Here is a 121,896-nt window from a genome sequence, read left to right as displayed (position 1 = left end):
CGTGTGAAAGAGCCCTAAGAGTAAAAATACCACTCACAATTCAGAACCCAAACACAGGCATATTTCAGTACTATCCTCGACTTGCACATCTCTACCTGGCTACCGCACCTTAATCTATACAATTTATTTTCCCCGTTGACAATAGTATACGCTTTGACAGAGGTACTTTAGCAATAAAAAACTTATTATTGTTTTTATAGATTTTATAGATACATAAGTCTTCTGTTTGCAGTCCGATTGAAAAGAATGATGTGATATTTCTAGGACTTTAGGGCAGCTTCGGTCATTAGCGGTTTATAACACTAGGTGGCGCTGTAGGAACAGCCACGTTTGGACCCAGTGACTTGCCATAAGACGGAGCTGTGTGTATGAAGGCGGCCAGTACAAGGTAAAGACTTCCGGAGCGTAGAACACTCATCCAGGCTGAGCAGAGCTCTTCATTTATAGTTCACTCACAGTTTGTTCTCATAAAGAACGATAATAATTCATGAAATCCCACGTCATTCTCTCCTGAGCTGTGTACTGTTTAGCTGGTAGGAAATGCAGCACAGCCCCCTATAATGACCATAGAGACATTCTGAGACCTGTAGTTCTACAAGGGAGGGCAGGAGAGAGTCTGGAAGGAACATGAGAGCAGTTTGTTTTTATCCAATTGAAATTTTATGGTGACAACATTCACTTTAATTTTTATAACAGATGTTGACGAACTTGCTTTGAATCGAGGGGCCAGCTAAAAAAGTTAGGAGCCACTTTTTTTAAACCCCTTCACGCTGTTGGAGCGCAAATCTGCGGCCTTGGCTTCATGGAGTTGTACCGGGGTGATGCCTGCAGCTAGAGGCAACAACCCAGTACTGTTGTTAAGGGCCGGTTCACATTTCTGCGAGTGCGCCGATCGCATGTAATTCGGAGCGCACTGCTCCTTCGTTACATTCGATCGGAGGTGCGGATGCAAATTCAGCCATACACTGAATTCGCACTGTATCCGCACCAAACACGCACATGACCCTTTTTTCCAGCCGCATCAGGATCGGATCGCACAGTGGTTCACACTTGTGCGATCCGATCCTGTGCGAACTGTCAGATCGCACTGCGATATGCGATCAAACTGGGGGTGTCGTTAACATTTCATTGACACCCCCTGCGTATCGCATATGGCAGTGTGAACTGCCAGGGGTGCGTTTCAGATGCGGGAACAGGCTGCGAATTCGCAAGTGTGACCCGGCACTTAGAGCCGACGGTTGTTATTACAAGGAGAGGGAGGGGACGTTCCCCCACCCCCTTCCACAGCACGTTCGCCGGCTGGCCGAAGACCTGAATTAAGCCGGATTCAGCTCTGATCGGGTCTCCAATGTAGAAACCCGGAAGGGATGTCATGACATCACTTCCGGGTACTGGAGCCTTAATGACTTCCATACAGGGTCAATTCTTGCACTCCACTCCTACATGTAAGAATTATCATTTTTTTTTGCTAGACAATTACTCAGAACTCCTAAACATATATATATATATTTTTTTATATTATTATTTTTATTTATATTATAATTTATATATTTTTTTGTTTAGCAACGACCCTAGGGAATAAAATGGCGGTTGTTGTGACTTTTTATGTCACACAGTATTTGCGCAGCAATTTTTCAAAAACATTTTTTTTTTGGAAAAAAAACAGTTTCAAGAATTTAAAATAAAAAAAATAAATAATTTTTTTTTTATAATGTGAAAGATGATGTTACGCCAAGTAAATAGATACCTAACATGTCACGCTTTAAAATTTCACACACTCGTGGAATGTTGCCAAACTTCGGTACTTAACCACTTAAGGACCAGGCCTATTTCTGACACTTGTTGTTTACAAGTTAAAATCAGTATTTTTTGCTAGAAAATTACTTAGAACTCCCAAACATAATTTTTTTGTAGCAGAGACCCTAGAGAATAAAATGAAGATTGTTGCAATACTTTATGTCACACCGTATTTACGCAGTGGTCTTACAAACTGAATTTTTTGGGAAAAAAACAAAAAAATAAGAAAACTGTAAAGTTAGCCCAATTATTTTCTATATTGCGAAAGAAAATGTTACCCTGAGTAAATAGATACCCAACATGTCCTGGTTTAAAATTGCGCACACTCGTGGAATGGCGACAGACATTGGTACTTAAAAAACTCCATAAGCGACAGTTTAAAAATTTCCACAGGTTACCAGTTTAGAGTTACAGAAGAGGTCTAGGGCTAGAATTATTGCTCTCACTCTAACGATCGTGGTGATCCCTCATATGTGTGGTTTGAACACATTTACATGTGTGGCCGCGACTTGCATATGTGTTCGCTTCTGCGCACAAGCTTGGAGGGACGGGGTGCTCTAAATTTTTTTTTTTCTTATTTATTTTACCTTTTATTTTTTACTTATACACTGTCCCTTTAAAAAAAAAAATGTCATCACTTTTATTCCTTTTACAATGTATGTAAACATTCCTTGTAATATAAATAAGCAGGACAGGTCCTCTTTAACCACTTAAGCCCCGGAGGATTTGGCTGCTAAAGGACCAGGGGTTTTTTTGCGATTTTTTACTGCGTGACTTTAACGGACAATTGCGCGGTCGTGCGACGCTGTACCTAAACGAATTTGACGTCCTTTTTTTCCCACAAACAGAGCTTTCTTTTGGTGGTATTTGATCACCTGTGCGATTTTTTGATCACGCGCTATAAACAAAAAAAGAGCGTAAATTTTGCAAAAATAACAATATTTTTCACATTTTTTTATATGAAATTCCCCAAAAAAAAAAGTAAAAATCAAAATTTTTTAACATTTTTCGGCCAATTTGTTTTATGCTACCTATGTTTGGTAAAAAAAATCGCAAAAAGCGTATTTTGATTGGTTTGCGCAAAAGTTATCGCGTTTACTAACAAAGAGAAAGATTTTTGTCATTTTTGGTGTTTTTTTTTTTAACGCGTAATGGCGGCGATCTGCGATTTTTTTTTCGGTACTGCGACATTGCGGCGGACAGATCGGACCCTTGACTGACATTTTTGACACTTTTGGGGTTACCAGTGACATTACTGCAGTAATCAGTGCTATACATATGCACTGTTACTGCAAAAATGACACTGGCAGGGAAGGGGTTAACTTTATTGGACAGGGAGGGGTTAAGTGTGTCCTAGGGGCGTGCTTTCTACTGTGTAGGGACATTCCTATTGGTGTAAAAGCAAAGATCAACCGTTCTACATAGTAGAACGGTCAGATCTTTACTTTTACACAGGGAGAACTGACAGGCAGCTTGTTTACACAAGCTGCTCTGTCTTTCTCCCTTCACAGGAGCGATCGCAGTGTGACTGGCGGACATCGAGTCCGCCGGTCACACGCACTGACTTGCCTGTGAACGAGCCGCGGCGGGCGCGCGCCTCGGCGGGCGCGCGCCCGCCCGCGATAGGCTCGCAAGTCAGTGACAGGCGAGTGACGTACCGATACGTCACTCTGCCTGGCCGGGGCTGACCGCCGCAGTATATAGTCGTGCGGCGGTCGGCAACCGGTTAATGTGAAATCTGGGGTCAAAAAGACGCCATCCATAAAATTGATTCCGCCCTGTAAAAAATTCCAGGTTATGGCAGCTATCTGCCGCCATAACCCCAATATTTAGTGTCAAATTAGTGACGTACAACTGCGGTGGGGGGTCCGTAAGTGGTTAAAAATCTCCATAGGCAACACTTTAAAAATTTTAACAGGTTACCTGTTTATAGTTACAGAGGAGGTCTTGGGCTAGAATTATTGGTCTTGCTCTAACATTCGCGGCGATACCTCACGTGTGAATTGAACGCAATTTACGTATGTGGGCGCCGACGTACATATGCGTTCACTTCTGCTTGCGGGGACAGGGGCACTGTACATTTTTTCTTTTTTTTATTGTTTATTTTATTTATATTTTTACATTTTCCCTTTACATTTTTTTGTTTTTTTTTAATCACTTTTATTCCTATTACAAGGAATGTAAATATCCTTTGTAATAGGAATAGTGCATGACAGGTCCTCTTTATGGAGAGATCTGGGGTCAACAAGACCTCAGATCTCTCCTCCAGGCTAATAAGCCTGAGATAAAAAAAAAAAAAAACAATTTTGACTTTCCAGCCAAGATCACAGCAGTATTTATTACTGCCAGGCCAGACGTAATGTCATGACGTCGCGCCCAGGCCTCAGAGAGGCATAGAGACTGCCAGGGACCATCTGGCTCGCCGATCGCACAATTTTGGGGGTTCTAAGTCATTTTCTAGCAAAAAATACTGATTTTTAACTTGTAAGCAACCCTGTGTGGGAAACTATCACATATATACCTGCCAAATGTCTGGTATCATTTTTACAGCAGCCGCAAATCAAGTCACTGCAGCTGCGGCCTGTGAACTAACCACTCTGGCTGACATTTTGGGTTAAGTGTAGTGGTTGGGGGTATGGTAAAACCCATGGCCAGCTGCCTGTTTTTTACCAGCCACCAGTGTAAACAAGGCCCTAGCCCCCGTTCACACCGGTGCGACTTGTCTTGATATTTGACAGTTCCAAATCACATGACATGTTGCACCCTATTGTCAGCAATGGGACTATTCAAATCGGTGTGACTCTAACTTTGCGGTCCTGCATCGATGTGAAAAAAAGGTTCTTGCACTGCTTTTTGCAATTTCAGGTGCGACTTTCACCGTCATCTGTACATGAAGTCACAGAGATGTCAGGCAAGTCGCACCTGAAATCGCACTGACCTGTGGCTGTGAAATTGTGCTACTTCAAGTGAAGTAGCATAATTTTAAAGTTGCATTCAATGTGAATGGGGGCTTAAAGTGGAACTACACGTCATCTGAGCATCCTAAACCAAAATGCTATTTATTTCATTTTTAATATTCAAAGCAAACTCACTCATTCATCTGTGTCTTCATCCTTTATTTTGTTGAGAAAACGCTTTAAAAAACAGCCACTAGAATTTCTGGCTGTGGCCATTTTGAGTAAGGGCAGATGATTCATGTAAAATTTACTTCCTGGTATCCACCTGCCCCCTAGCTCAAGCGTACAAGCCGGAGAGAGTGTGTTTAGCTGAGAAAGCCCCTCTTCCCCTATTGAAGACTCCTGGTAGGTAAGACATAATTTGTCTAGGCATGGAAACCAGGAAGGAACTGAATAAATGTAAAAAAATGTTTAAAGCTGGGTTCACACTTGATTCACATACGGCTCACAACAGGGGTCTGGTGTGTCCCTGTTCTCTGTTTCAGGGACGAATTGGGCCCAAATTTTCGCCTTAAAGCGGAGTTCCGGGCACAGAAAGCATTTTTCAATAAACATACCCCCGGGACAGTCAGGGCTAGTACATTCCACAATGGCTAGCCTCTGATCTGTCCCGGTTCGCACTTACCTGCAAGAAGAAATACTTACTTATAAAATTTCTTTCACAGCGTTTCCATCTCTCTTGTGGGCAGCTGAAGCCGGCGCGATCCTCTTCCGCGTCTTCTTCCGCGTCCTCTTCTCCCAGAATGCGCCTGCACCGGCCCCGCTCGTCACTTCCGGCCCCGGAAGTGACGAGCGGGGCCGGTGCTGTCGCATTGATTCCTGGGAGCGATGACGTTCAGCTCCCAGGAATCATCGCGAAGGAGGAAGTGACGGAGAATTCGCGGCACAGAGGGAGGAAGTACATTGAGGTGAGTATTTTCGATCTTCAATTACAAGGTGAGTTTTAAAAAAAAAAAAAACCTAACTATCCAATTCCTTTTCAGGTGAAGGTGAAGAAGCGGACACAAAAAAAAAATATCGATTTTGTGCCCGGAACTCCGCTTTAATTCGGACCTGAAATAGAGCCAAAGATGCTGTCACGTACCTGGTCAGGGAGCCCAATGTGTAGAGTAGAGCCGCTCGTACAGTGTCGGCTCAGGGGTTGCTGATATAGAGACAGCAGCCACAAGAGCACAGAGACGTAGGAGTGCCTGCAGTCAGTCCAGTAATCCGCATGGCAGCAATCAGCAAGAGGATGTGCAGCAGACAGGCTGGTGGTAGGTAAGCTGGCACAGAGCTTGGCAGACTGAAGTAGCAGCTGAAGCAGACTGGATGTGCGGATGCAGAGTCCGAAGAGCCATGTCGGTAATGTTCAGGTAGATTGAGCAGAGACAGTAGGCAGAAGAAGAATCCAAAAACAAGCCGATGTGGAGGTATTGCGCAAACAAACGTAAGTCAGGTGTAAGCCGGATCAGAATCAGAGGTCAGCACAGGAAACAGGAATAACACACAGAAGTTGCAGACCAAACAGCAATGAGTCCATACTGCAGCCAGTGTAAATAGCCTGCCTGACGCGAACATTAGTGACAGGCGCCCGTGTGCATGCGCATTCGCCTTTGCGCGTTCCCTGTAACCATGTAAGTTTGCCTGAACAGTTGCTGGCTTGCGCATGTATATGCGCCGCAAACCTCCACCTGTACGGGCATGTCTTCCCTGACAGACTCACACGACGCCTGTGCAATTCGCTCCGCAGCCTCCCTGAAGATATGTGAACCGACTCCATTTAGAGCCGGACACACTCTCCTGTCATGCGACATGGATGAACCCAGCCTAAAACAAATAAATATAATACACACTGCTCAAAATAATAAAAGGAACACGTTTTAATTAGAGTATATCAGTGAGTCAAAGAAACTCCTGGGATTTTGATCAGGTCAGTTAAGTAACAGAGGGGGTTGGTAATTAGTTTGAGCTGCTTTGTTGTTAATAAAAGTAACAGGTGCACTAAATGGGCAACAATGAGACAACCTCCAAAACAGGAATGGTCTTACAGGTGGAGCCCTCTGACATTTTTTTCCCCTACTCATCTTTTCTGACTGTTTTTCACAAGTTTTGCGTTTGGCAAGGGTCATTGGCACTACTGGTAGAATGAGGCGATACCTGGACCCTATAGCGGTTGCACAGGCAGTTCAACTCCTCCAGGATGGCACATAAATACGTGCCATTGCCATAAGGTTTGCTGCGTCTCCCAGTAAAATCTCAAGAGCATGGAGGAGATTTCAGGAGACAGGCAGTTACTCTAGGAGAGCTGGAAAGGTCCAAAGAAAGTCCTTAACCCATCAGCAGGACCGGTATCTGCTACTTTGTGCAAGGAGGAACAGGATGAGCACTGTCAGAGCCCTACAAAATTACCTCCAGCAGTCCACTGGTGTGAATGTCTTCTTAACAAACAATCCGAAACAGACTTCATGAAGGTGGCCTGAGAGCCTGACGTCCTCTAGTGGGCCCTGTGCTTACTGCCCGGCACCGTGGAGCTCATTTGGCATTTGCCATTGAACACCAGAAGTGGAAGGTCTGCCACTGGCACCCTTTGCTTTTCACTGATGAGAGCAGGCTTACCCTGAGCACACGTGACAGCTATGAAAGGGTCTGGAGAAGCCATGGAGAACGTGATACTGTCTTTAACATCGTTCAGCATGACCAGTTTGGTGGTGGGTCAGTGATGGTCAGGGGAGGCATATCCATGGAGGGATGCACAGACCTCTACAGGCTAGACAGTGCACCCTGACTGCAATAGGTATCGGGATGAAATCCTTAAAACCATTGTCAGACCCTATGCTGGTGCAGTGGGTCCTGGGTTCCTCCTGGTGCACGACAATGCCCCACCTCATGTGGTGAGAGTATGCAGCCAGTTCCTGGAGGACGAAGGAATTGATGCCACTGAATGGCCCCCACACTCACCTTACCTAAATCCAATAGAACTCTGGGACATTATGTTTCGGTCCATCCAACACCGGCAGGTTGCACCTAAGTCAGTTCAGGAGCTCAGTGATGCCCTGGCCCAGATCTGGGAGGAAATACCCCAGGACACCATCCGTCGTCTCATTAGGAGCATGCCCCGGCATTGTCAGGCATGCATACAAGCATGTAGGGGCCATACAAAATACTGAGTACCATTTTGAGTTGCTGCAATTAAATTTCAGCAAAATCGACTAGCCTGCTGCATAATTTTTCAACTTTGATTTTTGGGGTGTCTTTGAATTCAGCCCTCTGTGGGTTGATAATTTTCATTTCCATCAAAAGATGTGGCATTGTTTCGTTCCTAACAATACCCAGTCCATATCAGTATAGATATCTGGCATGATACTTTTCCCCATTGAGATCTGATGTGTGTTTTCAAAGTGTTCCTTTAATTTTTTTGAGCAGTGTACTTTCCTATGAATTCACTAACGCTAGCAGCGTAAGGATTAAAAATAGTCAATGTTAATTGAAAGAGTGAAGTTCCTCTTTAAAGTCTTAAACTCCTGATTAATGAAATATAACTAAATGACTCTAATTCACTCCGTCCTCTCCCCTGTTTCCTTAGCTAGATTTTTTTTCTCCACGCTTTATCCTTTGTCTTTTTTCCTATTTGTTTAAAATTATTTCTGTTTTCATTTTTAAGACCTAAGGGCCCACTCACATCATATGCTTTTGGCAACATAGCCTAACGCAGCCAAGTAATTTGCCTTATGTCCTATTGTTTCAGTTCACACCAACAAGCTGTGTTAGTATGTGCTAAAAAAAAAAAAAGAAGGCTATACACGGTGCAAATTTCCACGGGTTGCAGGAAAGAAATTTGCATGATTCCCCCATCACCACACAGTGCTAACAGTGGAATCCCTCCTGCCAAACTGTTGTCTGCTCCCGGTGTGGGGGCGGGCAGGGGAAGCCGTCCCCGCCAGGAGAAGACAGTAATTATCGCTAGCGGCTATAGCAGCCACTTGCGATATTCAGAAGCAATTTCTGGCAGGCTGGTTGTACCCAAGTTGATCGATCAATCAACTTGGTACATTCCGCCTGCCCATTAACGGTTCGAATCTCGGTTGGTTTGGCTGGTTCCTGTTGAAGTAGGACAGGTTGCAATCTTTTTACAAATAAATTTTTCTTTTATTATTAAACATATAAACAAAACAAATAGTTACAACTACAGTTCATTACTCTGCACAAAGATTATCCATACATACAAACACAGAACAAAAAAAAAAAAAAAAGGAAATTGGGAGAAGAGGGGAGGGGAATATCAACAAAGCAAGGATATATATATATATATATATATATATATATAAAAAAAGATTGCAGCAGGTTGCAATCTTTAATCAGCGCTGAACAATATAAAAAACTTTTAACCCCAATTAATTGCTTAATAGCCAGATAAGGGGACCGATGGCTGCCAACATAAAGTGTATTCACCTAACACCAAGACAATCCAGAAAGTATAGAGTATGTAGCGCCAAAGGATAAATACAATAAATATAAGCAAAGTGTATATCTAATAAAATAATGTATCTGTGAATAAATAAATAATTATAAATATGTATCACAGAAAGGTGCAAGTGCTCTTAAATTCTGTGATAATAAAATGATCCAGGTGATAAAAAAACGAATTCCGTGAATGATGAGAATACTATAAATTAATAGTTAGTGTCACAATAAGTGCTTGTGCGAATAAATATATCTATTAATCACACATAAGCATACACAAGTTTAAATTTAAAATAGGTGCAAAAAGTCCATAAAAAGTGGGTAATTTCTTCTATGCTGTGCTGGTATCAAGTGACCAAGTGCTGGTGCTTCAATATCATAAAGTGACTTGGTGCATTTATAGTAATGCTGGCCGCTCACCTCCTGGTTTGGCTCACGGGGGGAGGAGCCTGCACACGCTGTAGCACCCATATCGCTGTCCATGCCTGCACTGGCTGAGTGCCAGTCCATGTGAGTGTTTTGCTGTATTTTTACCCCAATAAAGTAGTTGTTACAGAAATTGGCTCTTACAGAGACCTTGTCATTAACTGTGCAATGCAATGTGCCTTTAAACTTTCTAGAAAATGTGTCTAGTCAGTTCCATAGCTCAGCATTCCTTGCACACCATAGCTCTCTCCTCCTCTGGGAGTGTCAAATTACTCTCTGTGCTGACCCAGCTTCTCTGCCCCTCCCCTCAACTTCCTACATAAGCTTTTACTAGCTGCCGGGTGTGGAGCGAATGAAATTTCAGTCGAGTGTCTCTCAAGTGAGAGACAGTAAGAGCAGTAAGGATGTGGAATTCTCTTCGGCAAACAGTGGTATCAGCAGTGAGCATTGATAGTTTCAAAAAACTATTAGATGGGCACCTTAAAGACCACAACATAGAGGGGTATACAATGTACGGTTAACAGCAAACACGCACACACACACATCATAGGTTGAGCTGGATGGACTGGTGTCTTTTTTCAACCTCGCTAACTATGTAACTATGTAAGTGACAGCTCTGGGTCTGTTGGGGCTGATGACATCACATTCAAGATGGTAGCATCCACCAACAGTCTTTAGTTCGGCCATAGAGAGTTCGAATCTTGGCCAGTTTAGCAGGGACTGGCCAAGATTTGAACTATGTATGGGCAGGCTGAATATAATTAAGTTGATTGATCAACTTGGATACAAGCAGTCTGTCAGATTTTACATGTGATTATTGCTATTTTAGGCGCTAGAAGTAATCACTGTGTTTTCCTGGCGTTGGAGGCTCCAGAGCAAAATTGCTTCGCAGGAGCCAGTGTTGATGGAGTAATCAAGCGATTTTCTTTCCTGCAACCATGGAAGATCGCTCCATCAATGGCTAGCTTTAGGCCTTTTTGGAGGTCTACACAGAGGAGGCTTTTGCAGGTAAATAACAAGCCTTAGCCCTTGTTTACACTGCTGCGGCTTCAAAGTCATGAGAATTTCGCTCCGACATCTCTGCACGATTTCATGGCTTTCATACGACTTCTTTAACAGAGGTCAAAGCAAGTCGCACCAAAAGTAGTGCAGGAAACTTTTTCTAAGTCGAAACGCTCCCTCCACCCTCCACCCATCTATCATCTGCCTTTAAACTGTGTTATGGAAGGGGGGTGAGGCACAATAGCAGAGGTGTGCACAATCTCCCATGTTAGGATGTAAAAATACAGTACACTATTATAAAAATACTTTTTAAATTCTTAAAAAAAACTGATTCCAAAACAGAATTGTCAATTTTTTGCTGAATTTTGGTGTGAATTGGGTCATTTGTGTCTGTTTTAATATAGCTTTGAAAATATTTTGATATATCTGTTCAATACGTGCATAAATCAGATTTCTGTTGATCCTGACAGAAATCGAGTGAGCTCCTAACTTCCTGGTAACTCTTCCTGGGCTTCACTAAAAATTCAAACCGTGTTATCATCCCTGCCCAGTTCACCTCTGTGACCTACAGAGCACCCTCTAATGTTATAGAGGTGAAATGGTATTGTAGTCCAAATCGGGAGTGAACAACCTAGAGAGACAAAGCTATTCCTCCATAGATACAGTACAGTGAGTGAGCATTGTCTCCCTAGGAATGGAAGTATGTTACTGGCAGGATGGCCAGGTGAAAATAAAATAAATATTATAGAAAAAATAAAATGAATACATCCATTATATCCAAGGACTGGTAACATGCAATACATTCCATTTTTGTTCAGATAAAATACAACACAACAATTGTCTATTTTAGTAATGAATTGAGAGAGAATATAGACCAATAAAATCCCCTTTGCCTTGTAGAATAAAAGAATGACATCAAGAAAAGTTGGAATGTCTTTAGCGGCCTGTCTACTGAACATTTCAGAAGCCAGAAATAAAGAAGTTGTTGAGAGAATTGCAAGGGCGGCTTTATATGACAGCCATGGTGAGTATACAGTTTTTCAGGCTCACCCAACAATAAGGGGCAGAACCCTGAATGCTTGCTTCAAATACATATAGTACACTATGTTTTTATTTTATTTTTTGAGAAAAAAAATGTTATTAATTTTGTAGCAAAGAGACAGTAATACATTAACAGTGTCTTTATCCATGTAAGTATAGAAATGAATGACAACTGAAATACAAAAATATAGTGCAAACCCTGCAGGTGTCTGACTTAAGCCACCACAAGTTGAGTTTTATTATGGAGTGGAGAGCAGGCTTGTCATCGGAGAGCTGGGACAGACACCGAAATGTTCAATGGGCATTTCGAGAGGCATGTGCAACACCAGTACTATGGCCTTCCTGCGGATGACAGGTCTAAATCAACGGTGAGAGGCCATTTATAGAAAAGGACAAGCTGAAGAGAGAGATGAAACAGAAGGAGAGGGAAATCAGGGAGGGGAGAGGCAGGAGAAGATGGGGGAGGTGTCCAAAGGAACGTTTGGCCAGGCTGGACGATAGACTAAGGTAAAGTCACTCATTATTAGCCAAGGAAAGGTAGGAGTGCAGGGAAGGTAGAGAAGTTGAGCCAAGCAAACCACAAGTCCTGGAAGTTCATGAAGCTTTCATTAGCATTGGCAAGTAGCTCCTCTACCATCATATTGATGTTCAATTAAGCCACCCATCCCCTAATCGTAGTGATAGTGGTTGATTTCCAATATCTAGGGATCAAGGCATGACCCTGGACCAGACCACCATAAGTGGAGATGCAAACCACCTGGCTCTCTGCATCTCCAGCATCAGTCTGGAATTGATGGAATAATCTTGTGCAATGGCCCAGATTTCTGTACCACCTGGTGAGGATTTTGAAACTTCTCTTCCGTGCTTGTGAGGCTATAGTTAGTTTGAAAGTAAAGGGAAAGGCTTTATCCCAATCTTTCGAAGGAAGGGAGAGATCCAGTTCCCGCTCCCAATCTCGGACATTGAAAGGAAGACTGGGGAAAGCATCCAAGGAAAGGATGCTATAAAGTTTTGAAATGATGTGAGGGAAATCTGTTTTGAAGGGACATAAGTCCTCCAATCTGGTCGGGTCCTTTTAAGCTGTCCTTGTGAGTTTGTCATAGAAATGTCAAAGCTGAAAATAATGAAACCACTGTCCATGATGTTGTAATTTCTCATAGGGCTTTGACTCTGTTAGGAACAATGGCATGTCGGATGGGAGAGGGTCTCAAATCTTGCCATGGTAAAAAACATTTGCACTGTATCCCTGGTGAGAACTCTGTATTCCCCATGATTGGAGTAATTCGGCCAAGACGGGGGGAGATGTTGTATTTTTCGAAGTGCTAATTACCAAATGTGTAAAAGCGAGGTTGTCAATGGTGTTATTGTTGATGGGGGTGGGCAGTTGATTGGGTGAATCCATGGGAATGAGAATAGTGGTAGCGTTGTTATGTCTTGTTCTAAACGAACCCACAGTTTGGATTGGGCATGGGGGAACAAATATAGGACTCTACAAAGAACTGACGCTGTATGGTATAGTTCTAAATGAGACAAGCCTGCTCCCCCATCAACTTTACATTTAACTAAGATGTCGTAATGCAGTCGAGTTGGGAAATGGAGCCAGAGGTATTGAGTAATAGAAATCTTACTGAGTGGAAAATAGACAGGTGACCCAGACCCAGTAGAGTTTGTCAGTAGGGTTTGAAAAATGTAAAGAAACCATGGGAGGATGTCCATTTTTAAGAGGGGCATCCTTCCTAGCCAGGAGTGTTTTAGGGTTGAAAACAACAATAAAAAAAGGGGGCACCGACCTCGTGCATTTGAGAGATGACCGGTTTTATTGTCCTTTATGTCCTTTATCATCACACGTTTGTGAGTATAATGTGTGTTGTCTTTGGATTACAATAAACCTTCTTAGTGGTAATGTGCACCCTTCTTTTGTTGTTGTTTTTCATTATATTTTGGATACCCTTGGTCCTGAGGGGGCAGCAAGACCTAGAGTGGTGAATACCAAGAACATACAAGAATCCTTATCCTTCATTACATACCACCCAAGCGCAGGAGAATTTTTGTTTGTGTTTTATGGTTGACCAGCTCCAGAATCTGTGTTGGCTAGCTGTTAGGATAGGTAGGTAGTTTAAATTTGCTAAGTTGTGTTGGGATCTGTACCCCTAGATATTTGATCGAGCACTGGACCCAGTGAAAGGGAAACCTATCTTTGAGAAGCATCTGGGTGCTGAGGGACAATAATCACCCTGCTTTAAATGCTCCCCCCCCTCTGGTGCCACATTTGGCACCTTTCAGGGGGGAGGGGGGAATGGGTACCTGTTTTTGACAGGTACCCCTCCCCACTTACAGGGGACAGTGCCGCGGCGCTGTCCCTCGGAAGTTTGGCCCCCCTCCTTCCTCCGCCGCCAGGCCAATTAGAAAGTGCAGCGCGCATGCGCAGTAGGCAACCAGCTGTGAAGCCGAAATGTTCCCTTACCCTGAATGGTGGAGGCAGCACCCAAGAGCCAATACGAAAATTGGCTTCGGGTTCCAACATCGCGGGAACCCTGGACAGATAAGTTGTAATATTTAAATAAAAAAAGTATTTGTAGCTGCTGGCTTTAATTTTTTTTCCCTGTGGAGCAGGAACTCCTCTTTAAGGACCAAGCCTATTTCTGATACATGTTGTTTAAAAGTTAAAAATCAGTATTTTTGTTGGAAAATTTCTTAGAACCCCCAAACACTATATATATTTTTTAGCAAAGACTCTGGAGAATAAAATATAGTCGTTGCAATATTTTTTATTACTGTTTTAGGCCTAGTTCACACCAGAATGCGGTGCGGGAAAGCCGCATTCCATGTTAGTTCCCCGCAACGCGTTTAAAACACACTGCAGTTGTGATCTGCAGTGGATGTCAATATTAAGTTAATGATACACCAAACGCAGGTTGCAAATACAGTGCATTTGCCTGCACTGGATCACATGGTACAGAAGTACCATGTGACTCGGATACAGTGAATTTCCAAAAGTGGTGCATGCATTACTATTGGTACGGTGCGATTTGTTTTTAGCTTATTCAAAATAAATGGGCTGAAATTGCACTGCACAGAACTGCATGTGAATCGCACCGGAATGCACAGTGCATTCATGTGTGATTCTCTGTGTTGACTGGTCCCAAGGTGTACGTTTATGAAACTGAGAATTTTTTTCTCAGTTTACTTCTCGGCAGTTCTCAGAGGAAAATTATCTTCTCTGGCACCCTGTTTATTAAGCAGAGAACTTCAGTTCTCACAGGGAGAACAGAGAAGTATTTCCTCTGAAAACGGTGAAGATCCATGTAAAAGTGAACAGGCTGCCTGTAATCTCGTGAGACATTGTGAGAATACAGTACGAGAAATCACTGAAACACTCCGGTGCTCGTTTATTAAAGCGGAGTTCCGGGCACAAAAAAAAAATTTCAATGAAAATACCCCCGGGACAGTCAGGGCTAGTACATTCCACAATGGATAGCCTCTGATCTGTCCCGGTTCGCACTTACCTGCAAGAAGAAATACTCACTTTTAAAATTTCTTCTCTAGCGCTGCCATCTCAGGTGTGGGCAGCTTGAAGCCAGCGCGATCCTCTTCTGCGTCCTCTTCCGTCCTCTTCGGTCCCACAATGCACTGCGCCGGCCCCGCCGTCTCTTCCGGGGCCGCAGCGTCATCCGCCCCGTGACGGCGGTGCGTGCGCTCCAAAAGCTCGTCCCCCGATTCCGGAAATGACTGGCTCAGGGGAGTGACCGGGTCCCGGCCAATCAAAGACGTGCCGGATATTGCCGATCCTTCCCAATACAGAGAGGACACCAAGCAGGAAGTATCCCCTCTGTGAAGCGCATATGCCCGCCCATGGAGAAAGCAGCGCCATCCAGTGGGGTTGACCAGCACGACATAGACACAGAGACAATGCACTATCCATTTTGTCATACAAATACGATTAAATATAAATCTTTTACAGTGCACATATTTAATAACTGATACAGGTATAAGGAAGTAGGACAGAAGTAAAACATAGTTATAAGCATAGTTATAAACAAACCCACCATTTCGGTGGTTGGTGGGTATTTAATCCAGACTACAACAGATAGATATTCTGTATAGATTTTTATATATATATATATATATATATATATATATATATATATATATATATATACAGTATCTCTCAAAAGTGAGTACACCCCTCACATTTTTGTAATTATTTTTATTATATCTTTTCATGCGACAACACTGAAGAAATGACACTTTGCTACAATGTAAAGTAATGAGTGTACAGCTTGTAACATTGTACATTTGCTGTCCCCTCAAAATAATTCAACACACAGCCATTAATGTCTAAACAGCTGGCAACAAAAGTGAATACACCCAGAAGTGAAAATGTCCAAATTGGGTCCAATTAGCCATTTTCCCTCCCCGGTGTCATGTGACTCGTTAGTGTTACAAGGTCTCAGGTGGGAATGGGGAGCAGGTGTGTTAAATTTGGTGTTTTCGCTCTCACTCTCCTATACTAGTCACTGCAGGTTCAGCATGGCACCTCCAGAGGTTGTCTTTGGAAAATAGATGTATGAGTGCTGCCAGCATTGCTGCAGAGGTTGAAGGGGTGGGGAGTTAGTGTTCAGACCATACGCCGCACACTGCATCAAATTGGTCTGCGTGGCTGTCGTCCCATAAGCAAGCCTCTTCTAAAGATGATGTACAAGAAAGCCTGCAGTTTGCTGAAGACAAGCAGACTAAGGACATGGATTACTGGAACCATGTCCTGTGGTTTGACGAGACCAAGATAAACTTATTTGGTTCAGATGGTGTTAAGCGTGTGTGGTTGCAACCAGGTGAGGAGTACAAAGACAGGTGTGTCGTGCCTACAGTCAAGCATGGTGGTGGGAGTGTCATGGTCTGAGGCTGCATGAGTGCTGCCAGCACTGAGGATCTACAGTTCATTGAGGGAACCATGAATGCCAACATGTACTGTGACATACTGAAGCAGAGCATGATCCCCTCCCTTCACCAGTCGGGGCTTTATGGCAGAGTGGCCCGACGGAAGCCTCTCCTCAGTGTAAGACACATGAAAGCCGCATGGAGTTTGCTAAAAAACACCTGAAGGACTCCAAGATGGTGAGAAATAAGATTCTCTGGTCTGATGAGACCAAAATAGAACTTTTTGGCCTTAATTATAAGCGGTATGTGTGGAGAAAACCAGGCACTGCTCATCACCTGTCCAATACAGTCCCAACAGTGAAGCATGGTGGTGGTAGCATCATGCTGTGGGGGTGTTTTTCAGCTGCAGGGACAGGACGACTGGTTGCAATCAAGGGAAAGATGAATGCGGCCAAGTACAGGGATATCCTGGACAAAAACCTTCTCCAGAGTGCTCTGGACCTCAGACTGGGCCGAAGGTTTACCTTCCAACAAGACAATGACCCTAAGCACACAGCTAAAATAACGAAGGAGTGGCTTCACAACAACTCCGTGACTGTTCTTGAATGGCCCAGCCAGAGCCCTGACTTAAACCCAATTGAGCATCTCTGGAGAGACCTAAAAATGGCTGTCCACCAACGTTTACCATCCAACCTGACAGAACTGGAGAGGATCTGCAAGGAGGAATGGCAGAGGATCCCCAAATCCAGGTGTGAAAGACTTGTTGCATCTTTCCCAAAAAGACTCCTGGCTGTATTAGATCAAAAGGGGGCTTCTACTAAATACTGAGCAAAGGGTCTGAATACTTAGGATCATGTGATATTTCAGTTTTTCTTTTTTAATAAATCTGCAACAATGTCAACAATTCTGTGTTTTTCTGTCAGTATGGGGTGCTATGTGTACATTCATGAGGAAGAAGAATGAACTTAAATGATTTTAGCAAATGGCTGCAATATAACAGAGAGTGAAAAATTTAAGGGGGTCTGAATACTTTCCGTACCCACTGTATATACCTTTATTTTTTATTCTTTCTCAGATACACATAATTTTAAGTGTATCCTTAGCCAAAACATTTTTGTAGGGAATAGCTCGAATTCCTGTCAGTTTTTCATTTTACCTATGGCCTTTAGCCTAATTTGACAGTCCTTTTCACGCTTCTTGTCCAAGTGATAGCAGTAACACCATGGCAAGAAGTGAGATACAATCTCTCTAATAGGGAGGCAATGTCAACAAAAAAAAAAATATTTGCAAGGTGGGGATGACTTTTTTCTGTATGTGTGTCCTCAAAGGAAATTTGAAGACACAACTTTGTCTCCAGGACAGGAACAATAACAGAAAAAAATAAACATTTCTTTATCGTTCATTGACGAACGCAGTTCTCTTTGATCCATATCAGTAGGGTATTACTGCCCCTTACAGGAGTAGGACACTAGGCAGAAAAAAGTTCTGGCTATGCCTATGGGCAGTCCCGGAGGGTACACCCTCTCTCTTCCTGCATAGGATGTCAGTTTTAATCTGCCTAGTCAGGAGTAAGGAACTAGTACCTTGCTGGGATCTCTGATCCTGGCATATAAAGTATTTTTTTTATGAAGATTTTTTAGCTAGCCTTTTTTTCTCCGGAACTTTTTTTCCTGTGAGATCTTCAAGCAATTGTGCCGGAATGGGCGACAGACTGGACCCCAGTCTGGCCAGCGAGCGCGTGCAGACCGTAGCTCCACTCTGGGTCGGCCGCGACATAGTCCCACTGGACGGGGACTGGCCCCGCGAGTTAACCATCTCACCAGGACGCACGCGACAGGGTCTAGGCTTATGTCGCAGTGTTCCTATTTGGCTGACAGCCCCCCAACTCCAGTGGCATGGGGTCCTGTCAGGAGATGGCGCCCGCCTGTGTTCCCGGTGTGGTGAGTAAACGTTCCCCCCCTTCCCTAGCGGATTTTGGGGTGGACGCGGGCTCTCTTCCTGGGATGATTGGCCCCTCACGCTCCTGGGTTTCCCTCTGTCCTGTTGTGACCCCCCCTCCTCAGCCACCACCACCCCTACCCCACTCCCACGTGGGGGATGGTTTGGGCCTACCTGAGGCTGGGGCCTAGTGTGCAGGCCGCATGGGAGGCGGGGGGAGTGCGCTGTCCGTGACCCTCGAGCGACCGTGCGGGGCGGGGGCCCTGGGTTCTGCAGTGAATGGTGTGGATGGGCGTTTGGGGGGTCCCCCTGTGGGTCCCGATTCCCGCAATTCCCGCACAATGTCTCAAGGCTGACGCATAATCCTTGTAATTTGCCTATTATGTTTATTTCCTATGATTATCAGCTCCATCCAGTGGCCATAATGCAGTATTTTTGTGAAATCCTCTAATCAGAAATACACAGAATTATGGCTACTAGATGAAGCTGATGATCATAGGAAATAAACATATTAGGAAAGATTACGGGGATCATTTGTGAAACCTGTGCGAATGCTTGAGACCTTGCCATAGCAATTTATTATACATTGACCCCTACAAGTTCAAATGTATGTTTTTTTTTTATTAACACATCACCGTGTAATATTCTATATTTTCTTGGCATTTTCTAGTATGAACACAATCTTTTAGTGTTATATATATATGTGGCTTTAGTGCATTTTGCTGAATGTTCAAATCTGTGTTATGTGTTTTATTGCTAAACATGAAAAATGTAACAATTGGCCTGACCAACTGGATGGAAAATGTGAATAGGACATGGTATTGAAAGGATTAAAGCTCAAAAGCACAAACTGCTAGTTATATAAATGATGGAGGTGAGAAGGAACTTTTTAATTATTACATGCTACAGATTTCCTGTCCAGTGGTCCCCTATAAAAATAGCTACCACTAATAATTCTTATTTGGCCGAATAAAAATACAGTGGGGGTTTTGGTCTTTGCATGCTTAAAGGAATTAATGGCCCGAGCCCTCTGTCTTCATCAAGGCTTCACTTCCATGAACGATCACTGAGAATTTCATGCAGCCACTGAGGTGTCCTTTTATGAACGGGTGAATTTTTTTTCTCCATTGGCTTCTCTACAGTTCTCCGGGGAAAATGATCACATCTGGCACCCCTTTTATGAATGGGAGAACTTCAGTTCGCCCAGGGTGATCAGAGGAGAACGGTTTTCTCGGAGATCTGTGTAGAAGTCAATGGGGCATCTGTAATCTCGTGAGACAAAGCGAGATTACCGTAGTATGAAAATCCCTAGCGCGCTTTAACAAGCAGAGATAAATTATCACTGCTGAGTACAGGAGGTTAATAAATAATAGTCCCCTTACATATATATATATATATATATATATATATATATATATATATATTGTGAGGGATTAGCTCGGTAGCGGGTGTGGATAACCCCTTTTGGGGGGGTTCGTCACACAGGGAGATAGCCGAGGAGTGGTTGAAAACAACAGTTTATGGTTTATTCTTCCAATTTCTTCAAAACAGTGCATGCAGCAAAAACATCAAAATAAAATAAAACACAAAATAAATCCTGGCCACTGTGGGCGTCTACCTTCTCACACACCGGAACCTATCTAAGGAGTCTTCCCAACCTACTCTTTGGGCAGACCCTGCTGGTTCTACAGCAGACACTCAAATGTCCATTTGTGTTTTCTTTACACAGAAAAAATTCAACACCTCACCTTTAGAAGTCTCTCATCTGACTGCTCTCCCCAGCTTACACAGCCTCAGGAGACAGCAATCAATAGACTCCCTTTGGACCAGTTATAGAGATCTTAATTGCCTCATTCTGAACAGCTGAAAGTGTTCTCAACTTCCGTACACCTTCCTGCCTACCTCTGCAGCCGACACCTGATAGCAATTAGTGAATTGTCTAAACCAAGCAGAAATATATCTCCCGTCAGTGACAACACCCATAGATTTTCCTGACTTCCTGTCACATACCCCCCCCTCTTGTTTCAACCCTAGGGTTGGGACACAGGTTGACAGGCACGCATGTGCACGGGACAAACCATCTGCATTCCCCATTTGAACACCGGGGCGATGCGTTACCACAAAACTAAATTCCTGAAGGGCCAGAAACCACCTATTTATTCTCCTATTGGTCTCCTTGTTCTGTGCCATCCACTTCAATGGGGCGTGATCCGTCACCAGTTCAAACTGTCTACCCAGGAGGTAGTATCGGAGAGAATCCAAGGCCCATTTCACCGCCAAACACTCTTTCTCAATGGTGGCATAATTCTCTTCATGGGCCTTCAACTTTCGGCTGAGGTACATAACAGGGTGTTCTTCCCCATTGATAATCTGGGACAGTACAGCTCCTAAACCCACATTTGATGCATCTGTCTGGACCACAAAGTCTCGTGAAAAATCAGGCGACTTTAAAACTGGCTGGCTACATAAGGCCTGTTTTAAAGCCTGAAAAGCTGTTTCTGCCTCGGGAGTCCATTTGATCATGACAGACTCCTTCCCTTTGGTCAGATTGGTCAGGGAAGCAGCCTGTGAGGCAAAATGGGGAATAAAACGGCGATAATAACCTGCAATCCCCAAAAATGCACGAACCTGTTTCTTGCTGGTGGGACGTGGCCAATCCTTAATAGCTTCAACTTTGTTTATTTGGGGCTTGATTAGACCTCTACCAATGGTATACCCCAGATACTTCGCCTCTTCTAGCCCAATGGTACATTTTTTTGGATTGGCTGTAAACCCAGCTTTCCAGATGGAATCCAACACAGCCTGAACTTTTGGTAAGTGTGAGTCCCAATCCTCACTGTGAATGACCACGTCATCGAGGTATGCAGCAGCATAGGCTAGATGAGGCCGAAGGGTCTTATCCATGGTGCGTTGGAATGTGGCAGGAGCATTCTGTAACCCAAAAGGCATCCTCCGATATTGGAAAGATCCGTCTGGAGTTACAAATGCTGTTTTTTCCCTGGCCGACCCCGAGAGAGGAATTTGCCAATAACCCTTGGTAAGGTCTAACGTGGTCATGTACCGGGCAGTGCCTAGGCGATCAATTAGTTCATCTATGCGGGGCATAGGATAGGTGTCAAACTTAGTGATTTTATTCAGGCGGCGAAAATCATTACAAAACCGCCAACTTCCATCTGGTTTGGGCACTAAGACAATGGGACTGGACCAATCACTATTTGACTCTTCTATCACCCCCAACTCAAGCATTTTTTTTACTTCCTGGCGAATGGCATCTCGCCGGGCTTCTGGAATTCTATAAGGCTTTAACTTGACCTTATCCCCTGGGGTGGTGATAATGTCATGTTTAACTCCCGAGACCCAACCTGGCAGGTCTGAAAACTTCTCCCTATTACGGAGCACAAATTCTTTAACCTCCTGTTTCTGAAGTTTGGACAGAGTCTCTGCTATCCCAACTTCAGGGACAGCCAGGTGAACTGCAGCAGAAACTCGGGTAGTCTCAGCGACCAAGGACTCTCTATCCTTCCATGGTTTTAACAAGTTCACGTGATAGAGCTGCTCAGGTTTTCGTCTTCCTGGTTGGCTAATTTTATAATTCACCATCCCTATTTTCTCCAATACTTCATAGGGCCCCTGCCATTTGGCTAGGAATTTACTTTCGACCGTGGGGACCAACACCAACACCCTATCACCAGGTGCAAAAGAACGGACCTGGGCCCCACGATTGTAAATCCTTTGTTGAGCCAACTGGGCTTGGGCTAAATGTGCCTTCACAATCGGCATCACTTGGGCAATTCTATCTTGCATTTGGGCAACATGCTCAATCACACTTCGATGAGGGGAACTCTCACTCTCCCATGTTTCCCTGGCAATGTCAAGTAGGCCCCGGGGGTGCCTCCCATACAGCAACTCAAACGGAGAGAACCCTGTGGATGATTGGGGAACCTCTCTTATGGCAAACATCAGATAAGGGAGCAGATAATCCCAATTCTTTCCGTCTTTATCCACCACCTTCCTCAACATTTGTTTTAACGTTTTATTAAACCTCTCCACTAACCCATCTGTTTGAGGGTGATATACTGAGGTACGTAACTGGGTCACTTTCAGGAGTTTACAAAGTTCTCTTGTCACCCTGGACATAAACGGGGTGCCCTGGTCAGTTAGGATTTCCTTAGGTAGACCCACCCGGGTGACAACTTGAAATAACTCCTTGGCTATGGTTTTAGCAGAGGTATTTCGGAGAGGAATCGCTTCTGGGTAACGGGTGGCATAATCCATTATCACCAAGATGTGCTGGTGCCCTCTTGTGGACTTCAGTAAGGGCCCAACCAAATCCATGGCGATCCTCTCAAAAGGAACCTCGATAATGGGCAGGGGTACCAAAGGACTACGGAAATGGGGCATGGGTGCATTAATCTGACACACTGGACAGGAAGAGCAGTACAATTCCACTTCCTTAGTGATCCCAGGCCAATAAAACCTCTGGGTGATTCTCTCCCGGGTTTTTTCTGCTCCCAAATGTCCCCCAAGAATGTGCCCATGGGCCAGTTCCAAAACCATCTTGCGGTACGGTTTAGGCACTACCAGTTGCTCAACAGTGTCCTCTATCCTCTGTGACACTCGATATAAGAGGTCCCTCTCAATAATGAAGTAAGGGAGGGCAATCCTCTCGTCAGGGTTAACTAGCTCCCCATCTATCTTCACTACATTCTCCCGGGCTCTTAGCAATGTGGGGTCCCTCAATTGCTCAGTGATAAAATTTTCTCGGTGCACTTTAAGGTCATCCAACCCTAACGGCCGCTGTTCCTCTTCTGAGGTAGCAGGCTCCTCCCTAGGGACTGGTGTTTCCCCGGCTAAGACTGAGCACGGAAACTCAGGATAATCCTCACAGTTAGAGGATTCTGGAGTAGATGGTTCAGGCTCAGAAGAACCACCTACTGGGGAATCTGGGCAATCCCAGAGTTCCCAGAATTTTGGGAAATCCCTTCCCACAATGGCGTCATGTGGCAGTTTGGGAACTAAACCCACTTGGTGACACAAGTTACCGAGGGAGGTTTCAAAGGAAACTGTAGTCACCGGATATTCTCGAGTGTCCCCATGTACACAAACTACCGCCATTTTCCTAGGATGTACGTTTTTTTTCACCACTAGATCACTTCTCACTAAGGTAACCAGGCTACCTGAATCCAACAATACCACAACATCTTTACCATCTAAACACATTCTATATAAAGGTTTCTCATTCCCCTTTACTGCAGTGTATGTGGTTGCAAAAAAAAACTGTCGTCTCTCTGTCAGAAAGTCACAATGCATGGGTTCATCATCCACTGGGCAAACCGCTGGGCAAACTGCTGCTACATGTCCCTCTTCCCGGCAACGGTAACAAATCAACCTTCCAGTCCTCTCCTGTGGGATGGGTCTTCCAGGTCGCTCTCGCCAAACATTAGTAGTAGTCCTACTAACACCTCGAGTTGCTCTTTGGATCCTCTCTCCACCCCCATCCCCTGACGCAGTCTTACTTATAGGTGGGGAGGGTCTGGTCTTGGGGTGAAAAGTCTGTGCATCTCTGGAAAAAGAGGTCAAATTCTCAGTTGTTAGGTACCTTTCGACCAGGTCTACTAATTTGTCTGCGGTTTCCGGACCACCATGGCTTACCCATTTCTGCAGGGTGTTAGGAAGAGACCTAAGAAATTTGTCCATGACTACTCGCTCCAAAATTTCTGGTCCGGACAGAATTTCTGGCTGCAGCCATTTCTTAGCCAAATGGATGAGGTCATACATCTGCGACCGGGGTGGTTTCTTCAGCTGATAACTCCAATTGTGGACCCGCTGAGCACGGACATCCAAGGTTACCCCAAAACGTGCCAATATTTCCACTTTTAATCGATCATAGTTTTTTGCATCTGCAAGTTCCAAGTCAAAATATGCCTTTTGGGCTTCTCCAGCTAATAGGGGGGCCACTAGTCCAGCCCACTGTTCTTTAGGCCAACTCTCTTTCTCCGCTGTTCTTTCAAACGTGGTCAGAAACATCTCAGGGTCCTCATCTGTAGTCATCTTTGGCAATAAGTGGTTTACCCGAAAAGTCGGTATGTTACTGGCCTGACTCCCAACCTCGGTCTGCTGTCTCTGAAGCTGTTTCACAATGGCCTCCATTTGCTGCTGGTGTCTCTGTTCCACGCCTTCAATGGCCTCTCGGTGAGCTTGTTGTTGAGCTGCAAAGCTCCGCTGAAAATCCGCATTTGCCTGCTGTTGAGCTGCATTTGCCTGCTGTTGGGCTGCATTCGATATAATCAGTTGTTTCAGTATTTCCTCCATTTTTTTGGGTTTACTTTAACTGCCCGCGGCACTCCACCATATGTGAGGGATTAGCTCGGTAGCGGGTGTGGATAACCCCTTTTGGGGGGGTTCGTCACACAGGGAGATAGCCGAGGAGTGGTTGAAAACAACAGTTTATGGTTTATTCTTCCAATTTCTTCAAAACAGTGCATGCAGCAAAAACATCAAAATAAAATAAAACACAAAATAAATCCTGGCCACTGTGGGCGTCTACCTTCTCACACACCGGAACCTATCTAAGGAGTCTTCCCAACCTACTCTTTGGGCAGACCCTGCTGGTTCTACAGCAGACACTCAAATGTCCATTTGTGTTTTCTTTACACAGAAAAAATTCAACACCTCACCTTTAGAAGTCTCTCATCTGACTGCTCTCCCCAGCTTACACAGCCTCAGGAGACAGCAATCAATAGACTCCCTTTGGACCAGTTATAGAGATCTTAATTGCCTCATTCTGAACAGCTGAAAGTGTTCTCAACTTCCGTACACCTTCCTGCCTACCTCTGCAGCCGACACCTGATAGCAATTAGTGAATTGTCTAAACCAAGCAGAAATATATCTCCCGTCAGTGACAACACCCATAGATTTTCCTGACTTCCTGTCACAATATATACACTGAATACACACACACATACATTGTATATATATATACACATTAAATAGATATTTACATGTATGTGTGTATATATATACATGTATATATATACATAAATATGGCAGGGGGACATGATTACTGTGTTGGGGGGTCTGAACGAGGAAGAAGGAAGTCCATAATCTTCCTTTTTCCCCCTCAGTTCTCCCCCGATTCTGTCTTCACTCCCCGCTTCACAAGCTCCAAGCTGGTGAACCCGGGAGTGTGAATTCTGACCCAGATTGCCAGTGAAGTGCGGGGATCACAGCTTCATAGTCTGGCTGTTTCTGTGTCTGTCAATGACAGATTCCCGTGTGAAGAGATGATCAGCGGAGAACATGTTCTCCCCCGATCATTTCTGTTTCATAAACTGAGAATGATCGGAAATGAGCTGTGATCAGCAGGATCACTGCTCATCTCCGTTTCATAAAAGGACACCTATGTGTAGGAAAGCTTTTGAGAACTAGAGTTTCAGCCGTTACTGGTAATAATGTACTGCATTTTGAAGCACATATGGGCACTATGTAAGTAAGGGTAAATGGACAGAAAGATACCCATATCTTTTAAATATTGACCATCATTATGCTACCGAAAATGAAAGGTCTATACATGAACAGTTTGTTTCTTTCCTCTTCCCCTTCCAAACTAAACTAGCAATACTGCCTCACTTCTTCACAAAGCGCTTTCTAAAATCTATTGTGTTGAACTTTTGTATTGCCCATAAGTTTTTATGGGAGCCAGATTGACAGAATCATTGCCTCATCACTCACAAATTAGATCCTCTCATTTAGGACATAAAGAAGCATCATAAAGAATATTTGCTGCAAAATGCCTCAGGCTCTTAATTTTTAGTTTTTACCAATTTTTTTTTAATGGTGCAAATTCCCAGTCAATAGAAACAGACTGCTTATTTGCAGGGATGGGGGCTACAAACAAACTAACATGAGTTGAACATCCCAGTCTTGTTTGCTATCGCTTGCCACAATACCCTACAAGATTCAGAACTGCTTGAAGCTGATTAATATATTTATTTCAATAATAAATTAGCTATTATTTGATAATAACAGTACTGTATTAAAGTGCTGGCAACAATTTTATTTAAATTGGATCCCCCACCTCTGCCCTCTGCACCTTTGATTCACCACCAAACTCATATGGTTACTTGCCTCAATTATAATTCCCAAATACCATGGCTCCATCCACACCATGCTAAAAAAAACACTTTAGGTATGTACACATCACTTGTGACCGACTTCTCCCTTCTTTGGGCTGGCCCACTAAGGATGTTTGCACAAGGCCTCATTCTTGCACATTGGTTTGTATGCACTTGGGAGAAGAGTAATCATTTATATGTTGCCATGACTTCAGCAACAAGAGTTTTGGGTTGTGCGCAAATGTACAGTTTATTAAAAGAACTGTAAAACCTATCTAATATGCTGAACTTAAAGTGGAACTTCACTCTTCCAATCAACATTGAATATTTTTTTAATCCTCATGCTGCTAGCATTAGTAAATAGATAGGCAAGTATATCATGTTTACTTGTTTTAAACTTTTTTTTTTTTTTTTTTTATGTTTCTTCAATTACTTCCTGGTTTCTTGCCTAGGCAAATGATGTCATACATCCCGGGAGTCTTCAGGAAGGTCAACAACTGGGTTACATTTGAAGTAACCCAGGAGTCTTCAGGAGGGGGGGGGGGGAGAGGAGAAGGGGTTTTCCCAGCTAAGGCTGCCCATACATGTTCAATTTTCTTGTTCAATTTTCTTGTTCAATTTTCTTGTACAATTTTCTTGTACAATTTTCTGTTGGATTTACCAAAAACCACATGATATGAAGTCAAAACTAAACAACACTTTCAGTTGTAGCCAATTAGGCAGGCCTTTGTACTACGTAGTTGAAGGTAAATTTCAAGAAAATTGTACAGAAAATTGTAAGAAAATTGTATAATGTATGGCCAGCCTTAGTACACTCTCCTGCAGCCATGCTTGAGCTAAGGGCAGATGGATTCCAGGAAGTAAATGCTACATGAATATTTTGCCGTTACTCAAAATGGCCACGGCCAGAAATGCTAGGAGGTTGTTTTTCAAAGTAATTTCTCAACAAAATAAAACATGGAGACAAGGATGGATAGGTGAGATTATTTTGAATATTAAAAATGAATTAAATAGTGTTTGTGGTGTTCAGATGCAGAGAAGATCCACTTTAAAGCTCACCATGTGGTTGTTTTACTAAAACTGGAATATAGTGGAATAGAGTAGAAAATCTGTGCAGCTCTGTGTAGAAACCAATCAGCTTCCAGGTTTTTTTTGTCAAAGCTTAGTTAACTACTTCCTGCAAACTCACGTAGATCTACATGATCTGCAAGAAGTGGTTGTACTGGGGTGATGCCTGAAGATAGAGGCATCATCCCAGTACAATTTTTTAGAGCCGGTGTTCTATCAGATTTTCCTACCCCATCAGATTTCCCTACCTACGTAATTTCCGGTGCAGGTTCGTCATGCACCAGCTGTAGCCACGTCACAAGTCCTACTGCGCTTCGCAGAATAGGTAGGGAATTTTGATAACATCGTAAGGGGTGAGGCAAAAGTCCTACTGCGCATGAGCGGGCAGCGAAATCTTTTATAACAAACATCCATCCGATCTCCATGGCATACACTGCGCCGAGCCGACAATGAGGCAATCCTATTCCCTACTCACACGCGCACCCCCACTGTCTCATTGTCGGGTCGGCGCAGTGTGGGGCATGGAGATCGGATTGTCGGCTTGGTGCAGTGTCGGCTCGGCGCAGTATGGGCCATGGAGATCAGATGGATGTTTGTTATCAGAGATCCTGCTGACCGACCCGTTGGTGCGCATGCGCCGGCACATGCACACTAGGTCTTTTGCCTGACCCCTTACGATGTTATCAAAATGCCCTACCTATTCTGCGCATGCACAGTAGGACATGTGACGTGGCTACAGCTGATTCATGACGAAGCCACAGCTGATCCGCAACCGGAATTGATGGAGGTATGGAATTCTGATAGGGTATGGTATTCTGACAGAACACCGGCAGTTGGCTTTCAGGCGGTAATGGCCGATGCGGCTCGGGATGCTTGGTCCTTACCCCAGAGAGTAGGAGGGGACGTCCTCCCTCCCGCCGCCTTCTGTGGCTCTGTCCAGGTCTCCTGTCCCACCGGGAGACGTGAGAAACCAGCCGCCACCTCCGGCTGGTTGGAGACCTGAACGAAGCCGGATTCAGCTTCGATCAGGTCTCCGATGATGTAACCTGGAAGCGGCGTTCATGACGTCACGCCTGGGTTACTCGACGGCTAAAGGCGCCGAATTTAAAAAAGTGACAGTATTCAAGAATGCAGTTTTAGACCCCTGATCCTTCCATAAAGAGTACCTGTCACTGCCTGCTGCTGTCACAAGGGATGTTTACATTGCTTGTGACAGCAATAAAAGAGATCAGATTATTTTCTTTTTTTTTTTTAAAAACTGTGCTAAATTCATAAAATAAAATAAATAGGGGGGAAAAAAAATTTAAAGTGCCCCCGTCGCCATGAGCTCACGCATGAAAGAAAACATATACGGAAGTCGCACCCGCAAGTAAAAGCGCTGTTCAAACCACACATGTAAGGTATCACCGCGATCGCCAGAGCGAGAGCAATAAAAAAGAGCTACTCTGTAACTCTAAATTGGTAACCGTTAAAAATGTTTAAAGTGTCGCCTATGGAGATTTTTATTGACAGTAGTTTGTCGCCATTCCAGGGGTGTGTGCAATTTTAAACCGTAACATGTTAGGTATCTATTTACTCAGCATGACATCATCTTTCACCATATACAAAAAAAAAATGGGCTAACTATACTGTTTAGTTTTTTTAAATGCAGTGAAATGTATTTTCCCCCAAAAAATGGTGTTTGAAAGACCGCTACGCAAATACCGCGTGACAAAAAAATAATGCAATGACCGCCATTTTATTCCCTGCTTAAAAAAAAAAAAAAAAGATATATATATATATATATATATATATATATATATATATATATATATATGTGTGTGTGTGTGTATATATATGTATATATATATATATATATATATATATATATATATATATAATGTTTGGGGGTTCTAAGTAATTTTCTAGCAAAAAATAAAGATTTTAACTTGTAAACATCATGTGTCAGAAATGGGCTCGGTCCAGGAGGGGTTAAAGCGGAGTTCCACCCTGGAACTTTTTTTTTTTTTTATAAAAATACCCCTGGAACAGTCAGAGCTAGTGCATTTAAGCAACGATAGCCTCTGAACTGTCCTCTGTTTCACTTACCTTTTAGAAGAAATACTTGCCTTGAAAATGTCTTGTCCAGCGCTACCATCTCAGGTGTGTCCTCTTCGTTGATGTCGGAGTCCCAGAATGCCCTGCTCGTCACTGCCAGTGCAGGCGCGTCATTCCCTGCTGCCCAGAAGCTGTGCAGGGATGACGCGCCTGCACTGGCAGTGACGAGCAGGGCCGGTGCAGGTGCATTGACTCCTGGGATCGATGACGCTTATCTCCCAGGAGTCAATGCAAGGAGGAAGTGACGGCGTGGGCCGCAGCCGCAGAGGGAGGAAGAGGAAGGATATTTTCATTTTAATTATCCAATTCTTTTTCAGGTAAATTAAAGCAAGCGGACAGTGAAAAAAAACATTTCAGGGTGGAACTCCGTTTTAAACAAGCTGAAATTAGAAGCTGATTGGTTATCATGCACAGCTGCACCAGACTTTGCACTCTCCAGTTTTAGTAAATCAACCCCTGTGTATACTTTATGTAATAAGGCAATAGGGCAGTCTCCTTGTACATTTATTGAAAGTAAAAAAAAAAACTAAAATGTACCCCCCCCCCCCCCAAGAAAAAAAAATTACTATATTGTTAAAAGTATTGGGACACCTGCCTTTACACGCACATAAACTTTAATGGCATCCCAGTCTTATGGCCGGAATACACGATAAGAAAATCGGCCGAAAATTTCCGTTCAGCGAAGGATCGACCGATATTCTACACGTTAATGCCCAGCCATCAGTGACCGATATCGATATTGTGAACGAAAAATCCCGTTTGAAAATATGAAAAATTCTTTAGTCTCGTTTGCGAACGAACGATATTCTATACGTTGGTGTTAAGGTCGTTCATTTAAAATCTGTAGAACATCATCACGCATGCACTGTTTCGATGGTCGGCGGTCAAACGGTCGGGCGATATTCGGCCTGTGTATGTTTGCAACGTTTTCGACTAAGGAACACTTTTTCATAAGTCGGTGGTCGAATGATCGGGCGATATTCGGCCCGTGTATTCCAGCCATTAGTCCATAGGGTTCATTATTGAGTTGGCCTTTGCAGCTATAACAGCTTCAACTTTTCTGGGAAGGCTGTCCACAAGGTTTAGGAGTGTGTCAATGGGAATGTTCAGAAGCGCATTTGTGAGGTCAGGCACTGATGTTGGAAAGAAGGCCTGGCTCGCAGTCTCTGCTCTTATTCATCCCAAAGGTGTTCTATCAGGTTGAGGTCAGGATTCCGTGCAGGCCAGTCAAGTTCCTCCACCCCAAACTCGCTCATCCATGCTTAATATAGTGTATATACACTGCTCAAAAAAAAGTTAAAGGAACACTTTTAATCAGAGCATAGCATTAAGTCAAATAAACTCCTGGGATATTGATCTTGACATTTAAGTAGCAGACGGGGCTGTTAATCAATTTCAGCTGCTTTGGTTTTGATGACGTTAACAACAAGTGCACTAGATGGGCAACAATGAGATGACTTCCAAAACAGGAATGGTGGTACAGGTGGAGGCCACTGACTTTTTTTTTTCCCTACTCATCTTTTCTGACTGTTTTTTACTTTTTTTCACTACTGGTAACATGAGGCGAGACCTGGACCCTATAGAGGTTGCACAGGCAGTCCAACTCCTCCAGGAAGGCACATCAATACATGCCATTGCCAGAAGGTTTGCTGTGTCTCCCAGAGCATGAAGGAGATTACAGGCAGTTACTCTAGGACAGGGTTTCTCAACCAGTTTGCCGCGGCACACAGGGGTGCCGTGAAGAGTCCCCAGGTGTGCCTCGGCAAAATGACCCCAATTTGCAGCAATCTTATCTTATCAAAAAAAAGTTTTCCTTGCAGCAATCTTATAAAAAAAAGTTTTCCATTTCGCTATGCCAGAAGGGACGGCTAAATTCCCTTCCCGCTGCCACATGCGCTCGGGAAGCTGTGCGGGCCTCCCGACCGCGTCGTGCCAACTGATGACGGGAGGATCGGCATACAAAGTGCTTGCTGGGAGGTGAGAGCCGCAGGTCCCGGGAGCTGCTGCTGGCTGGCACACTTTTCGAGTTACAGCAGAGTGTGTGAGAAGAGGAATAACAGGGAGGAGGCTCTTCACTGACTACTCTGGCTTCGTGAGTTACATGAAGTTACACGGATTGATATATGACTGTCATTAACCACTTGCCGACTGCCGCCCGACTATATACGGCGGCAGTCAGCCCCTCACAGGCAAAGTGACGTAGGGGTACTTCACTAGCCTGTGAGGCTCTGGGGAGCGTGCGCGTGCCGCCGGATGCCGATCGTCCGTTACACCGGCCTAATGTAAACAAAGCCGCCTGTCATTCTCCCCTGTGTAAGAATAGTGATCATACGGTTCTGCTATGTAGGACCGTTGATCACTGTTCTTACACCTCAAGCCACAACCAATCACAGTTAGAAGCACGCCCCTAGGGACACACTTAACCCCTCCCTCTCAAAAAAGTTAACCCCTTCACTGCCAGTGTCATTTTTACAGTAACGGTGCATATTGTGACAGGAAGTCAGGTAAATCTAGGAATGTAGTCACCGGCAGGAGATACATTTCCACCTGATTTAGAAAGTTCACTAATTACTATAGGGTGTTGGCTACAGAGCTAGCCAGTAGGAAGTTGAACAGACCTCAGCTGTTCAGAATGAGGAAATGAAGGCCTCTATAATTTGTCCAAAGGAAGTCCTATTGATTGCTGCCTCCTGTCGCCGTGTGGGCTGGGAGAGGAGGACAGACATACGTGTGCCTCCCAACGCCGTGTGGGCATGGGAGAAGGACTGCTGCCTCCGGAAGCTGTCTCCTGAAGCCATGTGGGCTGGGAGAAGGAGGACAGTCAGATGTGTGCCTCCCGACAAGCTGGTGAGCATGGGAGAAGACCCCCTGAAGTGATGTGCGCTAAGGAGGGTAAATAAGTGTGAAGACTACTCGAAGTGAGGTCTTGGATCGTCTCAAGGTGAGAAGAGAAACTATTTCTATGTGGAAAGAAATAAATGCACTGCTTGCTATGTGGAGAGACAAGCAAATGAACTGTGTTCAATGTGAAGAGTGTGAAGAGACAAAGGGACATGTTCCATATGAAGAGGAAAAGGGACATGTTAAATGAACTGTGTGCTGTGTGAAGAGATAAAACATGGAATATTGAGAGTCTGCTGTATGACCAGCCAAGTCTGCCCAACAGTAGGTTGGGGACAGACTTCATTAGATAGGTTCCAGTGTGTGAGAAGGTAGCCGCCCACAGTGGCAAGGATTTATTTTGTTTTATTTTATTTTGGCTGTTTTGAGGCTTGCAATTGTGTGAAGTAAATTGCATGAATAAAACGAAGTGTTGTTTGCAACCACTGCTCGGCTATCTCTCTGTGAAAACGCACCCCCAAAGGGGTCATCCACGCCTACCACCGAGCTAATCCCTCACAATATGTATAGCAAACCCCAAAAGTGTCAAAAATGTCATTCAAGGGTCCCATCTGTCTGCCGCAATGTCACAGTCCCGCAAAAAAAAATCGCAGATCGCCGCCATTACGCGTTAAAAAAAAAAACAACAAAAATGACAAAAATCTTTCCCTTAGTTAGTAAACGCAATAAATTTTGCGCAAACCAATCAAAATGCGCATTTTGTGATTTTTTTTTTTTTACCAAAAATATGTAGCATAAAACAAATTGGCCTAAAATGTTAAAAAATTTTGATTTTTACATTTTTTTTGGGGAATTTCATATAAAAAAATGTGAAAAATATTGTTATTTTTGCAAAATTGACGCTCTTTTTTTGTTTATAGCGCATGATCAAAAAATCGCACAGGTGATCAAATACCACCAAAAGAAAGCTCTGTTTGTAGGAAAAAAAGGACGTCAAATTCGTTTAGGTACAGCGTTGCACGACTGCGCAATTGTCCAATAAAATCACGCAGTGCCGAATCGCAAAATAGGCCCTGATCAGGAAGGGCGTAAAATCTTCCGAGGCTTAAGTGGTTAACTTTACCTGGTATTGCTTTCAGCATTTATTTATTTTTTAAGTAATATAAATATACATAAGATATGTGGGTTTTAAATACTGTATTATTTATAATGGAAACTGCACTTTTTTTATGTTGTACTTCGCTTGCACATCTGCTTCAGTTTGGCTGCAGTGCAGGTGCAAGCGGAATACAACAAAAAAAGACGTGCAGTTTCCATTAACAATAATACAGTATTTAAAACCAACATATCTTATGTATATTTATATTACATAAAAAAAAAAAATGGTGATTACTTTTAAAAGCAAAAAAAAAAACAATCACCAATTTTTTTTTTTTGTATGTAATATTTATACATAAGATATGTGGGATTTAAATACTGTATGATTGTTAATGGAAACTGCACGTCTTTTTTTTATGTTGTATTCCGCTTGCACATCTACTTCAGTTTGGCTGCAGCGCAGAATACCCGCGTTTTTCATGTGCGTTACCTGTGGCTTCTCATAAACTTCTACTATGTCCTAAATTTTTGGTGCATTTTCTGAAAACACACCAAAAATCAGGGACATAATAGAAATCTATAGGAAACCACAGGAAACGCACATAAAAACCGCAGGTATCCTGCGCTACACCTGCGCTGCGGCCAAACTGAAGCAAAGGTGCAAGTGGAATACAACATAAAAAAAGAAGTGCAGTTTTCATTAACAATAATATAGAGTGGTTGGGTGGATCGTCCGAGGCTCAAGTATCCCATTGACGTAAGTAACAATTAAATTTTTTTTACATTTTTTGGTTGGTGTGCCTCGAGATTTTGCCAGATTGTAAAGGGTGCCTTGGTTGAAAAACAGCTCTAGGAGAGCTGAACAGGGCTGTAGAAGAGTCTTAACCCATCAGCAGGACCGGTATCTGCTCCTTTTTGCAAGGAGGAACAGGATGCGCACTGCCAGAGCCCTACAAAATGACCTCCAGCAGGCCACTGGTGTGAATGTCTCTGACAAAACAATCCGAAAAAGACTTCATGAAGGAGGCCTGAGGGCCTGACTTCCTCTAGTGGGCCCTGTGCTCACTGCCCGGCACTGTGGAGCTTGATTGGCATTTGCCATTGAACACCAGAATTGGCAGGTCCGCCACTGGCGCCCTGTGCTTTTCACAGATGAGACAGGTTCACCCTGAGCCCATGTGCCATATGTGAAAGGGTCTAGAGTAGCTGTGGAGAATGTTATGCTGCCTGCAACATTGTTCAGCATGACCGGTCTGGTGGTGGGTCAGTGATGGTCTTAGGAGGCATATCCATGGAGGGACTCACAGACCTCTTCAGGCTAGACAATGGCACCCTGACTGCCATTAGGTATCCTTAGACCCATTGTCAGACTCTATGCTGGTGCAGTCCTGGGTTCCTCCTGGTGGACAACAATGCCTCGTGTGGTGAAAGTATGCAGCCACTCCCTGGAGGATGAAGGAATTGATACCATTGAATGCCCCCACATGCTCGTGTGGCCCAAATCCACTGAAACACCTCTGGGACATTATGTTTCGGTCCATCCGATGCCGCCAGGTTGCACCTCAGTCTGTTCAGGAGCTCAGTAATGCCCTGGTCTAGATCTGGGAGGAAATACCGCAGGACACCATCTGTCGCCTCATTAGGAGCATGCCCCGACATTATCAGGCATGCATCCAAGCACGTGGGGGCCATACAAACTACTGAGTACCAGTTTGAGTTGCTGCAATGAAAGTTCAGCAAAATTGATTTTTTTTTTAAAGGTATTTTCAGCAAAATGGATTAGCCTGCTGCATCATTTTTTCACTCATTTTTGTGGTGTCTTTGAATTCAGCTCTCCGTAGGTTGATAATTTTAATTTCCATCAAACGATGTGGCATCCTAACATGTTACCCAGTCCATATCAGTATAGATATCCAGCATGATATCTTTCCCCATTGAGATCTGATGTGTTTTCAAAGTGTTCCTTTAATTTTTTTGATCAGTGTACTTTCCTATTAATTCACTAACACTAGCAGCGTAAGGATTAAAAATAGTCAATGTTAATTGAAAGAGTGAAGTTCCTCTTTTTATATATATATATATATATATATATAAGATATGCTAAATTCACTTTAAATCTATGTTCTAATATTGTAAATCTAGCTGGTAGTCACCATTTCACATATGTTTACTCAACTAACCTACTGACTATACTGCAAACTGTGACTGCTTGGCAGTGGCACATATTTCTGCCTCTGATCAACTCGCCATAGTTTTCATTACACTTTTCAGTTTACTTAACACAACTTTGCTGCCAGGCAAATCAGTGGAGGCCAATCTTTTATTTTCTTGACTCCTTAGTTGTTTTATAGGATTAGGTTATCAGCCTAGTGATTAAGCGATTGCACCCTGCAATCTGCCAGCTGTGTGCTGCTGGGATACCCCGAGCCTTGGAGAAACACTTCTTAGTCTTATTAGAAGCTGCAGTTCAAGTGAAATTACAGCTATTATACTCTATTACGCAGACAAAACAATTTGCTTCTGCAAAGGATCATGCTGACAGCAAATTTCTCCTGCGTTTGTTAGTGTTCTTTTTCTTTTTCCTTGATGGAGCTTTAACAAATTGTCAGAAAATGTTTTTCTTTCTTATCTATTAAGAGACACAGGAATTTTGAGACTTTTGAGTTATACTGCCGCCTACAAGAGAATTAGACAGTGACAAACAGAGAAATTGTGCGCCAGCCCAGAGTAACCCCTCCTACTCCCAGCATGCCTTAGTTTTTTCCTTGTGTCTTAGGGTGATAGACATCTTTTCTCTGCTCTGCTGAGAAATATATTAACTTTTTTTTTAACCAAGATCCCTACTACATTGCTCTGGCTGGTTTCTGTTTGCAGCTATCTGGATCAACCTTTCCTCATCCTAAGTGCCAGTCCTGCACCGCCCTGGTCTGGATATTGCAGGCTAGTCTGAAATGTGAGCTTTGGGCACTGGGCTCTGAATTGTGGCACTCTTCATATGTGCTTGTACTGCTAAAAGTTAGTCATAAACAACATTTCAGATCCAGGGCCTGGGATGCTTCATAAATTACCTTGTCTCTAAAGAGTCACTTTGCAAGTTTACCATGTGGGCTAAGCACCAGGAGGTACTTTGCTACTAGGACTGCTGGGCACTGTTAAATTTCCCGCTTTCTGTCACCACTGAAGGGGTTAACATTGAAATATTGAGCGTTGAAGTCATCCACTGGGTGGAATGTTGTGTGCTCATGCTCTGTGCTTTCTTCCCACCATTTATCGCTGAGGAAGAATCTTGCTACCGTTGCTCCTGGTTACAATAGACACATGAAACTCTCCATGGTTTATCCCTGTTGCCTGCCTACAGTGATTTAAAGTGGTTGCATTCTATTCATGAAGGTAAAAAACCTTCTGTGTACAGCAGCCCCCACAGCGCTCCCTAATAATACCTGTGTCCTATATTGATCCAGCGATGTGCATGGGAGCAGCAGCTTTTCTGGGTCTCTTCCTCCTCATTGGCTGAGACAGCAGTGGGAGCCATTGGCTCCCACTACTGTCAATCACAGTTAGTGAGCCAATGAGGAGCGAGCTGGGGCAGGGCCGAGCCACGCTCTGTGTATGAATAGACACACAGAGCACCGGCTCAGGAACAAGCCTGCTTGGGTGCCCCCATAGCAAGCTGCTGGCTCAGCAAAAGGGAGGGGCCAGGACCACCAGCGAGGGACCCAAAAAGAGGAAGATCGCAACTGCTCTGTGCAAAACCACTGCACAGAGCAGGTAAGGTATGACATGTTTGTTATTTAAAAATAAAAATAAAATCTGCCTTCAATATCACTTTAAGCAGCCAGGTTACTAACCCTAGCCGTATGCCCTAAACTTGGTTGCCTTCTACAAAATTTCTGATTCTAGACATGAAGGGGGCCAGTTCTTCTGTACCGGACGGCTCTAGCTCACACTCCAATGTTTCTGGTTCTGTCTGCAGTAAGCCCCTCGAGGTACCTGACACTGACTGCTTGGAATTTTGCCCTCCTGTTAGAGTCATGCCATCCTTGGAGTGCTCTTTAGCTCTGTCGGACCTGGCCACTCCCTCTGCTCTATCCAGGGAGGATCTTTGCAGTCATGCAGGACTTCATGGGCTAAATTGAACTGATGATTGCTGATTTTGACCACAGAAGCCATAAGAGTGCAAATGCCCACCCCTGCAGGATCTTAATCTGATCTTCCTGTGGCATTTGCGGCCTCTGAGTTTTCAACTTCTGAGGATATGATCGCGAGCCTCTCAGATCTTTGATGGATGAACCTATATCTGAGGAGTCATAGTCGTCTGTCTTTACTCCCAAACTAAAAGAGATAATTTCAGCTCTTTTTGATGTGGTAAAAAAAAACTTAAAACTTGTGAAATAGCCCATAGCCTCTATCGGTGCTTTCCTCAGTCTAGGCCCCTTTTAGGCTTCTAAGTCAACAAAATCTGTCCAGTGGACCCACTATTCTCAGTTCTCCTTTATGGACACTTTAAAAACCCAAACAAGCTCTTTGTACCTCCAAAGCGTACTTACCATCTTAAGCAAAAAAAGCCTAAAGCCTTGTACACGCTGTGACAGGAAGTCAGCTAAATCTGGGAATGTAGTCACAGGAAGGAGATACATTTCCACCTGATTGAGAAGTCCATTAATTAATTTAGGGTGTTGGCTACAGAGCTAGCCAGCAGGAAGTTGAAAGGCCTTCACCTGTTCAGAATGAGGGAGTTAAGGCTCTATAATTTGTTCAGAGAAAGTCCTATTGTTTGCTGCCTCCAGAAGCTGTGTCCTGAAGCCATGTGGGCTGGGAGCAGGAGGACAGTCAGCGTGTGCCTCCCGACAGGATGTGTGGGCCTGGGAGAAGACCCCCCCGGAGTGATGTGTGCCCGGGACGGTAACCAAGGGTGAATACGTCTCAAAGGTGAGAAGACGAACTGTTGATGTGAAAGAAACAAAGGACTGTGTTGCCCTGTGAAGCTATTATAAAAGGACTATTGAGTGTCCGCTGGAGGACAAGGAAGTCTGCCCGACGGTAGGTTGGAGACAGACACCTAGGCAGGTTCCAGTTGTGAGAAGGTAGCCGCCCACAGAGGCAAGGATTTATTTTCTGTTTTATTTTATTTTGGATGTTTTGCTGCATACAGCCTGGTGAAGAAAACACTATTTAATAAACCACACTGTTTGTTTGCAAGCACTTGTCGGCTATTTCTCTGTGAAAACGCACCCCCCAAGGGGTCATCCACACCCGCCACCGAGCTAATCCCTCACATATGGTGGAGGTATGCAGTGGGCATAAGCAGAGATCCCTGCAAGGAAGTGCAAATGTTTGATGAACTTTATCTGGTGCATGAGATTGCACAATCTATGTGTGCAGGAGAGAAGATCCTGACAGAAAAAAAAAAAGTGTTTTAAAGAGACAGCGGTCTCAAAATTATTTGATGAACTTTGTTGTGTCTGGTGCAAGTGACTGCACAAACTGTGTGCGCAGGAAAAGAGATCCTGCAAGAGAGAGAAAAACTACATGTGTTAAAGAGACAGTGGTCTGAAAAATTTTTGCTGGACTGTGAAAAATTTGTTTGTGGAGTTATTGAAGATGGGGCGTTCAAAACGCCTGAAGAATGCAAAGATAGATGAAATGAGAGACCGGATTCTATGGATGGAGGGGATGTTGCCGTCTGAACCAGCCCCATCCATGCCTAAAGAGAGTCTACTAAAGAGGAAGGTTGTTGTCCCTAGCAACACTGATGAAACCGCTATGGAGACGCAGTGTGCTCAGATGAAAAGTAAACTCAAAATGGAGGAGATGTTGAAACATCTGATTATATCAAATGCAGCTCAACAGCAAGCAAATGCAGCTCAACAGCAGGCAAATGCGGATTTTCAGCAGAGCTTTGCAGCTCAACAAAAGGCTCATCAAGAGAGCATGGCAGGCTGGAAACAGAGACGCCAGCAGCCAATGGAGGCCATCGGTTTGGAGGAAACCGAGTATGTGTGCAGGGCTGAGTTGGATGCCTTGCAACGGAAAATGGAAGAAAAGGAACAAGCCTTGGAATTGCTTAAAATGGAGCATAGAAACTTGCAGGAAATGAATGAACTACTCAAGTCTCATGTGTTACAGTGGGAAGAATCCACTGCTCTTCTTTTGGTCGAGTTGCAAAAATGTCAAGACACTATAAAGGAGAAAGATACCATCCTCATGGAAAAGGAAATTGAAATTCAGACTTTGCAGAAGCAAAGTATGGCTGATATGTTGGAGTTGCGTAATCAGCTGGAAAAAAGTCTTCAGTCTTTGGGAGCTACAAAAATAGACCTGCAGGAGTCGCAGGAACAGAATGTTGCTCTGGAAGCGACATTGTCTCTCAGCGACAAAGAGAAAAGTGAAAGAGAGGCTAAATTACTGAGTACTGTGTATGAGCTCACTACTTTAAGCAATGTGGTAGATGAATGGCGTGCGGACTGTGAAAGTTGGAAAGGGGAAGCCCAACGTGTCCAGCAGCAGTTAAAGGAGAAAGAAGCCTGTGTGGCAGAATTACATTCTTATTCCCAGATGCTAGCCAATGAGGTGAAGGCTCTTATGCAGGGAAAAGAAGATTGTGAACATAAGAGGGAAAAAGTAGAGGCACAGCTTCTGGAATCGCAAGTCAAGGTGTCAGAAGGTGACCGATTGTGTGCTAAGCTGTCAGAGAAGGCAAACCGACTGCAGGTTGAGTTGGACAATGTTACAAATCAGCTTTCTCAAGCAGACAGCAAATCTAGAGAAATTGCGGAAGATTTTTCTATCTTGGAATCGCAGCTGCAAGACACGCAGGAACTCTTACAGGAAGAGAGGTGTAAAAGGCTGAGTTTTAGCACAAAGCTCAAACAAATGGAAGATGAGAAAAATGGCTTCCTGGAACAATTAAAAGAGGAGGCGGAAGCAAAGAAAAACCTATCAGAGCAAGTCGCAACATTGCAAGCTCAGATAGCAGATATGAAAAAACGCATGGAAGAAAGCGTCGGTTCATTAGAGTGTGTTGAAGATGTGAAAAAGAAGTTTGATCAGATGCTTGGTGAAGAGAAGAATGTGTCTGCAAAATATGCAGAAGAACGCGCACGTGCAGAAACGGAGGTGCGTGATAACGAGAGCAAAGCCCTGTTCTTGGCTCGCTCTTTGGAGGAAGCTCTAGAGTCCAAGGCTGAACTAGAAAGAGTTAACAAGCAGCTATGTACAGAGATGGAACATGTGGTCAGCTACAAGGATGAGGTTGAGAAAAGCGTTCAGGAGCTAGAAAAGTCTAAACGAGCCTTAGAACAGCAAGTAGAAGAGATGAAGATTCCGTTGCAGGAACTGGAAGAGGAATTCCAGGCAACAGAGGATCTGTCCCAAAGAGGGGATAGTGTGCCTGATGCAGTTTTTAAAAGGATCAGTGTTTTGGGGTCTGTCCTGAGTGAGCCTCAGAAATGTGATGACACGTGGCTTGAATCACCCCTTTGGAATAAACCGTTCCTTCAAAAACTTCAAGCATTGGAAAATGTATCATTAGAGCTTCAGCAAACAAAGGAGCTGAGTAAGAAATGTGGTGATTTCTCAGTTCAGGCTGAAAACCTAGTGGAGAAAACTAAGGCTGTTGGTGAAAACGTGAAGCCAATGAATAAGTGCCTTTCAGGGAGTGTTTCCAAAATGGAACTGGTGAAAGACGGGTGGCAGAAGTTTGATCGTGATCTTGAGATGCATTCCATGTGGAATTCAGATAGAGAAAAAGAACTAGGTGACCTTGAGCGGTCAAATAGTTCAGCAGAAAGTGCATTGAAGAAACCTGTAAAAGAATGTGTTGCAGTTCCATGCTTCTTCACTGATGCAGAGAGGAGGTCTATAATGGATACCACCCAGATCGCTGGGTTCAACTGTGTTGTTGCCTTTGACCCCTATGTTGGTGGAAGGAAAGTTGATGATGTTCTGGTTGGCTTCTTCTGTGAAGAGTTTGGCAAGAAATATAAACTGAATATCAAATCAAATAGTAGGCCTTTACTGCGACTCGCTCAGGAGGGCGAAAAGTTTAAGAAGTTGATGAGTGCAAATGCTTCAGATCTGCCTATGAATATGAAATGTTTGGTGAATGATATTGATATCTCTGGGAAAAGGAACAGGGGTCACTTTGAAGAAATGTGTGACAGCCTGTTGTCTCAATTGGAAAATCCTCTGCACAGCATCTTAGAGCAAGCAAAGCTCAAGAAGGAAGATCATTCCCTTTTACAACAAAAAGTCAATGATTGTGTACAGCTGTATGGAGAGGCAACTCAAGTCACAGAGGGATGTCAAGAGTCCCTACTTGGAACAAAGCTTAGTGAAGCAAAGGTTCTCAAAGTTTTGTGGAAAACATTTATGGATTGCAGAGAGAGGCGTCTTAAGAATGTTGAAGACATTAAGACTAGCCCAATTGAGTTGCCTATGGATCACGGTCCTCCATGGTGGATTGGACAGACGGTTATGAGGGACAAGCTGTCTGACATTTATGAGAAAGCTGTCAATGAAGATGACAGAAACGAGAAGGAGCAAAATGATGCCAAAAATGCAGTTGAAGAATGTGTATATGAGATGAGAGACAAACTGTGTGGCATTTATGAGAAATCCGTCAATGAAGATGACAAAACAGTTTCATCCGGAAGCTTGAGGATAATAGGAGGCTTATCAGTGAGTCAGCAGTGCCTGACACATGCGTGCCTGGAAATATGTGTCCCAACCCTAGGGTTGAAACAAGAGGGGGGGGTATGTGACAGGAAGTCAGCTAAATCTGGGAATGTAGTCACAGGAAGGAGATACATTTCCACCTGATTGAGAAGTCCATTAATTAATTTAGGGTGTTGGCTACAGAGCTAGCCAGCAGGAAGTTGAAAGGCCTTCACCTGTTCAGAATGAGGGAGTTAAGGCTCTATAATTTGTTCAGAGAAAGTCCTATTGTTTGCTGCCTCCAGAAGCTGTGTCCTGAAGCCATGTGGGCTGGGAGCAGGAGGACAGTCAGCGTGTGCCTCCCGACAGGATGTGTGGGCCTGGGAGAAGACCCCCCGGAGTGATGTGTGCCCGGGACGGTAACCAAGGGTGAATACGTCTCAAAGGTGAGAAGACGAACTGTTGATGTGAAAGAAACAAAGGACTGTGTTGCCCTGTGAAGCTATTATAAAAGGACTATTGAGTGTCCGCTGGAGGACAAGGAAGTCTGCCCGACGGTAGGTTGGAGACAGACACCTAGGCAGGTTCCAGTTGTGAGAAGGTAGCCGCCCACAGAGGCAAGGATTTATTTTCTGTTTTATTTTATTTTGGATGTTTTGCTGCATACAGCCTGGTGAAGAAAACACTATTTAATAAACCACACTGTTTGTTTGCAAGCACTTGTCGGCTACCTCTCTGGGAAAACGCACCCCCCAAGGGGTCATCCACACCCGCCACCGAGCTAATCCCTCACAACGCGCAACGATTGTTGGCCGACCGATCGGCCATCTTTTGTCCAGTGTTGTTGTGTTGGTTGAAATGTGCTCTAGACTGCACAATAATTTTATCGGCCAACAAAAACCAACTTCAGAAGTGATGTCATGTGCTGGTTAACTTTCCGAGTATTTTTTCTTCTCTGAGCATGCCCAGTCTTGCTCATCTGATTTTTGTCGGCCGTTCTGTTGACGGCCAACAAAAATTTTATAGCATGCACACCAGATTTTGTTTGGCCGAAAAGTCGCACTCGGTTGTCGGAAGCATCATACTAACAAGCCGACAATCGGCCGATCGGACGTTGGCCGAAAATTCACGGCCAACAATCGGTGCGTGTGTACAAGGCTTAAGGCTTTGTCTGAAATGACTCACCCCTCAATGGAGGACAAGAAGAGTTGTTACTCCACGGCCTCAACCTTTAAAAAAAAATACATCTCTGCCACCTAGTCCGTCCTCAAGACCTTAACTTCTAAGCCCCCCGAAACCCTCAGATAAATCTTTTTCAGCATGAGGGGGCAGCCCCGCTTTCCAAAGTAGGGGGACAACTGTTAGCCTTTGCGGACACTTTGACAACCAACATCTCAGATAAATGGATGCTGGAAGTGGTTTCAAGGGGCTAAAAGCTAGACCTTTGCTCCCAGTTATCTCGTTGGTACATTACTTCCAACTGTCCAGCCAGGAGTTAGATAGCAGGTAAAACAGTTCAGATGTGCTGATTGTGCACAGTTCAGCAACAAGAGCACATACCTTGAGCACGACTGTAAACAGGGCAGGCTGGCTAGTACTTGTGGTAAAACGCTGCAGACGTAGTTGGAACAGCAAGAGACTGGTGTAGCAGGTGCTGTTCAGGACAACCAAGTTGTAGTGATGAGATTGGTAACACTGAAGGTTCTGCAAAAGAGTAGTCAACACAAGCTGGGTCACACATGTTTAGATCAGAGTTCAAATAAGTACCGTGATGAGTCAGTAGCAAGGAATAGTAAGGTCAGAACAAGCTGGGTCATACACAAGTAGATTGGATAAGCTATTAGATGGGTCAAGCAGGAGCACACAAAGGTAGCTATGATTTCTTTAGCACTGGTGGTGTGTTGACCGAGGTGTTTTAAAGGTAAACAGTGATGAGCTGGCCAATCACCATTGCTTTCCAGGAAAGGACTGTCTCAGGTGAGTTTTCCTCAGTCCTAAAGGAACAGCTTGAATCCTGGTACTGACAAAAACTTGCCTTTGTCACTGCACATTTTATCACATATCCATGTATCCAATAGTTGGTCTTCTGGAACAGGACATTATTGCCCCAGTCTCTGTCACATAACAATTTCAGGGGTTCTACTTCAGCCTGTTCACAGTTCTCAAACCAACAGTGGGCATTCCCCTCATCATGGATCTCAAGGCCCCAGAAAATTACCATGAAATCCACTAAGGCTGTCAAAGCCTCTCTTCTTGTAGACATCAAGGATGCATACTTATATGTCCCAATTTTTTGTAGTGCATCAGCAATTCCCTTCACTTTGCTGTCGGTCCTATGCGCTTCGAGTTTTTGGCCCTGCCATTCAGTCTATATTCTGCCTCCCAGGTATTTTCCAAGATGTGGCTCCTGTGCTAGCTTTACTATGCTCCCTGGGCATCTCCACTGTAGGATATCGAGACAACCTCCTGCTGAGGAAACATTTTTCACAGGTTCTGGAAGACAATGTAGCCCTGACTGTTCAGAGCCTGTAGAGGTTTGACTGGGTTGTGAATCTTCAGAAGTCAGAACCTGAACCAGCTCATTGCTAGGAATATCTGGGTCCTTTACTAGACACAGTTCAAGTGAGAGTTTTTCTCCCCCAGGAAAAATGTCAAACTGTCTGCTTTCAGACTCTGACTATTCAGTCGAGTAGCCACCAGATTCTTTGCTTCTGCATGAAAGTCCTTGAGATGATAGCTTTCTTTATTGCAGCCCCATTTTCTTAGTTCCACTCCATATCCCTACAACAATCCTTTCCAATCCTTTGGAAAATCTTAGGGACGGAGGTTAGCCTGGGGCGGAGTCTTGGGCACCTTGTTGGTGCAGGGGTTTTGGACATTAAAGGAATCTAGTTTCCGGATCAACATTCTGGAACTTCGAGCAGTCTGGTTGACCTTGCAATGGAGGGACATCCAATCTGGATTTAGGTGCACAATGCCATGGATGTGGCATACATTAATTATCATGGAGGAACCAGAAGTCTTAGGTTGACAAGAGAGCTGAAGTTGATCATGTTGTGGGCAGAGCTTCACATTCCAGTCTTGTCCGCCCAGGTATGGACAGTTAGCAGGTCGACTTTCTCCCCCAACAGCGCCTGGTCCTGGCAGAATTATCCTTACACCCAGAGGTGCTCCAGGACCTGTGTCACAGGTAGGGGATGCCGAATGTGGACCTCCAGGTTCAATAACAAACTGGACAGGTTGAAGAGGACCTGTACAGTGGAAGCTGTTCCCACAAAAAGAAAACAAGGCGCTGAAATAGTTATCAATAATGCCTCTTTTCCTTATTACAGCTATGCCTTGTTCCCAGTTGTGTCTCTGTGTGGAAGTGTTGATCATGGTGGGTTGTTTCTCTCGATGACTGACAGGGTAGTGAACAAGCTGCAGGAAAGGTGAACAAGCACAGATCGACAGAATGAATGAAGCAGGGAGATTTTTGCACTGCAGCTCATTAGGTACAGATTTCTTTTCAGTAACCTCTCAGTGGTTTTTAACTCAACATTTTAACCTACATATTTTGAAATCCCCTACTAAAGACAGCACACAAAATTAACATTTGTTCCTTTAAATTTAAAAGTAATTTATTTTCTTTTCACAGGTCAGAAACATCCAGATACATCTGTTCTGAATGTGTTCTCTGATTATGATTACAATAGGTCAGTGATTACAATTGCTTCTACCAGAGAACAAATAGGTGAGTGCGATACATGTATTTTATTTTATTATATAATTAATCAATAAAAACAAATAATAACCACATCATTATCTCAGTCCGATCCTCCAACTTGGTTTATGTGGCTAAAAGTTAATTTAAAAGTTAATTTAAAAGTTAATTTGGTTAAAAGTTAATTTTTCCAATGATCCTCCAACTTGGTTTATGTGGCTAAAAGTTAATTTAAAAGTTAATTTGGTTAAAAGTTAATTTTTCCAATTTTACTCTAACCTGCAGATAACACAGCTTCTCTTTTGGAAAGGTTAGATGGGCATAATGAAGAATGTCCTTTCTAGTACTGCACTATTGTGACCTGTGATTTTGTTTCCCAGCGTGGGTCTTAAAAAATTGTGGACCATTAGCAATTACAGTAGCTGCAAAAATGTTTTAACATATTTAATCTACCAGAGGTACATGCTTTAGCGGCCATACCTCCCAACTTTTGAATAAGGCCCCTTTGACACAGGCGGACCATTCAGATCCGCCTGTTCGTTCTTTTGGCGGATCTGAATGGTCCCCCCATGCATTCCTATGGGGAGACATGCCCGCTGACATCCGACCCGATCCATCAAATATGGACGGATGGAAACCCTATTTTCCATCTGTCCAGCAGATCGGATGGGATCGGATGAGAACGGGCCGATGGTCCGTTCCCATCCGATTTCCCCCATAGAGATGCACGGGGAACTGCCAGCTGTGTTTCCGCACACAGCGCGGAGACACAGCTGTCATCTTTCTGCTCAGCGGGGGATTGGCGGATCAATCCCCCGCTGAGAAAAGCAAAGTCTGTTTGACGGACTACAAGTATGAAAGAGCCCTTATAAAGAGGCAGAATGTGATGCATTTAGCATACCACAGAAAAAAGTGAAACCAGTGAAAAGTGGGTGTGGTCACATAGTTGTGGTTTCCAGATATTCATGCAACGGCTTTGATAAGAATCCTACCTGGCCCTGGAAGATGTATTATATAAAGGTCAGAAACTGCCCCAAGAAGGTATTGCTCATTCATAAAATAATTTACAAATTTTTAGCTAGCTACAACATTTCTTTTTTTGTCCAGCAACCCAGCAGCTCTTGCAGAGAATGCAGTGATAAACACCAACAAATGTACAACATAGTGTCTATCAGGACTCAGAAGTACAGTGCCCTGAAAAAGTATTCATGTCCCTTGAATTTTTCCACATTTTGTCAGGTTACAACCAAAAACAAAAATTTATTTTATTGGGATTTTATGTGATAGACCAACACAAAGTGGCAAATAATTATGAAGTGGAAGGAAAATATATAAATATTTTTTTCCTTGGTCTTTTTCTCCGCTTACCAGGGCCGTCGGTAGCGGGGAAAACGATACACTCTCCTGATGGGCAGGAAGTCAAGTCACTTCTTGCCGGAGCAACGTCAAGCATCACTTCTACCCAATCGCCCCAAAGGGCCAAATTTTATTTATTTTAACCACTTTACGTCTAGCCATCCAGACCTACGTCGGCTGACTTTGCGTGGTTGTACCGGGGTGATGCCTCTAGCTAGAGGCATCATCCGGGTACCGTTTTTTAGAGCCGGGCTTTCCGGCGGTAATGACCGATGATCGGGAGCCGCTCAATCGTTACCCCGGCGAGCGGGAGGGGACATTCCCCCCCGCCTCCCGCTGCCTTCCGCGCTTTGCCCAGGTCTCCTGTCCCACAGGGAGTCCCGATCAAAGCAAGAAGCGGCTTCGATCGGGTCTCCGATGATGTAACCCGGAGGCGGCATCCATGAATTCACATCCGTGTTACTCTGCTGCTAAAGGCGGCAGATTCAAAAAGTGACAGTATTCAAAAATGCCGTTTTCTCTTACGTCCTCCGACAGTCGCCGCCCCTTCCCAATTCTTCACCAATGGGGTATTGACCTTTGCTCCGCAGGAGTAGCTAGGCAACAAGAATTGTTAATACAAAGCTTTTAACATAGACACACCCCTAGGGGCTGTCCCCTCAGTCAATACCTCCCTGCACCAGCATTCCCAACTCAGTTTGTCTTTGCCTAGCTTAGGGGTAGCTGGCTATCCTGTGCTGGGGCTCAGTCTCAGCCTTCTACCCTTTCTTTGATTTTATTTCGAGTTTTTTTTTTCTCTTTTCCTTGCTAGCTGTTATTTTGTCAGCCTTAGTTTAGGGATCTTCTGATGAAGAATCATCATGCGGAGCTGGGTCTCGGACTGGCCGCCCTGCATCCCAGGGCTGATAGCCAGATAGATCCCCAGCCTGCCATCGAGCGTTCAGCTTAGGTTTTACCCTGGCACATTGAACGACCCATCCCTGTTCGCTGCAGGGATGCTGCCTGTGAGGTGGCTACCTCACTGGACGCCATGACTGCGGTCCACAAGCGTCCTGGCTGCGGCACTCCCTGTCTGCCCTGATAGCGGTTTGTCGCTGGAGACGGCTCCCCACGCCATCTGGTAGGGTAAGCACCTTCTGTGTGGGGACCTTCTGTATGGGTGTCAGTCTGTGGCTGTGTATACCCTCCATGTCTGTGTAACTGCGGGCTCCCTGTCAGATCCCTGTGTGGCTGCATGCCTGTGGGCTGCGAGGGGGGGGTCATCCTGCTCTGCTGTTTTATTATGCTCTGGGTGCAGTTTGAGTGCAGACATGTGTGTGTGCGGTGATCGCTGCGGCGATCCGCCATTTTATTTGACTGTATACTGTGACCGGCCCAGTCTCTATGCAGCGGCGTGTTTTGGCGCCATTCGCCGCCATTTTGGCGGGCGATACTGTCCATGCACGTGGCGGCGGCATTTTATTGTAGCCTTTTTCCTCTGCCGAGCGGCCATTTTGCTGGAGCCTTCCATAGGCTATATCTATCAGTCAGCATTGCATCACTTCCTCTTTCCCCGGGAACAGCGATCGGTGGCAGCAGTCTGGTGTGCTCTCTCCAGGTTTTTACCTGTCTGTCCTGTCATTCCTTGCTCAGTGTTTGTCTATCCCTGCGGGGTCAGTGCATACAGCAGTGTGCGGTGGGCTGTGCTCGCCGTGGTTTTAAAGGGCCAGTACCTTTATTGCTTTTCTGTACTGGGGCATGGATTCTCAGGATAGCAAGTTTCCTCCCGCCCTGGTGGGGGACCAGGGGGCTGCTGCACCCTCCGAGGGGGCCGATCTGACCACTGTAGTGGCTTCCTTGGTGTCTCAGGTGCAGATGCTGCTGGCTGAACGATCCGCAAAAAGGGCCAGGTTATCCATTTCCTCTGATTTAGAGGGCGATATGGCTGCTGGGGCTGGCGTGCCCTTCTCAGGGTCCCGCTCATCTTTGGACATTGCGGGGTCTGAGGGAGAGCCTGAGGTGCAGGGGGTTGATGTTTCTCCCCCTGGCTCGCCTGAAGAGCTTGCACTCATGAATGAGCTGATTGCCTCCATAAAGGACACCTTGCACTTGGAGGATGAGCCTACTCCTCCTGCTAGGATGTCTGCTTTCGGAACACAGAGGGCTCGCAAATCAGCGCAGGTTTTTCCCTGCCCTGCTGAATTTCACCATACGGTTAATGACCAGTGGCGCAATTTAAAGAAGCCTTTTACTGTGCCAAATAAGTTTAAATTGCTTTATCCGTTTGCGTTTGCCACCGACGAGCGTTGGTGTGTGGCGCCTCCGGTGGATCACGCGGTAGCCGTTTTGAACAAAGCTACTGCGGTGCCCTCCGAGGATACCCCGGTTTTCCGGGACCCTACGGACAGGATAATAGAGTCTCTTGCCCGTCATGTCTATATGGTGGCTGGTTCTATGCTGAAGCCTATTTTTGCTTCCATTATGGCGGCGCAGGCTGTTGCTGATTGGATCAAGATGCTCAGGCGCACCTTGGCGGCTGATTCCGCTCCGCCTACCACGTTGGCTATGGTGGACCAGATCCATCAGGGTGTCATGTACTTGTGTGATGCGGACTTGAATTTAGCTCCCTTGGCTGCACGCCTGTCCAGCGTGGCCGTACTGAACCGTCGTCTGATTTGGCTGAATAATTGGTCGGTCGACCAATCATCTCGCAAGACGCTGGCGGATTTTCCCTACGCGGGGTCTTGCCTTTTTGGCGAGACTTTGGATACCCTGATAAAAGGGGTTACGGGGGGCAAGAGTACTCTCCTGCCCCAGTCTTTCAAGCATAAGTCTTTCCGTGGCAAGCGGAATTCCTCGTTTAGGCCCTCTCAGGGGTCCTTTCATGCCTTTCGGTCGCAGTCCAAGGGCAAGCCCTTCAAAGGCCAAGGCTCCCAAAAGAAGCCGTGGGCAGGGAAGCAGAAGTCCGGCCAGTCCGGTTCGACTTCCAATACCACTTCCGCCTGAAGGGGCGCCCTCACCCGTTTCTGGGGTGGGGGGACGTCTGCGCGGTTTCCTACAACCTTGGCTGGCCCACGTTCGGGACAGGTGGGTTCAGGAAATCGTTCGATCTGGTTACAAGATCGAGTTTCTCTCTCGGCCGGCGGGCAGATTTTTTCCCTCAAATCTTCAGCTGTCTCCGGAGCGCTTGCAGGATTTGCACCTGGAGGTGTGGGACCTGCGGGCCCAGGGGGTGGTGGTCCCGGTGCCTCATCGGGACAGATTTCAGGGGTTTTACTCCAATCTGTTCACTGTGCCCAGAAAGGAGGGCAAGGTGCGTCCGATTCTGGACTTAAAAGCTCTGAACCGCTTTGTGCGGGTTCGCAAGTTTCGCATGGAATCCCTGCGCTCAGTGGTGGCTGCCCTGAGTCCGGGGGAATTCATGGCCTCCATCGACCTGAAGGATGCGTACCTACACATCCCCATTTTCGAGGGTCACCAGATGTACCTTCGATTCGCCATTGCGGAGGATCATTACCAATTTGTGGCGTTACCTTTCGGTCTCGCTTCGGCTCCGCGGGTTTTTACCAAAGTGCTGGCGCCGGTTCTGGCCCTGTTGCGAGCACAGGACATTGCTGTCTTGGGGTATCTGGACGATATCCTGATACGGTCAAACGCCAGTCAGACACTGGTGGCCGACCTGTCCACCACGATGCAGACTCTGCAGGAGTTTGGTTGGACCATAAACATTCCGAAGTCGACTCTGTGTCCTTCGGTTCGCCTTCCCTACCTGGGAATGATTCTGGACTCTGTCCAAGCGCAGGTCTTCCTGCCGGAGGACAAGCTTCGGACTCTTCAGGACGAGGTCAGGTCCCTCAGGGACAACCGACCCTCGTCTCTCCGGACATGCATGAGATGTCTAGGTCTAATGGTTTCGTCTTTCGAGGCGATCCCTTTTGCCCAGTTTCACACGCGGGGTCTCCAGGCGGAGATTCTGACCGAGTGGGACGGGCGGCCGCAATCCCTGGATCTGCGGATCTCATTGAGCCAAGACACCAGAAGGGGTCTTCTGTGGGGGCTCCAGTCCCCGGCGGTGTCGGGGGGCAAGTCTTTTCGTCCATTGTCGTGGACGGTGCTCACCACGGATGCCAGCCTGTCGGGATGGGGTGGTGTTCTGGGCGTTCTGTCCGCCCAGGGAACTTGGTCGGAGGAGGAGTCCTCCCTCCCGATCAACATTCTGGAATTAAGAGCAATAAAGCTTTGCCTTCTGCGATGGACGGACCGGCTTCGGGGCCGTCCGGTTCGGGTTCAGACAGACAATGCCACCGCGGTGGCTTACAGCAACCACCAAGGGGGCACCAGGAGTGTCCGTGCGGCTCGGGAAGTAGCCGACATTCTGTCTTGGGCTGAGACACACGTCCCGGCGATTACGGCAGTTCACATACCGGGGGTGGAGAACTGGCAGGCGGATTATCTGAGTCGCCAGACCCTGGACCAGGGAGAATTGTCTCTCCACCCGGATGTCTTCCAGATGTTGTGCGCGAAGTGGGGTTCCCCAGATGTGGACCTGTTCGCGTCTCGTCTGAACAACAAGGTGGAAAGGTTCGTGGCAAGGACGCGCGATCCTCGGGCAGACGCCTCAGACGCGTTAGTGGCGCCCTGGCATCAGTATCGTCTGATGTATGCCTTTCCACCGATTCAGCTGCTGTCCAGGCTTCTTCGCAGGTTAGCCTCGGAACCGCACACGGTGATTCTGGTAGCGCCGGACTGGCCTCGCCTGTCCTTGGTTCGCAGATCTCGTAAATCTGGCAGTCAACGCTCTGTGGCGTCTACCACTTCGGGAAGATCTCCTGTCTCAAGGGCCGATATTCCGTCGCTGGCTTTAACGGCCTGGCTGTTGAAAGCCAGGTCCTGAAGGATAGGGGTCTCTCCCCTGAGGTCATTCCTACTTTTACCAAGGCCAGAAAAGCCTCTTCGGGTAAAATTTACTACCGTACTTAGAAAGCATACTTTGCCTGGTGTGAGTCCAGGGGGTTTTCCCCCTCGCTCATACTCGGTGTCGAGAGTGTTGGCTTTCCTCCAAACTGGAGTGGACCAACGTTTGGCGCTGGCCACAATTAAGGGTCAGATTTCTGCGCTGGCCGTTCTCTTTCAACGCCCTGTGGCGTCTAATTCATTGGTTAGCACCTTTGTTCAGGGGGTGCGACACTTGACCCCTCCTAGGAGGGACCCTATACCTCCATGGGACTTGAACTTGTTTCTGTCCGTGTTGCAACATGCTCCCTTTGAAAAGATCAGGGAGATCTCGTTGTCTCTGTTGTCCAAGAAGGTTGCCTTTTTGGTGGCGATCACTTCGGCTCGCAGGGTGTCGGAGCTGGCAGCTTTGTCCTGCAATTCTCCCTACCTGGTGGTCCACAAGGATAAGGTGGTCCTGCGGCCTAACCCATCTTCCTTCCGAAAAGGATCTCGGAATTTCACCTGAATGAAGACATTGTCTTGCCTTCGCTCTGCGCGAAGCCTAAGCATCCGAAGGAGGTTGCCTTACATTCCTTGGATGTTGTCCGGGCGATCAGAGTTTACCTGTCGTCCACAATATCTTTTAGCAAGTCAGATTCTCTCTTTGTCCTTCCTGAGGGACCTCGGAAGGGCATGGCGGCGTCGGCTGCGACTATCGCCAAATGGATCAGACAGATAATTGAACAAGCCTATGCCTTGAAGGGGAAGGTTCCTCCCTTCCCTGTGAAGGCGCACTCTACCAGGTCTTTGAGTCCGTCTTGGGTGTTCCGGCATCAGGCTTCTGTGGCCCAGGTGTGTAAGGCGGCGACTTGGTCGTCCGTTCACACCTTCTCAAAATTCTATAAGGTGGATGTTCAGGCATCGGCTGATGCCTCCTTTGGCCGTAAAGTTCTCAGTGCGGCAGTCTCCTAGGGACCCTTGTTTTCATGGGCCCTTGGTTGTTGGGGTGTTTTACCCCTGGGTTACTTGTTTTTCCTGGGTTGTTGCTCCTGTTGAGCACGTTTTCCTGTTGCCCAGTTGGTTCTCTTACTATGGTAAGGTTCCTTTCTCTGATGTGGGTACTGCGTTGCCTTTTCTGCGGTTGCGTCTCCCACCCCTCATGTCTACACTGCTTTGGGACATCCCATTGGTGACGAATTGGGAAGGGGCGGCGACTGTCGGAGGACGTAAGAGAAAACTGAATTTTTGTAAAATCTTACCGTAAAATTCCTTTCTCTGAGTCCTCCGACAGTCGCCGCCCCCCGCCCCTCTTTTGGGGTTTTTGTGTACTCTTACTGCTATGCTACCAAACTGAGTTGGGAATGCTGGTGCAGGGAGGTATTGACTGAGGGGACAGCCCCCAAGGGTGTGTCTATGTTAAAAGCTTTGTATTAACAATTCTTGTTGCCTAGCTACTCCTGCGGAGCAAAGGTCAATACCCCATTGGTGACGAATTGGGAAGGGGCGGCGACTGTTGGAGGACTCAGAGAAAGGAATTTTACGGTAAGATTTTACAAAAATTCTGTTTTTGGCGTTTTGAATACATGGAAGTGTAGTGGAGCGTTCTAGGATCTTTTAGACCCTCGATCCCTCCATAAATAGTACCTGTCAATGCATATTGCTGTCACAAGGGATGTTTACATTGCTTGTGACAGCAATAAAAGTGATCAGATTTTTTTTAAAAACCTGTGTTAAAATTTAAAAAAAATAAATAAATAAATAGGGGGAAAAAAAAAAAATTTGCCGCCCCCGTCGCCGCTAGCTCACGCACGAAAGAAAACGTATATGGAAGTCACGCCGCAAATGAAATCACTGTTCAAACCACACATGTTTGCCGACTCCGACTCCAGGTACCTGGTTCAAACCACACATGTGAGGTATCGCCGCGATCGCCAGAGCGTGAGCAATAATCAAAAAAAAAAAGGGATACACTCTAACTCTAAAGTGATAACCGTTAAAATATTTTAAAGCGTCGCCTATGGAGATTTTTATTGGCCGTAGTTTGTCGCCATTCCGTGGGTGTGCGCAATTTTAAACCGTAACATGTTGGGTATCTATTTACTCGGCGTGAGATCATCTTTCACAATATACAAAAAAATGGGCTAACTTTACTGTTTAGTTTTTTTCAAATGCAGTGAAATGTGATTTTTCGTAATTTTTCCAAAAAAAATGGTGTTTGAAAGACCGCTGCACAAATACCGCATGACAAAAAATATTGCAATGACCGCCATTTTATTCTCCAGAGTCTTTGCTAAAAAAATACGTATAATGTTTGGGGGTTTTAAGTAGTTTTCTAGCAAAAAATACAGATTTAAACTTGTAAACAAAAAGTGTCAAAAATAGGCTTAGTGGTAAAGTGGTTAATAAAAAAAATGTCATTTTTTTTTTTTAATTGCTTTTAAGTGTAAATGTGAGATCTGAGGTCTTTTTGACCCCCAGATCTCACATTAAAGAGGACCTGTCCTGTTTGTTTTGAGATGTTTACATTCCTTGTAATAAGAACAAAGTAATCAAAAAAATTTTTGGGGTTTATAAGGAACAGTGTAAAAAAAAAAAAAAAAGTAAAGTAAATAAGAAAAAATATATATAAAGCACCCCGTCCCTCCAAGCTAGCACACAGAAGCGAACACATACGCAAGTCGCACCCACATTTGTAAATGGTGTTCAATCCACACATGTAAGGTATGGCCGCAATCTGTGGAGAGCAATAATTCTAGCAGTAGACCTCCTCTGTAACTCTAAACTGGTGACCTGTAGACATTTTTAAAGCGTCGCCTATGGAGATTTGTAAGTTCAAAAGTTTGCCGCCATTCCACGTTTGTATGCAATTTTGAAGCATGACATGTTGGGTATCAATGCTCGGCGTTACATTATCTTTCACATTATAGAAACAAATTGAGCTAACTTTACTGTTTTCTTATTTTTAATTCAAAAAAGTGTATTTTTTTTTATTTAAATTGTGTTTGTAAGACCGCGGTGCAAAGACGGTGTGACATAAAGTATTGCAATGATCTCCATTTTATTCTCTTGTATTGTTTGTATATAGCTGTCTTACATTTTTTCTAAGTCTTCCACTCACGGTAATAGATGACCCAGGTCCTTATGGATTGTTATCAACTCTGTTTTTAGAGATTTTTCTAGTGCTGCAAGCATTGCCGCCATTTCACCCTTTGTGGGCAATCGATCACTTGCTGTTTGCTCTGCGTCACGATCCGGCTCTGTATCCACTTCTAGTTCTCGATATGATCTTAATTGCACTGTGGTGTCGAGGCTGAATTATGGCCTATTTTGCTCACTTTTCTGCAATTTCTCTAGGGTCTGTTTGTCTGGAATGTCTTCCTGTATCATGAATTTCTTAATTTGTTTCAGGGCTGGAACTCACTGTTGCTCCTCCATTTACTGATTTACCTCTCATGTTCTAATGTTTAATTTCAAGCCCCCCAAAAACTCAAAGGCCTCAAACAGTTTATATAATCTAATAAAATCAGAGTTCTTAGGCAATCTCAGGTAGTCTCAGGCAGTGACTTAATGTTATTTACAAAAAAAACAGAAGGGCAACAGGAGACAGGAGTAAAAAAGGAATTTGATTGATCTCACCACTTTTGTTACTTAGGATGTCCAATATGGAGCTGCCAGCCCTCCAAAGTCTCTCCTGGTTGCTTCTTGCCCATTCAGGCTCTTGCACGACCCCGGGGCTTTCTCCGTTGCCTTAGAACCTCAGGAGAGCACACTCCCCCTTCCTCGCCTATGCCAGCCAAACAATATTTTGTACTCACGCTCGTACACCTCGTGGTTGCACCAGTCAAAGTGTAGGTCCGTGGCGCTTACGGGTTCTGGGAGGTTATGGGGGAGAGAGGTGTTGGGTGGGGGGAATTAATGGAAAAACAAGGTTGTGGGCAAATAAACCAGGGAAATACCTAGCAAGATTGTTAAAAAGTAAAAAGTCAAATAATTATATAGAAAAAATAAAAGACCACGGGGGAATATGGTATATTCATAAAGGAAAAACAATCAGCGCAGACAGGTATAAAATACGTAAAACACAAATGGAGATGCTAGCTGGACACCGACCCAGGACACACAGCAAAATCCCAGACAGAATATAACAAAAGCAATGGTGCAGCGCAAATCCTACATAGTATCATATAAATAAGTCATATAGGAAAGTCCCAAAAAGAGTTTACAAAGGCCCTTAGGTCCACTTATGGTGCTGGAAAGTGTAGAAAGAAACAACTCCATCCAGTGATCTCCCTCCACCAGAAAGCACACCAATGCCCTCACCTCACACTTTGACCCCTGTTTCACCAGAAGGTCAGATAGCGCAGTATAAGCAGAATCATCCACTGTTATCAGCTGGCACCAGGTCTCTGAGGTGTGATTGCAGGCAAATATCCTTTAGCATCTATGGACAAGGCAATGCAATATATCGAATACACCAAATGGTAATAGTCAGTGGGGTGGAAACTCCATAGGATGTATGTAAAAAAAGGGAGCGAGACCTCTAAGTGTAGACTGTATTATAAAACAAGCTTTAATGGGTAAGATTGCACTTACATTTGGACGATAAAAATAGGCACATCAAACAGTATTCGGCTCTCAGCAGAGGCAAATATAATTCCACGTATGTTAGAGTGGACAAACTCAGATAAAACATGGGTTCAGATCGAAACTACACTAAGTAGAATACAATTAAATAAGAATATTTGGATTTCACCAAATTATAGGGAAATACACGCAGATACACATGAATTGACAAGAGAGGTATTTTAAAACATGGGATATGATTTACAGACAGGCAAAATGGGAATATAATTCTCCTTTATTACCATTAAAAGGCACAAGATATTTTGCACCTGGGGATGAGATACAATTTGGGAACTGGATAATAAACACGTAGTTAAAAGACATAACGCAAGGTGAAAAGATTAGGCCATATCTGAACTCAACACAAGGGGAGGAAAATAATGTTAAATGAATGGAGCTATCTGCAGCTAAAACATTTTGTGGGATCTCTGCCACAACCTATCAGATCCGGAGAAGGGCCTGAATTTAGTGAAAAAACTTTGTAATCCACTAATAAAAATAAAACATGGTATATCTCAGATATACAAGATGTTAACAAAGATGGCGGGCCTGGGGAACCTTCCATTTTTTGAAACATGGGAAAAAGAGAAAGGGTCACGTTTAAAGGAGCACAAAGTGAGTGTTATACTGAGAGACGTACACTGCTCTGCGATAGATGTGAACACCATTGAAATTAACTATAAAAACATATTGAGATGGTATATAATGCCGGTAAAAGCACATAAATTCCATTCAGAGAAATTGTAATTGTGTTGGAGGGGCTGTAATGTGCGGGGCACGATGTATCATATCTGATGGGATTGTCCCAAGATTCGTGACTACTGGCAGAAGGTACAAGAGTTTATCAGGGAAATTACAGGAGTGTGTATCATGGATGATCCATGGATGTGCTTATTTCATAAAACAGATAAATCACAAAGGCAGTATAAAAACACGCTTGTCCCGAACTGGATAAATGCATCGAAGGGGGCAATTCAGAAGAAATGGTTAGATACAGAAAGTCCCACCCTCAGAGACTGGTTCAATAGAACCGAATATTTATATATAACATGGAATACTTAAGTAGTAGAGATGAGGATCAGGCTGAGTGCTTCTCAAACAAATGCAGAAAATGGGCAGACTTTAAAAAGACTAACAAATACAGTATCTCACAAAAGTGAGTACACCCCTCACATTTTTGTAAATAATTAATTATATCTTTTCATGTGACAACACTGAAGAAATTACACTTTGCTGCAATGTAAAGTAGTGAGTGTACAGCTTGTATAACAGTGTAAATTTGCTGTCCCCTCAAAATAACTCAACACACAGCCATTAATTTCTAAACTGCTGACAACAAAAGTGAGTACACCCCTCCTTTTGTTTGGAAATTTGGACCCAATTAGCCATTTGCCCTCCTTTGTGTCATGTGACTCCTTAGTGTTACAACGTCGCAGGTGTGAATGGGGAGAAGGTGTGTTAAATCTGGTGTTATTGCTCTCACTGTGTCACTGGAAGTTCAACATGGCACCTCATGACAAAAAAACTCTTGGAGGATCTGAAAAAAATAATTGTTGCTCTACCTATAAAGATTGCCTAGGCTATAAGAAGATTACCAAGACCCTGAAACTCAGCTGCAGCACGGTGGCCAAGATCATACAGTGGTTTACCAGCACAGGTTCCACTCAGAACAGGCCTCACCTTGGTCGACCATAGAGGTTGAGCGCATGTGCTTAGCGTCATATCCAGAGGTTGTCTTTAGGAAATATATGTATGAGTGCTGCCAGCATTGCTGCAGATGTTGAAGGGGTGGGGAGTCAGCCTGACAAGCAGACTAAGGACATGGATTACTGGAACCCTGTTCTGTGGTCTGAGACCAAGATAAACGTATTTGGTTCAGATGGTGTCAAGCGTGTGTGATGGCAACCAGGTGAGGAGTACAAAGACAAGTGTGTCTTGCCTACAGTCAAGCATGGTGGTGGGAGTGTCATAGTCTGGGGCTGCATGAGCACTGCCGGCACTGAGAAGCTACAGTTCATTGAGGGAACCATAAATGCCAACATGTACTGTGACATACTGAAGCAGAGCATGATTCCCTCCCTTCGGAGACTGGGCCGCAGGGCAGTATTCCAACATAACGACCCCAAACACACCTCCAAGATGACCACTGCCTTGCCAAAGAAGCTGAGGGTAAAAGTGATGGACTTGCCAAGCATGTCTCCAGACCCAAACCCTATTGAGCATCTGTGGGACATCCTCAAACCGTAGGTGTCGGAGCGCAAGGTCTCTAACATCCACCAGTTCTTGATGTCGTCATGGAGGAGGACTCCAGTTGAAACCCTTTGAAGCTCTGGTGAACTCCATGCCAAAGAGGGTTAAGGCAGTGCTGGAAAATAATGGTGGCCACACAAAATATTGACACTTTGTGCCCAATTTGGACATTTTAACTTAATGGCTGGGTGTTGAGTTATTTTGAGGGGACAGCTAATTTACACTGTTATACAAGCTGTACTGATTACAGTATCTGAAACTGCCTCCTCCCAGCCAGGTACTACTCCCAAGGGTTCTGGGTTCCGAAAACCATCTTTCAAGAGTTGATGTATGTCTTCCTTAGCTTCAATGCCTCCGAAACTGCAAGAATCCTCCTCCCTCTCCTCTTGTGTGTTCTGTGGCGTCGTAAGAATGGTGTCTGCATAAAGCAGGCCTTGAGAGGAAAGACAGTCCTCCTCTTCCTCCTGCTGCTCTGCCTCTAGTGCCCTGTCTATAATGCCATGCAGGGTCTGCTCTTGCTGGACACAACAGGGATTGTGTCACTGATGCATGCATTGTCACGGCTTGCCATCCTTGTCTCTTCCTCAAATGGTTACAGTACAGTGCATGCATCCTTTATCTGCAGCCATTGGTATGGGGGGGAAAAAAAAACAAGCTGCCCTGAGCCTGTCGTTGTGCCATGCTCACACATATACTCATTGATGGCCCTTTGCTGCATGTGCAACCGCTGCAGCTATCTCATCTACAGTATGTGGTCTTTTATTAAACTCTCCAGTATCTTCCCGACTATAGAAAATAAACAAACAGGTCTATAGTTACTTGGTAAAGGCTTTGATCCCTTTTTAAATATAGGCACCACATTGGCCTTACATCATTTCAGTGGTACTATTCCAGTCATTAAAGAGTCCCTAAAAATGAGAAACAATGGCAATAAAATGACAGAGTTCAATTCTGTTAGGATCCGTGGGTGGATGCCGTTTGGTCCAGGTGCTTTATCCACCTTTATTCTGTCTAAATATTTCTAGACCATATCACTTTTGAGCCATTGTGGATCATTTGGGGCTGTGTCAATACCATCCCCATTATGGACATGAGCTCCCCCCATGCTCCTTTGAATATACACAGAGCTGAAGAAGGTATTTAATAAATTTGTCCTCTCTTTGTCCCCAATCACCCACTCTAGATAATTTTGTAAAGGGCCTACTGTCAGAGAAACAGCCATGCTGCAACTGGCAACTCCACCAGTACTTCCAATGGCCGCAATGGACTCAGGCCAAAGACTCATTGTCAGTGAAATGGCTGTGCTGCAACTGGCAACTTTGCCAGTACTTCCCATGGCCGCAATGGACTCAGGCCATAGACTAATTCACTGGCCTATAAAAGGACTCTGCTCAGCCCATCAGATTGCTGGATTGTCTTCAGCTCTTCCTGTTTCCTGTGCATTGTTACTTCCTGAATTCCAGTTTGACCCAGCTTGTTCCTGACCTGTCTGCTCTCTCTCCTGGCTTTGACCCCCAGCTTCATCTGACCATCCGATCCTGCTCCAGTGTTTGACCCTCGGCTTGTGTGACCATCCTTGCTCTTTTGCCCTCTGCCTGACTTCTAGTGTACCGATCCTGGCTTGCTCAACGGACTTGCTTCTGCTCAAATCCCCTTGTCTTGGCGCATGTTTGGACTGATACCTGTGTATGACCCTCGGCCTGGCTTTTACCTGCACATTGCTTGATTCCCTGGAGGCCCTGAAAGTTGTTCCGGATACCCTTGTGAACCTTTACCCGCACTCCACAAGCATCCAGCGCTTCTTGGGACGCGTCATCTCCTGTCCCACTTCCAGGGGTGATTCGCACCGAGCTGCAAGGGAAGCCCTCTCAGCATTTCGGCCTCTACCAATGAAGGGATCTGACAGTACAATCCAGCCATGTCAGAGGCCGACAGAGGTGCTTCCAGCTCGAGGCTCTTTGTCAGCAAGTCTCCTCTTTAACACAGGCAGTCCAGAGACTGCAGGACGGTCATTTTCAATTAGAGGGTCGAGTGTTGAACCTACCTGGCGCACCCTCTCCTTCCGACCCCAATCAACCTCCCGTTTGAGGTTGGTTTCCCCACCTGAACCCAGGGTACCTACACCCGAACGCTTCCGTGGGGAACGGAGAAGGTTCAGATCCTTCAAGAATGCATGTCTCTTGTATCTAGCCCTTCAGCCCAGAACCTTCTCTTCAGAGACTGTCAAAGTAGGGTTCATAATCTCTCTGTTGTCAGAAGAACCCCAGACCTGTGCCCATAACCTCCTTGAGCAAAAGAGCTCCTCATTGAACTCTGTAGACTCCTTCTTCCAGGCCATGGCCCAGTTATATGAGGACCCCCAACGGTCTGTTACGGCTGAAGCAGCCCTACATGCCTTACAACAAAATAAACGTCCTGTAGAGGACTATAACATTGACTTCCGCAGATGGGCCGCGGATACAGACTGGAATGAGGCAGCACTCAAGTACCAGTATCGTCACGGATTGTCTGAAGCCCTTAAGGATGAGTTAGCTCGGGTAGAAACCCCTACGTCTTTGGAAGGTCTAATCTCACTGGCAATCCAACTGGACAGGCGCCTGCGGGAGAGACGCTCAGAGTGCCTTCAAGGGGCCCACCTACCTGGGTACTCCCGAAAGTCCCACTTGCTGCTTCACCCCATCCTGGGCCTTCTGTCTCCGGGGGATCAGAAGGAGAACCCATGCAGATTGGTCTAATCCGTTCTGCCTTGACCCCCAAGGAAAGACAACGTCGCCGTCAAGCTAACCTCTGCCTTTATTGTGGGGAATCTGGCCACTTCCTACGCAATTGTCCTGTGAGGCCCAGTAAGTCCTATTCACGGCCTCTGCTGAATTGTCAAATCGCCGGGTCATCCCCTGCTCATCTTATTCTCCCTGTCTCCCTACAGGTAGCAGAAAAGAAGATTCGGCTTCTGGCGATCGTTGATTCCGGGGCATGTAGTTGCTTTCTGGACCGTTCTTTAGCTCAAAGACTGGTGTCCCCGTGCAAGCTAAGGAACAGCGACTCCATATTCTTCTGGCTGATGGTTCTTTGCCCAGTTCCAGGCCTGTTACAGAAGAGACGTGCCCCATCTTCACCACGACAGATTCTCTTCACCAGGAATTCCCCTGATTTGACGTCCTTTCCTCACCAATGTTTCCCATTATTTTAGGACTTCCCTGGCTACAGGCCCACAACCCTCAGATTGACTGGGTTAAGAGAAGGATCTCCTTCACGTCTAATTACTGCCTGAACCATTGTTTCCTACCCGGATCTGATACTTCTGCTGCTTGCCTGGCCGTCTGGCCAGTACATGATCTCCCGGAAAATGTCCCTGCAGTTTATGAGGAATTCATGGACCTATTTGATAAAAAAAAGGCCGAAGCTCTGCCTCCTCACAGGCCTTATGATTGCCCTGTAGAACTGCCCGGAGCCGAGATTCCTTTTGGAAGGATATTCCTGTTATCTGAGAAGGAGCTGGAAACCCCCCCCCCGGATCTATATTAATGAAAATTTGGAAAAGGGTTTTATCCGGCCCTCCTCCTCACCAGCAGGGGCCAGGATATTCTTTGTCGAAAAGAAGGATGGCACACTAAGACTTTGTGTAGATTACCGGGAGCTTAATAAGATTACTATTAAAAACCGGTATCCTCTACCTCTTATCCCAGAACTGTTTCAACATTTCCAGGCAGCTCAGATCTTTACCATATTGGATCTCCGTGGAGCTTACAACCTTGTTCACATTAGAAAAGGAGATGAGTGGAAGACGGCGTTCAGAACGCAGTTTGGCCATTTTGAATACCTGGTCATGCCTTTCGGGCTGTGTAACGCCCCTGCTACCTTCCAACATCTAGTTAATGACATTTTTCGGGAATTCCTGGATCTCTTTCTGATTGTCTACCTACATGAGATACTCATTTTTTCCTCCACTCTGGAACTCCAACGGACCCATGTTAAAAAGGTACTATTTACCTTAAGGAAACGTGGACTTTATGTGAAACCAGAGAAATGCGAATTCGAGAAAGACTCCATTCAATTCCTGGGTCTCTTAATATCTCAACAAACGGCATTTCCATGGATCCACAGAAAGTGCAGTCAATTCTCGATTGGCCAGCCCCCTGTAATAAGAAAGGATTTCAACGCTTAGTGGGGTTTGCTAACTTCTATCAGAGGTTCGTGAAGGGGTTCTCTATGATTATCTCGCCCATTACCCAGTTGACCCGCCAACAGGTCAGCTTCCATTGGTCACAGGTAGCTCAAACGGCCTTTGACAAACTGAAGACGTTGTTCACCTCAGCACCTATTCTCCAGCATCCTGATCCAACCCTACCTTATGTGCTTGAAGTGGATGCTTCAGAAATAGCCACTGGAGCAATCCTATCTCAAAGACAAGGCCCGAAGACTCTTTTGCACCCTGTGGCTTTCTTTTCCCGGAAGATGACACCTCCGGAATGAAACTATGATGTAGGGGATCGGGAACTCTTGGCCATCAAATGTGCCTTGGAAGAGTGGAGATACTTGCTGGAAGGGGCTACTCATCCTATTTTGATATTCACAGACCACAAAAGCCTGGAATACCTTAGGACAGCAAGACGCCTGAGACCCCGTCAAGCTCGATGGGCCTTGTTATTTTCCCAGTTTAACTTTCATATGACTTACAGGCCAGGGTCCAAGAACGGGAAAGCAGACGCCCTGTCCAGAATGTTTCCAGATACCCCAAACACAGCGGAACCGAACACCATTCTCTCGGCCCAAAATTTTTTGCTTATTCAAACGGATCTACAATCAGCAATTAAGCAAGCCTCAGTTCAATGTCTCGAGCCTGGGACCTCTTCCTTGGAAAAACGCGGGGGATTCTTGTGGTTCCAGGAAAGGATTTTTGTTCCTTCACAAATCAGACTACAGGTAATAAAGACTTTGCATGATCACAAGCTTGCCGGGCACTTCAGGGTCAGGAAGACATGTGAACTCATTCAGCGCCGCTTTTGGTGGCCCAATTTAGTTCGGGACTGTAAATCCTATGTGGGTTCTTGTATTACGTGCCAGCGTAACAGGGGGGCTAAGACCAAGTCCTGGGGCCTGTTGAGGCCATTGCCCATCCCGGTACAGCCCTGGAAGCAACTATCCATGGATTTTATAGTGGAATTACCACTTTCAGAAGGTTTCACTACTGTCCTGGTGGTGGTGGACCGTCTCTCGATGTCATGGTCTTACCTTCTTGCTGTTCTCCTTCGTTTGACATGTGCTGGCGGCCATCTTGGTTTCTGGGTTTCTTGTAGCCTCCCACCCTGCGGCTCCTCCTTCCCACTGGGAGGAGCTGGATGCCTAGCTCATATATATAGGAGGTCTGTGGCTTCAGTTCCTTGCTTGGTCCTCCTGTGTTCACATGCTTCTAAGACTGCTGCTGCTTCTGGTTCCTGATCCTGGCTTCGTCTGACTACCCTGCTGGTTCCTGATCCTGGCTTCGTCTGACTACCCTGCTGGTTCCTGATCCTGGCTTCGTCTGACTACCCTGCTGGTTCCTGATTCCGGCTTCGTCTGTCTACCCTCCTGGTTCCTGACCTCTGGCTTCGCAAGGACTCTGCCTCGGTTTCGCCATCCGTTTGGACTTTTGCTTTACAGCTTGATTTTCAATAAAGCCTTCTTATTTTCACTTATCTGTTGTTGTACGTCTGGTTCATGGTTCCGTGACACTCGAAGATGACACTTTTTGCCTATGAATGGCACACCTTCTGCCGTGAAAACAGCTAACATGTTTATTACAGAAGTGGTCAGGCTACACGGTCTCCCGGACAGTATAGTATTGGACAGAGGCATCCAGTTCACCTCCAAATTCTGGAAAGAGCTTTGCAAATACTTGTCCATTGAGATATGCCTTTCATCAGCCTACCACCCGCAGAGTAATGGTCAAACGTAAAGGACCAACCAGACCCTTGAACAATACTTACTTTGCTGCCCCTTGGGGGGGGGGCACTGTCAGAGAAACAGCCATGCTGCAACTGGCAACTCCGCCAGTACTTCCAATGGTCGCAATGGACTCAGGCCATAGACTCATTGTCAGTGAAATGGCTGTGCTGCAACTGGCAACTTTGCCAGTACTTCCCATGGCCGCAATGGACTCAGGCCATAGACTCATTTACTGGCCTATGAAAGGACTCTGCTCAGCCCATCAGATTGCTGGATTGTCTTCAGCTGTTCCTGTTTCCTGTGCATTGTTACTTCCTGGATTCCAGTTTGACCCGGCTTGTTCCTGACCTGTCTGCTCTCTCTCCTGGCTTTGACCCCCGGCTTCATCTGACCATCCGATCCTGCTCCAGTGTTTGACCCTCGGCTTGTGTGACCATCCTTGCTCTTTTGCCCTCTGCCTGGCTTCTAGTGTACCGATCCTGGCTTGCTCAATGGACTTGCTTCTGCTCAAATCCCCTTGTCTTGGCGCATGTTTGGACTGATACCTGTGTATGACCCTCGGCCTGGCTTTTACCTGCACATTGCTTGATTCCCTGGAGGCCCTGAAATTTGTTCCGATACCCTTGTGAACCTTTACCTGCACTCCACAAGCATCCAGTGCTCCTTGGGACGCGTCACCTGTCCCACTTCCAGGGGTGATTCGCACCGAGCTGCAAGGGAAGCCCTCTCAGCATTTCGGCCTCTACCAAGAAGGGATCTGACACCTACGTGCTCAGACCTGATCTTTTTACTATTAATATATTTGAAACATTTTTGGGGTTTGTCCTATCTTTTGCAATCGGTCGTTCGTTTTTAATTTTTGCAGCCTTAATTTCCTTTTTATAAATTATGTTATACTCTTTGTAATATTTAAACGATGGTAGCGTTCCTTCATTTTTTTATTTTTGAAAAGCTCTTTTGTTTTTATTTATAGCTTTTTTAACTTTGGTCGTGAGCCACATAGCTTTTATTTTTAAAACTTATTGCCCATTGGAATATACTTTGCAGTGAGTTTACATATTGTCTTTTTGAAGAATTCCCATTTCTGTTCTGTGTTCATTGATGCCAAAATTTCCTCCTAGTCTAAGTCTTTATATATACTGTATAAATATACTGCAGTGAAACTGCACGGATGCACTACACTGACGCTGCACTATCACTATATTCACAATACACTGACACTCTACACTCACAATAGAATCTCAATAGCACACTGTAGCACACTAACTCGCTAGTAGCAATGAACAGAGCCCTGTTCTATCTAGCTGTACGCCAATATCACACCGCAAATGGCTCCTCTGGGAAGGAACCTTTTATAGTGGGAGGTGGATCTTGGAGCAGTGAGCAATGATTTGCCTAAGTCATCATGACTTTCTCTATTCATGGCTCTGACAGTGCTCTGTGCCCTGATTGGGCAAAGCCTTCATTGCTTCAGCCAATCAGGGCTTACAATGCACTATGCAGTGTGCAGAGGATTGTGGGGCGTTTGGTGGGCCGAACAAACAATCGAATGCCCTGCCAAATCAGGTGTTCCTTGAACAGGTGAACACCCAATGTTCAGGCCGAACTTTTTCTCGGCTCAAACTGTTTGCCCAACGCTAGTAGCAAAGAGAGTGCAGGGGTCAGGAGTGTTTAATGCACAGGCACCTGTACAGAGTACAATCAAAAGTTGCCCCCTCCTTCCAGTACAAATCCCACAAGCCCATACCCCCCACCAGTACAGAGTTCTCCTCAAACCCCCAAATCCGCACCCAGTATGGATCCCCTCCCCCCAAAGCCCAACCCTCCATTAGCACAGACCCCCCTCTCAGAAGCTTTTCAGTAAAGACCCCCCTAGTACAGACTACCCCCACAGCACATATCCCCTCCCAGCCTCTTCTCAGTACAGACCCCTCCATGATACAACTCCCCTCCCTCCCCACCAGTATAGACATTTCCCTCCAGTTCAGACCCCTTCCCTCCCCACCAGTAGCCACCCATGTTTGGCTCATTTACATACAGGTTCTATCATATGCAGATTCTACAGCAATTAACATATAAATGAGCCGTGGGCACGGTGTACTGAGGCAGGGTTTTTGTAGCATAAGTTCCTCTGAAAATCTCTGTACTGCTTTGCTGTTCCTACCTGATCAAATCAGTTTTTAGGCCCAATGACTTTAGATGGGGATGCTGAGATCATTATGGTAGTCAGCGATATCATGATGATGATAGCAGCAATCTTCTGGGTCCTGTGTGAGCATTGCAGCCATTTATAGAATGCCTTTTTTTCACTGATTGTTCTCTGATTGGACAAGGTGGAGATCATGATGTCACTTCCCAATCTCTCTAACTAATCCAATCAGAGAACGCCTTGTATTTTAAAAAAAATACAGAGCGTTCTGTGAATGATGATCTCTTAAATAATATAGAATTTTATTTTTGTACCATAAACATGTTTTCACCTATTTATATCTGTTTTTATATACTGTAATTGCTGCTGTTCTCCTGCAGCATTTTCAGCCATTTCCTCTCTGCATGCATGCTCCCCAGCAGTGGCTGCATATCGTTGCTTTGCACCAGCTTTCTGATAGTGACATTGGTGGCACTTGACTGTGCAATATGTGTCAGCATGGCTACCTGTATCCTCAACTAGGGACACATGACAGGATGACATTGCAGGAACACAATTGGGAGACAGTTGTCACCCTGTAATAGGTATCGAAACAAGGACACATATGATCAGAGAGTAGCCACGTGTGAACATTTGAAGTATGTCGTGTTTGCATACACCTACGGTAGTGGAATACAGGTGTGGCAACCTCAAAACAAAATATCTGCTATGTGTTGCACATCCAACATGTCTCCATTTATAAGTCATCCCTTTTTGTTTAATTCTATTATTTTGTTAAGGAAAATGACTTGGCATGTGTGCTGCTACACGTCCCCAATCCCTGGGGCCATTGTGCATTGAGTTGTGCTGAGCAAGAAGTCATAGGATATAATGAATAGGCCATAAAGTGCTGTATGACATCCCATGATTTAATAAATATTCTTTCTGTTGTTTCAAGATCCGGGAACATCATTTGTGAACATTATTTTAGCTGAGTAAGTGAAAAAACGGATCCCAAGGGAATTAAGAAAAAGCTGTTAATTAAATTACTTCATTTGCTGGGGAAATGAAAAGCACATAAAACGTTTAATGCTTTACTTGGACACATGAATTTGTACATGTATTTTCTTAGCATTTTGGTGGAATCCCTACAGTAACAGGAATTGCATTTTCATTTAAGAGTTCACTAATATATATCCGTATATATATATATATATATATATATATATATATATATATACACTGCTCAAAAAAATTAAAGGAACACTTTTAAAACACATAAGATCCTATTGGGGAGAAATATCATGCTGGGTATCTTTACTGATATGAACTGGGTATTGTGTTAGGAACGAAAGGATGCCACATTGTTTGATAGAAATAAAAATGATCAACCTACAGATTCTGAATTCAAAGACAACCCGAAAATTAAAGTGAACAATTGATGCAGCAGGCTAGTCCATTTTGCTGAAATTTCATTGCAGCAACTCAAAAGGGTACTCAGTAGTTGTATGGCCCCCCCACATGCTTGTATGCATGCCTGACAACATCGGGGCATGCTCCTAATGAGACAATGGATGGTGTCCTCCCAGATCTGGACCCAGGACATCACTGAGCTCCTGAACAGACTTGGGTGCAACCTGGTGGCATCGGATTGACTGAAACACGATGTCCCAGAGGTGTTCTATTGAATTTAGGTCAGGCGAGCGTGGGGGCCATTCAGTGGTACCAACTCCTTCATTCTCATACTTAACTGACCAGATCAATATCCCCAGAGTTAAATTGACTTATTTATTTATTTTAGGTACTTGTATAGCGCTGTCAATTTACGCAGCGCTTTACATATACATTGTGCATTCACATCAGTCCCTGCCCTCAAGGAGCATGCAATCTAAGGTCCCTAACTCACATTCATACATACATAGTAGGGCCAATTTTATACAGGATCCAATTAACCTACCAGCATGTCTTTAGAGTGTGTGAGGAAACCGGAGTACCCGGAGGAAACCCACGCAGGCACAGGGAGAACATGCAAACTCCAGGCAGGTAGTGTCGTGGTTGGGATTCGAACCACCGACCCTCTTGCTGCTAGGTGAAAGTGCTAACCACTACACCACTGTGCCGCCGTGGTTAGCACTTGATGCTATACTCTGTTCAAAAAGTGTTGCTTTCATTTTTTTGAGCAGTGTATATTACTGTGCAAAAGCTATAGGTAGGAATGCTTTTAGAAATAGAAGTATTAATAGTTTATTTTTATTTTATCAATTAACAAAATGTAAAATAAATGAACGTATGAGAAATCCAAATCAATCAATATTTGGTGACCACCCTTTGCCTTTAAAACAGCATCAATTCTTCAAGGTACACACTGTTTTGAAGGAACTTGGCAGGTATGTTGTTCCAAACATCTTGGAGAACTAACCACAAATCTTATGTGAATGTAGGGTGCTTTAAATCCTTCTGTTTCTTCATGTAATCCCAGACCGACTCAATGATGTTGAGATCAGGGCTCTGTGGGGGCCAAACAATCACTTCCAGGACTTTTTGTTTTTCTTTATACTGAAGATAGTCCTTAATGACATTGGCTGTATATTTGGGGTCGTTGTTTTATTGCAGAATAAATTTGGAACCAATCACACACCTCCATGATGGTATGGTATGATGGATAAGTAGCCGTGTCACTCCCCTCCAGCCTGTGTCTTATTATAAGAGGGAGATGAAGCCTCCAATATTCTACATGTAATATCCCACCCCATTGTGTTTAGCTGGTTAGTGGACATTGAGAAGGATAGAGGGAGTGGGGCTGTCATTTACCACTGTGTATATGCCCACGTGTGTGACTCTATAGCCACATTGGCTGCTCAGATGTGATAGGGAGGAAATGCTCAGCATAGAAACTCACTGAAGACTGAGCCTGTGTTGCCACCACAGTTGAAAAATCCCTAACTGCATGAAAAGATAGACAGATAAAGAGCAGCAGGATCAACCAGGTTTTTTGCAGAATACAGAAAACTCATCTCATAGTGATAAGTGAGTATGAACAGCATGTAATACACCATGTATTAATCGTTTTTTTATGATGTGGATTTTGTTACACTTTAAATCTAGTTGTAATATATAGTGTTTGATACCTCTAATATTTAAGATAAAACTGCAGTGCTAAATAAGTGCCACTGGATAATTGTTTCATGAGAAAGTGTGAAAAAATATAACATGGATGATAGCCAAATACTACTGGCCATCACAAACTGCAATGGATGTCACTAAATGTTTGCTTTCAATTTTTTTATGGTGATCTCTGGTAACACTATTTCATTTGGTTTTGAAGAAAAAAAAATTGACAAACTAAAAAATCTTTGCAGACCTACATTTGTACCAAATTGTATGCACAGCATAAAAGAAAGGTACAAAAGAATTCCACAAAGAAAGTCTGTTTCTAAGGTCTTTTATGAATTGCTATACTGGCCCGTAAACTAGCCAATTAGTTTGTAGTGGGCGCCTGGCTCTGGTTCACTACAGTGTAAGGTAGGCTTAAAGTCTAAGGAGGCTAGAAGAACAGAAAAAGTCATGGGGCAAGTGTGGGGTTTGAGTATGGGAGGGGAAGTTTGGAGGAGAGGGATTAGGAGGGTTTATACCTAGGGTGGTTTCATAGGTAGCTTGAGATACAAGCAGTTCTAAGAAGATATAATGTGGGGAGATCAGAGGTCCCACATTTTCCTCTTTCCTTTAAAATGCCTAAAAGTTGGGAGATGGTGAAGAAACACATCTTGGCCGGTATTGGTTTGGACCTGCCGGACTCCCCGGGGCTTTTCCTTCTGCATGCCCCCCCGGTTCCCATCCCGAGATATAAGCGAGGGGTTCTCACGCATCTACTCAATTCAGCCAAATGCCTCATTCCTGTTCATTGGAAGACCCCCCAGGGCCCTAGCGAGGCAGATTGGCTACGCAAGGTCAAGGAGATTATTGACGCTGAGGAGTGGATGGCCACTTGCAGGCGTACTAGGGAGCGGTTTGACTCAGCCTGGTCTCAGTGGCGTCTGTAACGCCCCGAATTCGCTCCCTGTGTCCTCTAGTCTCGATGTGGCCCTCTTGGCGCTGGCCGACCCCTCATTTTACCAGCGGGTTCTACAAACCTCTCACACCCCTATGATTTACATATGCTACCGTTTTCCTTGTATCAGCTCTCGGAGCCGGGCGCGGGCACACCTTCTGATGACCTGAAACTTCATCAGGGTTGGCATAGACCCTCTCCCCCCCCCTTTTTATTTATTTATTTTTTTCTTTCCCTGTTTTGGTGTCTTATTTACTCACCTATTTTTACAAGCCTTTTTTCATATTTGATGCCCTTGATGGGGGCTCCCCCCTTTGAGGCGGACCTAGAGGGCCATGTTGTTTTGTTTGGTGACGTGGGCTCTCTCTCTCTCTCCCCTCCTAGGAGGAGGAGAGGCAGGTCAACTGGGACCGAATGCTTGGACCTGGGAGAGCCCTCTCCCCCGCTTCAGCATAAGCCGGCCTCGCTCCCACTCCGGGGTCCCCGTACCATACAGTTGATTTAATGGCATGCACTTTTATTGCGGACTGTCTAGTTCTTGTTGTTCAGCACAATTATGCTCCGATGACCTGTATGTACTGTGTTGATTCTTCTTTTTCTGTTGTTTATGTATTACATTGTTTGTTATTGCAACCTTTTTTCCAATAAAAATTCATTATAAAAAAAAAAAAATGCCTAAGAGTTTTTCATGGATTAGACATGAAGTTATTTGATTTTCCACCGCATGGATGTTTACCTATTTCTTTTTTTGCAGGACTTGGCTAAGCTTTGCGGAGCTGCTAGCAAAAAAGTGTCAAGCTTTTGTTGGCTTCAAAGTTAGGCTTTCTATAGTGTAGTGAAAAATTGCTACCCATGAATTCTTGGGGACAACAATGTAAAAACGCGTACAAATTAAACCAAAGATTCTGGACCAGTTTTGGACGTGTCCACATGTATGTCTCCCTTGTGACTCTAACCTCTTGATTAATGAAAATAGATGTCAGTTACTGTACATGCTAACTTTTTTATAGCAATCTAGAGTGGGTTAATTATTTAACAGAATATTTGTGAGTTAACCATTGACATGAGACATTCTTACAAATAATATTTCTTCTGAATTGGACACTTGTTCATAAATCTCTGAATTTGTATCTATATAGGTAAATCTGTTGTGTCTTCTTGTGCGGAAGGCTTTGCATCTATCAACCTATCTGTACATGATGGAATACATCCGTGTCTCGGTGCCATTGACCTAGTACCCATCTATCCTTTATCAGGTATAACACTGGAGCAGTGTGGGGATATTGCAAAAGGTAAGTTCTGCTATATGACACAGTAAAACTACATTAGTCATGTTTTTATGGGATCCTAGATCTTGAGTGATTTCTGGCTAGCCAGATCCTTCTTTGATTTGTCAACATTTGTAGTTGCCTATTTTGAATATCATTGAGTCATTTCAGGTTTGGGCTGAGTAACTAGCTACAGTAGAATCAGGGGTTGCCTCGGGTGGAAGCTCCACAGTGTGTGTTGTTTAGCCTGTTCAATAAAGCTAACTGGATTTCCAAGGTCACTGGTGTGCAGGCCTATTTTTTTGATTTGGAAGCTAGGAGCTAGGATCTGTTTGAAAGTTTTTAGGCAATTGAAATTTTGAGCCCATATTTATTATTTGCACCCTGTCATCAAATGCTTTTTTTATTTCTAATGCAAAGTTTAAGGGAATTAATATTATATTCAATAAAACACAGTGGGGTTGATTTACAAAAGGCAAATAGGTTGTTTGCTTTGCAAGGGATTTATCCCCAGAGTCTAGGGAAGTAATTGCAAGGGATTTATCCCATCTAGTGAATTAGGTGAAGCTCTGCTGACCTCCATCATCTGGTCATGTGCAAGCAAAAATGCTGTTTTTTTTGTTTCCCTTGCATGTGATCGGGTGTTCTTTGCAAAGGTAAACTGTGCTGCATTCACTAAGCTCTGGACAAATTCCGCTGCAAATGAACAGCTTATTTGCCTTTAGTAAATCAACCCCAGTAGCTCACTTTTCAGTGCAATCTCAAAATAAGATACTATTTTCCCTATATAATGTCATTTAGTGGTTTTAAAGGATGAGAAAAAGCATGCTCAGGAGGCAGGGCCAAGACACACTGTGTGTGTCTATAGACATACACAGCCCGACTTGAAAGCGAGCTTGCACATCTGCTCCCATAGCAAGTGCTTTCTGTGGAGGCAGACACAGAAGAGGAGGAGCAGGGAGCGCCAGTGGGGGACCCCAGAAGAGGAGGTTTTCGGACGCACTGTGCAATACCATTGCACAGAGCAGGTAAATATAACACGTTTGTTATTTTAATTAAAAATGAATTTAAATAGGCATTTCAAATACATATATTACTGTTTTACCTGACAGGGAATATATACATTTGACTAGCCACTGTTGTCGATCACCTCTTCTACTCAGGATGATCACTCTGCTACATCATGGATTACCATTACTGCCGCTTGCCTCATTCAATAGCAGCGATGATGCTGTTTCATTGTCTACTGATTAGCCCATGACGAAGAAATTATATAGGTAGCCATTAAGCTGAATTTCTGAACCAGGAAATAAGTGTGTCTCATCTCTGTAAATGTGCTGTGTGTAAGAGGTGCTTAAATCATAGTGTTGCCTTATCAGAATTACAAATCCTTTGGTAGGGAAAAAATAAGGGTGCTTTTACACTTTGGCCACAGCAAGGGTGCAGTGTAGGTTACCCACAGTTTTTGTGCAGGTTAGCTGCAATTTTCCACCGACATCTATTATATCCTGCTGTTCGGGTGGACTTTCGGAAAATGTACCCAAACCGTGGGACATCATAGAAGTCTATGGAAAAGCACAACTAACCCACATGAAACCTGTGGGTGCACTATACTGTTTCCAAAGATCAGTGTGAAGCTGTCCCCATCCATACATTGTAAAGGGCCATGGTGTGGCAAGTATGCCTGTGGATACCTACAGCAAACACCCCAGGTGTTTTGATCAGCACAGGCTGATAGCTCAGTTCTCAGCCGTCAGTGAGCAGGTAGCTTTCTGCTCTGCCCCTCCAGCGCTCAATGGAGCGCTGGGCTGTGGAGGGAATGGGATTGACTGGCTCAGTCACTTAGCGAGACTGATCCAGCTGCAAGTCCAGGTATCTGTGTGGATCCCGACTGTAAAGTCAGGATCTTTCTAAAGCTTAGACCGGGTGAGTGACATCAGCCGACAACAGGCTTTAGTCGGCTGAAAACGGGTTACAGGAGTGCAGTTCGTTCTACAGGAGAGGTATAGCCAAAATAACATTGGCCATACTTCTCCTTTAAGTATATGTTTCCTAAGAAAATGGAATATGAAACACTTTTCAAGCACTCAGTGACAAAGGAACAGGGACACACCCTCTTTTAAGGCACTGTGTTGTAGTTATAGATGCACATTAAATGATTTATATGTTGTCATACCTTAGTTTTCATAACAGGAAGTTACCCTTTAAGCAGTGTTTCTCTTTCGTTCATCGACGGACACAGCGCTCCATAAATCATAACTAGTGGCATATATTGCCTCCTCCAGGAGTAGGATTAGGCTGAACAAAAACACCTGGCTATGCCCATGGGCCACCCTCAGCTGGTATATATCCCCCCTCTCTGCTCTAGGTAATCAGTTTTAATCTGTCTAGTCAGGAGTAAGGACCTATGCTCCTGGCTGGGATCTCTGGTCTTAGGAGTTTTCTCTTTCCTTACATCTTTTAAGTTTTTTCTCTCAGGAGATCTACAATCAACTGCCGGGCTGGGCGATGGGCTGGATAATCTAGATTCAGTAATCCCTCCAGCCCAGCCAGCGAGTGCATGCAGCTATGAGCTAGGTCAGCCGCGACATAGCCTCACGGACAGAGGTTGGCCCGCGAGTTAAATGTCTCACAGGGTCGCATACACCTGGGCTTGGGTCTGAGTCGCAGCGGTCCCTTGGCTGACAGCTTACCTACTTCGGTGGTGAGGAGTTGTGTCTGGAGTGTTACCCGCACCATGGAAGGGTAAGTACAGTCCCCCCTCTCCCCTTTTGGTGGTTTTCTTTGGGGTGGATACGGGTAACCTCCAGGGACGGTTGGATCCCCTCTCATCCTTAAATCTTTCACTGAGCTGGGCTTCCCCCACTCCCACTCCCCCCTGTCTGAACCTAGAATCTGGTGGGGGTCCCAGGGCAGAGAATGCAGCAGAGACCCTTGGGGATTCTCCCACTTTGCCCACTCTGTAAGAATCCTGGGATAGTGTGTGTCCTGCCCTGGTAGTGTAGAGGGGTCCCAGTGTAGGAGACCCCTAGGTGCATGCCCTGCTGTTTGCAGTGTGGGTATAGTGCAGGGGGGGTCCCAGTGCGGAGACCGGTACACAGCAAAGTCTCCCCTAAATGTGTGTTCTACCTTCGGGGGGGTCCCCTTGCAGAGGGTGCAGCGTTGCAGAGGATGCAGGAAAGATCCTGGCAGCATGATTCAGTGTTTGTAGCTGATGGTGGCCATTTTCTGTTAGTCTGGCTGGTCTCTGGTTGGCGGCCATGTTTTTGTAGCCGGATGATGTCACGGGGCCATTTTCTCTTAGTTTGGGAGATGCTGGAGACAACTGAAGCCTCGTGGGGATGCTTAAGCTCCTCCTTAATTTCCTTTTCCTGTGCTCGGGACGTATGAACAGGGATAGCGTCCATGATGATGCTGGGTTCGAATTCTTGGTGCTCCTTTCGGTTGGTAGGGTGAATCTTTGGGGGTCCCTGTTATCTCTCTCTCTGCTGATAGGTACCCTGAGCCTTGAGGGGATTCTTTAGTGGTGCCAAAAGATTGTTTTTGTACTGCAAGGTCTTCCTTTTCTTATGGAGCCTCAGGGTCTCATCTCCCCCACTGACCCCCTCATGGAGGTGGCAGGTCCCTCGGAAACCCCAGCTTCCCATGGTTGCACTGATAGTGGTCCTGCAGTCCTTAGTGTCCCGGGTGAAAGTGGTGTGTGGACAAAGGCCCAGGAGGAAGCATCCTCCGCCTTACCCTGCTCACTCTGTCTCATCTGATTCTGAGCCGGATGCTGCCGTGGACGCAGCTCGTCCAGGGGGACTTAATATCACCCCCTGATCCATCCGATAGTGAGGATGATTCTTTCATGGTCGCAGCAGCTAAATAAAAGCCGCTGGTAGACGCACTCAATACTGCAGTGAGTGAGACTTTAAAAATGGAGGATTCGGCTGATGTAGCAACAGACGTGGCTGTATCACTTGGTACGCATAAGTCGCATCGTACTCCAAAGGTGTTTCCTTACGTGCCTTATTTTTGACAGGTTTTCCAGTAAGGAATGGGAACAACCAAAATTACCCTTTGTGGTCCCTAAACATTTTGCTGTACATTACCCCTTTGAGGAGTCACTTCTAAAAAAGTGAACTAGTCCACCAGTGGTGGACCCTCCTGTTTCCAGGTTGAATAAAGCAACCATGATCCCAGTAGAGGGATCCCTGTCCTTTAAGGACCCGGCTGACAAAAAAAGCCGAGGCTGTGGCACGCAGCATGTTTACTATGGTTGGTTCGGCATTGCGGACAGACTTTGCCTCAGCCCTGGTGTCTCAGACCCTAACTGAATGGGCCAAGCTTTTGCGCCAGGGCCGAGGGGGGTGAACAGGTCCCTGCTGCTGCCTTATGTTGATTTAGCGGACCAGTTGGTCCATGGGCTGCAGTTTATTTGTGATTCTGCTTTGGACACAGCTCCTGTGCTGTCCAAAATTTCTGTTTCAGGGGTGGTGATTAGACGCGTGCTGTGGCTTAAGAATTGGTCTGCAGACCAAGCTTCTAAGAAAGCTCTCATTGCGCTACCCTTTCAAGGTTATCGCTTGTTTGGGGCTACCCTGGATGACATCATTAAGGGTATCACGGGAGGGAAGATTACCTTCCTGCCACAGTCAAGGAAAGGGAAGGAGCCTCGCCGCAGACGGGGGCCCTCCTTCTCAGCCCATAGAAAATAAATTTGTGCTTCTGGGATGTAGAATAAGGTAAATGGATCTTTTAAATCTTCCCTGGGAGGTTCCATGCAACCTTGGTCTGGTAAGCCTAGAGCTAGCTTCCCCAAACCAGCAGACAAGACTCCTTCAGCATGAAGGTCTTCCCTCGCCCATTATTGAAGTGGGGTATATCTTCCCTGGTTTCCGGTCTTTGGGGAACGTTAAAGAGATTTGCGAAATGTTTCTTTTGAGGGTACCCAGAAAGGGGGACAAAGCTTGTCCTTTTCTGTTTTTTTTAGGTCCTGAGTCTCCTTGGGCGGATTTAACTCCTGAAAAGGTTCAGGTGATGTCTGAACTACCTAAGGTCCCCCCTATCCATGTCCAGGGAATTGATTTACCTAGGCCTGATTCTATTTCTGACCAGGGTGGTCCTTCCTCTTCACAAACGTCAGGGACCACAGGCCGTAATTCAGGGGCTCTCTCCCATTTTGCATACAGGTTCTGAGTCTGGTGGTATCCACCTTCAAGACAGTTCTGTGTGCACAGTCTTACATGCAGCTCCTTTAGCAGGTTCGGCTCCACAGGAGGATACTGAAGTTCGTGACAAGGTCACGGGGTCCTCTGACAGACGCCGCAGGCGTCCAAAGGCCATGGTAAGGTCAGTATCATCCTCGGCTAAGGCTTCTTCTGCAGTTCCTGCGAGGAATCAAACGCAATGATCTTACAATCATTCTAGTAGCAGTAAACATCCCTTGGGGGCTTCCTCTCAGAGAAGACCAGTTGTCCCAAGGGCTGATCTACAACCCTGCTTTGCAGTCACTGGTTGCAATGGTTTAGCTATTGAAAGCCAGGTACTGAGGGATAGAGGTCTGTCTGGATCAGTGATCCCTACTATGGTGAAGGCGAGGAAGTTATCTTCCAGCAAGATATGCCAGTGTACATTTCTTGGTGTGAGTTGATTGGCGCTCATCCTTGATCCTTTTCTGTGGCTCGGATCTTAACCTTTCTTCAACATGGCGTTGATCAGAAGTTGGCCTTGAGTACCATCGAGGGCCAGGTGTCTGCCCTGGCAATCGTCTTTCAGCAACCCCTAGCCACGCACTCTTTAGTTCGTACCTTCATTCAGGGGGTTCAACATGTGGCTCCACCTGCATGGTCTCTTTTGTCGCCATGGGATTTAAATTTAGTACTTTCGGTTCTCCAGAAACCTCCATTTGAGAATATTCGGGAGGGCCTGTTCCCTCTTGAGGGGGGGTTTTCAGATAGGGCTCCTGTGACCCAGTTAAGGCTCCTGTGTCCTGGTTAAGGGCTCTTATGTTTAGCCTTGGGTTTTTTTCCCCCACGCCTCATTTTCCCTTTGGCACTGATTTTGGACGTCCCACTAGTCATAATTTATGGAGCACTGTGTCCGTCGATGAACATGGGATTTTTGTACTTACCATAAAATCCATTTCTCGGCGAACATAGCACCCACCCCTCTATGAAGTTCTGACACTACTAATACTGCTTACTATTAAACTGATTACCTAAAGCAGTGAGGGGGGGGATTATATACCAGCTGAGGGTGGCCCATGGGCGTAGTCAGGTGTTTTTTGTTCTGCCTAGTCCTACTCCTGGATGAGGCAATATATCCCACTAGTTATGATTTATGGAGAGCTGTGTCCATCAATGAACGAAAGAGAAACCCTGCTTAAAGGGTAACTTCATGTTATGAAAACTAAGGTATGACAATATATAAACCTTTTAATGTGCATCTATAACTACAACACAGTGCCTTAAATAAGGGTGTGTCCCTGTTCTTTTGTCACTGAGTGCTGGAAAAGTGTTTCATATTCCATTTTCTTAGGAAACATATACTTAAAGGAGAAGTATGGCCAATGTTATTTTGGCTATACTTCTCCTGTAGAACAAACTGCACACTCCTGTGTCTATTGATGAACTTAGAGAAATGTTTTTTTCAATAAGTACAAAAACCCAATTTTTCTAATCTAGTATGATTAAGTACACACTTTCAGTTTTGCCACTATTTTAATCACAGGCTTGCTAGCCAATGCATTAAAACAACTGTAACATTACAATTTTTATAAACCCATCTATATTGTTCTACTTTTTTTTTCTGCTTTTCTACAAAAATGACTGTAAAAGTCAGTAAGCCACAAGATGTCACTATTGTACTTGTTCTTGTAGCTTATTAGTGCGTTTGTGATCTTGAAAGTGCTTCATAGCAGCAATTACATAGAGGATTAACTTAGACATAACACAAGGCGGCGTACATTAATCAGCACTAGTAGTTACCACTTACTAGCTCTAAATGCCTAGTGAAGATTAGTGGCATGGAGCCAAAGCTACTCAGAAATGCATGGACTGTTTCGTGGAAAAAATTTTTTTTTTTAAACAATTTGCTTTTTATTGGTTAAGTCGAGAAGTGTTGTTCTTCTTTCTACATTAACCTATTTTAGCCTAAATATTTCATGTATATTAATATGTAACAATCGTTTCAATAAATTATCATTTTAAAAATTAAAAAAAAAAATAGTGATAAAACAGTAAAATGTAAAATCACACCCAGCGCCACTGGTAATTAAATAAAATTAAATCAAAACACTAGCTGCCACTATCGCAGAACATCAGAATAAAATAAACAAGTTAGTAACAAGATAATTAATAATAAATATTGACTATATTTTGTCCCAACTTTAGGGCTACTAATGTTGGTACAAAATATGGTTAATGTTTATTATTGATTATCTTGTTACTAACTTGTTTATTTTATCATTTTTAAAAAATATTATCTATAATATTTCTGTAATCTGTAATTTTAATATGGCGGATCTCAATAGCAGTATACTTACAATATACAGTATAGTGGACCCTATTCATAAAATTGTTTGAACGAAAACAGTTCTTGTATGCCATAGCAAGCAACCAAATGATTACTAATATAAGGTAACCAGGACTGTTGTCCCTGCAAATACTTTATGAACGAAGCCCATAAGTGTTTATATTACATTATGTTTCATTCCAGCCTCTCTCTTTATTTTTAAACCAAACCTTTTTTAGGTATTGCAGAAGAACTGGTCACACTTGTTCCAGGCAGCAGTGTATTTCTTTTTGGCTATGCAGACAGGCCAGACATGAAGAGTTTGGCAGATAAGAGGAGATCTATTGGATGGTTTAAGAAGAAATCAGAAATCCATGTGGACTCCCTAAAAGCTGATATTGGGCCAAAACCATCAAAAAAGCATGGGATAACAGGTTAGTCTTTCGGACCCATAAAAACCAAATATAACTGGTACTAGGTATTACTGGGGAAATTAGCTAAAATTAATTTTGTGGCAAAGTTAATGTGATTCTAAAGCCAAAACATTTTTTTTACTTTAACACATTCCCTGAAAACATTTGGTGCCCCCTCCCCCCAACTAAACACTTACCTAAATCCTGTATTTATCTAGCACTGTGCCCTTCCTTGGTTCTTCTCCCATGTCTTTCTCTTCACACAGGATGGTCGTGCAGCAGCAGGAGTCATTGGCTCCCCTGCTGCTGTCAATCAAATCCTGTGAGCATACACACACAGCTGTAAAGACACACATAGCCCAACTTTTGAGCAAGCCCACACGTCTGCCTCATAACAAGTGGCTTGCTATGGGGCAGACACAGAAGACGAGGAGCCAAGATCGCTGGTGGGGTACCCCAGAAAAGAAGGTTCGGGCTACTCTGTGCAATACTATTGCACAGAGCAGGTGAGTATAACATGTTTGTTTATTTAAATTTAAAAAATTACCTTTGCAAACTCTTTAAAGAGGAAGTAAACCCTCCTCTGCAAGTTGTACCTATAGGTAAGCCTATGATAAGACTTACCTATAGGTGCTGTAAATATCTCCTAAACATGTACCGTTTAGGAGATATTTACCTTACATGCAGCCAGTGACGTCACTGGCGCATGCGCTCTGAAGGAGCGGCCGCTGGTGCCGTTCCTTCAGAGCCCCGTGCCGTGACCATCGGCTCCCGCGTGCGTGCGCAGGAGTGACGTCAACGTGTCCCTTGACAATCAGATGGCCGGATGCCGCGATCCCGGAAGACGGGCGACTGGACATGTCGCCCATCATACAGGTAAGCGGACGGCACGGCGGGGGCTCATTCTAAGGTAAGTATTTCATAATGAGCTAGTATGCGATGCATACTAGCTCATTATGTGTTTCTCTTTCATGTCGAAAAAAAAAAAAATGTTTGTATGGCTTTACAACCTCTTTAAATATCTCACTATAGTCATAATTTCTGACCTACTGTTTTATGAAAGCTCTCCTTTTAGTCTTCAAAATAATAATAAAAAAATCTACTCCATTTTTTTTTTTTTTTTTAATGGTGTGTTTTTAGGGGTTGTACCTAATTTGTTTTAGGTTGTGTTCTTTTTTTTTCTATGTATTTTTGTATTTGATATGTTGCAATACATTTTTATTTCACATTTTATCTGTGAAAATAAATAAATAATTAAGCTATTGGGGGGCGATTTTTTTTTTTAAACTAGAACAGGTCCACAATAGTTAAAAGTAGTTTCAATAACATTAAGTAGCACTTGAAAGCCCTTTGCACCCTCAAAAGAAAACCTTTTTCCACTTACATTGGCCCTTCTCATGGGGTCAACCCTCTCATGGAAACCCAAACTTTCCACCAGGCATTCAATGCATATGTTTTTCATTTGAGATGCCCTCATGCCCCCCACCCATATGTTCTGCTTTATAAGTGGGACAAAATCAAATCCTTAGCCTTGTTATTATCGCCATCCTCTGCTACAGACGATTTAGTGGGAACCGGTTTTTACATCTTTCTGATTTTTGTTCTTTGACCTTCTTTGAACAACTTTGCTATTACCCTACTGGGCCAACGTGTGTGATTTTTCTACTCTATGGCTTAAAACTTTTGGGAATCTTTTCCGACGAGACCTCTCTATATAGCTGAATGGGAGAGAGAACCTAATTGTTCCCTCTCTGGCTCTGAGCTCCTCAAATCCTTAACTCTCACACATACAGTGGATATAGAAAATAATCACCAACCCCCCCCCCCCCCCTTTTTAAAATAATCACATTTTGTTGTTTTGCAGCCTGAAATGCAGACAGACACAGTTTTTGTTTTATCCAATTGTATTCTGCGATTTATGACATCCAATTGAAAGATATAACGCCAACAGATATAACACCAGCATTTTTTAGTATCCATCTCTTGACTTGTGCCTGTCCACAACTTATCCACCTATACTCTGTGACTTATAACATCCAATTGAAAGATATAACACCAACATTTTTTTGCATCCAACTCCTGATTTTTAGGAGGGGTGATTCTTTTTCCAACTCAGTGATTCTGTTTTTCAGGGTTTTTTTCTGACACGTTTTTGTTATATCTTTTTCACTTGGATGGTTAAAGTTGCACTGAATAAATACAGCTGGATAAAACTAAAACTGTGTCTGTCGTCATTTCAGGCCGCAGAGTAACAAAATGTGATTATTTTAAAGGGGGTGATTCTTTTCTTTACCTACTGTAAAAGTAACAAAATAAAGGAGGTTTAAAATCCTAACTTTGTTGTCATGATACCTTCTATGCCAAATACCTGCTGGAGGTGTGTGTGTGTGTGGGGGGGGGGGGGCAGTACAAGGCTACTGTATACTGTATATCATATAAAGTGGTATTGTCCACGCATTCAGCCCTTTTGGATGCATGACCTCTCCATATTCCACCAAGTTACTTTGTATGATGTCCAACAAATCCCTCGAATTGCTTCCCTTATCAATATTTCTAGAATCTTTTGCTAACAATAAGGGTATTCTTTGGTTTCTCTTTCTGTCTACTCGTGCTTTTACACAGCACCATTGGAAATCCCCAGCCTGCCCTACAGTTGTTGAATGGGCTAAAGAATTAGGTAATATCATGAGAATGGAAAATTTGATGGCCCAGATGTAAAAAAGAACTAAAACTCATTTTGAAACCTGGCATCCCTGGTTGTTATACATGGACTCTGAATGCTTTTAATCTTACCTATAGTTTAGACCTGGCCACCATAGGTTACGATGTCAGTCGCATTGGACGAAGGCAACTGGTCACATGCTTGTAATCTTGCAAATGTTGTGCATCCCCTCTTTGTGCTTTTCTTTTCTTATTTCTTTTCTTTCTTTCCTCCTCTTTTTACTCTTTATTTCTGCCTGTTTGATGTATTCCATCATGCTTTCGTACTCCCCTGTGATGAAATCTGAGGTTCCATTGGTTTTCATTGTTCTATTATGAAGTAGAATGATTGTGTCTTTTACATGCCCACTCTTTATAGGAGCTATGTAAGTACAGTCTTACCAAGCATGGTTTCTTTCAAATATTATGTATTACATATTGTAACCTCTGAAATTTGGTTGGATTTTGTATGTTATTTTCATGTACAACTTTGTACTTCTTTTTTTTTTTTTTGTATCTGTCGCTAAAAAAAAAAAAACATTTGAAAAAAAAAAAAAAATGTATCCCATAGCAACCACAACATCTTTCATTGATCTAAATGAAAGCACCTGTTCCACCTTTTACATCCTTTTATAGACTTTTCACAAACCACTGTTATATATAAATTACACAGCAAGCATACTCTATGTTAAATGATTCTCCACCCTTCCTGCATGTGCTGTCAGTCACAGCACTCTGAATTGGCATCACTAAGGAAGAAGTCCCAATGAAGGAATTTCCTTTTGATTTTTCAATCAAATTTAAAAATCTTTATGACAATATTACAACCGACATCCCACTTTTCTAAAAGGTCCAGTCAGATATAAAGGAGTCTAATTATTTCAGAATTGTATATATTCTTATAACCTCAATTCCAAAAAAGTTGGGACACTGTGTAAAATCTACATAAAATCAGAATGCAATGATTTGTAAATCTCATAAACCTATATTTTATTCACAATCAAAAATAATAAAACATATAAAGTGTTTAGGCAAATAAGGTAGTTTTGAAATTGATGCAAGCAACACATCTCAAAAAAGTGACAGGGCCATGTTTACCACAGTTTAGCATCCCCTCTTTTTTTAACAACATTCTGTAAATCAAAAAATATTTTGGATTTAGGACCATAGTTGAAACGGATCAACCGGCACCCCGGACTGGGTACCTCTGTTGATGGATGCTCCGAGTGCTTCCCGAGGGCTCCAAGCACTCCACCAGACACCATAACCACGTCAGACCCCACAAACCGCTGCAGCTTGGTTGGGGTATCGCCGTCTCCTACCCACCCTGGACCTAAGACAAGGCTCCAGGTTCTCGCGGGTGAACCTCTCTTTCCCCAAAGATACACAAAGATATACACTGTGGGACAACCCCCCCTCCCCCTTAGCAGCCAATACACATATAAATCCCATAATAAGCTTATCTTAAGGCAGACAGAACAATGTGAGGTCATTAACATTTAACAATGAGGCAGGCAAAATCCACATTCCTTCCCAATACACAAACAATAGGGAAATCTGCCAATGACAGTCTGTGTGTCTCTCTCACAAAGCACATGGAATACACTGTGTAAGGTGGTATTAAATCTTCATATTTCTATATGAAGATATGGTTGACAAATATTACTGTCGCACTTGAAGCAATCCAAACCATTAATTATCTGTCTTTCACTCATAGTGACGGTTAGTACCGTCACAATAGTCCATGGACTTTATTGGTACACAATATTCATTAAAGGAAAGTCCACCCTAACCCGTAAAGCTCTACATCTACAGGCATCCATGATCTAAGACTAACCTATCTAGCCCTTTAAAGAAAAAATTCCTATTCATACCTTTTTTGAAGTCGCTCTAGTCCGGTTTACCCAAGGTCTGCAGGGGTCACAGCCGACATCTGCTGGGAAATGAATGGGAAGTGACATCACTCATAGACTTACTATGGGGCTTCTGTTGTTGGCTGCCTCCTCTGAAGCTGCCGCCACTGACAGCTCAGCATGGGACCGGACTGGAGCGGCTTCAGAAAAGATATGTACTGTATAGCGATTTCTTCTTTACAGGGCTAGATAGGTTAGTCTTAGATTGTGGATGCCTGTAAATGTAGAGTTTTTAATGTTAGGATGGACTTCCTCTTTAAAAGGTAAAATTTTTATTGATGCACATTTAAAAAACATAAAATCAATTAAAATACAAACAATGCAGTAGCATCTTGCACCATATGTTGAAAAAGATTGTGGTCCTTCTGGAACAGCGTTTCCAAAAAATTTCACTAACAGAAACATTCTAAATGACCATTTACGAAGAAAACTATCAATCCTTTACATCAAGCTCGACATGTTTCACATAGTTCCGCTTCATCAGGATGAGAGGGTGCAAGCAACAACACAAATGCTACAGCAGAGCATTGGCTAGAAGAAAACAATGAGGGCAGGAACTGTAACACCAGTAAAACACATATATCAGACATTGAGACTTCAGGTTCTTTCAATATTTAAATGTATATGTGCATGCAGCAACCAAATCAATTTGCAGGTGTTATGAGTCTCCCTTATACGGTGCATTCAGCTATCATAGCTAATAGCCATAGTACACATGGGTAGTAACAGAAATACGCATGAAAAGTCAGATGGCTTACAAAAAATACAGCCCAATATGTGCATGACGGGGACTTACCACATACAACAGCTTCCATAGGGCAGAAAGCCTTAAATCTTCCTACAGCCAGCCTGGAGTCCCCCACTGTGTCCGGATTCATCACAAATTCACAGAGGTCCAGGATTAGGGAGTGTGTTACTGGATACCTAGGCTTCCTAGGTAATCAGAACTGCAAAACTTTTTCAGCTAACAAAATTAAGATATATGAAGGTCAGCTGTTTATTAGGTTGTTTGCATCATATCTAAACTTTTTGCCAGCCACACATTATATACAGTATGGTAGATCCTACCTAAGTATTTATGAATTGGATGCTACCATGTCACTGGCCAGTAGGTCCACCTGAAATGCAGCTGTTATTGTATAGGCATTATGTGGTTTATGTCTTTGCTGTCATAGAGTTTGCTTATATTTTATTGATCTTTGATTGATTGATCTTTGTTATTAAACATTTACAGTCTGTGTGGCCTGAGCAGTAGATGAGTAAACCCCCTTAGTAAAGCATTTTAGTTGCAACAAATGCACAGTAAGACAGTCACTGGAACATTACAATTTAGCAGTGTGTGTATCATAGATATGGGTATTTTAACCCAATAAGCATTTTTGAAACTGACATAGTCAGTGGTACAGTATTAGTCATCTGATAATATGGCTGTTGAATACTACAAAAATGTTGTATAAAATCGATTGGCCCTTTAAGAAGTTTTCACATAGCTCCAAATTATCTTCCATTCCATTTTCAAATGTACACCTGGGTACGTATGCAACCAGTAAAATGCTAGGGAGGAAGGTAGGAAATAGTTCAAATACATGTGGAACATATATTACTCAAAGCAGATTGTTTCTCAAATCAAACCCCACTATAAACCCTGCATTGATTTTGATAGACTCTAGTTATATAGCATAATGGGTGGCCCCAATCACAGCAGTGACCAGGCCTCGTGGGAGAATGACATAGACAATGTGATTCATTACTGCTGAGTTTTTTAACTGAGTAGTCCTATTATTTAGCATCCTCTGCCACACTGTGAACTTCTCATAGGAACTGCCTCCATGTTCAAAGGTTTATTATCTCTGTTATGTAAGGTTGGTAGTGTGAAAGAGGAAAATCAGGATGATGATACGAATACTGAGAAGTTAGGAAGCAATATTTGTGAGAAGAGATGAAGAAGTCTACTACCTGGGGTAGATGCCTAAAGCGGTAATAAGTCACCAGAAAAATAAAAAGCAATGGAACCCCCTGCACCCCATACAAGCACATTATGACAGACTTACCTGTACATGGAGCCCTCCAGCTGCCTACCGGGTTCGTGGGCTCCAGCTGTATAAGTGGTTGTAGCTGTGACTCCGTCACTGCGTGGTGAGCCTCCGCTTCTGGCACCGAGCTCTGAAGGTCTGGCACAGTATGCTATGCCTTTAGAGAGCATGCGGGCATGACGTCTCCGGCTAAATGTTGTGTGAATATCTCCTAAACGGTGAAAGTATAGGAGATGTTCACTGTACCTTCAGGTAAGCCTTAATATAGGCTTACCTATAGGTACAAGTTCAAAAGTGGAGTTTAATTCCACTTTAAGATTATGCTGGCTTTACCTTTACAGAATGAACAGTAAACCAAAATATTGCTTGGAGAGTTGTTTTCTTAGTTATTTTGGTTCCTACCATGACCAGTGACCTTTTACCATGAATAGTCCTTGACATGTCCTAATGATTTCCCCTGTTCTTAGTAAAAAAAATAGCTCCCCCTCCCAACTATAAATAAACTCCTATCCTTCCTGTGTGGTGGTACAGAAGACGAGGACACATGTGGAGCCAATCTCATCATCTTTCATGAATAAAAACGTGCTTATTCTTTTAATTATTCACCCCTGATGTACAATTGATTTTGATAGTGGGAGAGTGTGTTATGAGGGGACAATAAAACCAGCATTTGTATGTCTCTGGGCCCCTCTCCCAACCTTCTGTTTCTGGTTGTGTTCTTCATTTTTGTTTTGTCTTCCTCTGATTCTGTGTATATGACTTCAATAATAATCTGTACCACAAACATCCTCAACATCAATGTTAATAGCATAACGAACCATACCGGGGCTGTTTTGGTATGAGCATTTGTAAACAAAAATGCTTAAAGCATTCAGAACTAATTATTATTTGTCTAAGTGCTTAACTCATTCTCTGCGCATAACATCATACATTCAACCATTGAAGAACTTTTCAATATTTTCTTAAAAAAGGTTTTAAGACATTTTTCCCTGTACAGTTACCCAGAACTAAGGCTAGGTTGACTATAGTAGACCAGGCCTATCTTGAATGCATTGGAATTGGAGATGGTCTCTGTTTGCCAGTCAAAAAACGGTTGTCCTAGAAACATATGCTTCCTCTATATAGTTTCGAAAACGTTAACGTATTCCAAGGTTTTAAAGGGTTTAGGAAAAGAGTACCTAAACAAGCAAGAATTAATTACTGGTACAATATAGCTTAAGTTTGCCTGATTTTGGGTACAAAAAGAAGAAATAGGGAGGGGGAAAAGAGTAGCAAATAACAAAATAGTACCAGGGGCGCCACAGTTAACAATAAGTCATATAAGTTTGTCTGATTTTAAATATTATCAATAGGACTCAACTCTTTAAAAACTAAAGCACTATTAAACAGTCATAAGGCTTACGGAGATCTCCTGACAGATGACTATGGTGTTGATTTACTAAAAATGGAGAGCTCTGCATGGTAGCCAATCAGCTTCTAACTTCAACGTGTTCAATTAAGCTTTGACAATAAAACCTGGAAGCTGATTGGTTTGTATGCAGAGCTGCATCAGATTTTGCACACTCCTGTTTTAGTAAATCAACCTCTTTGTGTATGGAAAAGATTAATTTAATAGGTTACTTTATGTAGACTACAAAAACATTAGGAACATTAACCCCCTTTGTGCCTAAGAATAAAACAAATCTTAATGCCTAAGCACAATTTTTCAACTTTGACGTGTGTTAGTAAAACCGTATATCATCACAACTAATTTGTGCATCCAGGTGGATTATACCTTTTTTTTTTTCAAGACAAATTGGGCTTTTATTTGGTGGTAAATGGTAATGTAAATCTCCTGATTTTTTTTTTTATCAAAGGAAAAACTGGGCCAAAATAGTGAAAACAAATATATTTTTTTAAAATGTAGCTGTATATTTCTTGCGAATACCATAACCTTCCACCAAAGAACAACCCAAAAATAAATTCTTCTGCTCCTGATGATGGCAGCAATACCACATATGTGTACGTTAGTTGTTGTCTGTTAGTTGTTATTTTTATCCTACCTAAAACACACTAACATTGACACTAACTGACACAGATACTAACTTAAAAAATCCTGGTCAAAAAAAATACTGACCCTGACCTTGATCCAAACACTAAGGCTACATTCACACCTGAGCGTAGCGTTTTACCACGATTTTTACTGGATTTACAGGCGTTTTTACGGGCGTTTTTTGTGCAGGCGTTTTTAGATTGAATAGAGACCAATGGAAAACGCCTGTAATCTGCCCAAAAAGAAGCTCATGTACATTTTTGAGCGTTGGGCGTTTTGCTTACAGCGTCAAAACGCTCAGTTGTGAACAGGGGCCATTGAAATGAATAGGATTTGTCTTGTTGGGCGTTTTGAGAGCTGATCCTAGAGCAGAAAAACTCCCCAAAAACGCCCCAAAACGCCTACATGTGAACGGAGAATAACCCTGGCACTGATCTAGATCAAACCTTGATCTAGGTATTTGTTTGTATTTTATTTTGTTATCATTTTTTTTTTACACACACTTTTTTTTTTCTCTACAAGAAAAGAGAGAAATATGATGTATCTCTTTCCTCAAGAGAAAACATGGGGGCGGGATTCACAGTGATTAGGTGACCCGGAATCAGGTGTTCCGGGTCCTAAGGCCTTCAGTGAGACCCTGGTCCCTGTGCTGGGAGCACGCCGCACAGCACAAAGGGAAATACGCAAATATGTAGCCCTACGGAAAAAAAAAACCCATTCTTGTGGGACTCGTATTTGTGTGAGATTGCTGTCAAGGGGTTAAACGTTTTGATCGTAAAGAGCTTGCAATACACATTGAAAATATATACATTTGTTAATATTAGTCACAGCATAAAGCAGTAATAAACCCCAAACCAAAAATGTAATATATTACAGCTTACCAGTTATTAGATGTGGTGCCTGCAATCATTTTATTTAGGCTCACCTGGTGATCTGCCCGATAACACACCTCGTGTTTTAGTGTCTCCACTCTCAATGAAGGAGCACAGGGGCAATAGCAGCATTGCCAGTCTGGGAGGGGACTGTTAGATGTACTTACAGATTTAAATACACTAGCAAATTGAAGTCAAACCCCAGCTGATACTTTATAAGCAGTTACAGCAAACTGCTTTTCCTTTTAGGAAAAGGGGTTTACATAAATAAATGAAAGCTGATCATTGTAAGCACCCTTGCCTGTGTCAAATGGTTTGTCTCATTTCTGTAAATTACGTATTCTGCTGGAGAACATGTTCTTTTGAAAAACAGCAGACTTACTGACCAGATCACCAAATGAAAATAGAATAAAGCCTAAAAAAGAAGTTGACTGCAGCCTTCACATCTAAGAAATGGTAAGCCGCAATATAATAAATGTTTGCTTTTGGGTTTAATACCACTTTAACTTATCACTTCAACTCCAATAAAGAAATTCATTTCCCTTTGCAATCACAATGCCATCTGGTTTCCCATGGTTCAGCACATTATAGTTTGTTGATTAAATTATGAACCACTGTCAAAAACTGAGTAACAAATTGTTAGTTTGCAGTCATCACAACTTTGTCCTCATATACTGTATATCAATGGCCTCCAGTGTTGAGCATGTAACTTAAAAAAAGTAATAAGTTATAGTTACTAGTTACTTCTCCCAAAAAGTAACTGAGTTAGTAACTGAGTTACATCAGTAAAAAAGTAACTAATTACCAGGGAAAGTAACTATTGCATTACTTTAACAAAATAATCAAATATGTCAAATGACTTGTATGAGTGGTTTTTGCTGAGGGGTACTGGCTGGCTGCGTGGTACACTGCCGGTGTATAGGGTGGGTGGGTAGGTGTATATAGGAGTCAGTGGGTGTATAGGGTGAGTAAGTAGGTGTATAGAAGGGTCAGTGTGTGTATTGGGTGGATAGGTAGGTGTATATAAGGGTCAGTGGGTGTATAGGGTGGGTAGGTAGGTGAATATAGGGGTCAGTGGGTGTATAGGGTAGGTAGGTGTATATAGGGGTCAGTGGGTGTATAGGGTGGGTAGGTAGGTGTATTTAGGGGTCAGTGGGTGTATAGGGTGGATTGGTAGGTGTATATAGGGGTCATTGGGTGTATAGGGTGGGTAGGTAGGTATATAAGGTAAGTAGGTAGATGTATAGTGCAGGGCTATCACTGCCTTCACGGTTCCCCTCGGCCAGTCCGCTCTCCCTCTCCGCTCTCCTCCATGTCACACATGTCAGTATCGCAGACAGCGCCGGCAGGGTCATAGAGGAATAGAGGAGTGAGGAGGAATGACACTACTGCCATCTAGTGTCGGTAGATGTAATTGTGGTAACGCCGCTTAAGTCATGGGAACGTCGTTACCGCGGGGGGGGGAAGTAATCAATTAGATTACTAGTTACCCGCAAAAGTAACGGCGTTAAGTAACACCGTTTACTTTAACGCCATTATTACCATCACTGGCCTCACAATACAATTCCCAGTTGCATTACATAATAATGCCCATACTGCCTTGCATGAGATATTCTGATCTGCTAAGATTTATGGTCTAGTCACACTTGTGCGACCTGTCATGTGACTTTGGACATCAAAGTCGCATTGGCACCATGCAGCCCATTCTTTTCAATAGCACCCGTTCAAATCAGTGCGACTTAACCTCTCCACGCTGACCGATTTTTGGCCTTTAAGAGTTCTAAAAGCCAGGAGGCAGCCTTTTCAGGTCATGTGATCACTGTGATTGGCTGCCACAGCAGTCATATGTATGGAACGCTTCCAATCATAAGTATGCATTGGGAGCTTACGATCCTTGCCAGCTACCGTGCTGGGATTCGCTTTCTCAGCACGGCAAGCTATAAACACAGGGCCACATATATGCTGTTGCTCGGCATCAGGGCCCAACCGCCGTAGAACCGCATATATGTGTACAGCCGGCGCCAAGTGGTTAATGTTGCAGTGACTTTGAAAAGGTGCTTGCACTACTTGGGTGCCAATTTGGTCCAAAGAATGTTAAGTTGGAACAAAGTTACGACCCAAAGTTGTACTGGACATCGTGCGACTTTGGAGACATGCTAATGTGAATAGAGCCTAATCATTTAAATAATGATCATTTATACAGTATCTCACAAAAGTGAGTACACCCCTCACATTTATGGAAATACTTGGTTATATCTTTTCATGTGACAACACTGAAGAAATGACTTTGAAATACTTTGCTACAATGTAAAGTAGTGAGTGTACAGCTTGTATAACAGTGTAAATTTGCTGTCCCCTCAAAATAACTCAACACAGCAGAAATCACATACATGACCACTGGATTTGTAATCTGTATATCAAAACAGCTCGATAGTACATAGCCACCTAATCTACAATCAATCTGCACCATTGCGGTCTTATCAGTCCCATGATTCTATGCTGTCAAAAGTACTCTGTTAGTTGTTATAATTTATCCTATATAGAACCAGGGTGGTCATTATTGTGGTCGGATATTGGATAAGTAAGCCTAACTCTGCACCGTGGTTCCCAGGACTGTAAGCCACAGAGCTGTGCAAGTATGACCGGTCCATCTATCAGTCAGATAATTGCAGCCACATGTACCCAAGAATATGCAGAGTTTGTGTGGCTGCATCTCAAAAAAATTGGCAGTATGGAAATATTTGAGAAGCAAATAATTATGAATAATTTTTTTAAATGCAATCTTGAATAATGTTACAATTTTTTATTTTAAATAATACATCAACTTCTTAAATAAAATTTATTTTTTCTCACATTTTTTCCCATTGTGTTCATTGTTCCAGGTGTTGGTGCCAGCCCATATGTGATGAACTGCAATGTCACCCTTGACACACAGGACCTGGCTTTAGGTAGAGCTATAGCAACTGCCATCCGTGATCGGTCTGGAGGGCTTAAGGGAGTGCAAGCAATGGCTTTCCCAAACAGTGGTCGGGTAGAAATAGCCTGTAATGTGGAGAGTTTCAGAGACATTGAGCAGACTACTTCTTCATCAGAAGCTAAAAAATATACATTTCATCATATTTGTGGAGAAACGTTTGCACACATATCTCCTCAATATATAGAGGCTCAGATTCGACAATTAGTTTCACAACACGGCATCAACACAGCAGGAACTGCCCTTGTTGGTTTCACTCCACTAGAATGCAAGTCCACAGCTGAGTATGCAATATCACATGGAATAGGAGAGATTTGGAAGAGGAGACAAGCTGGTGTTTTTATGTGAAAAACCTGAAAATCCTCAGTTATAATAAGTATGTAATACATTCATAGGAAAGAGTAACAATGTTGTTTTGACCAATTCTAGAAATAAATGATATCTTGAAATCTGATTGTCCACTATAGATATACTTCATTTTCATTAGTCTTTGTAAGGAAGCCTGTTGTGTTATACCTTGTTTACCACTGTCATGGCTGGATAAGCTTAAAGTGGTTGTAAACCTGAGCATGAAATATGAAAAAAACATATCTCTCTATAGTAAGTACTTGTCTCAATTAAGAGCACTAAGTGTAATTTCTGTCTGCTGCTTCGTTCCTCTGCTTTCAGCTTGAGTCACTTCTGACAAGTTTTCTTGACACCAAGAAAAAAAAGTGACAGGGGAGGGAGCCTCAGCACATAGCCTGGGGGTCTGTCCCTTCTCTCCAATCAGCTCTCTGAGCTCTGCAGAGTGTAACTTCCGCTCTCTGCCCCCTTTTTTTCTGATAGTTCAGACAAGCTTTAAAAGTTCTGAGGTCTGAATGGATGTGGAAAAGAGAAGACTGCAGATAAACAGGTACAACATATAAAAGAGGATTTGTTTCATCTCTGTGTATCACCTGAGGCTAGTCACTTCACTGGTTATTTGTGAGGATTTACAACCACTTTAAGGCAAACATGAGCCTTGAAAAAAAAATCAGTAGACCACCTTTATGTTCCTAGAACAATGTTTAATGCTGAACTCCAGGAAAACCTCAAAATACATTTGTGTGATGCATAAGAAGTCTGTTTTACCTATAAAAGAGTGTATTTCTGGCCATCCAATCTGTAAATATACCCAGTCTAAGGCCTTGTTTACACTTGTGTTGCCCTTTGAAGAGCGATCTGCATTGGGAAGCTCTTGAGAGGGCATTTGATGAGCGCTTTATTGCCTCCTCACCACCTGTTTTATTTCCCTAAGTCCTGCTCCAGTGGGTTGTGTTCGGTGGGCAGCAGTGGCGGCTGGTGTATATGGGACGCATGGAGTTCAGTGGGGCTTTTTTTTTTTTAACCATGTTACTAGAGACAGAGGCTCTCACAGGCTAAAAAAAAAGGGTGGGCTCTGCTCCCCGAGCCCACCCAGTTGTGTGACAGTAGCGAGTGAAAATTCACTATTGTCACACGGATCCTCCTCCTGGCCAATCAGGAAGTGGGTTTTAAAACGCGTTTCCCGATTGGCCGAAAGGTGAAGCCATGCCATTGGGCATGGAGGAGGAGGGAGGAGACGCAGAAGACAGGGGGAAGAGGCCAAAGCCGCCGCCTGCTGCTGCATCCAGGCAGGGTGAGTGAGGGGGGGTCCTGTCCTGTCTCCTGTCTCCCCTGTCCTGTCTCCCCTCTCTCCTGTCTCGCTGGGGGGGGTATGGTGTGCGGCCTGGCATGGTCCGGGGGGGGGGGTATGGTGCGGGCCCCCCGGCCCATGGAGCACCAGCTGCCACTGGTGGGCAGTACTGTGAAAGCAAGAATATGCATGTGGTTGGCGAATGGTAAAATTATGGCTCAATCTCATGTTTTTACTGCCCCAATCCATTGGTGTAAACAGGGCCTTACCTGACAGCACAGTAATCTGGCAACCTGACCATTGTACTGGGTTAACTACTTTCTGCCGACAATCTGTATAGTAACAGATGCCCTGTGCTGGAAATACATTTAATTATGTCATCCATTATACAGTTACCACCAGTTGACACTGTGCACAGAGGCTAGCTGTCAAACCTAACTTTTATTGACAACCAAGTAGAGTGATCACTATGTCAGCTATGACATAGCAATCAAATGCAAACTGGAGTCTTCATTCAGAAAAAAAAAATGTTTCTACTTGGAACTGCAGCCTGTAGATAGCGGTGTGTCTGTTTAGAACTGTAATTGTCTGACAAAATAATAGTTTAAAAAAAAAAACATAATTTAAGTCCTTTATGAAAGAAAATGGAAAACATATTATAGGTGGGAAAATCCAATGTACAGATTTTGTGAGCATAGCACTCTAATGTATTTTTTACACCTGATACCTTTAAGGTCCTGCTTTTATGAACTTGTTTTCTTTAGACTGTCTAATTAGAGGACTCTGAAAAACTATGCCCTAAATAGCTTGTAATACTTTCTACCCACTTCAATTGCAGCTTTAGCAAACATAAATTCAAATATCCTTCATTGCCAGGATCTTTGAAACAGGCAAACCATTTTAGCTAAACTGACAGATGGACAAAAAGAACCACAAAACAGCTCCATCAATTCCTTAGCTGTCTGTCTTAACGAGTCTCTTGACCACATCACACAAGTTCCAAAACAATACCTGCAAAAGAATATGGAATAATATATCCTTGCCAGGACTTTTCTAGTGGAATACTAACCACTGTCTAATGTGTTTTCTAGTATCTATTATTTTCTTGGGTATTTAAAAAAATATCCAGACTGCAGACCTCAGAGCATTTAAATTGCACTCTTAACTGCCACCAGATTAAAAGTGATGACCATTTTACCATTGGCATGGCATGTGTATATAAGTATATATATCATTGTTGCCGGAGGCTCGTCACTCACGTGTGTAATTGCATTATTTCTGGATCAGGCGTTGTTGCAGCTTCTTATAGTAAAGTAAATGGGTTGAGCTCAATGCGGGAGTGTTTTTACAATACACGTATTGTACTTGTTATTAGTCTCATTAGACATCATTTATGAAAGTACAAATGGACTGTCAGGCTTACAGAAGTACATATATTAGTATTGTTTCAGAAAAAGCTGAAATTAATATTGTTGTAGGTTCAGCTCTGCAACTACATTTTATACTGCTTACTCTTAGTGCAGCTTTCCATGTACCCAAAGAAATTGTCACTCAAAAACTGACTCAAATGGTAGGTTGCTTGTCTGTTTAGTTAACAGATTGAACGGCTAAATTTCAAAATGCTAATCTGACCATCTGAATTGTTAAAATAAAGCAATTAAATGATATTACCACTCAGAAATGGGATTGTTACCCTTGTTGTTTGATGCTGTTTGTTGTTTGATACATGCTTTTCATAATATATGCTACGCAGTATAATATATACTAAATGCAAAACTATTAACAAACCATATATCTTCAACATCAGTGCAAATTTCAATCCAAAGAAAATTCTTCCAAAATGCATATATACACAGTGACACAAATCATATATTAAACAATAATGCGTCCAAAAGTGTATGTCCATTATTATTTTCCATCCACTTGTGCTGAAAATATGTTATCCTTTCTGTGAAATCGTGTGTGCGTCACTTTAATTCTTATCAGGTGGAACCCATCACCAATGTTCCAATGCTCTCACCTAGTTAGACCCAATACTCATCAGGTCTAATGCCCTTTCCCTTTAAGCTAGGTCTGCTATGCCAGGAATGCTGTTCACCTCCACTTCACAGGGGTATACTTCCATGCATCCCCATCCTCTGGAATCCCCCAAGTATATGGGAAGCTCAAAGAAGGATAATACATGTAGTGCTCTCCGTATATATAAAATTATTTTGATTACAATATAGCCCAAACAGATGAACCTGTTAGCCCCAGTGCCGCCCAGCCCTTTATAAGGTTTTATAACACTAGGAAATGGGGTGGGGCTTAAGACCACGTGACCGCTGTGATTGACTGTCACGGCAGTCATGGGATCCGTAAACTCTCGATTGCTCCTAGCTTTTAGTCAGGCGACGAAAACTGTGCCGGGAGCATGCACGCTCTTGGCAAAGGTGTATTGGCAGAAATACACACAAATATGCGGCCCCTCGACGCTAAGAGCCAGTCGCCGAGAGGCCGCCTTTTTCTGTACGGCCGGCACCAAGGGGTAAAACTCAACTTTTTCAATGCACTATTACAGGTCCATATCAGGATACAAGCAAGTGTATTCGAAAAAGGCTCATAGAAAATGGCAGCCCATAGACTTCCAGTTTGCAGCGTGACATCATAGGCTCCTTCCAATGTGTTGCGTCACAGAGTCACGTGACCTTCTCAGGGAGAAACAAGCTAATGTGTCCCCACAGCTCTTTTTTATGCTATGCTAATATGTGCTATGAATGTTAATTTGGCCATCATTTTATCAAAGACCATAGATGTAAAACATCTATGTAAAGATCTGTAGTCTTGTCTAATAAATTTACCTTCACATTATCACAATATTCTAAACCAGATTAGGACTAATAAAACAAGTAAATATTCTTTGTAACTGTGATGATCCTAGCAGAGAGGTGTTACTTTGGGGGGCAGAGGTCCCTGTAGGCCACAGTGATCAATCCAGGCCAAGAAGATCTTAATGATCCTGTGTCATCATACAGGTAACCAGAAATAACACTTAGTATAGAGACAGTAAGGGATGGATTTACTAAAGGCAAATAGACTGCACTCTGCAAGTGAAGTTGCTCCAGAGCTTAGTAAATGAGGTAAAGCTGCAACTTTGCAAAGAATACCCAATCACATGCAAGGAAAATGTAAAAAAAAACCTGTATTTTTGCTTGCACATGAATGGACGATGGGCACCACAGAGCTCCTGCTCATTTACTAAGCTTTGGAGCAACTGCATTTGCAGAAGGAAACTGCACTTTGCAAATTGCACAGTCTATGTGCCTTTAGTAAATCAACCCCTAAGTGTCTGTCCACCCCAGAAAAATAAAAAGGTTTTCCTTTGGGCTTTAAAAGGAAGAGAACAGTTGCACTTGTGTGTCTTTGCTCATAGATAATCAACATATGATAATCAGTGAAAATTCATAACATTGTAAAAAAACTACATATACAAACAAATATATAATAATAAAAAAAAGAGTGAATAAGAGCAAAAAGTCCCTTTGAATGAAGGGAAAAATCTTCAAACGTGTATCCCAGATGTGAATAACTGAATCCTCTCCCATGACGGATGAATCATCAAAGAAAGGAAACAAAAGGCTCCACATAGTGTAAAACCATAAGCAAAGGGTATTTATCTTGGCAAGATACAAGAAGTGAATTCCCCTTCACAGGTAAACGGTGTCACTTGTTGTCTGTCTTGATTGGGGTCATATTCACTATTTAAACTGCAGTAGCATTAACAGTAGCATATCCCAGATGATGTCTAAGCAGACGAAACGCGTTGGTTTGACTTCTGTCCGTGCTACCACTTGTTGATGCTATTTACAGATCTGGATTTAAGCTTTTTTATCTACCTCACTGTAAGTGTTCTGAACTTTTAATAATTGCCCTTTGCTTATGGTTTTTCACTATGTGGAGCCTTTTGTTTCCTTTCTTTGATGATTCATCCATCATGGAAGAGTATTCATCTTGAGGTCAACATTCTCTGCATTCATTTGGATTACTGATGGTTTATGCGATTTTTCCAAAGAAAATACAAAGACGACTGGTGTGAAGGGCCACTCGTTGTCCTCCCTGGCCTATTGGGTATATATACACCAACGCATGAGTTGACTCACTAGGCATATGCCAAACTGAGTCCACTCACTCCGGTAAGCTTACTTATATATATATTGATGGTGTCACAGCAAATTTTCAGTTATTCATTTCTGGAATAAACGTTTGAAGAATTTTCACTTCATTCAAAATTACTTTTTGCCCTTATTTACTCTTTTTTTATTATTATATACTTGTTTGTATATGTATTTTTCACAATGTTATGAATTTTTACTGTTTATCATATGTTAATTATCTATGAGCGCTGCACATTTCTATACATTGTTTACATTGGTTAAAGTGTTGTGCTGGCTGCTGTCCTTTGCCTTTGGACGCAAGAGCAGTAATTTTTTTGTATTTTCAACTTGTGTGTCTTTGATAAATGAAAGCAGTTAAATAAATCACATTTTGAACAATGAAACTATAAAATGTTTGTAAAAAAAAAAAGCAATAGAATGATATTGCTGCGTTTCAGCACACATTATTTGTAAAATTCACACACTGCAATTTTGCCCCTGCAACATTTATGAAGCTTTCCTTTTTTAGTCTGTGAGTACTACAATTTACATACCTTTTCTGTGCAATGGAGCTGGCTGTAAGTTATTTGACACCAGCTCAGTGTTATTTATATAACTATTTAGATTGATATGGACAAGACATAAAACACATAATGATATATTATTCTCTAGTATGTGTGCTAATATTACAGTGGTAATGCTTTCTATATCACTGCCAGAACCACAGGCTGAGACACCCCTATTATCTTATGAATAGTGCCCCTGGGATATACATTAAGTTATATCTAGGCTTCTGTAAGAACTACCATCTTGAACGCATCACATTACTAACAATAGTTTACAGCTTTCCATAACCACATGCTACTATACCAGGAGGAAATTGGACAGCTCTGCTTGCTAGACATAGTAATGAATCCCATGGCTGAAGGATCAGTGATCTGAGAAGAAGCTTGGAGAACATCTAAAACATTGAAGGAGTGGTTGTAGTTGTGTAGATGATGAAACGTTATTCATTTATTCACCTTACATTTACAACATATACAAAATGTAGCATTTTTCTATTAATATTTGTTTTGCATAAAAAACATGGGTTTCTAGTTTTAAGACATAAAATACATACAAGTGCACCCACTGAACATTGAAGCAAGGGCATTTCTAGCAAAATGGTGCCGCTTTAAAAAAACATAAAAGTGATGTTCCTTTGCATCATCTGTTCTGCTTTTTTTTATGAAATACTAAACAGAGAGACTATTAGCAGTGTTTTTCATTAAATGTTTGAAACGAAAGTTGAGTACAGTGCAGAACAAATTGATTCAGAATAGACTAGATGACTTTTGCCTTCATTGTACTAAAATGAAGGCAAAAGAATGAAAGAGGTGGTAGAGGCTACAGTAGTAAGTAAGACCGGGTTATTGAAGAAACCAATGTGTACTTGTGGGAGCCAATTACTGACAAACAGGCCTGGTGTGTTAATGTTCATGAGGTCAAAACAGTTACATGTGATGGAATGACTGAGTGTAATAGTTCTGCAACCTGTGCTCCCTAACATCTATTCTTTTCATCTCATACATAGTTTACAAAGTTGGAAAAAAAGGATATGTCTATCAAGTTTAACTTAATTGGAAATTGTAAGCATTTTTATCCAAGGGAAGGGTAAGAAAAATGCTGCAGCTTAACTCTGGCAAATCTTTGCTAAGGTAAGGTGAGGTGGGGGAATGCCCTCCCAACTTCACAAAGGCAAATTAATGCATTATATCAATTCAGGGAAATATTGCTATCCTTTAGTATTAAAACGCAATTCTGCTTTCCATTCTAATAATCTAAATACACTAAGGGTAGATTTAGGCATGCCTCTAAATCTCCCTTTCCTCTGAAGCCCAATCTGCATTCGAATCTCTTCCAGAGGCTACTGACAGGCGATGAGTGTTGCAATGTCTTCTCGCTACTTGTTTTAACCCCATTTATGTCCTTTCCCATTTACTTAAATGAAAAGCGTTCGGTGGGCTTGCCGCCTGCTTATTGCTACATGTTGGGTAAACTTCACTGTGGACGTGAACAGCATGTAAACACCCCCACCCGCCGCCTATTGCAGCTTAAGAGGGGGCTCAACCATGCATTTTTGATGCCACCCCCAACCTAAATCTAAATGAAGCCTAAAGGTTCATCAAATAAAAGAGGCGTGCAAAGTCTCACTATTTGTTTTCTATAGAAAGCAGCCACAGCCTGGGTAGGACCCTCAATCTCTGCAAAGATGCAGTGTTTTCCCTGCACACCAGTTCCGGCACACTCCCTTCTGGGTTAGAGCTAGAACTCTCCATTACACCTATATGAAGTTGTTGGACATCCAATTCTCAAACCATGGGCATTAACCACTTCACAATTGGGCCAGTCGTGCCATTTCTCACATACCTGTACATTTAAAATCTGCATTTTTGCAAATAATTGCTTAGAAACCTCAAACATTACACTGTATATTTTCCGTATGCAAAATCCCTGGAGAATAAATTGGTGGGTTTTGCAACTTTTTATGTCACACGTTACTTGTACAGCAGCTTATCAAAGGCACATATTCAGGAAGAATACACATTAATACATTTTACTGCACAAAAACACAATATAATTTCCATTTTTTGGTACATATTAAAGAGGATGTTATGCCGAGTAAATAGCTACCTAATGTCTCATGTTTTAAAATTTTGTATGCTCCTGTAACAGAAAAAAATGATGATACCTAAAAATCTCCATAGGTGACACTTTAAATAGCCTTTGCAGGTTACCAGTTTAGTTACAAAGGAAGTCTGATGCTAGAATTATTGCTCTCTGACATTTGCGACGATACCTCACATGTGTGGTGCTCGACCTGCATTGGTAAGCACAGGGGCACCTAAAAAATAAAAGATTTTATTATTTATTCTATTACATTTATTTTAACTGTCTCTTTTTTTTTTTTTTTATTTACTTTATTGAAATCGCAAGGGATAAACAACATTCTTTGTGATATCATGAGCTTCAGGTCCTTTCTTTGGAGATATTTGGAGTCTTTTAGACCCAAGATCTCTCCTCTGCCCTCCAAAGCAGCTGTTCAAACCGAGATCGATTTGATCGGCTGTGTTACAAACTAACGAAAATCCTGGTAACCAAAAGGGGACCCCCTTTTGCCACCTGTAATAGTGATCGGGTGGCTGTATAGCCACTTGGGTCAGTTTTGCTTTTTATTTTTACAGTTCAATATTTTTTTTATTGACATTTGGAAAAGTGAACAACAAATGTAACATGGCATGTTAGAACAGATTCATGTTCCAGCATAGTAGTAACATTGAATAGAGTTTTACACTATAAACAGTGTAAGTACTGATGAACGTCATACATGTGGAATACAAGTTGTTACCAAAAGAAGTGCAAACAGCAAGTATTAAGTTAAAAAGAAAAGTGAAGAAACAATTGGAAAAAGAGTTTTAGGCTTCCTTACAAGAGGGAATGCTGTAGATTATTTTAGGACGTATTTACCATTTGGGGTCTAGCTTGTAAACTATGATCCATGCGTTCCATTTGTTATAATACACTTGAAGGGATTGTTTTATAACAGCTATATATTTTTCACAGGTGCATTGGGCATGGACTCTTTGAATACTTCTGAAAGATTTGGAGCCATGGATTGTTTCCCCTTGCTTGATTTTGTCATTCTTGTGGCTATTAAAATATGAGAGACTATAGTGAAGTACTGTTAAGGAAATATATCTAGTTGTAACTCAAAAAAAGTGAGCGAGGGGGATAAGTGGGATTTAAGAGAATACCAAGTTCAAAAAACTCTTTAGGTTCTTGCAAGCCCATAGGATGTTTTCTATAATGCCTACTTGTCCGCATTGACGCCAATATAGTTGTGAGACCTCTGAAAACGTGTTTTCGGATTACTTTTACTTAAAAGAGAATGACCAGCTGAAAAGAATGATCCCAGCCAAGATCCTGGTATAACCACTTCCTGATGAGGACGTATATATACACATACACCAGTCGGGAAGTGCTTAATATGAAGTTGGACCCCCTTCATGGCTTTAAAAACCTCCTCTCTTCTTTAAAGGATCCACAACATTTTGGAGTGTCTGTGGAAATTTGTGCCCAATGAGCCAAAAGTGCATTTGTGAGGTCAAGTACTGATAGTGGTTGAGAGGACCTGGCTCGTAAACTGAGTTTATGCACCTAGATTTGTGCACAGGGGCACTGTTATGCTGGAACAGAAAATTATCTTTCCCAAAACTCCGGAAGGTTGGAAGCGCACAGTTATTTAAAATGCCTTTGTATGCTGTGGTAATAGCAGTACCTTTTACTAGAGACACCTAAACTCAAAAATTTGGAGGGCCTTTTATATACTTTTGGCTATATAGTGTATCATTGGTCCATATACACTCACCGGACACTTTATTAAGAAACACCTTGCTTGTGCCAGATTGGACCCCCTTTTTCCTTCAGAACTGCCTTAATTCTTTGTGGCATAGATTCAAAAAGGTGTTGGAAACATTTCTCTGAGATTTTGGGCCATATTGACATGTAAGCATCATACAGTTGCTGCAGATTTGTCAACTGCACATCCATGATGTGAATCTCCTGTTCCACCAAATCCCAAGGGTGCTCTATTGGATTGAGATCTGGTGACTGTGGAGGCCATTGGAGTACAGTGAACTCATTGTCATGTTCAAGAAACCAGTTTGACATGATTTTAGCTTTTTGACATGGTGCATTGTCCTGCTGGAAGTAGCCATCAGAATATGGATACACTGTAGTCCTAATGGGATGGACATGGTCAGCAACAATATTCAGGTAGGCCATGGCATTTTAACGATGCTCAGTTGGTACTAAGGGGCCCAAAGTGTGCCAAGAAAATATCCCCCACACCATTACACCACCACAGCCAGCCAGAACCATTGATACAAGGTAGAATGGATCCATGTTTTTATGTTGTTTACACCTAATTCTGACCCTACCATCTGAATGCTGCAGCTGAAATTGACCAGGTAACGTTTTTCCAATCTTCTATTGTCCAATTTTGGTGAGCCTGTGCAAATTGTAGCCTCAATTTCTTGTTCTTAGCTGACAGGAGTGGCACCCAGTGTGGTCTTCTGCTGCTGTAGCCTATCAGCTTCAATGTTCGATGTGTTGTGCGTTCAGAGATGGTATTCTGCATAACTTGGTTTCATCCACACAACTGCCGCTTACTGGGTATTTTCTATTTTTCAGACCAGTCTCTGTAAACCCTAGAGATGGTTGTGCATTCAAATCCCAGTAGACCAGCCTGTCCGGCACCAACAACCATGCTACATTCAAAGTCACTTAAATCCCCTTTCTTCCCCATTCTGATGCTCGGTTTGAATTTCAGCAAGTCATCTTCACAATGTCTAGATGCCAAAATGCATTGAGTTGCTGCTATGTGATTGGCTGAAAAGTGATTTGTGTTACCAAGCAATTGAACAAGTGTACATAATAAAGTGGCAGGTAAGTGTATTTCCTACATTGTTTCTGTGCATAAAGGCAACGTAAGCAGGTCATGGTGTGTTATTGCACTAGTGTGAGAGCTTCTGTGTACAATTCTGTGTAGATTTTTATGGCTAGCCTTTAGGAATATTTATTAACAGTAGTAACATACTAGTGGCTAGTATGTAGTGGAATTAAAGTTATGTGGCACTTCATTGACCATGCATTTACTCAGCCACATCCCTCTTTAGCCATCCTGTGGTAAGATGAACCCATGCAATGGAGAGTTCACTGGCTTTCACCAACTAATTATAGTGGCCCTTAATGGTCAAAATTCCATATACAGTATCTCACAAAAGTGAGTACACCGCTCACATTTTTGTAAATATCTTTTCTCTATCGCTCATTGACAGACGTAGTCCTCGGTGATTCAGCACCTTCGGGTTATGTTGCCTCCACAGGAGTAGGACTAGACAGGAAATAAAATGCTCTGGCCACACCCTAGGGGCAGTCCCCGAGGGTATATCCTCTCTCTCTCTGCCACAGCAAATCAGTTTTTTTCTGTCTAGTCAGGAGTAAGGACCTAGATACTTTGCTGGGATCTTCGGTCCTGGCAGGATTTTTTTCTTAAAAAGATTTTTTAGACAGCTTTTTTTCTCCAGTGTTCCTGTGAGATCTTCAAGCAAGAAAGCTGAACTGGGCGACGGGCTGGATGTTGAGATCCGGTGGTCACCCCAGTTCAGCCTACGAGCGCGTGCAGGCCATAGCTCCGCGCTGGGTCGGCCGCGACATAGTCCCACTGGAGGGACTGACCCTGCGAGTTAAACGTCTCGCTGAAACGCCAAGGACCATGAGTCACGGCGTCCGTATTGGTCGACAGCCCTCCCGCCCCGGTGGAGAGGGGTACTGTCAGGAGTTGGCGCCCGCCTGGTTCCGGTATGGTGAGTAGTATGTTCCCCCTTTCCCCCTGACGGGTCTTGTAGTGAACGCGGGCCCCTCTCTGTATGGTAAGGATGAGTTCCCCTCTATCCTTTAACATGGCACAGATCCCCCTACTTTGAGTGTGATTTTTATGTGCAAAAAGCCAGGAGGCTTGGTTTGGGAGCTGACAATCTAATTGTAAATATGTTAAAAGATTGTAATCAGTGGCAGTACGGTAATCTTACTGTGATAATATAAGTATCCTACCAGTCAGAAGCCACGGACATGTAGACTGCTTTCCAAGTCAGGTCTCCAGCAATAGCAGGCCTTCCGACGGCCATGCGGTCCGCCAGGGTCCGGTACCGCCGACCAGGCTAATTCCCCATGTAGAGAAGGTGTTGTGATGCTCTGAAGTCACGCCGCTATTCGGTACAACCGCCGCCATTGCTTGCTAGATCGCACGAGGCCGCCATTTTGGCGTAGCCTCGTGTCTCCAGCATGGGGGCGGCCATGTTTGAGGTGATCCAAACACCTCGTGGAGCTAGCGGAGCCGCCTCCTTTCTTCCCGGGCAGCCAGCCAAGAGACTTCCTGTCGATTCGAGACAGTGCTGAGACAAGTGCAGTGGAAAACTCTGAGCATCAAGTGGTGAGCCTGGGGGTCTATCTCTCTCTCTCTCGCTCGATAGGGGTCCCTGAGCAGCTAACACTGAGGGGCTTTGTGGCGCTGGGGGTCTAAAAAAAAAAAAAAAAAAAAGTTTTATTTTGGATTGAATTTTCCGGGTAGTAACTGGAATTATCATGGACCCTGCCACACAAGCACCCCCACCTGTTTCCCTCGAGGGGACCACGGGACCCGCCGGTGCACAGAGTATAGACGCATTTACATCAGTTTTGGAGTCTTTGGTGGCTTGGGTGGAGACGGCCTGTCAGGGACGGGGGTCAAGAAAGCGACCCCCGCCTACCCCTATATCATCTGACACCTCTGACTCAGATTCAGAGATGGTCACCGCAGCTGCAGGTCCCTCTGCAAGGGCTGTTGTCTCAGGTAAAGTTCCCTCAGACAGTGAGGAGGACGTTCATCCGCCATAATTCGGGAAGAAGCATTGGTGGACGCACTAGTTGTGGCGGTGTGGGAAACCTTAAGACTTGAGGTTTTACCGGCAGAGGCAACTGAAACAGAGATTCCCTTTGGTACTAACAAGCCCATCAAAACGGTGAAGGTTTTTCCTGTACCCAAGTGTTTTGGTAATAAAATTAAAGAAGAATGGGAACATTCTAAGCGTACCTTTACTATTTCCAAGCGTATTGCTAGACGCTATCCGTTTGAGGAATCCCTCATTAAGAAATGGACGGTACCACCAGTGGTGGATCCACCTATTTCCAGGCTGAATAAAGCCACGGTTATCCCAGTGGAGGACACTTCGTCCTTTAAGGATCCGGTGGATCGAAAGGTGGAAGCGGAGTCCCGCACTATCTTCTCCCTGATAGGGTCAGCATTTAGACCAGTAATTGTTATTGGTCTAGTTTCCCAGACACTAACGGAATGGGCGAGATTGGTACGCCAAGACCTGAGGGGAAAAGATATCCCCCAGGGAACATCTGATTTGATGGAACAGATTATACAAGGGCTACAGTTTGTCTGTGACGCAGCCTTGGATGCTACCCCCTATTAGGGCATGCATCTATGTCAGCGGTAATCCTCAGACGTGTGCTGTGGTTAAAATGCTGGTCAGCAGACCTAGGTTCCAAAAAGACCTTGACGAATCTCCCCTTTCAGGGGAATCGCCTATTTGGGGCCACCCTAGATTAGATCATTAAGGATGCCACTGGGGGCAAGAGCACTTTCTTGCCACAGGCTGCTAAAGCTAAAGGACCTGGTAACAAGCGAGGACCTTTCTTTACCGCCCATAAAGGGTTCGCACGCCCGGCTGGAACAAGCGGGAAAGGCAAGACTCCTCCAGGAGGGTTCAAGAAGGGCTGGTCGGACAAACAGAGGACCGACTCAGCCAAACCCGAAGCAAAGGATTACACAGCCTGAAGGTGCGCCCCCACCCGGTTTGAGGGTGGGGGGACGTTTTCACCGGTATTCAGGACATTAGATCGAGCATCGACTACTGCTACCGGTGCGATTCTTCCCTTCCAACATTTAAGTACTACAGGGAGCGGTAGTCACCGTTCCCTGAACAGATCTTTTCCTTTACCTTTTCCTAAGATTAGTCTCAATTCCCCACAGGAATCGGATCTGGTTGACCAGACAGACCAAGAAGCCTCTAGCCAGGTGACTTCGGTCCCTGAGGTTCAACCAAGAAAGATCACCGTTCCTGATAGGAATCAGGTGTCTGATAAATGTGTGGGAACAGAAAACGACCAGACTTTCTCGGATGGTCGGGGCCAGATAGCTCTAGGGACGCCTGGTTCAGATCCAGTCAGCGCCAGTGGTCCTAGAAATTCTAGGCTGGCCTCGTCAAGCCGGCCTGGCCGACTTGGACTTGCTAGTCGCGGACGTTCCGTGGGAACTTCGTCTCAGGGAGTATCTGCGGTCTCAAGGACCAATCTACCATCGTGCTTTACAGTCGCTGGTTTTAATGGCCTGGCCATTGAGACCCAAGTACTGAAGGACAGAGGGTTGTCAGCTTCAGTCATTCCTACCCTTATTAAAGCAAGGAAAGCGACTTCCAGCAGAGTCTATTATCACACATAGAAGACTTATATCGCGTGGTGCGAATCGATTCCCTCCACGTACCTATTCGGTGACTCGAATATTGGCCTTTTTGCAAAAAGGGGTTGAGCAGAAACTAGCCTTGAGCACCATCAAGGGTCAAGTTTCAGCATTAGCAATCTTCTTTCAGAAACCTTTAGCTACCAAGTCCTTGGTGCGGAATTTCAACCAGGGGGTGCGGCACCTGGCTCCACCAGTCCGCGCGCCCTTACCGCCTTGGGATCTTAATTTGGTTTTGTCGGTTCTACAGAAACCTCCTTTTGAAAACATCAGGGAGATTCCCTTGCTTACTTTATCCCAGAAGGTAGCCTTTTTGGTGGCTATCACTTCTGCACGCAGGGTGTCAGAACTGGCTGCTTTATCATGCCAGTCCCCATACTTAGTGATTCATAGGGATAAGGTAGTACTTCATCCTAAGCCATCCTTTCTTCCTAAGGTGGTTTCAGATTTTCATCTGAATGAAGATATTGTACTACCTTCCTTGTGTCCTCAGCCCAATCATCATCGGGAACATGCGTTGCATTCCTTAGATGTGGTTCGGGCAATCAGGGTATACCTGAAGGCTACGGAAACGTTCCGTAAGACGGATTCACTCTTTGTGATCACGGATGGCCCCAGAAAGGGGTTGCCTGCATCTGCCGCGACTATCGCCAAATGGATTAGACAGACGGTGGTACAGGCTTATTCTATTAAGGGTCGGAGTCCTCCGTTCCCTGTTAGGGCGCACTCCACTCGAGCGCTCAGTACTTCCTGGGCCTTTCGCCATCAGGCGTCAGTGGTCCAGGTATGTAAGGCGGCCACCTGGTCGTCGGTACATATCTTTACAAAATTTTATAAAATTGATGTGATGGCATCGGCGGATGCCTCATTTGGCCGCATGGTTTTGCAGGCCGCAATTTGAGGAGACCGGAGGTCTACCTCGAGGTTTTTTTCTGTTGAAAGATTTTTGTTGAGTCTCATCATTGAGGATGAGCATTGTAAAACTTCTAGTTGGCACCGGTTGGGCCTTCTAGATTGGATTTAATTTCCATTTCTCCCACCCCTCATTTGTGGTACTGCTTTGGGACGTCCCGAAGGTGCTGAATCACCGAGGACTACGTCTGTCAATGAGCGATAGAGAAAAATGGATTTTTGTAAAATCTTACCGTAAAATCCTTTTCTCTGAAGACAACCTCTTTTCTCAAAGACAACCTCTGGATATGACGCTGAGCATGTGTACTAAACTTCTTTGGTCAACCATAGCGAGGCCTGTTCTGAGTGGAACCTGTCCTGTTAAACCTCTGTATGGTCTTGGTCACCATGCTGCAGCTCAGTTTCAGGGTCTTGGCAATCTTTTTATAGCGTAGGCCATCTTTATGTAGAGCAACAATTCTTTTTTTTCAGATCCTCAGAGAGTTCTTTGCCATGAGGCACCATGTTGGACTTCCAGTGAACAGTTTGAGAGAGTGAGAGCGATAACACCAAATTTAACACACCTGCTCCCCATTCACACCTGAGACCTTGTAACACTAACGAGTCACATGACACCAGGGAGGGAAAATGGCTAATTGGTCCCAATTTGGACATTTTAACTTAGGGGTTTACTCACTTTTGTTGCCAGCGGTTTTGACATTAATGGCTGTCTGTTGAGTTAGTTTGAGGGGACAGCAAAATTACACTGTTATACAAGCTGTACACTCACTACTTTTACTACTTGTAGCAAAGTGTAATTTCTTCAATGTTGTCACATGAAAAGATATAATAAAATATTTACAAGAATTTGAGGGGTGTACTGACTTTTGTGAGATACTGTAAATGAAGTAGAATGCTGACTTATATTTATGGTATTAAAATTGTAAATCTTTTAGGGATTTTTAGGCTTAAAAAAGATTATGAAGAAATATATATTATATAATACTGTACTAGCTAAAGACGTACATTTTTGTTATATTTTTGCTCATATTTTGCTGTTAAATACTTACTGTATGTACACCAAGCTATGCAACACTAACCTTGGTTCTTCAAATGTTAATGCTGCCGTCCTTGTTTTCCTGAATGGCCTTGAGTCGACCCCCCTGCTGATTAAAAGGCAATCTTAAGAAATATAATATATTCGAAATTCCAATGTTTCAGTTTTTTAAAACTTTCATAAGCTGCACTGAGGGCAGTAGGATAGCAATTCTCTAATTCATATCTTATAACATTAAGTATAACAGACTAAAAATCTTAAAGGTGTATAACATTGTGACTATTTAATGTACATTCTAGAGCCATGATGACCCATATAGGGTTTCAATTTGTTTAAGTGATTTCTTTTGTAGCCGACATAAACCCCATTCACCCCACAAGACATCTTTACTGTAAGCACAGAGGTATAAAGCATACATCTCATTGTTTACTCATATAATTAGGACCCCCTGGCATTTCAAGAATTCCATTTACAATGAATGTTCAGTCACTGGCAGAAATGTATTTGTATGGTAGTCAAGATTTTACTTTGGAAAAAAAGAATAAATATCTAATAAGATTGTGTTAAAAATGTAATTGTTTTTTATGGACGCATGGGGCACTTAATTAGAAATGACCTGCTGCACTTCGTAAGCAAGAAAACTCATTTTTGTTAATGCTGTTTTGTTGTAGCGGCTGTTGTGATGCTTAATTATTCATGATATTAGCATGTTTCTTTCTTTTATTTTTAACATTTAGTTCACCCTAGAGCCAATTCTGAGACTTAATGGGATTACACTAAGAATGGCAGACCTGCCTTTCTATCGTGTCGCGAGAGATCTATGCTTCATTATTTTCCACTTCAGGAAGTCAGTTATGGTCCAGCAGCTCCATTAACCTCATTGATATCATCATAGTCATAGCTTATTTTAGTGGCAGCACTAAATAATGGAAAACGCAAACACATTATTGTGCATTCTACCAACAATATTATTCTGTTTAAAATAAAGTAGCCTCCAATTTTATATGTAAGATGTCAGATACAAGTGAAAGCGTATTGTATTGTCTCTGCTAATTATGGTATTTTACTTTTGGCTATATGGATTCCGTGCAACTCCTGCATTAATCTGCCATCATGTAACATACTTGGATGACAACCAGCACACCTGGATAAAACCCACGTAAACCTATAGAGACAATACAACATAGTATATGATAGACCTCCTCTTATGTCCTAGACAAATGAAAAGAGGGCCCCAGCAATTCAAGGCAAAAGTGCTAACCACTCATAAATATACCTGCAATATCTTGTAAAATAAATCCCTGTATTTTAGAAATTGTTATTAGGGAAGTAGTGACATTGCAACTGTAAAAATGTCAGGGGACTCATTGATCATTGGGTCTGCATTAAAAACTATTTGCTTTGTCCAAAAACAATCAGATTTATGCTTACGATATCCAAATGGCCTTTTTTTCAAAGCATGTTTCTATCTGTCTGGCTGTTGTAGGACAATACAAGCCCTATTTAAAAAGGAATTCCAGGCATGGATATTTTGTAGATTGTTACAATGGTCCAGCTTGGACCAATGCAACTATGTGTATACCATACCTGGCTGATGCACATGGAAGCTGGAAATGGACAACGCTCCTCTAGTGATCTCCACTTGGTGAGTGACTGCTCTGCTTTGCATTTTCTGAATGGCACCCATGCTAAGCAGCCAACATCCTGTGTTCAGAATGCAGAAGGCAAGCCATTGAGCACGGGACCCAGAAGCAAGTGGAGAACACTGGAATAGCGCTGTCTACTTCAGTGATTTTCAGCTACCAGGAGCATTGGCCTGGTATAGTATATGTATAGTTACATTGGTCCAAGCTAGACTAATGTAACTATGTATAAAATATCCATACCTGGAATTCATCTTTAAGCCTATAATGTTTAAGACAGTGGTGTCCAAACTTTTTTCAAAGAGGGCCAGATTTGATGAAGTGAACATGCGTGAGGGCCAACCATTTTGCCTGACATTCTTTGGACCATTAAAATTAAATGCAAATTAACTATTTTATGCAAAGTTTATTGCAAACGGCATACTTTTCATTTTGTCACATGGATGACAAATCTAAACAGGTGTTATGCCAGTTATCATGGAGAGAGCGCTGGTCCTGCCATACTAGCACCAAATTAGTTTTTTAGTTCTCCCTTATCAGGCTAAAGCCTCGTACACACGATCAGATTATCGAACGATCTTGCGTCCGATTTTTGTTGCATGCTAGTCTCATATTGAAAGTGAAGAGGTTACTTTCCTACGAAAATTCTTGTACGACAGAATTCAACTTCAGAAGTGACGTCATGTGTTGAATTGTTTTGTGTGTTCTTTCGTTTCTGAGCATGCCTAGTCTTGCTATTACGTTTTTTTCGGACAATAACTGTACTAATTAAAGGAAAATCGGACGTGTGTTGAGGTATGATAAAAATTTTATAGCCTGCACATCCAGATTTTGTCGTCCGAAAATTCGTTATCGGCTGTTGAAAGTGCTATACTAACAATCCGAAAATCGGCAGATCGTTCGTCGGACGAAATTTTACTTCCGATTTTCGTATCGTGTGTACAGGCCTTAAGTCTGAGGCCATATTGAGCAAGGGATATAAAGCTGGTGGGGATGGGCGGTGGATGTTAACATTTAGTGTATTCACAAGTAACATCGGCACATCTTTCTTGTCACCCCATCGCAGTGTCATCATTTTGCCTTTCTGCCAAGCAACCATTTCTCCAGTCTTCAGCTTCTTATTTGCCAAAGATTGGCGGCATGTCACCCTGGTTAGCCCTAACGGTTCCATAGGCATCTGTTTTTGTTTTGCAGAAGGAACTCATAAAGTTCAAGAGACGTATAAAAGTTGTTACGCAATAGCCCTGATTAGGCAATGGCTCAATGAGTGAAAGAACAAAAGATGTTACCATTCCATATTTGCTGTATTTTGGATTGAATTTTGTTCCTTTTCCAGTGCATATGACTGAATTCCAAATGTAGCCAGTTGACGATTCGCATAGCATGTAGGATTTTACACCAAATCGTGCCCTCTTTGATGCACCGTATTGTACATAGCTGAGCCTTCCCTTGTAGGCCATTAGACTTTCATCTATGCTGATATCTCTTTCTGACACATAGCTCCGTTTGAAATTCTTCAGAATAATTTGAGATACTTCCCAAATTTCCTTTAGTTTTGGTGCAGGATGAGTAGTTTCATCAAATTCTTTGTTATTTTTGAATTGTAAATATTTCATGATCAGGGAATATCTGTTCTCTGACATGACCGTGCTAAAGAATGGAGTGGCAAGTAATGTATTAGTTGTCCAATACCACTTCTGCAGGGTTTCCCCACCACTCCCTGAAGTATTAATAGGCCCAGAAATTTCCAAATATCATCTTTGGTCACTGGTTCCCACTTTCTCCTTCTTGAAAGCTTCCGATGCAGAGTAGCTAATTGTTGCTCTTTGTACTGGTTTGTCTCAGTATTTTTACAATAACCTCATCGATCAGAAATAATTGTAAGTATGCCAAGGGTTTGTTGTGTTCAACGTCTACTTTAATGCCAGGTGCTCAAGTATATGGGAATCTTTGGGGCGCTGCCTGATCCGTACTGCAGTCAATAGAGCACCAAGTTTGCACATCACTGATCTCAGTTTCAGTGTCTGATGACGAATTTCCCCACAAATCACTATCACTCAATTCTTCAAGTAATTCCAATTCACTATCGCTTTTTTCTAGCTGGTATAAAACCGTTTTTGACATAAAGGAACGCTTTTTGGACGCCATGGACGTTCTCAAGTTTCCAGGCAGAAAGAACAATTAAAGTGCAGGCAGGGCACTGGACTAAGCACTAGGGACAAAACTGAGGTGAAATGGTTTCACACAGTGACGTAATCCTAACAGATTACAATGTATTACAATGTGTATGTGTTATGTTTTTGTTTATTTTTTAAAATTTCCCGCTGGGTTCCGCCCCCCTGCGTCGCATCGCTCACAGGGAAGGGAACCCCCAGAGACGGATGCCGACATTGGCCGGAGAACGCAGTGGGAGGACATCAGGGGATCGTAGGGACAAGTTAAGTTTCACTACATGGTAATCCCGAATGTGGCTCGGGGTTACCGCTTTTGGTACTGAAAATTAACCCCGAGCCACACTCGGGATTACCACCAGGGAGGTCAAACAATATGCAGCTAGGTAGTTAGTCTCTTAGGTCATCCTCTGCTCTCCTTCAATGCAAACAAGTTCTCTATAAGCAAAAGAGTTCTGATTGTTCCAGTGAAATAGCACTCTTCAGTCTTGGTGATGGTATGTCTAGCATCACAACTGATATTAGGACATGTGTTTAGATACTTGTGTTAATTCTTAGAAAAAATACATTTAAAGGGGACCTTGCATTAACCACTTTACCACTAGAGCATTTTGCTGTCTTACGTCTGGGCCACTTTTTGCGATTCGGCACTGTGCGACTTTAACTGACAATTGCGCGGTCGTGCGACGCCGTACCCAAACGAAATTGACGTCCTTTTTTTCCCACAAACAGAGCTTTCTTTTGGTGGTATTTGATCACCTGTGCGATTTTTACTTTTTGCGCTATAAACAAAAAAAGAGCGTTTATTTTGAAAAAATAACAATATTTTTAACATTTTTTTATATGAAATTCCCCCCAAAAAAGATGTAAAAACCAATTTTTTTTTTACATTTTTGGCCAATTTGTTTTCTGCTACCCATGTTTGGTAAAAAAAATCGCAATAAGCGTATTTTGATTGGTTTGCGCAAAAGTTATTGCGTTTACTAACAAAGGGAAAGATTTATGTCATTTTTGGTGTTTTTTTTTTAACGAGTAATGGCGGCGATCTGCGATTTTTTTTGCGGGACTGCGACATTGCGGCGCACAGATCGGACCCTTGACTGACATTTTTGACACTTTTGGGGGTACCAGTGACATTACTGCAGTAATCAGTGCTATAAATATGCACTGTTACTGTAAAAATGACACTGGCAGGGAAGGGGTTAATTTTATTGGAGAGGGAGGGGTTAATGTATGCCTGGTGCTTACTGACGTGTGGGGGGGGGAGGTGACTGTGTGAGACAGGGACAGATCGGATGTCCAGCTATGCTGAACACTCCGATCTGTCACTCCCTGTCACTGAGGAGATCCGCCCGCTTGTGTTTACACAGGCGGGCGGATCTCCACACTAGATCCCCGACGTTCGGGGCAGACCGCTGCTCCCCCCCTGGCCCGACTCCCGCTGTGAATGAAAACAGCGGGAGCGCACCTCCGGCGGCGCGCGAGCGCCGCCTACAGGGGAGGAGTCTGGCGACGTAGGTCTACGTCGTCAGACGGGATGGTGCCACTTTGCCGCAGTACTATTCCAGTACTCAGTGGTAAAGTGGTTAAAAAACATTTACAGTGGCATCCCATAAAATTCAATTCAAAAAGTGAAACTCATATTTTATATAGATGAGTTACACACAGAGTGATCTATTTCAAGCATTTCTTTATTTTAATTTTGATGATTATGGCTTACAGCTAGTGAAAACCCAAAATTCAGTATCTCAGAAAATTAGAATATTACATGAGACCAAAAAAAAAAAAAAATATTTTTAATACAGAAATGTTGCCTTATCGAAAAGTATGTCCATGCACAGTATAGTATGCACTCAATACTTGGTCGGGCTACGTTTGCATGAATTACTGCATCAATGCATGGAGATGATCCACATGTGGCACTGCTGAGGTGTTATGGAAGCCCAGGTTGCTTTGATAGTGGCCTTCAGCTCCTCTGCATTGTTGGATCTGGTGTCTCTCATCTTCCTCTTGACAATACCCCACAGATTGTCTATGGGGGTTAAGTCAGGAGAGTTTCCTGGCCAATCAAGCACAGTGATACCATGATCATTAAACCAGGTATTGGTAGTTTTGGCAGTGTGAGCAGGTGCCAAGTCCTGCTGGAAAATTAAATCAGCATCTCCATGAAGCTGGTCAACAGAGGGAAGCATTTCCTGGTAGAGGGCTGCATTGACTTTTGACTTGATAAAACACAGTGGACCAAACCAGCAGATGATATGGCTCCACAAATTATCATGGACTGTGAAAAATATTGCATTTCATTTGGAAATCAAAGTCCCAGAGTCTGGAGGAAGAGTGGGGAGGCACAGGATCCAATTTGCATGAGGTCCAGTGTGAAGTTTCCATTGTCAGTGATGATTTGGGAAGCTGGTTGATGTAAGGCTGAGTGACGTTAATGGTGCCTAGAGACACAGGCCAGAATCTTGGGTTTGCAGTATCTTTAAAGTGATACTAAACGCACACTATTTCATTTACATTGTCCCTTCTATTTCTGTATATGGATGATGGCTCTGTAATTTTTTTTTTTAAATCTAAGTACCTTTTTCCTAATCGATATACAGCTGTCACATGACCCAGATCTTTCCGAACCTGTCTGTAGGGAAACAGTGGCAGGAGGAGCTTCTAGTCCTCTGCTACTAGTCACATGTTCAAATAAAAAAAAACAGAGTAAAAATAAATGGGATACAGAGTAAAAATAAATAATTCATATCAATAGACTGTTTTAAAAAATGATACAATCATATATATTATTTTTTGGGAATAACATGGTGTGGGCGGATTTCTGCCAGTCACAGGCTGTCACACCTCTCCAGCCTAGATTAACAGGAGGGTGAAGCCTCCATCTGTCAAGATGTAATTTTGAACCCCCATTGTGTTTAGCTGGTTAGGGGGTATGGAGGAGGAGGGAGGGAATGGGCTGTCATTTACCACTGTGTTTACGCTGACATGTGTGACTCTACAGTCACATGGCCTGCTCAGGTGTGATAGGGAGGAAATGCTCAGCATAGAAACTCACTGAAAACTGAGCAAGTGCAGCGCTGCCAACAGTTCTCTGCAAAATCCCTATCTGCATTGGAGACTTGGACAGAAGGTGGCGATAGAGAGCCGCAGGATCGACCAAGTTTTTTTGCAGAGTACAGAGAAAAAATCTCATAGTGACTGAGTGAATATGAACAGCATGCAATACAGCATGTATTGATAGTTTTTTATGATGTGAGTTTAGTGACACTTTAACTGCTTTTTTTTTCTTATTAGCTTTATGGGTAACGATTTTAGATGGGGACTAATATATAAGGGGTAGAAGATTTTAAGTGCAAAGTTTTTTAACATCACAAAACTAGACATTTTTAATATCAGTCTGGAATTCAGCTTCAAAGGTTCTGTACTGGATGTTTCTGAAACCATATGTTCAATTATTTCATACTACCATCCGCTATGTTTGGCTATGCAGGCAAACCACTTTTAAAGCGAAGATGATATTGCTAATAATGTTACACGGACAGATATCCAACTGCTTATTAATATCCACAGTATGTCCTTGGTAATATTATAACTCCTTACTTTAACGAAATGTAATTTTTTGAAAGTTGTAATATTTTCAGGAAACTGACTTTTACCTTTTTGGTACTGTACAGGTTAAAAGAGACGGGCTGTATGGGCTGTGAGCAAATTGTGGCTGTGGCTTTTTGGGATGGAGAACTTGAAATAGAAATAGACAGAACTCAGACCTTAGATGCTATTGGTGACATAGGGCCCAACCAGCTGGCTTCTATTAGGACGTTTTGTGTGGTCTGTAATTTAGTACAAGTGGAAAGGTCTGCTTTATACAGAAGGCCCGTCCGTGCGCTTTTTAACCCTTCACCAGCCAGCGTAGCTTATCAACACATTTGTGGCTTGTTCAGGATATTGTTGAGCTGTCTCTCCTAATTCTCCTGAGTTCATTTGAGACAGTCAGGGTTTACATACCAAGTTAAATTCAGAATAAATAAGTGTGATTATGATTGCTCCATTATCTAACATATAGAGTGGACTTTGTTTTTACTAAACATAACTTTAAGGTTTACTTTTTTACTAGGTATTCATCCTTGGCATATTTGTGGGTAAATGTTAGTAAAATGTCTTAAATACTTGTCTAGTTTTACTAACTGCAAATACCTGTAAGACTCTATCATTGCAAAATGACGTATAGACAGAGTATAAATGGTAAAATGTTATGGAAGTGCCATAATCCCCCATGCAATACAATATAGAACAAGTCCCTCTATTTTGTGGGACTATTATTGGCAAACAATAACTGTGAACTGTATATAAAACATACACAACTTTATTGCTACAAAAACAGCTGATAAAATGTTAAGAGAATTTGTGGTTAATTATTACGCGTATAAAGCACAGTGTCAAGCACAGTTTATTAACCCCCATGTATCTGTTAACAACAAAATTGATCTGACGACAGAAGCGCCCATCACATTTAGAAGCAGGATTTATTTTTGTTCTTCCTCAGGGGTGTCAATATGCAGGTTGGGGGTATTCTATAATGAAAAAGTACCATAAAGTATGATGTTTCAATTCATTTGTACGTATATATATATATATATATATATATATATATATATATTATATAAATATATATATATATATATATATATATATATATATATATATATATATATATATATATATATATATATATATATATACATACATACAGTATCTCACACAAGTGAGTACACCCCTCACATTTTTGTAAATATTTTATTATATATTTTCTTGTGAAAACACTGAGGAAGTCAGTGTTATCATATGAAAGGTTATAATAAAATATTTACAAAAATGTGAGGGGTGTACTCACTTTTGTAATATACTGTGTGTATATATATATATATATATATATATATATATATATATATATATATAAATTTTACATTTGCACTTAATACTAACCCTACTGTGCAAAACAGAATAGAAATGTAACCGCTGTTGTTAAAACAATGAAAGACAAGGACTTGCTGCCATTTTCCCTAAATCACTCCCCACTGGATCGTCAGGACCAGGCCGTGACACTTATTGGCCACCAAGGACATTACAGGCCAAAAAATACCCATCAAAGAACTGCCAGTAAGTATAAGGCCTCATGCACACAGAGCGTTTTTACAGCTGCTTTTAGGAGCGTCGGGCATTTTTTTTTTTTTTTTGCAGCCTAAAAATACCCCTCCATATTGTTCTATGGCCTCATGCACACACACAGGCTTTGAGGAGCTGTAAGTGGCATAGGCGTTTTTAAGCTGTAAGGCCTCATGCACACAGGGTGTTTTTACAGCTGCTTTTAGGAGCGTCAGGCGTTTTTTTTTGCAGCTTAAAAACACCTCTCCATGTTATTCTATTGCCTCATGCACACACAGACTTTTAGGAGCTGGCAGTGACAAAGGGAGTTTTAAAGCTTTAAAAAAAAAACTAGGGCTTGCGCGTTCTGGGGAGGCAGCGTTAAGCTGTAAAAACGCCTGACGCTGCTAAAGGCTGCTATAGGCTACATACAGCGTTAGGCCACGTCAGATGTTTTTAACCACTTGCTGACTGCTCACATTGAGCGTACTGCGGCAAAGTGGCTCGTTATCGTCCAGCGACGTAGACCTACTCCCCTTGTATTCAGACACAGCGGGAGTCGGGCCAGGGGAGGAGAGGCGGTCATCACCGCCGCTCTACCCCGATCGTCGGGGATCGAGTGAGGAAATCTGCCCACTTGTGTAAACAAAGCGGGCGGATCTCCTCTGACAGGCAGGGACAGATTACAGGATTCAGCATAGCTGAACCTGTGATCTGTGCCTGTGTCACACAATCCTCTCCCCCCACACACGTCAGTAAGCACCAGGCATACATTTAACCCCTTGATTACCAATAAAGTTAACCCCTTCCCTGCCAGTGTCATTATTACAGTAACAGTGCATATTTATAGCACTGATTACTGTAGTAATGTCATTGGTACCCCCAAAAGTGTCAAAAATGTCAGTTAGGGGTCCGATCTGTCCGCCGCAATATCGCAGTCCCGCAAAAAAAAAATCGCAGATCGCCGCCATTACTAGTAAAAAACTAAACAATAAAAATTACATAAATTTCCCGTAGTTAGTAGCTGCGATAACTTTTGCGCAAACCAATCAAAATACGCTTATTGCAATTTATTTTACCAAAAATATGTAGCAGAAAACAAATTGGCCTAAAATGTTAAAAAATTTAGATTTTTAAATTTTTTGGGGGGGGGGGGGAATTTCATATAAAAAATGTGAAAAATATTGTTATTTTTTCAAAATTGTCGCTCTTTTTTGCTTATAGCGCAAAAAGTAAAAATCAGGTGATCAAATACCACCAAAAGAAAGCTCTATTTGTGGGGGGGGGGGGGGGGAATACATAAATTGAATTTGGGTACATCATTGCACGACTGCGCAATTGTCCGTTAAATTAATGCAGTGCCCAATCGCAAAATATGGCCTGGTCAGGAATGGGGTAAAATCTTCCGGTATTAATGCGGTTCAAAATACGCTCATTGAGATTTTTTTTGTCAAAGACATGTAGCTAAATACATTTTGGCCTAAATATATGACAAAAATGTAATATATTTGATATTTTTTAACTGTCAAAGTAGAAAATGTAAATTTTTTTGCAAAATTTTGCTTTTTTATTAATATCGCAAAAAATGAAAAGCGCAGAGGTGATCAAATACCACCAAAAGAAAGTATGTAAATTTAGTTTGGGTACGGCGTTGCATGACCGCGCAATTGTCAGTTAAAGTCGCACAGTGCCAAGTTGCAAAAAGTGGCCTGGACGTAAAGCAGGAAAATCCTCCGGTGGTAAAGTGGTTAAGCTGTAGTAGTTGGATTTGAGGTTTGAAAATAGAAGAGGGCAGAGAAAGGCTGCCAAACGCTAACACTGCTAAACGTGGCTAAAATGTGCATTAACGCCAATACAAAACACTTCTAAAAGCACGTTTTTACAGTTTTTCCTGGCGTCCGAACTGGCTTTGCAGCTTGTTTTTTTCAAATGCCCTGTGTGCATGAGGCCTAAATAAGTAGATATAAGTACAACAGCATTTTAGAGTATATACCCCAGAGCATAAAAAATGTGGAAGCAACATACACATTGTAAAAAGTATCTTGGCATATTTGTGGGTAAATGCTAGTGAAATGTACTTATCTAGTTTTACTTACTGCAAATACCTGTAAGACTTTATCATTGGAATATGACATATCTGTGTCTTGAACCAGCAGGGTCCTTTGGAGTGAATTGGCACTACAGTTTGTGATTTCTATTTTGCTTGAAGTTGAGATTACTATAAAAGATACCAATTATTGTAGTTATGTATTGACTGAAAATTATCAAAAGCATTTTTTAAAGAGTAGTTCCAGTCTGTAAAAGAAAAAAAAAAAAAAATTTAAATTCAGCAGCTACAAATACTGTAACTGCTGACTTTTAATATAGGGGGACTTACCTGTCCAGGGATCCAGCGAAGTGGGCACCCCTATCCTATTCGTCAATCGGATTCGAGGGCAGTCGTCAACATCTGTAATAAAGGAAACAGGAAGTGAAGGCTTGCGGCTACACAGCCTGTTTCCTGCTGCATATGAGCGAGTCGCACAGCACATTCTGAATGGTCCAGTCGTCTTCTGGGACCTCTGTCTGTCCCAGAAGGCAGCAGGGGAGGCAGAAGGGGCTGGAAATGTCAAAGATTACCGAGCGGCGAACTTACCTGAATGTGGGAGCGGGTACCAAAACCAGGTACCCGCTCCCCCTCAAAAAAGTGCCAAATGTTGCAGTGGAGGGGGGGATGCAAACAAGTGGAGCTTTCTCTTTTGGATGGAGTTCCGCTTTAAACACAGATGGAACAAGTACCTGAAGATATTTTTAAATCAGCTTCCTGTATTCCTCAGCCAAACAAAATTAGACTGGCAAAAGAAGGGTCATTGGTGTCAGTTAGGCTTTATTGCACTGCTGTCATCAGCCTAACAGGTTACACAGCACATAGGCATCTTAATTGTCCAGCCAGCAGGCAGGTGACAATACTGTATTCCTTAAAGTGGAATGTCTAACCATAACTATTTTAAAAATGTCCTCTCTCCCTCCTGCTACCTATCCTGTCTACTCTATGTAAAAATGATTTGTATACCTACCTATTTCCAGCCTACTCCAGTCTGGTTACGTGATCCTGAAGCTCTGTCTCCCCT

General features: G+C 43.3%; 1 protein-coding gene across 2 annotated transcripts; it reads left to right on the top strand.

The window, feature by feature from the left end:
* The first annotated feature begins 343 nt into the window (after nt 1-343).
* Nucleotides 344-93,458, top strand: FTCDNL1 (formiminotransferase cyclodeaminase N-terminal like). Of its 2 annotated transcripts, XM_082261940.1 has the most exons (6): nt 344-388; nt 11,526-11,649; nt 45,993-46,088; nt 72,442-72,594; nt 80,307-80,501; nt 92,913-93,458. In XM_082261940.1, the coding sequence occupies exons 2-6, from the start codon at nt 11,535-11,537 to the stop codon at nt 93,350-93,352; spliced, it is 999 nt and encodes a 332-aa protein (XP_082118066.1). In that variant the 5' UTR covers nt 344-388; nt 11,526-11,534; the 3' UTR covers nt 93,353-93,458. The 2 variants fall into 2 exon arrangements, with proteins under 2 accessions (XP_082118066.1, XP_082118067.1); XM_082261941.1 differs by lacking the exon at nt 45,993-46,088.
* Nucleotides 93,459-121,896: the final 28,438 nt, after the last annotated feature.

Source organism: Pelophylax lessonae (genome assembly GCF_965119305.1).
Source record: "Pelophylax lessonae genome assembly, chromosome: 6".
NCBI lineage: Eukaryota > Metazoa > Chordata > Amphibia > Anura > Ranidae > Pelophylax > Pelophylax lessonae.
Note: the sequence above shows the minus strand (reverse complement) of the source record. Positions and strands in the feature narration are given on the sequence as shown.

Excerpts from the sequence above, each read along its gene's own strand:
- FTCDNL1 (XM_082261940.1), top strand. The coding sequence starts at position 11,535 with ATGACATCAAGAAAAGTTGGAATGTCTTTAGCGGCCTGTCTACTGAAC. Across the intron at positions 72,595-80,306 it reads GTGTGGGGATATTGCAAAAG|GTATTGCAGAAGAACTGGTC; the intron begins GTAAGTTCTGCT and ends AACCTTTTTTAG. Across the intron at positions 80,502-92,912 it reads AAAAAAGCATGGGATAACAG|GTGTTGGTGCCAGCCCATAT; the intron begins GTTAGTCTTTCG and ends TCATTGTTCCAG.